At 45.7% G+C, this 109,262-nt stretch overlaps 3 protein-coding genes across 6 annotated transcripts in view; all 3 read right to left on the reverse strand.

Annotated features, from left to right (window-relative positions):
- Positions 1-2,940: 2,940 nt before the first annotated feature.
- Positions 2,941-59,028, reverse strand: RD3 (RD3 regulator of GUCY2D). Of its 4 annotated transcripts, XM_076334518.1 has the most exons (4): positions 58,946-59,028; positions 58,720-58,863; positions 14,615-14,924; positions 2,941-5,497 (listed from the first exon to the last, which is right to left on the reverse strand). In XM_076334518.1, the coding sequence occupies exons 3-4, from the start codon at positions 14,908-14,910 to the stop codon at positions 5,200-5,202; spliced, it is 594 nt and encodes a 197-aa protein (XP_076190633.1). In that variant the 5' UTR covers positions 14,911-14,924; positions 58,720-58,863; positions 58,946-59,028; the 3' UTR covers positions 2,941-5,199. The 4 variants fall into 4 exon arrangements, with proteins under 4 accessions (XP_076190633.1, XP_076190631.1, XP_076190632.1 ...); XM_076334516.1 differs by having other exon boundaries at positions 58,720-59,028; XM_076334517.1 differs by lacking the exons at positions 58,720-58,863; positions 58,946-59,028 and adding an exon at positions 24,591-24,719.
- Positions 59,029-75,277: 16,249 nt separating this feature from the next.
- On the reverse strand, positions 75,278-83,818 carry SLC30A1 (solute carrier family 30 member 1). Its single transcript, XM_076334512.1, has 2 exons — positions 83,183-83,818; positions 75,278-79,709 (listed from the first exon to the last, which is right to left on the reverse strand). The coding sequence occupies exons 1-2, from the start codon at positions 83,811-83,813 to the stop codon at positions 78,799-78,801; spliced, it is 1,542 nt and encodes a 513-aa protein (XP_076190627.1). The 5' UTR covers positions 83,814-83,818; the 3' UTR covers positions 75,278-78,798.
- A 23,777-nt stretch (positions 83,819-107,595) lies between these two features.
- Positions 107,596-109,262, reverse strand: part of NEK2 (NIMA related kinase 2) — an 8,116-nt gene continuing 6,449 nt past the window's right edge. Inside the window, exon 9 of the mRNA XM_076335564.1 lies at positions 107,596-107,872. Coding sequence (XP_076191679.1) covers positions 107,646-107,872 — 227 coding nt within the window. The 3' untranslated portion in view covers positions 107,596-107,645. The remainder of the gene's footprint in view (positions 107,873-109,262) is intronic.

The following is a 109,262-nucleotide window of genomic DNA, read 5'->3' on the forward strand; positions in this document are numbered from 1 at the left end:
TCCTCACCTTTGTCATGTTTATTAAGATCTCACCCTGCAAAGACTTTCCCTTCATTTGAGAATATCTTTGTGCAGCAACTGCACAGAAAATACATGGTAGTCATTGGGAGACCTGGGCCCAAGACCCAACTCTCAGGGCCAGCACAGTATCCTTCTGATGTCAGCCAGCTTGAAACATGGCTTGTCTGGTCATACAAAGGGAACAAGAGGTCCCTTGTGCCGACAGCCCACAGCATGGACGGCAGTACCAAGGAAAGGCAGGCGCTGAGATTATGATGTCTCTGCCTGGCACAGGTGGGTGGAACTGAGGGAGGCTTAATAGCCCTGCCTCTGTTGCAGGGCACAACCAAAAAGGCATTGACTTGTGTAGCCCAGTGCTCCTCAGAATGCTTTTGGGGCAAAACTGCAGTGCATTGTCCTTTATCAGGGAGGTGTAGTAGAAGACAGGAATATCAGAATGGCCATCCAGTCAAGGCCTAGCCATCCATAGTTTTCCTCCTGGGAGAGGCCTATTAGCAATGTTTTGAGGAAGTAGTGTAAGCAACAACACAGAGAGATTTGCTTGTCCACAGCTTCTGGCAAGGAGTGGCTTAAGCCCTGTGCTGTAGGCTGCATCCTGACCACTGTGGTTTACTAACCCTCTGAACTTGCGTAGTCCTCTTTTGGAACCACTCATCTCTCTGATCTCCAGAATATGCTAAGCAATGCAATCCATACTTCAGTAATACTTCATGTGGGGAAAAAAATCACTTCCTTTTGTTTAACACATGCATGCTTTGCATGTACAATGCTTAGCAGAGGAAGCGCTGGGCCATCTGCTAATATTAAGGTGTTCTAGTACCCAGGATCAGGTACAGAGTCAACAGGAGTGACTCAAAAGCATCTGGAGACAAAACATCCATTTTGTCACTTATATCTTCTCATTTCGTGGTAATACTAGTTAATGTGAGATGTGCTTGGAAGCATGTTGATGAAGACTTCAATTCAAGGTTGTATCTGTAAACTACTTGGCTTCAGAGAATTTCAGACCTTTGCAGTTGTTTAATCCTGGTTATTTATCACCTTAAATCTTGGGATATGTTTGTAGAGGTAGCAAGACAGAAGGTAGGTGGCTGCATTTGTAGCCTGTAGAGAGAGGATGGGGATTTTTTTGTTTAGATCAAGTGCCTTTACCATTCTTGCCTTCCCCCTCTGATACATACACAGTGCACAGTAGGGCAGTGGAACAGCTGTTGTGTTTGGCTAGATGCGGACAGATTATATTTCAGGAGATCTTTAATTAAAGACAACAAGTACAAAAAACTGTTTTCTATTTCACGGCTTTGCTTTAATTCTCTGAAGTTCCGTGATGAAATGTATAAACAGTGCAATCTCAGCAGACAGGTATTTCCTGCAAAGCTTACTCCCCATTCCCCACGGCATGATAGCTGTCTGAACTATATGCTGATATGGGTGAGGAACCTCACCTTCTGCACACCTTTGCCGGCTACCACAGCCTGTGGGCCAGGCTCGTCTGTTGAAGCCATAGAAGCAGGGCTGCATAGTCTCTCTCAGGTGAGTAGTGACTCTGAGGAGTGCTAGTCCCTTGAAGGTGAGCAGTGCAGCTGAGCAGCTATAGAGGTGTTGCCATTACCTGTTAGAATGTATAGTAAGTCTAGGACTGCTTTTTCTTGGGTGTAACAATGTCCTTTGGACAGCGTAACGCTATCAGCAATGGGGCAACAGTGATGCTCTGGGCTGATACCAAAATCCTTGCTCAGTTTCAAGAGAATGATTGAGCATTTAGAATTATTCTTGTTCAGTTCACTTGTTTGTTTGCTAATGATGTGCTGCTATTTCACTTTTTTTTTTCTTCCTAAAGAATTAAGACACTGGACTAGCTCTCAGGAGCAGCTAAGAACGGATCAGAGAGTCTCATCAGGGCTGTGTAGAAATGTTGGGGGTTTTTTTCTACGCTAGTAAATGGTGCAGCCCAGGAGGAGCAGAGCTGTAGAGTCAGTTGTCGGTGAGGACCTGATGTTCACGCTATACAAGTTTCATGAGGGTTTACTTCAGACCAGCATTAGTCCACCTTTATGGTCTGAGAGCCAGCTGCAACGGATCATTTGGGTTAGCTTCATCCAAAAGCAATCTAGTTTGCCCACTGTGCCTGCCCAGTGCTATGGACCATAGCACAGTAGATGGGGACAGTCAGGAGTTGCATGCTTCTGATTTGAACTAAAATGCTGATTTAGCCACACAAAATGTGGAATTAGGAAAAGGCAAACATGGGTGGGTAGTTGTTGCTGCATGCTGTGGCCAAAGGATCATTTATGGTTCAGTCTGCAGCATTCCTAACAAAAATGAGCACCACAAGCACAGTGCAGCAGTTGTGCATCCTAACCACCTCCCCAGCTCTGCTTCAGTACCTGCTGGTGCACACGCAATGCAGAAGGTCAGTCAGTCTCCAAGCAGCTGGCTATAGGCAAACATACTATTTCTATACCTTTAAGAGTATTAGATAGCAGAGTAAGAATAGAAACCTCATAGCTTGGTATCTGAATATTCCTTTATCATCAGATGCCATTGTGAGCCCAGTGTAACTTGCAGAAGAGGTACAGGGAAAATATACTGTTTAAAAGTTTGGATTACATTTTATTGTGGAAATAGAAATTATAGGTAAGTTGAGGCACAACAGCTGTTGCAGGCACTGCCACAGCCTGGCCTCCATAACATACATGGTTTTGACCAAAGGTCAGATTTGTCTCCCTTTCCTGGCTGTTAAATGAGAATGGTATCTGCTAGCTGGAGGTTGTTAATGAAGGACACAGTATGGTCATAGGCTGCTGTGATATTGTGAACACCCGTTGTTGGGTGATTTCCTTGGCTTTGTACATTGGTGTAGGGAAGTTAGTTACTCCTGATTCTCCTTAAGAAAGAGTGAGCACATTACAGACACTGTACTGTAACAAAGAGCTTTATGTCAGCGTGTCAGAATGTCCCATCACTCCCAGCAGTCCATCAAATATTGCATCAATACAGTCAATACTGAAGGTGTCAAAATAGAATGCAAGTGCAAATAAAATGACTACAGAACTGTAGCATGAAATTCATGAATTCATCTCAGCCATCAGTACCATACAGTGGCTTGCAAATATATAAAAAAAAGATTATTAACTTTTTTCCAAACAAGAATTTTTCTGCAAATCGTGGTGATCCCTCGCTAGAGATCCCACCTCTTCTAGACAGCTAAGGCCTTTGTTTTTACTTCATATACACAATCATGTTACTTCACAAGGACATACAGCTGAAAAACACGAAGCTGATTGTCAGAAGGCTTTAAACTCTCCCTCATTGACCTAGAGTTGAAATAGCCCATCCCAAACTGGATGCTGTAATTGGAAGCCCTGAGTTTTTGATTAAAAGTGAGCTTCTGCTTTCTGTCCCTAGGAGGGTTGCTGGCAGCAGAGTTTACCAAGAGACTAGAAACTACAGCCTGGTGCTAGTAAGAAAGCCTTGCATTCAATCTTAGATAGCCCACAGGGGAGGGAGGAAGAGCCAGAATCCCACAGTCTTAGAGAGCTCTTAAGGGTTTGATCTTGATCTTTGTTTTATGCTACCCTCCCCCATCTCTGGAAGAAACTGCACATTTCTACTCTAGGATAGATTTCACGCGCTGGAATTCTTCCCAGAGTTGGCACAGCTTCAAAGGGTTTTATCTTGGCTGTAGTACCCACATGCTGCTGCAAAGGTCCCCAGGGAAAAGAGTCGGAAACAGGCAAAAGAACAAAGCTACAGGGTCCTCCAGGAGGCTATACCCCACTGGGATGATTCCCCAAAAGCCAGTCATTCAGGGAAATCCCTCTCCTGTGGGGTCACCATCTCCTGTTGGTCACCACAAAGCATCCTAGCCCTTGGCTTCTCCACAGAACCCATGATTTTCACAGCATGCCATTCTCTTTCCTTTGCTTGTGAGAGCTCTCCCTGCAGATGCTGAGTTAAGGCCCTAGTAGCTTTTCCTCAGAAGCCTTTTCCTGCTTCTTCAAGGTCTCAGCAGAACCATGCTGGCCTACAAGCTACTCAGTCTGCATTAAAGATTCTTTTGTAATAGTATCAACTCGCTGGCCAGCAGCCTGGGATACTGGAAAGCTCTCTTGTGAGCACTCATGAGAGAAGACTGAGGGCACAAACTTTCATCTACCAGAGCCCTTCGTCACTCACAGCAGCAGCTTATTAAAATGATCTCAATTATTGCAGCTGTACAAAGAGCCCTGTAGATGAATGCTGATTCCATTCACCCTTCTCTGTACCTTCTCTGTACATTGATACTACAGTACTCTTTCAGGCTTAGCCATAAACATTCATTTCAGCCCACTGACATATTACTGGGATGTGGGGTGGAGCACTTACCTCAGCAACACAGAGCATTGAGGACCAAGAACAGCATTTGACACAGCACTGATGTATCCGCCTGTATAGCTACACAGCAGGTTGTTACATTTCTATCTACTCTGCAGGTGCAAGGTTCAGGGGGTTCTGCCTGCACAAAAGAGAAAATACCCAAGAAACCTGAGCATGCATAAACTAGTTGCTGTGGAATAATATTGGTCTTTCATCTCCAAAAGCTTGGGTCTGTTTCTACTCAGGTTGGATTGCTAATTGTCAGCAAAAAGCTGATCAAGAGCAGTGCTGAGGTTACCTGTGAAGTTTCTTGTAGCACTGAGGAAGGCTATTAGTTGGAAAAGGAAGGTCAGTTCCAAATCAGGTACTAGCTTTAACTCACAGGCCTGATCCTGCAAGCCTTACTCATGTAAGTGGCTGTCTTGCTTTCAGCAAGATCGGTCCAGCCAGCAGCTTTTGCTAGCTTGGGCCAAAAGCTTTTATAGATAACTACATCCAGGCTGCGGGGGGGAGAAGGGAGAAGACAGACATCACAAAACTAATTCATTTTCCACAAGAAAGCAGTAATAAAAATGAGACAGTAAGTGAGCCTTGCCCTTAAGGTTACTGAATAGCTACTAAATTAAAGGAAAGGCTAGCATGTTTGGTAATAAATTGTGTCACACACCACAGGCATCAGCAGCAGTTACTATGGACACAGCTTCCAAGAGAGAGACAGGCAGGAAGAGCGAGCTGGAACAAAGAAGAGACAGTAGAGCTAAAAAAGGGTTAAATGAGATTTTGAAAGATCACTGTCTAAAAACCTTGTTCAGTATAGAGTCAGTAATCCTTGGCATTCCGAAATTCTGGCATGCTCCAGACCCTCCTGGTGGGCTGGGTGCCCCGTTCCACATCCTCAGAGATGGTCTTGATGTCACTGATGAATGGGGAAATCCTGGACCGGGATTTAAATGTTGTTAAGGAGAGGCTGGTTTTGTTCTTTGTGTTCCACTGCCTGGCAAGCTTCTTGGCCTCTTCCTCCTCTTTGATCTTCTCGGCAGCTTCCTGCAGGACAGAGCGGAAAAGCCGGGATACTTCCTGCACTTCTGGTTCATATTCAGCAATGAGTTGCCGGAATCTGAAAGCACAGTCAAGGCACAGCTTTGATTAAAAACATCAAATTAGGGATTGCTGCCAAGTCACTGTGCTAGGCTTGAAACTTGCACTCTCCTGCAAAATGGGACTCCCTGGACTGAGGGGGCCAACAACAGGGAGGGGCCATGAAGATATGCTCAAGGTCTCTAAAATCACAAGCAAGCCAGAGAATGTAAGGAAGCAATGAATCACTGTTTCTCATAAGCACAAGAAACCATAAGGAGCACTAAACAAAGCTAGAAAGTGGCAAGTTTGAAACCGACGGAAGTGCTCTTTTCACATAACACCTATTAAATCAGAACTCGGTGCTATCAGTAGCTTAAGAAACAAAATGATTAGACAAGTTTGTGGAAAATGTGCCCATCACCGCTGATTAAATGTGATTGTCCAAATGCAAATCCTTTCTCAAGTAGTCCCTGAACTGCTGCTTACCAGAAGCTGAGGATAAAGCAGGGAAAGTTCCACTAGACTTCCCCTGTTTCCAGTTCTTGTCCCCCATAGCATTACCCAAAGGCCACTAGACAAACAAAAATCCTGTAAACATCTTGTTATATGTTTGATGGTCTCTCAATATTTAAATTTTAGTGAAGTGGTATTTCATCCTCCTATGGCTTTCTGTAAGATAACGGACTGGCTCAGCTGATTGATAACACCTTGATTGGCAGCATGATGCTGTATCCAATTAGGCAACTGTGAATTACTCCAGTGCCTTCTCAGCAAAGAGCTCATAATGTTTTTTTGACGTATATTAAGCTAGCTTAATACCAGGGAAGTGAAGAATTACCACTGTATATTTTGCAGGTGAGGAAGATGAGGTGCAGAGCAGGATAGTTTTCTTGAAGTCACTGAGTGGGTCACTGGCTGGGCCAAGAAGAGAACATACCATTCCCGACACCTTGTTGGGTGATTCGGTCCCCAGCCTGGAGAGTGTGGGATCCACTCCCAAGGCTCACCCACTGGTCACATAGAGATACTATTTGTTCCATAGTAGTATGCATTTGTGACAGATGGTAACTACAGGCCAGTCAGTCTCACCTCTGTGCCCGGCAAGATCATGGAGCAGATCCTCCTGGAAACTGTGCTAAGGCACATGGGAAATAAGGAGGTGATTGGTGACAGCCAACATGGTTTCACTAAGGGCAAATCGTGCCTGACAAATTTGGTGCCCTTCTACGATGGGGTTACAGTGTTGGTGGGTAAGGGAAGAGCAACAGACGACATCTACCTGGACTTGTGCAAAGCATTTGACACTGTCCCGTACGACATCCTTGTCTCTAAATTGGAGAGACATGGATTTGACAGACGGACCACTCAGTGGATAAGGAATTGGCTGGATGGTTGCACTCAAAGACTTGCGGTCAACAGCTCTATGTCCAAGTGGAGACCAGTGATGAGTGGCGTTCCTCAGGGGGTGCTACTGGGACTGGTGCTCTTTAACACCTTTGTCAGCGACATGGACAGTGGGATTGAGTGCACCCTCAACAAGTTTGCCAACAACACCAAACTGAGTGGTGCGGTCAATGCGCTGGAGGGAAGGAATGCCATCCAGAGGCACCTTGACAGGCTTGAGAGGTGGGCCCATGCGAACCTTATGAAGTTCAACAAGGCCAAGTGCAAGGTCCTGCACCGGGGTCGGGGCAATCCCAAATCCCAAATACTGGCTGGGCAGAGAAGGGATTAAGAGCAGCCCTGAGGAGAAGGACTTGGGGGTGTTGGTTCAAGAGAAGCTCAACATGACCCAGCAATGTACGCTTGCAGCCCAGAAAGCCAACTGTATCCTGGGCTGTATCAAAAGAAGCGTCGACGGTGGTGATTCTCCCCCTCTACTCCACTCTCGTGATATCCCACCTGGAATACTGCGTTCAGCTCTGGGTCCCCCAACATAAGAAGGACATGGACCTGTTGGAGCAAGTCCAGAGGAAGGCCATGAAGATGATCAGAGGGCTGGAGCGCCTCTCCTATGAAGACAGCGTGAGAGAGTTGGGGTTGTTCAGCCTGGAGAAGCAAAGGCTCTGGGGAGACCTTATAGCAGCTTTCCAGTACCTGAAGGGGGCCTACAAGCAAACTGAAGAGGGACTTTTTACAAGGGCATGTAGTGATAGGACAAGGGGTAATGGCTTTAAACTGAATAGAGGGTAGTATTAGGTTAGATACAAGGAAGAAATTCTTCACTATGAGGGTGGTGAGGCACTGGAACAGGTTGCCCAGAGAAGCTGTGGATGCCCCATCCCTGCAAGTGTTCAAGGCCAGGTTGGATGGGGCTTTGAGCAACCTGGTCTAGTGGAAGGTGTCCCTGCCTATGGCAGGGGTGTTGGAACTAGATGAGCTTTAAGGTCCCTTCCAACCCAAACCATTCTATGATTCTATGATAATATGGCTACTCTTCTAATAAATATTCAGTTCTTAACATAAAAATTGTATCTACAAGCAGACACGGAGCTAAACTAGTACTTCACTAAAATCCAGGTATTTATACTTAATGGAAGCTAAAGTGTGTAAGATCTGTAAGCATTTTGATATTTTTCTCCAACAGAACTGAATGAGGATGGAAGACAGTAGGATTGCATTTAAATAAGCCTAATACAGCAGAAGCTGATAGAATAAGATCCTGCCTCCTGTTTTTTTGATAAGCCCTAGGAATGCAACAAGGAGTTTAGTGCACTATGGAATTGCACTGCTTAATGGTGTACACCAAAGGGTACCCAAGATAATAAGGACAGAAAGAAAACCAGAGATAAAACAAAAAGACTGTACATTTATGCCTTTTGACTCTTACTGTGGAGGCCTGGTGTTGGACATACATCTTAACATCATGCTGTATCCCAGATATTTCAGTGTGCTTCTCTCACAGCAAGTATTGGCAGCTACATGTACAGCTGTGGAGACACCAGTACTGCATGCTGAGGGACCTCAGTTCAGCAGAAGCACCAGTCCCTTTCAGGGTCAAGCTAGAGGAGTTTGACACAAAACCTACCAAAGTCACCAAGATGTTCCTTAACCATTTCAGTTGCTTTGGATGAATTCCTACTGTCCTCCCCCCCCCAAAAAAAAAAACCTCTAACCTTTGAACATTTGGGTGCAAAAAGCCTCTGAGGCACCGCAGTTCACACTGGTACATAAGTACTTACACAATGATGCTAAACTGAATTGTGCAGAGCCTGTAAGAGCAAGAGACTAGGTCTTGCTGAGGTTTAGCATAACAGCAGTAACAGATTTGCTGTACATTGCAAACATCCTTTCTGCCTTGTGAGGAGGCACTTCAGTTGCATTATCAAAAAGCCAAAAATACAGTTTTCAGAATAAATACACTTTTCCCTTTATCCTAGTCAGAAGCATAGACAGATGAGTCCATCGAAACCCAAGTCTTTGCAACATTATTATTATTATACCAGGGAAAGCACCTTCAAAGGACTTTCATTGCAGAGGTGAACTGAATGAGTCATTCCATTATTCTATCTCCATGTGTATTTTAAAGAGAGATGCTGGCATATTAGATATATCTATCAGTACATCCTCTTTTGTATTGCCAGTTGTGCACCCAAAAGGCCTCATCACTGCTTCCAGTTTTAGAGGCTGTGTCTCATACTGCTGGATTGTGCCTCCAGAACACGTAGCAGCATATGTCCGGCTATTACTGGACCAGTGACTGGCTCTGGGAACAAGAGGGAAAATGGGTGATATGATGGTAAATTTACCCCCTGAGCCCAGAGCTGTAATGCTAATGCCCTGTGTTGCTAATAACACTCCCAACCAATCTAGCTGAAGTAGTTTTTTTAAATCAGTGTAACTTTCCACCTTCATAGCTATCTGCCTGTTTGCACTCCCCTTAGCTATGGCAGCAAGAATTGTTTTGTGAACTCTGCTTTTGCTGTTAAGATTTACCTCTGACTTTTCAGGACCAACACAAAAACTACTTCATATGGACTTGAGCAGGTCTAAGAAACAAAAGAGAAAGCAATCCAAAAGACTGTCTGCCAGTCACCCAAAGAAAAGCCACTCTTATTCAGATGGAGAAGGGAAACCGGGGCCTTTCCTCTCCCCTGATAGGATGAACTAACTTTGCCCCTTTATTAATGCCCACGTAACTTCAGCACCAGCACGTTTGTGTAAGGGACAGCCCACATACGAAGTCTGAAAGATGTGCATGCCACAAATACTTCTCAGCAGAAAGGATGGACAGGTTATCAGGGGCTGAGGTCTAGCTAAACCACTCTGTGTGTCAGAAAATAGATGATGTTTGCTGCAGCCACCTACGCATAATCGAAGCCATCTCCAGCTGATGTGCTGGATGAGCCATCAGTCTGCTCTCTGCACAAAACATGCAACATATAAAAACAGTAAAACCACTAGAATCAAGGAATATGGGCTTGTATCCTGGGAAACAAACTCCACACAAAGCTGCTCAGTGGAATTAAGCACACAAAATTGCACAAGGCTCACCTATCTTCTAGCACAGGTTAACGCCCTTACACTGTTGCATAGAATAGTTTCAAACTAGGCAACTACACAACCATATCTAGAAATCCCTCAACAGGGTTTCCTTACTCATCAGAAAAGTATACCTATCATCTACCTTATTTATGAAACGAGTTACGATACTACTGGTAGCTAACCTGTAATATATTATGCAAGTCACGCAGTCTTAGATGTGACTGTCAACAAAACACCTCAAGCCAGCACAGAAGCCTGGGGAGCATGTATATGCATACATAGGGACGAGCACATTCCCCAGTCCAGGCTGTGTTTTAATCACAGTTCAAACAAATTTGTTCTTTACATTGTGACCCTTCCGTTTCCTCATACGGCCATTAGATTTTAAGAATCTGGCTATGCTTGGCTCGTACTGGCACTGCTTTTTTTAAAGTGCTGTCACCTGCCTATGTTACTTCTGCAGGTCCCCAGTTCAGTAGGTTTCCTAAGTACAGCCTGAACTTTTAAGACCTGTTAAACCCAATGGAAGTCCATGGACTTAAACAATACGCTTATAGTTCAGTGTATTCCTGAGTGCCTGTCTAAACTGGGAGCTCTAAGTAGATTTAGTCATTCAAAGAAAACGTGAGGTGCTTAGTGCTAATAATTAGCTGCTGACTCCTGAATCTATATTTTGAGCAGGAATTCTGGTTATATTGTAAAGCTATGAACAGCTTTGCTAGAGAAGGCTACTTGACTCCCAAAGGACTATGGCACTCACACTAACTGCAACACTCATGTCACATCACCTCAAACTTAAGCTCATAATTGTAAATAAATCCATTTCTGATTTTAAGTCATTTGTCTTACATTCAAGCATACTAGGAAGTCCACTTCACCTATACACAATCCTTTGAAAACTACAGTCCTTAGCCTGTGGTATTAATAACATCTCAGATCACCAAAATGGAGGTTTACATTTCCATATTAGGGGGTTTTGTTTGTTTCTTTCTGGGCAGAGAAGGACAGAAACCCACTGTTTCACTTTTGGTGAAACTGAAAGAAATGAAACGGACCATAACTAGCTCTGATTAGAGCTAAAGCTCTAGTAAAGATGGCAAAAATTTAGCATTCTGTATTAGCAAGCTACTAGTCTACTTGTTCAGTTTAACCATGGCAGTTAGGTACAAAGGGCCTCACCAAAATCACTGTCACTTCCTTCAAATGGCTCCAGGATTTAATTTTAAATACAGTCAGAGATTTCCAACCCACTAACCTGAAGCTAAGTTACACCTGAATGCAATAGCTTTATTTGTATGAGGTCAATCAGAGTCTCCAGATACCTGATGGTATTTGCAGAGTACTTGAATCCTTCCAGAATTTCAAGAGACTCAAAGAAAAGTTTCTATTGACCCGAAATACAAAACAGTCAAACTGGATCTGAAAAAAACCCTCCCATTTAAGAAGTGCTCTTTTCCAGCCTCCTCCACATCTAAAGAAATAAATTTATAGAAACTCGGCCTCTCAGTAGATGTGACTGTAGCCACAGAAAAGGACAATTTGGATCATCATTTAGACCTTTGGAGAATAAAGTGACATCTCTGACAACTCATACAAAAATGTTTTGTTCTGGCTTTGACTTTGAGCTTAGAATCTCACAAAGAAGGAGACCTTGCATGACACAAACAAAAACTCTGTAGTCCTGCAGGATGCATGCTACTTGTGTTATTTAAATATTACATGCTTGTCGAGTACATCAAAAAGGACTTCAGTTCTTCAAATGTCTAAGATGGAAGGGGAAGGATCAAGCTTAATATTTCAGACAGAACCAAAGGCTTCAGTAAGGTACATGCTCTGCATTTGAATTTTCAAATGCAAGCTCAAAGATTTTGGTGGAAGTTTTTTCTAAAAGTTACTACATATTAGAAAGTCACAGGGTATTCAAGAGGCAACAACAGTGCAATGATCTTGTGATTAAAGTACTTCACTGGAAATGTGAAGATTTCAGTTGAATTCCTATTATACTCATCTTGTGCAATTTTGGTGAAGTTTTCATGTTATCTCACTTTCTGAGAGGAGAATTTATCCAATTTTGGCTGTCATTTAGTTAGATTGCATGCTCCTTATTTCTCCTGTACATTTTCAGCTCCTAGCATGGCAAGCCCCATTCTTTTTCATTGTTTCCACATCAGCAGTGAAGATTTCTGAACCACAGGGCTCTCGGTTAGAAGGTAGAAAAGAAGAGGGGTCAACTGTTCACATTTCCAACACAAGAAGAAGGGATTATCAAATAAAACTAGTACACGTTAGTTTCAGACAAGCAAAATACAGTTTTCTACAGCAGCGTTGTAGTTCAGATGTGGAACTCTGCCACGGGGTGCCACAAATGCTAGAAGTTTACAAGAGTTCAAAAAAGAAAAGCAAAACCCCACAACCTAAACAAACTACTGAAAGAAAAAGCCACTTAGGGCAATTATGGACAGAAGGACCACTTCTGGCTCCAAAGTCTCCAAGTTACAAGGCACAGTAAGTTGGAGGCTATATACAAGAATCTGTAATTATCCGTACTGTTGTATTTGCTTGCCTTGTTCTTTTCTCCTGTCCTTACACTGATGCTACGGGCCACTATCTCACATACAGACGGCACATAAGATCAAACAGACCTTTGACCCAATCCAATTCTGCCGTTTTTGTGGCTATGACATTCCCTTCTCAATCACAGAAGTGAAACAACAAAGGTTATGCAAGCCTCATTTTTTTAATGTGGCTCTGCTAACCACGCAAACTGCGTAGTATCGAACAAACAAAAACATGCCACTTCTTGAATCATACTGTAATACAATTTATGATAGCCTATAATAGCAATTTATAAGAGGATTTTTAAGAGGATGGTTTTATCCTTTTTCAGCTATGCCCACACAGAGCCCACCAGTGTTGCTGAGTATGTTTATCTACTGTCAACAATATGCTGAATCCTGAACAGTGAACAACCACTACAAGCCGCACTGAAATCACACATCTTGCATGATCTCAGTTTAAATTTAAAAAAAAAAGAAAAAAAAGCAGAGCAACAGCAAGTTACATATGGCTCAGCTTAATACTCTTTTCTGAAGGAGATGATGAACCTTGGGGCCTCCAAACTCCAGCAACTGAAGCCTGCTCTCATGGAAATAATCTGTGCCAGACAGGCCTGGCTCAGTGGCCCTGGGGATGGTGAAAATAACTCTGAACCCCAAGGGGTTTGTAGTGGCTTGTTTACAGCATAGCTCAGAGCTATACAAATACAAGGCAGGTGCTGTTCCCAGCAAACTTTCACTGGAGAGAACTCGGACACTGAATGATCCCAAATCTCTGATTCTGCCACCATGGCAACCTTTGCAAAAGCCAAAGCCCTGTGCCAGCTTGCTTCCAAGGTTCAGCCCCAGACAAGATGGGAGCTAAAGAGGTAGCTTTGGCATCCTTTCCTGGCTACCCCCACTGTAAGACAGAGGACCAGCTATTTCCAGCCCTCTAAAGGTTGTAGTTGAGGAGCTGTAGATTCATTTATTCAAGGGAAAACAGGTGCCAGCATATGCAGTGAGGGACTGCAGGGTGCTCAGCACCCCATTGTATATGGCCTGCCAGGACTGTCTTCTTTCCAATCCCAACTGAAGAACATGTTGGAACAGGGGAAGTGGATTATAAACGCCCATTTCACAACTTTGCTTTGGCTAAGGTGGACTTCAGAGTCACTACTCCTCACTTGCACTGTGCTAAGTGAGGGGGTTTAACTTAGAAGAGCCCCCCCCGAGGAAGAGTCGCCTCCCTCCCTTCCAGTTTGGATGCTACAGCAGACTTAGATCTATTTCTGAAGGCATTCTCACAGAAGGTTACTCAGCTGGCAAGCAGCAATCCTATGCCTAGCACTTGAAAGGCTCAACAGCAAGTCCAAGAGGCTGTGTCTACATCTACGCTGCAGAAGGCAGAAGCACCACCTAACCCCACCTGCATCCTACTCCACGTCAAGGGTGGAAGGAGGGCAGGGGAGGGAGAAGCATGCAATCCCTCCTTTCTCTGGGAATACCTGGCTCACAGGCTGAAAAACAGAATAGCACCTTTTGACTAGACTAGACACTGGGGACAAGTGCCTCAATAGACCTGCTGGACAGCTTAAATCAAAGAAGGAAGGCTCCGATGGGAGTGGATAAACACCAAAGCAGGTTGTTCAGAGGCTGTGCAATCTCCACCCTCGGAGATATTCAACAATGGACAGGACAAGGCCCCGAGCAACCTGATCTAACTTTGAAGTTGGCCCTACTCCGAGTAGGAGGTTGAAGCACATACCTCCAGAGATCCCTTTAAACCTCAATTATTCTAAGATTCTAAAGACTGAAGCAAAAGCCATCACAATACTGAAATGGTAACTGTTCATCAGGCAAGATAAAGCTTCTCTGGCTGCTCAGGAGCATAAAGTACTCAAGCCAGTCTCAGAGGCAAATGGCATTTAGTAACTTTTTGGAGGAAATGATACCATGTTAAACTGACTTAAAACATTAGGTTTCCCTTCTTCTACAAAGACACTGTCCCAACATGACTTATAATACAGGATGCCAAGTTTTTGTTCTGTTGGTCCTAACAACTCTCGTTCCTTCCTCATATATCATAGAGAGGGGGAAAGGAAAGGTCTGTACTATCAGATCTTTTACTGTACCTGAGTATGACAGGCCCACAGTAGGAAGGATGTATTTTGGTACACATATCCTCCAGCTGCAGCCGTTCTCCTGGGCTGATATCATAGCTCTGCTTTGGATAGCTGACCAGCCAGCCGTAGTCCACCCCAGTCTTGATCTTGCGATACTCATTCTCCCGCTCTCGCTGCTGCTTCTCTGCCTGCTTGGTCTGCCAGCTCAGCTCCATCATTAGCGTCTCAACCACCATTTCTGTGGGGTTCCTCTGGGAAATGCGGTTTGGGGGCTCATTCCACCTGAACCAGGATGCCAGTGACATAGTGCTCTGTGTGTCTTCATTGGGAGTGGGTTGAGGGTAGGGAGGGAGAGAAAAAGAACAGTGTCATCATCAGCACACCTCAGCTGAGAACATTCTCCCCTGCACACCCCTTGAGTCTGTTGTTCACCTAAAAGTGCTACTGGATTAGCCACTTAGAACTAGTTGGTGCTGAGCACCTTGAGAAATCTCACCCATAGCAGCCAACTTGTGCAGAGGGCGAGACAAAGTGTGAAGAGGCACCGTTTCCCTTGAACTTCCAGTCACCACGTAATTAAAATGACAGTCACAGTTCTTACATCTAAAGTCAAGTTATAAGGATACCTTGCTCCCTCCAGGTTAGGCTGGGGAAGCATTCTCCTGTCCACACGGAAGAGCTGGGGCTAGGGCTTGCCTCTCTGAACCCTCGTGGGAAGGCATGACCTTGCAGCACCCTACATACAAAAACTCAACACATGGAGTCAAACTATTCCTGGGAGCCACATTCTAGCAAGCAGGGAATCCTCAGAGAGGAGGGCAGGATAGGTGACCTAGGTACATTGGCCGCTGCTGTAACGTAAGTGGTAGAGCTTGTCTGTACTTAGCTAGTACTGGCAGGAGCAACAGTTGCATTAACTAGAAGGCCAGGCAGAGCTTTAACCATTATTTAGCAAAAGTGTTACTGCATGCAGGAGAGGCTACACCACCTTCTACAAGCTGAAGTCAAACTATCAGCTATGCTGGAAGAGCACACCTTAGTGCTACCACCAGCACCAAGGGAACTGAGGCTGGGCTGAGGAAGTGACAGCATACCAAGGTTTAAACTGTTATTACCTCTAAGTGAGAGGTTTCTGCTGCTGGGGAGTTACCCAGCACTTAGAAGGCAGAACAAACTGCACCAATCAGCTCAGCAAAAGATGGAATTACCTCCCCACCCAGCCAATCCCTTCATGTAGTCACTTCAAGAGGACAATGCATGGAACAAAGTTATTAGCTATTGTATTTGTATTTAAACACAATGGAGTCCAAAGCAGGCACTAGGGACCTGAACAGGAGCAAAACAGCATCTGTTTCTTCACACAGCAGTTACGTGCCTTGTTGTTCCCCTCCATTAGCCCCCAGGGAGAAGGGGTGGCACAAATAATGGTTGCAGCTGGGATTACCAAAAGGCTACTCCTGGCAGCAGCCCAGTCAGGACATGGCATCAAAAGTTAACATGAGGGAAATGGATTAAAGAGCTCGATTCTGCAGGGCCTGAGCAAATCCTCACTACTGAGACACAGACATGAAGACAGACGTAAAAGGGAGAAAAATACGCTTTTGATTTAAGCTGCCATATTGGAGCCTAGAGCCTTTAGTGACAGTGCAAATCACCAGAAGCTCATAACTACCCAGTACTCCCACTAGAGCTGAGAGCCACGAGCTCCCAGACTCCCTCGAAGAGCAATGGTCAACAAGATTCTGCCTTCAGTGCCTGGAAAACTGTCACTGTCTGCACCAGGTGAGCAGGGTGCTTCAGTTGCTTTCATGCCTTTATCACTTGCCATAATATAGCCTTGTTCTCTTTCAAAAATGTTCATATGTTCAATTATGTAAATATGTCACACCATTAAAGGAAAATGCTCCAAAAACCTGCATAGTCTGTAGAGTGTCCCAGGTTTGAAACAATTTCAGGGTCTAATGCTTAGGCTTTTCTAGAATCAGGAAGTTTGCCAAACTGCGTCAAAGGACTGGTTTCTCAAGTCCTGTATCCTACCTCTCCCAGCAAGCAATACCAGTTTCTTCAGAAGGAAGACAGAAAAGGGCTGAAAACTTCCACAAGACACAGATCTAGCTACCTAGGTGTGTAAGACCGCAGGTACTCTTCTGAGACTGTATAAACATTAACACCTTTGCTAGTTTACAGTGCTTATCTTATACATGAGGGATCGCTGTAGTGACCGTTTTCGCCCTGGAGTATCAGCTATGATTATCCTTATGACAGCAGCCATAGTCAGCAGCTTCTGGAAGTAATCCTGCTCCTATCTCATTTCTGCAGTCTGGAGGAGGAGGAGCAGCAGGTCCTTTCATTTGCTTTCATCGACAGGGTGACTCCAGCTAATAGCTCTCAAATCACCACACAGCGCTCTGGCTGCCTGCCACTGACTTACTTGCTCAAGACACTTGAATGAACTCAGGCTGGAATTGATGTGCTGACAGCTTCAATTCCGTAATCCCACCATCCTAACATGTACCTGGATCTTGCTACATGGTGGCCTCCACTCACCATTACACATTATTAAGGATGAAGATCCTTAAGACCCTTTCCTTGGTCTTATCATCCCTTACATATCACATAGGTGAGCCCTCTGCAAGCAGAAGTGAGTAGCAGAACAGACCACAGGCTGTTGTAAAAGATTTAAAAGTCTCCCATTTTATTTTCAGCTTATGTGACAATAGCAATTTTTCATAAGCTTTTACAGGTATCTGACCAATTAAGGTATCATTATTTCCATTTGCACCTTCATCTGATGAAGACGAGCATGCCCTTCTGTATTTTACCAGCAAAGGGTTAGCTTACTTTGCTTTTATTCTGGCTATGACCTGGTCTCTCTATGACGTTGGTTTAACTCTGCTGACTTCGGTGGCCTTAGGGGTAAATCAGTATAAAGCAGTATAACGGTAAAGTTGAGGAATGTCCTTCCAGCTCTTCCTAGCTCACCAGCTGTTTCATTAGAAGAGGAGCAAGAAGGGGAAAGACAGCAAGGAGACCTGGGCTCTCATTTGACCTGCCCTGGCTTTCATGGTGTTCTTACTGCTTTTATGTTTTTATCTCACAGGTCTCCCTCAAAGCAAGTAGTTCTGCATGAGGAGAACCATTTTACCTAGCACTAGTATTGCAGAGGACAATCAGTTAGAAGAATATTTTGGATACCTTGTCTGAGCAAAGCCTGCTGAACCTGAGCTTTGCCCTGTCCCCCGAGCTTTCATAAAAGCACTGGTAACAGGCAGATTTGCTTTTGATATGGGAACATGGATACCACTGATTCTGAATGGGACTTCCACTTGTCTCCCATACATTATTTGAAAAATCTGCTTCCACATGAGAAGAGTAAAGTAAGGAAAACATGTCATCTGCAGTTTAAACGGCCTGTTCTCAAATGAAGGAAAATCCTATCCAAGCATTTCATGCACACTGGCAGCTTGTGCTGGCTGTTCCTAAGGGAGTCTTGTTTGTATGAGATATTGTTTCCTGACCCATCCCTCATCCATCATCTCCTCCTTTTGAGAGCTGGAAACTGGCCATCTTTATTTAGCAGGCTTGACAAGCCACCACTCTTCCCACTACTGGTCTTTGCAGCCTGCAGAAGATACTGTGGGCTCCATTAATTGTAGCTGCTGTTTTTAATTTAAAGTTCACATGCAGGCTAATCATTAAATGACTCAAAATAGCTTTCCTATTAGGAAAGACTCAAAGGACTGTTGGCAGGATGTGGGCAAGTAAAGGAAGACAAAAGTTTCAGCCTTACCTTCTTGTTGGGGAAAAGGACAAATTTACACTTTGCAAGCATTCACATTAAAATTATTAAAACAAAGAGACACTGCCCCATCTGAATGGGGCAGTTATGTTGTACAATTAGTACATTTTCTGATTCCTTGTAAGAGGCTATCCTGGGAGCTGATGTAATCCAGTTGATGAACTACCCTGGTGTTATTCAAGCAAAATTTCAGAGTGGTTTATGTAAGTTCCACTCCAGAAACAGATCTGGGTTTCAAGGCTTTTGCCTCATTGACTCTAGACCTTTGTCTAAAAGACAAACCTTCCCCTCACACTGTTGACTGCAAGTCTGACCAACCGCCTCATGGAGTTTTAAGCATACATTTACCTTAGCTATGTTAAAGTCTGGAATACCTCGCTTTCTCTCTCTCACACAGCCTCTGAGGGGTTTCTTCAATTTTTAGTGATTGTTAGTAAGTCTCTGAGACTTTTTCATGTAAAAGTTTCCTGTTAGCTTTAGTTCTAAGGAAGCTTTTTGCCTCTCTCCAAATCTTATTTTTGTTCTCCACATTCTCAGCAATTCCTGCATTTTTCTCCTCACGTACTTTACAGCTTTCTCCATTCTCTTCTCATGGCATGTTCTGTACAATTTCACCTCATCTTCCACTTTTTTACCTTCTCCCATATTTCCCCATGTGATTTCCTCTTCTTGCTCCAGAGAATGCACCAAAGAATCGTCAGAAATATCACACAAGTCCACATGCCTTACTTGTTTTTTCACCTTCCTAAAACAGGATTTCAGCCTTTCCTAGCTCTTTTACTAACAAAGGCAATATGTTTCTGTAGCTTGCTCTCTGGCTGTTCTTTGGCCAACTGGAGGCTGTTCATGTAACCCAACAGACATCAATCTCCTTCAGGCTCTCGCAGGCTAGATCACCACTTGCTAAGACTTGTTACAGCAGGGCTGCTTTCTGGTTAAACCACGAGTCAATCAGCAGGACCTGTTTGCCTTGTAGAAGATGAACTTCTGAGAATAAAAATTTCCCTTTACATTGATCCTTTTCCTGATTCCCAGCTTCCAACACTCTCCAGGACAGGAAAGGAGTAGGCAGAGGGTGGGAAATGTGCATTTGGGGCGGGGGGGGGAAGATAATACAGCTGGACTCTCTATAAAGGTATGTCCTCAGTTTGGCAAGTCTCCTGTGGTTTGCCTTTGCCTTCACAGTCTGTCAGTCCAGGAGTACTACTGACAATCCTTAGTGACTCTCACTAGTCCTAGGGGTATGGTAGTTGTGTCAGAGCAGAAGGAGAAAAGTCTTAAGGGGCTGGATGAGTACGAGCCTAATCCAACGTCCAGTGACATCAATAGAAATGCTGTCACTCAGCTGGCTATAGACAGAGTCCCAGGAAATCCACTGTCATCCAGGCAAACCATACTGACAAACTGGGCTGAGGAGCTGGGAAATGCCTTCCCTCCCTTCTTGTGGGTGGTAGTTCCTCACTACTACAGTCAGACAGAATTTGTTCATGCAAGATACCCACTCAACCTTTTTCCACACATGCCAGATCAGAGGGTAGTAAACAAGGAAAATTATTTCTAAAAGAAATGGGACAAGCTCCATCCCCAAATTGTGCTCATAATTGTACTTTTAAAAAGACATGCAGTCATGGGGAAAACAGATGATGTGAAACTGCAGAGCATATTAACTTTTGTATTTATTTATTTGTTTCTTTAGTAAAGTTTGGATTACATTATCCAGAAAAGTCCAGTGTCCTTCAGATAGCAAAGCGCATCTAAGTATCTCCCTGGACTGCAACTCATAGGTAGATTAAAGCTGGTTTGGCTACATCCATCTCTGAAGTCTGTATGTGCTAACTGATGCAACATTTAACCAGCTTCTCAGGCAGAATTTGTGGTCATGGCTATGCTGTTAGCTGTACCTGCATGAAGTAGCATAAGTAGTGACAGCATCATAGATGAACCCCAAATTCTATTTCTCCTGTGATAAAGATATTTTAATTTTGTTCCAAACAAAGAATCTTAGCAAGTTCTAGTTAAGAAACTGCTGCCAACACCTTCTCAATTTTGTTTATATAGTCCACCATAGCTTTGTAAAAGAATCCCTGTTCTCTGTTCTCCAACGCTTTTCTGCGGAGTTACTTACCATTATCCTCTCCACACAGAGACTTTTACCCTACCAGGGCCCAAAAAACTCTACTTCCTATCTGTCTGGAATCTCCCTTCTTGTTTAGTGACATGGAAAGCTGTGGTGTTTACAGCTACTTGCCATGGAAATCATTATAACTTCAGACACTTGTCTCCCAAAGTTGCTACCAGGCAATTAATGCTGAAAAAGCAGTAGATAGAGCTTTTCAATCAAGAAACTTAAAAGCGATGCAAATATCATGATATTAATACAGCAGCATTCCTCATTCCGACCTGCAGAATAAAGAGAGAGAACTCTTGGGGACACTCAGGGGTCTGCTTGTAGACCAAGCAGAGAACCTGTGTTTCCCTTTATGAGCATACCGATTCTCTTGTGATGGACACAAGCTATTTCTGGACACAAGCTATTTCTGGACAAAAAACTTTCACAGTGGTTAAAATATATCCAGGGACATGACCCTGTTACAAGTAGCAAGGAGTTTTGAATAACAGAAGTATAGGGGATCAAGCCAACACTTTAAATGAAGCATTATTTATTGTCAAGTCTTCATGGCTGCAGGTGTTTAAGGACAGCAAAAAGAGCCTCACAGCAGTGTCTAAGAGTGAGCTAACAGTGACAAGGCACTGTGGCACCCAGCAGGCCCTTGCATGCCAGGTAATGCCTGTCTGCCCCTGGCAGGGCAGTGCTCATGGTCTGACCAGCCTGCTGCAGGCTGACAGCTCCTGCTGCTGCCAGAGACTGCTTCTGAATGACAAGCGCTCTCAAAAATGTGTGAGAACCATGCTGCCGTTCGGCATACAGTCTAATTTCTGCATTAGTTTTTCTCCAGCAGACTTTGCATTCTCAGCATTATAGACATAGGGTGGCTCTTTGTCTAGTGTAATTGCCACAGAGAGTTATAAGTCACTTAAGCCATTTGTGAATGTGCACGACTGTAAAAATCACTGCTAGGTAGCATAACAGAAGGACAGTCAGAGCATATCACAAGGTGCTGCAAGACAAAAGAGAAACAAAAGTGGTACCATTTCTACCAAAGGAAGCTTGAGTGGCCTTCTGAAAATACCACAATGGTTACGGTATACATGAGTACGTCATATTTTCTACAGCTAGTAGCCCTCAAAAGATTTTCTGTAATGAAACTCTTTAAAATTGAGAACACACAAAAAATACTGCTCTCATCTCCCCAGCATTTGTGTAGTTTGTAATACATTCTTAGAGATTTAATCTTCTAGAAAACAAGTCTATCTATCATCTGGTGCGTTTTATATCTGTACTTTGATTGCAAGAGGGGTAAAGAAACAAGAATTCAGCATGAACTGGGCTCCAAGCTCAGGCATGAATGAGAAAGGTATTTTTCAATCACTAGTCAAAACATGAGGAGAAAAGGTAGCTGATCTAACTGGTACAGCTTCATGATCTTCAATAGAGCTGCACTAATATAAAAGAGATTTGCCTCACTGAAATAAATAAAAGAGCTGTGTTGGTTAACTCCAGATGAAAATCCAGTCTACAGATCTTAAAGAAAAAGTGAAGGAAGGGCCCAACAGCCTAGAGCTCTACTAATGGCTGGGACTCTCTACAGAAGATAATCTTTGTGTTATCTGCAGAAGCGAAAGGGTGGGTGTTACTCAAATCTGCTTATGAAGCAGAGTAGCATTTTACAGTTTGTCTACTTATCAGAGCAATTGAGTTCCATCTGCTGAGAAACAGGACTATTTTCATGCCAAATTCCCCACTCATGCTTTAAACAATATTTTCTAATAGTAACCATAAAAACACTCTATCATGTACAACTTATACTGGACTGTTACCTAAACCTACTGAAGGCAGGAAGTTAAAACACACTGATTTGCTCTGTTTGCCTAACTTGTTATTAAAACTCCTATATTTTACTCAGATACGGCTATTTTGCTGTGGTAGGTCAAACACACCTTCAATTCTGTATCTTACTTTGATCTCTGCAGACTACGAAGTCAGGTTTCCAGTCAGGACAGAGGGACCTAAAGTATTCTTCACCATTCATTCATTCATGTAAATGAGAGTTCAGAAGGTAACACAGACACATAGCTTTCTTGTTACTAAAACTACTCAAACCACAAAAAAGTATTGCTGCAATAAAGCAGCAATAGCATCTGATGGAAGGCTCCGACACAAAAGGCTTTCAAAATTAAAACTTGGAGAGATCCCCAGCTCATCTTTCTCTATTCTGCTGTCATTGTAACTACACAATGTTATTAAAGGGGCAGTAATGTCACAAACTGGAGTTTCTAATACTGTCATTCACTGCAGATACTTATATCTATAGAATTATATAAAGTAAGAGTTTGAAACTCAGACCCAAAAGCATATTTCACCTGTTATAAGGTCCACTGAAGTTTGTTTTTTTTATTCATATATTGTGGTGTAGACCAGACTAAGTGCTGTGAAAATGGGTGGGTGAAGTGTGCATTCTCCATCCAGATTGAGGACTGATTCTGCTGTGAAAGCAGGAGTAACTCATTGCATCACAAGGTGAGAATGCATTTTAACAGACACCTGTACATTTCTATTCAGTACTGAACCTTGGTTACAGTATCTGTCAGAAAGAATATTTACTGGAGATCCCCAAAGTCTCTCTCTGTCTCAATTCACTGCAGAACTATTAACCTACGTGGGAGTTTTCCCTGTACTGGAGAATACTAAGACCGGTGTTAAAGTTCGGTCCTTGTGACAGGGATTACTTAAAAATACACATTGTTTTAAAATTAGCACCCAAAAGAAGAATGCTAAGTTTACAGTATGAAAACTTAAGCCTCTCTTTGTAGAGACCACATACAGCATAGGGAGCAACTGGCAGAGCTCTGGGAAAGCTCATGCTTCTCTTCTGCAATAGCTGTATGACCCACCAACAGCCCATCCACAGAGAGCAGCCATACAAGCAGTGAAAAGTGCTGTCTTGAGACAGATTTTAATTAACGTGTTAGCATTAAGACATGTACAGTGTAGTCTGTTCTCAGTTACACTGCTGTAACTCCAAAGCTATCTGACTGACCTTAATGGTACCACGCTGGGGTTACTACACATTGGACTTCCACACTGAAGACACTTAGTAGGGCAGGTGTCTAATCTGAGAGATCTTAAGCAAGAGTGGCACAAGCATAAACCATGCTTTCCTCCCCAACTGCCTGTTCTTTACATAACCAGTCACCCAGTGCTAATCCACGCAGGCAGCCCCGCGGTGCCGTGTCTGAGCCCAGCCTGGGAACGCTGTCGGAGCACCCCGGCCCCCTTCCCTGCCCACCCATTCCACCTCACCTTTGGCAGTAGCGCTCCTGCTGCTCGTGCAGACAGATGGACCCAGAGTGAGCGAAGAGGGTACCAGAGAGAGGACGTGGCTTGAGGTCAAGCCCTCTAAACTGGCATAGCAAACTTAAGCCCACGTTGGGGTACGGATTAGCCCTGCTGACGAGGGATAACAGCTGGGCTTACAGCAGTGCTTTTGAGCTATTAGGGCTTGGTCCAGTACCTCTACAAGATACAGCTACCCATCAAAAAGCTGACACCTCTCGACTTAGGCAGACTTCGGTACCTGTTTAAAAATCCCTCCAAAACCCGAGAACTTCGTGTGGTTTTCTAATCTGCAGCTGAGCTGATACTTTGAAGAAATGAACGTAATTCACAGAATTCGGACTTTCTAAAGTCATTAAAGCAGGGACGCTGTTTCACTGCCTTCGCCCCGCGCCTCCATCTCCCAGTCGTCGCCCACCCCAGCTCCGCGCCTCACGGCTCGGGGCCGCGGGCGGCCGTTGGCGCCGCGGGCAGCCGTTGGCTCTAACGGCGCTGCCCCGGCGGAGGGCGGGCAGCACGCGGCCGCCGCTCCCTCACAGGAGCCTCTCGGGCCGGGCAGCGATAACTACACCGGCGGCAAAGGCAGAAACTGGGAAACCCCAACCCCGGACTTTTCGCAGAAAGGGTCGGGAAACACAGCGGTCCCCTCCGCTTGGCACCACCCCCGTCCCGCCGAGCGCCCCACGGTCACAGCACCCCGCCCGCCGCCGGCAGTGTCCCCTCCTCCTTACCGTTGCCACCCGCTCCCGTCCCGCCGCCGACGCTGAGGCGAGCGGCCGGGGCAGCGCCGCCTTCAACACCGCCCCTTCGCCGAACTTGAGTGGAGCCGCCGCTGGCCGCCCGCTGCCGCCGGCTTCAGGCGGGCGGAGGCGCGCCCGCCGCTTCCCCGCCGGCAGCCGCTGTTGCCATAGCGACTACGCTAAACCGATTTGGCCCAGAGGCGGTGCGCTCCGCCGGGGCGGCCCCCCGGCCCCGGCCCCGGCCCCAGTCCCGGGCCCCGGGGCGGTGTCGACCCCCCGCAGGGACTTACCGCCATAGATTAAATTTGCACTGATAAATAACGGCACAGTAAATGGATCTATTTAATTTATTTATCGCCAGGGCCTTCAGTAATAGCTACAGCTGTCCAAGGGGCTTCAGTCACAGAAGTCACACAGGTTTCACTAGGTTTGGAGGGATGAAGAAGGACGAGGGGTCGGCATGGGAGCTGGAAGGGCATGGGGGAGGCGAGAGGACGGGGAGGAGGAGGAGGGAGAGCTGTGCTGTTGGGAAGGTGAAGGACAGGCTGTGTCAGAGGGTAGCGCTTCATCTGGGAAATAAGCACATTAGAAGAAGGGGTCCAGGCACTGGGAGCTGCGAGGGATGTGTGTGCATTTTGGAAATCCTGAGTGGTGATTGTATTTAGTAAGAGGTCAGCGAGGAGAGTTGTATTTAGTAAGGGGTCAGTGAGATAAAAAGGAATGAAAACTGGACTGGAGACTGCCTGAGAGACAGGTGATTACACACGGTCACGGGCAGTGAGGGAGCAGGCCCCCGCACCTCGTGTCAGGGGTGGGGGCTGCGCTTGTTGTTCCAGCCACGTGCGGCAGGAGTAACCTCTGCGAGCCCACGGCTCCTCACCCTGCCTCTTCCCGCAGTGCAAAAATGCACAGAAACATCCCCAGTGTCATTGGTCAAACCCCCACCAAATTCAAGGGGAGTCGAGCTGTGCCACAGGGTCACAGAGCTACAGCCTTGGTTGAGGAAAGCACACAGACTGGTGACACCACTCAAGGACATGTGAAACCTAAGCGTGTGTGTAAAGTCAATCAAGTCGCTGCTGAAAAGCTTTCATAAATTAGGGCCCAAATTCTGACAACTTGGTATTTATGCTGTACTTACACAGTCAGAGGACAGCGGCGTTTCAGACCATGTATGTCTGTACAGTATGTGCATAAATCAAAACAGACCAGCTAAAAAATTACAGGTTAAAAGATGCCCGGTGCCATCTAAATTAAAATGTATGAGGAGGGTTTTTTTAATGTCTAGTTTATTATTAGATCAAACAACACAACCAGACTAACAAAGAGATTAGAAGCATTTTCTGCTCTAATTATTTGTGGAGGATTATGTGTCTGTCCTGAGCTTCAACTCCAGCCCAGCATACTACCCAGTTTGCAGAGGTTTATAACATTCTGGATATGCTCTGCTCAACATGGGATTGTTGAGTTTTAATTAAAAGTTTACATGTAAAAGTTTACAATTACATGGCTAAAGACCTTTATATTTTCATCCACTAAAACTTACTTCAAAAGTCATCAACTCTGACTAATGCAGAACAAACCCCATCTTGAAAATACTTACCAATACAAAACCAGGTAAATGAGTTGTTATATTTTCAATGCAGTGAATTCCTGGGAAATTCCTGCCATGAATCAGACACACTGATGACCGTGGAATATCTTCAGGAGCATTTCTTTGCAGATATATAAGCCTTACAATGGAAAAATCATTCATCTCTCCTATACCTTATTTAGCAGTTGAAACCAAGGATTCTTATATTGTGGTACTGATATGACTTACCTGATCAGTCAGCACTCAAATAATGAGTTGCTTAGTAGCAGCACTCTGGTAACATAGATGGAGTAAAGCTTTATTCAGCAGTACATTTTCTAGGACACGCCATGACAATCAAGTTTCACCATATTGTAATTTGTAGTGCTGTCCATTTGGGATTGCTATTTTTCATGATTTATCAGATGCTGCCCTGACTCACCTAAGCACATTACTAACACCGCAGCTGCAGCCCCTGTGATGTGAGCTGCAGTGCCTTCATATTTCAGTCTCAAAGTCATAGACCTCTGACACTGGCACTGAAGATGGACTTCTTCAGTTGGTAGCAATCACGCTGCCACTATCTTCTGCATGGGTCCAACCACAAGCAAATAATCTCACTTAATCACTGACAAAAATCAAATATAATGTGGTGGGTTACATTGGGCCTGCTGTTTTTTGGCTAAGTTGGTGAAGTGTGTCAATGAGTATAATGGGGCTCACAGAGGGAACGTTGTCTTTTTCATAGGCTTAAAACCTTGCTTAGAAAAGCACCACTTTGAGAGCTATTTGTCATATTTTTGTAGTGCTTGTTTTCCCTCAGCAAAGCAGTTTTTCATTCACTGGGAAGATCATCTTCCTGCTGTTTACTTCAAATCCAGTCAGCCCACCCACGCAGAAGTGCACTATGAGCAAAAAAGAGAAAGTTCATTCAGTCTTTAGCAGCAGTCCCCAGCCTTTTCGTGCCTGAGGCTCACTTGAGAAAAACTGGCAATCTTACCATGTCTTTTCTAGCGAATCTCTCTTTCTCCCCCCTCACTGTGGGGCTGCCCCTTTCTCCCTCCACATGCTATTGCTGGGTCGTGGGCACGGGGCTGTGCCCAGCAAGGCTTAAATGCTTGGATTTGATACCTCAGCTGCTGTGAGGTGTGACCTCACCCAAGAGGTATGCCATCAGGGACAACGGATCCAGAAGGTTAAAAAAATCAACTCAGAACATAGTACCCTGGGTCAGTAAAAGGTAGACACTTGGATATTGTGTTCCAGGGCACAGCTGGATGAAGAGCACAGTATACAGGTCTTTCTCAGGAAAAGCTGTTAGATAGGACTATTGCAGAGAGGGATGTACTTCATCAAGGACTTTTGTCTTGGATAAACATACCACAATGTTATTGCAAGGATAGCTCTTGCTAAAGTGAACAGCCTTTCTCCTGTTACTTTACACAAGCTCCTGAGTGAGAGGCCTGTTACTGTATCTGAGTAGACTCACGTTAGTTTTTTGCTCTCCTTCCTTTTAGGAGAAGATGACAGTTGCTATGGTTTACTAAAACCTAGAGATCCTGAAGCCACAGAAAACAGAATCACGGGGTGCTACAATGCCAGGAGTGGAAAAAGATTGCTTAAAATTAGTATTAACTAGAGTAAAGGAGAAATTCAAGGAAAGACAATTAGGCAGAAGCGGTAACTTCAGATAAAAGATTTGTATCATGGCCAAGTATTTATTGTGGATGAGCCCCCAAGCTAAACATTTCAAAGGACTCTAGGAAAGCAATAGGAAATGTTTGCTTCACTGTAGGGAGGTGGAATGAGTTACCTACTAGGAGCACTATACCCCTAACCTCAATGGCACTAGGAAGTGAAAACCTACAAATGTTTCTTCTTTGCTGCATGCATTGCCCACTCAGTGCAGTCAGCTTTAGCTGCTTATTCCTTCTGATATACTGTAATCGGTGAAGAGAGGCTGGATGTACGCTGATCCTTGTGTACTTCAGAGCATCCTTAACCCTGATGCAGTGAGTGTAGTTAGCTATGGCCCTCCAAAACACTTATACTCATGGAGACTATCCAGGGCACAATAACCAAATAACCTTCCAGCCATGACATATCCCCTTCTCTCTGAAATATCCTGTAAGCTGGGGATTCAGAGCACGCACCATAGTAGCTGGCAGAACCACTGATGGTTTTACCTCTGCGCATCAGAGGTAAGCAGCACCAGAAAACCTGATACGCAGTTTTAAAAATGTTGTTGCTTCCTTCTTGCCTTGCTGTTCGCCATTATAAGGAGTCATTTAACGCAAGTGTAGTGGTCTGTTTAATTGCTGATTATCTTAACCAAGCAACTTAACTGAGCAAATGAGAGTTCCGTATTTTTAGCGCTATGAGTGAAAATGATGACATGTCATGAAATATTCAGCCAAAAAACAGATGTAGAAAGGCAAGCTGAGCAGCAAAAATTACAACACAGATGGTCATGATAAATTAATTGAAGACACTAGGCTGCGGGGGGCGAGATGCAAAAAAATGCCATGGAGCCTAAAAGTAGACAGATGTCAAAAATATCTGTGATTATGCACTTAATTGCACTCTCTATGATTGCTTGATTCCTAATGTACACTATTAACAAACAATAATCTCCAAAGGACATTATCAAGGTTGTTGGCTTTTATGACCACATCTCAAAACTTGACACAGTCCGTAATGTCACCTTTACAGGGGTAATAATTTTTTAAGCATTGATTTTCATTATGTGATGAAAAATCCTCTAGTACTAGAGACATAACTGCTTTCACACCATATTTGCAGGTTTTTTTTCCTCTGTGTTACCCAAATACAAGTTATTTTATCTTACACTGTTTGATGTGGATCTAACTGACAGTAATTGACAGAGTTTCATTAGTCCCAGTGGGCTTTGAATTGTTTGTTCTCTTTTGGATCCATTCGGTACAACAGGTATTTTGCCATTAAATTCAACAGGACTAAGACTTTGTCCGTACTCTGTTTGAGTTTGTTCCAGAGTCTACTTAAATCAATGGAGGGATTTGAGCTGACCTGGAAGGGAATTCAGGAAAAAAAAAAAGGGGGGGGGGGGGGGGGGAAGGATGATAATGCTGTGGTTTCTTTTAATACAAACACAGAGCATATAGGGAATCTAATTGTTGCTCCCTACAGCATATAACTTAATTATATCACTGAAACTTTATGGGATGTATTGTGCAAGAAATATTAACTTTATAAGATACATCCTCTCCAGGAGAGATCAGTAGGAAGAAAGAAGACAAGGATACTTATGAAACTGCTTTGGGGATTTGAGACTGGAGGACACAACAGTGAGAAGATCCTCTGGAGGGGAGAACTGAAAACTCAAAGAAGTCCTGGTGAGATCACACTGTTTGTGTAGTGCCTCCCAAGGAAAGTTGTGCCAACTCTCCCTTCTCCGAGGCAGACGGAGCTCTGGAGGATGCCTGTATCCTTGGTGGGTCTAACAGATGCTTCTTTTAAACACTTAAGAAAAGATGCAGGGTACAAAATCTCCCTGTCACTGCATCCTAAGACCTTAAAGCCTACATCCCACAGTTAGGGAAGTAGGATCACTCCTTTCCCATTGCCAACAACTGCTTAAGAATAAAGGTTTCTGAAATGGTGGTGTTTGAGAGGAGAGCACCCTGTGGGCATTTGAATTAAGCCCACATTCCCTGGGATATCATTTATATCCATGGATTCTTTCCCGGGTCACCCACACAGCATGTGGAAAGCACTGGTATCTAAGCAGGTTTCAACCCAGCATTTGAGGTGCCCCTTGCACTGCTCCACCAACCTGCCGAGCACTCAAACACTGGCCATAAGCAGCAAATGCCTTTTGGCACAGCTGGAAACAAAAGCTGGCATACTGCAACCTTCATACCGGCTCAGCCCTGGGGAGGTCTTTCCCTTCAGGGAGGCTGCTCCCTGCTTTCCCCATATTTTCTCCACTTGAGCCTGTAGACGGAGGGGTCTGCTGCTGCAGAAGCTGCAAGAGCCACTCCGGCTCAGCTGGGCTGGGAAAAGTGGGGGGCAGTCACAACAATTTACCCATTCCTGCACACCAGGTTTTGGACAGGCTGTGAGTGTGTTGCCTCTGCTGCCTCCTGACTGCGTATTTAAAGCCTGGAGAGCCCGAGTGTTGCAGGGGCGAGGGGAGATTTTAGTCGCTGCTTGCGGGTCATGAACAAGCCATTGAAGTAGGATCGCAAGAGGAGGGTGGGGAACTGGGGAACCCCAGCGTGAGTTTGGTTTTTCAGATCATATCAAACTTGTTCTCTTTAAAATGTGAATTCTTAAGGTAAATCTTAAGATAAATGTCTTGAACATAATTCCTTCAGTTAAACGCCCGTTTTCCGTAAGATATGTAGCATTACCCACCCACAGACCTGTATTTCTTTCAGCGTGGGAGGTCAACATTTGAAACTCTAATCCCACAAAATGCTGAGATTTATTCTAAATCTAGAGCCTGTGATTTTTTTTTTTTTTTTTAAATTTCATTTAAATTCAACCTAACAATTGCTCTTTCCTTACGGCCAGCCCCAGGCCACCCCGTTCATCCCTTACCCAGCATTACACTGAGACTATCAGCAACCGAAGACAGTACCTGCCGCAGGGGAGCTTCACTGGGGAAGGTGTTAAATGCAGTGATTTAGCAATAGCACATGTTTTCAGTCTCTTAAGCAGACGGTGATCTATGGAAGCAGATGCATCTAGTAAATTGTATTCACAACACGTATAGTCAGTTCAACCAGTCCTGAGCCTCTGTGCCCACAATTGAGTTGTAGTATCTCACTATGGCATGGTCCTGCACACCCCTGGAAGGTAAAACTCCATACCTGTCGCATGAGGCAGCAAATGCAAGAGAACATGCAAAGGCTGTTGGGCAGCAGCTATCAAGACATATTTGAAATAACTCAGGCTCAGCCTAGATGAGATCTTCTAATTTGATGCTTATCTGCCACCCCACCCTTCTGTATGACAGAAATCCTTTTGAGCCTACCAGTAAAATGTTCTACATCATAACTCAAAATATTAATTATTTGACAAGCTAGTGCTCATTTTCTTATCATTGCATCCATCGGTTTTCTGTTGTGATTCTAAATGGTTAAGCAAGCTGTATACTAGGAGGAGTAATCTGCTGTAATACGCTGTGGTCTGGTGCATGCACCTAGATTGGAGTGTTACTTAAGCTTTAATCCCCGAGAAATCAGTGATTACCCATGGGAGACAAATGGAGGGCTGTTTATACTATAGTTGCTAGACAGCAACGCACCATTTAAAGTCTATTTGTCCGAAGACTAACTGCATTTCAGAGGCTAACAACTTTTCCCACAACCTGTTTATGAAAAACAGTTTAAAACATCTAGATTTTCAAAAGAGAAGAGAGTATCCCAATTATTACTTGGCATTTGCAGTGACACAGGGAAACAGTGAGTGTGGTGCAGAATGTAGACGAAGGGGCTCCTAAGGCTTAGTCTGCAGAGAACAAATGAAGGAGCAGCACAGTGGGGACTATGCATAGGTCCCTGCACATATAAGGTATGCATTTCCCCAGCATTTATATAGTAGCGCCAGGCAGCTGCTTTAAAGCCTTTTGTTCACCGGCTCCCTCAGAGAGTAGAACCAAAAATAGTAAAATATGACAAAAAGTGTACCATTAAATCCATCTCTTTTTCCCCATTTCCTCTCCTGCGAGCATTACAGCAACTACCTTTGCTCCTTTTGGCAAAGGGGATATGTAAATGGTGCAGAGCTGGGCTGTGTTTATCAAGATCTATTTGGAAATGCTCAAATACAAACTGCATTGCTGATGTCTAACTTAACTGGTGTTTCCTTATTTACTGCAATGCTGTCACACTTAGTTTTGCCTCTTCTTATAGTTTTTTGTTGTCTCTTTGACCACGTTGTTTTTTCCTTCTTCCCAATACAGAAAATGAAGCAAGGAAGGAATATGGGGGGCAGGGGAGGGGGTCCTGTGTGTGGAAGGAGCAGAGGAACAAGAAACCCAACAGAAGCTCAGAAAAGCAAGGTTTTCCTGATCTGTCCTTCAGATCCTGTTTTCGTTTTTTAAGAAGCGTCTGCATTATATAGTCTTTACAATATATGGCCTCTGTGTTGCTTGGCAACTTTCTGAAATAATCTTGGGTTTTAGCAGAGAGGGAGCTGTTCAAAGTGTACATGAGTGCTTCAAAATCCAATCCTCTTAAATTATTTTCTCAAAGCCTGGTCAGTGCTCTTTTGCCTCTTCTTAACATATGGCAACAAGACTGTCACTTTCCCTTTTCTTTTTGTAAAGTCCACGTAGGACCTTACAGGCACATGGTGGCTGAAATGCCCTCTTATGACCTCTTCTTCCACATGGAGAAATTCAGCAAGTTTGCGCAATTGTCCCAGAATTTGTGCAGAATAAAAATCCTACCCCTCCAGGCCTTATTCTTGCTGCCCACTGACATTCAGGGACTATTTGTGTGGTGAAAGTGTATCCCCTCAAATAAGGATTTAAGGATAAGGTTCGGTTTGCTGCCAAATGAAGGCAGAACCAGCCCCAAACCTAGCAGTGAAACAGCAAGGAGGGACCAGCAAAATGGTGCTGACTCACCCATCCCTGTGCTGTGGAAGCCCGAGTGTTGAAGGTGGCCACCGCTGGTGGCGAAGCCTCCTCCCAGTAGCGGTGGCAGGTGTCAGTGGCCTTCCCGGGCCCCACAGCAGCAGCGTGAGCAGTGTCACCTCCCCAGCGTGCCCCCTTTCACAGCTCCAGATCATCGGCTGGCCTGAGTGGGAAAGGGGAAAGCCTTAAACCCACGATGGCAGGGATCCTGTGGCCTCTCCTGGCTACTAGCTGTGCTTCACAAGTTTCACAGTAACATTTTTCTTTATATCTAGCATAAGTGCTCCTTCACACAAATTAACCTGATTTGTCCTCATCTTATACCAAGTAGATGGGGAGAACAACTGCTATAGTAGAATACCTGTGACTTGTATTTATCTCGTGACCTGCTGTGACCTCTGGGTCTTATTTTTGCAGTACTTTTGCCACTTGTATAGGTCTATAGTACATTCCTAAATATATCATTTCACCTTTGTCATTACTGAATTTCATTCTGGGCCATTTCCCCTGTTAGTCCAGATCATTTTTAACTCAGGCCCTCACTCCAGGTGCTTTCAGTCCTTTCTGGTAAGAAGGTCATTGCAAAATGATATAAATATACTCTCCAGTCAGTCCCACTGGACACTAATAAAAATATCCAGTAGAGCCAGACTCAGAGCAAATCCCTGTGAGACCTTATTTGAAATTACCTCCTACACTGAGATAAAGGAACCAGAGAAAGCTCCGAGAGTGTTTTTTCAACCAGCATTTCTTTGTTATGGTACTTCGTCTACACCATAGTGTCCCTAGTGCATCATTAACTTTCAAATTGTTGCACAGAAGTCTGTGCAGCCAAGAGCAGGATTTGGCCTGCATATTACTAAGATTTGCTGGTTTGGTCCATGCTGTTTCAACAGCCATCAAGATGAAGACTATTCTTAGCTTGAGGAAAGGCATTAATGCACAGCGTTGCAAGAAAAGCAGAGAAATATGTCTCCCAAAGCATTGCCTTTTTGTGAGACAAAGGCAGTCAGGGCCAGACGTAACTCCCAGGCCACCCATTTAGACATATATATACAAAGCCTCTGAAGTACATGGCACATGTCCTCCTAAGCTGAAGCTATAACTTGTTTGCAAATTCAGAGGAAGATTTGATCCTGGATTATCTGCATGAACTTGAAGGGACAAATGGGAACCAATGCGGACTTTATTGAAGATTTCCTCCCCATAGATGAGCCAGGCAAATCACAGCCACTGTACCAGAGAATTCTGTTTCTTTTCTATGATTAGTGTCTTAGAAAGAAAATTCAGAATATGCAGGCTCTGATTTTGTGAGGTACTGAGCTCCCTGTGTCCCTTACCTACCAGGAAATCCCTGAATGTGAGGCATCTCAGTACCTTAGGCCCAATGTGGAAAATACCAGTTTAGTAGGTGGGATCATTTGTTGAAATAAAGGGACTGGACCTGCTGAAAAGCTGAGGACTGGGTGATCAGGCAGCTCTGTGAGCAAGAGCAGAGGCAGTCTGGAGAGAAAAAGTAGAAGCAAGAAGTTCTTTTCATATGCAAAAGCTGTCCACCCCCTTATATCAAGGAAAGACAAGCCATTCCCTCATGGAAGTTAGCAAAAAAATACTGATCATCTCTGTTCAACATTGCCTTCAATTAATTCTCTGTAACAAAGACAATCTCTGTCCCACCGTACTCGTTTGGCCTCTCTGCGGACTTACAGAGGAAAAAGAGGTTTGAAGTGTAGCAGTGGGTACTGTTCCCGGTCCAGTCTCTGAGAGGGTCGCTCTCTGCACCCTCCATTTCCAGTGCTTGTGGTCTGGAGAGAAAGGCCACCTGTGGAGCTGGGCACGGAGACTGAGCCGTGCTCCCGCACTGGGGCCCGGCACCTCGGAGGGGGTGGAGGTCCTTCGTGGCAGTGGGCACATGAACCTGCACAGCTTCTCCCATGGCTCTGCCTGTTTGGAGGTGGATGCCACAGCTCTGTTTACCAAGGGCTGACGGTCTGCAAGTGGTGCCAGCACTAAATTCACACCAGTTAGTTACTTTCTCAACTCATGGCTGACCAGGAAAGGAATGGTTTAAAAATGAAAGCCCCCCTTTCTTGAGTACTGATATTACTGTGAAATGGTAGCCTGCTCAGAGCTGGCCTACCAGGAGGAAGAGACTGTCTCATTTGAGAGCAGCTACTGCAAGGACACTCGTATTCTGCTGTAAGACTGCTTTTCCCCAATTCTCCCAAACAATATATTCCACAATATTCAATGCTGTCTTATTTTTTTCATGCAGACAAGCTTCAAATGCCAGCAAAAGATGAAACAGAAACCTGAATGACCAGGCTACTCTCTTGAAGAGGGAAGGCTAGGCGCTGCTGTCTCTGAGGACCCATTTTACCAGCAGGTAGCATAACTAGAGAGATCCCCCTGGAAAATTACTGACAAAAAGTAAAATGCAAAACAAGTAACCCATTCCACTTTCAGCTGCTCATTGCTAAAGTGAAATCGTCTGTCAGCAAGGAGGACATAAATGCACAGTATGTTGTCCATGCCTGACAGCTCGTATCGTCTTCATTCATCGTGAGCAGAGTCCAGCACAGCTTCCTGCAGGCAGTGACTGGCTTTCTTTGACAGTCTGAGTGCTTTTAATAGGGAAATGCACACACAGATGTAATGCTGAGGAGAAATGTAACTTCTAGAGTGAGATTTTAGTGGCAAACAAGCTACAACATTCAAAGCAGAGGGTCCAACTGCCATCTTAGCTTTCCCTCCAGTCACTGTTAGTTCATACCAGAAAGCAGACCGTCCTGGTGGTGGTGGTCTCTGAAGGAGCCACATGAACATGGGGGATGCTGGCTCTGAGGAGTGGGCTGTGTTTCAGCAGTGGCAGATTGTCTCCTTGGGTTATGGTGCCCAGCAGCTGGCAGCCTGCCTCCTTGCAAAGTGGTATGTCTTCCTCACTGCCCCGAATGTGCACACCATACAGCTTGTGGCACTGGCCTCCCTCCACTGACCGGGGCTGTGAGCACGTCTCCCTGCCCAGGCTCCCAGCTGGTCCCTGCATCTATCAGGATGGCTCAGCCAGAGAAATGAGCCGTGGCACTGCCTACCTTGCCTTGGTTTTCTGATGTGCTTGTGAATATATTGCCGTCAAAGTAACAGTCTTGATGTATAGAAACACTGGCTCCAACCTCTTCAACACCTATATGGGGGACACTGCTCCTCAGTTCCTTTGTCTTGGTCTTTCATAACCTAAGACTCACTAAAGGCCTCCCAGTAACGTGGAGACAGACGACAGTGACCTTGGGATCTGCACTGAGTTAAGGTACGGATGGCTCTGGCTCCTCCTCAGAACTCAGCCCTACATCCTCATACGAAATGTGTGTGGAGATGCTCTGGGGCTGGACCCTGGTGCCCATGCTGACCATCCGCCTCACAGGAATGATGGGTTCTGCACAGCTGTGAAGCCGCTCCATTTCACGAAGGGCTAGGGCAGGTGGAGAAATGGTCTTTTTAACATCTTGTTGCTGATCTAGTGATTGTGGAGGAGCAGGTAGGCTAAAGTAAACAGTGCAGTAGCAGTTAGTACTCTATCATGAAAAAGAGTGTTTGTGCATGAGAGAGAGACTGAGTCCCACTCTAGAAGATCAAACAGCAGACCTGGTGAGTTGATGTCTCAGGGTTTTTTCCATTCAATGAGGTACATTTCTGATGGCTGTAGTTCAGTAACTTTTACCCTGAAGGACTTGATATTCAGCTTAAGGTATACCACCACAGTTGTGTTGACTTCACTCTGTTCACGCCAGCATGGGATCTAACCTACGTGTACATCAGAGCAGTATCTGGCTTGGGATGCCTTCACCCTCTCTTTACTCCCATTTCAGCCCTGCTCAGGTCAAAGTCATCTGTGCCTGTCATACACTCAAGCTTCAGAATGGAGATGAGCTCAAAGCAGAAGGTCAGATTTTAACCCAACTCAGTCACAGGGAGCTGAGGTCTCTTTTTGCTGCAAATATTTATCCAGCACATTCCTGATGCTTTGGGAGATAATGATAGAAGATTAGAATGGTTATCATCTCTGCGAGAAGTGGCTTGCCATGATTTGTGAAACACAGCTCAGCCAGAATGAACCCGGTCCTGTACGAGTAGCTGAAATGCAAGGAAGCTGAAGGGGAGAAACGCTGATGTGTTTTTAGTGACGGGTCTACAGGAGGATTAGTTCTGTGATGTCTGAGTCCAGTGTTCCAGAAACTGCCTGGCCTCTGCAGAATAATTCATTAACTCTACTGAAAGGCTTTGCTATGGATTGAAAAGGGCCATAGAGTGGCCAAAAAATCACACTGACTCATGGGGCCTGATCCTTGGCGTTGAACTGATGTTCATTGTACGCTAGCAAGAGAAAGCTGGAAGGTGGAGGTGGGCACCCATGGGCACTATGGCACTTTATAAAGTAGCAGGGCCAGCGCTCAAAAATGGCTGAGGCAGTAGCACAAGGGAAAGAAGAAAGAAAGATTGAGTTGTGGTAAGCTGAAGTGTTCACTGAGCTTATACAACAGCATTTCTTTTTTTTTTTCCTGTCATGCCATACTGGTGCTTGACAAAGACAGATAAATGCATTTTTGAGTTATGATACCAACTGTAATGAAATCATAACACCAGTAAGGAATGCTGTTTTCATCAGAAACACATCGGTCAACTCTCACAGGGGTTTCAGCATCCCGATCCAGATGGCTCTGTGACAGAATTTACCTGCACATTTATTCTTTAAGGTGTTTCCTGGCTATTGGAGCTATTATTTAGCTCAGTGAGTGGTTTATTTATTCTTTATGGAAGCTGTAACTGTCCTGAGAACCGGTCTTTTCAGTGACCGAACAGGTACCATACGGAGAGCTTCTCGCCTGCCATCTGCTCCAACCTGGCTGGGAGGGACCAGCTGCAGAGGCAGCAATCATTCAATTTCCACTGACACTTAGTCCTTGAGGTCTCTGCTGAATCCTCATAACAGTCCAATAAGTCTGACTTGTGATATGCACAATTATCCAATAAGAAGAGGATTAAGACCATCTGTCTCATTATCTGGCCCAGATTCCTAAATGGTGATTATGCGCTGCAAATTCAGGTAGCTCCTCTGAGGTTAGCACAACTCTAACAATTTATGGCAGCCAAGGATCTGGCCACTTCTCTGAGCCTGCGCTTAACAGATGCAATGCTATGGTCTTCGGCTCGGCTGAGGGCACTGGCACTCCTTACACAGCCAAATGTGGCATGACTGCTGGGATAACGTTTTAGCAGAGGTCAACCAGTGCATAGCAAGTGATGTGCGATGTGAGGGATGACAGTCCGTGCGCAGCTGGCACCCAGCATGTTGCTTACCTTGTGCCTGAGAAATGTGGATTCCTGGAATCTGTAACGAGTGATTCTTCTGTAATAGGATGAACATGTATGCGTGCACTCTTAGCATGTTTCGGGGTGATTTAATGATGGACATGTCTAGGAAAGGGAGAAGATGCATAAACATTCCATGCACAACAATTTTGGGAGCTGATTACGTACATTAAGCTGCCCTCTTGGTTAGGCTTTGGGCTGAGGAATAAGACCTCATGTCACTAGTAAACTGTATTTTGGGTACTACAGGAGTCAGGAGTTGTGCTGCAGGAACTGAATGACAGCAAGGCACAGAGGCAGGGATTAGTCTTTCAGGTCAGCAGAAAAAGAAAGAAATCGAAATGACAAAGATAGAGTGCAGTCTCATCGCTGCAGATTGCACTGTGTGGCTGTGGAGCACCTTGTTTTAGAGGTATCTGAAAGCAATAGAAAGAGCAGGAAATCAAGAGCTCCTGTTGTCCTCTATTACTAGCTGTCACTCCCACTTGCCCTGCCACGCACAAATCTGCAGACACACACCTGGGGTTTTTAAATACGTATTTAGCAGTCATCTTGAAGGGGAAAAAATGTAAGGGTCACAGAAGTCTGGTTTTAATAAGCGTGCAATGAGGAAATTTAAAAAGAGGAAGCTACTGACTCTGAAGTAAAAGATGCTCAACTATAAGATGGTCCAATATCTTTAAAGTTAAAAAACCAGTGCTCTTGTTTTACTAGCAGGTTTCAGATTAGGCATCTACTCAGGCATTGCCCCGAGTGTGTGGGTCACTTCAGAAAAATAGTTGTGGAAACCCAAGCCCTCCTTTCACTCTGCACACTGGCTGCAAGGAAGTTACACCAGGCACTGGGCCTGAAAGGAGACCTCATCTCTGCTACAGATAGCTGAAACTCCACTGGAGCCAGCGCCGCTGCCCTGCTTCATATTAAAAGCTCGGCTTGGTCTAATGAACCTGTCTGTGTGGAAAGCAGCTCCTGTGCACAGCTGCATCTGCTGCCTGGAGGACAGGACAGCCCAGCAGCAACTCACCAGCATCTGTGAGGAGACCACTGACACGCTGGGAGTTACCTGCATCCCTCCTGCAAGGATCCCCGTCGGACCAAGCTGGCAGGTGAGCCCTAGTCTCTCCGGCACATGAGTTAATGCAAAGCTGTCTGGTATCTCCCTGGCCTTTGGGAGTGAGCCGTCATGTGGAAGTCACGATCACGGTCCCAGGGAAATGCAAAGGAAATGTCCTTTTCCTCTGGCACCTCAGTCTTTCTGGGTTCTGCGAACACAAAGCCTCACCTCCCAAATGTTTTTCTGGGGAAGGTGGTCACATACTACCCCAGGTCCTGCTGCTGCAGAGTAACAGGATGGAGTACAAGCTGGTCAAAGAGGGCCTCAGCAACCTGCAAGTCACAGGAGTGAAAATTCCAGCTCCTCCTGTGTCAAACCACAATTACTGAAAAAACCCCTCCATTTATTTCTTTATAATATTTCTGACAGCATATCAAAACAGTTTCACATAACTTAGGAAAATGCCGATGCCATTCACCAATAGCAGGACCATCCAGAGCTTTTTGAGGCAATGTTGCCTTCACTGAGTAAACAAACTGTTATTCTCACTGGAGTGCAACTCTAAAAACACAGGCAGATGTGTGGAGGTGTAAAAAGCAGAATGAGGGGGATGAGTCACTGCTCACCCAAAAGGCTTGCGATGGGCTGGCCAGGGAGTCCCAGGCGTGGCAGCTCTGAGCACAGATGAACTTCAGTGGTGGATGAGGCATGTTTCATTCATTCATTCCTAACATCACTGCTTTTGCTTCCTGTGCTTCTAGCAGAAGTTTCAAGGCTCTCTGAGAAAGTTAAAAACTATATTTTCAAGGAGGGGGATTATTTTAGAAACCGATGCCTTTCAACTGCAGTCACCACCACCTTTGAAAGGAAAATAGGTATCAAACCAAAGACGAGCTGAGCTCCCTGCACTCCAAGGGAGTTTGGGATCAAGCATGGGCTGATCTCTGCAAGCAGAGGTGAGCTGCCAGGAGTGCCGACATCTCTTCCTAGGTAGGAACTAGGCAGGCCCAGGAGTGAGCAGCCTTTCCTGATGTAACTCAGGTTAGAGGTGACAATAAGCAAACCAGTCCCAAATCCTGATGATCTGCCTATCAGTAGCATATGTCCTCCACGTTGCTTAACCTGATTGACAGTTTCTGCTGAAAAAAAAAGCCCACCAAATATTACAGGTCAAAAGTGAGCTACTGTGTAGAGCTGGAGGAATAATTTGGCCCTGGCCAGCACTCCCTCTCAGCAGCACCACAGGCACACAACAGCTTTTAAATGAACAGGAATAGAGAGCGCATTGCTAGAAGCGGGGCAGTTTTACTGCAAGCTCACGCACCCCCTGCATCATGGACAGGCTATTAGCTGTTTTAAAATTTCTGCTGCTCATTCTGAATGTGGCAGGTGTAAGCACCAAGACGTCCCTTCCTCCCACAGCCTCCTTCCCCCACCGGTAAAAACCCTGGTTCACAGTTACCTTTGAGCCTGTAACCAGCTATTTAACCTGAACTGCTAGAAACAACTTAGCTCAGATTTCATCGCCAGGCACCACCTGTGACTGAACATGTCTGTACCAGGTTACTAATGTCATGTCCTCAAGCACTGCTCTGGAAGGAGTTGATAGGATGGCAAATGCTGATTGGCTTTGCCTTAGGGCTGTCCTTAGGGACGGTCACCACTATTAATACTGGATGATGCCTGCTTCGACCTGGCATGAAAACTTTCACACAAGGACTGCTTGGAGACTGCACCATGGCTAAAACTGGTTTCAACTGACACACATTTTTTGGCCCTAGTGATGTGATGTATAGACATTTCAACCTGGGGAGGAAAAGCAAGGCCAAGCTAGGTCTAGAAACTACTGGTGAAATCCTAAAATTAGCATTAAGCAGAGGGACTGTCTGAAAAATCAGAGTGGCGGCCTGTGGATGGAAGAAATAAAACTGAGAGACTGAGAATTTGCATCAGGCGAAGTGCTTCAGCTGGCTTTGGGCAGGGCTTGTGCATCCGCTGTGCACTAGCGAATGGAGTCCTCCAGCTAAAACTAGAAACAAATTCACTTCTAGACTCTCCTCAGGCTTTTAAAGATTCTCCGTTTGATCCTGATGGCTCAAAGATAAAACTGAGAAGCTCAGGACAAGCAAACCACCAAAGGAACAGAATCTCAGAGGGAGTTTGGCCAGTTTGCCTGGCCAATCGATCAAAGACAATCACTATTCAAACAGATGGGGGCAGTGTGGGCCTCTTCATGATCCAGTAGAGAAAAAATTTCCTCCAGCACCAAAATAGCCAAACCAAATGAGAATTTGTATCACTACCCGAATAGCACTGTCTCCCATCCATTAGAAAAGTCACACTTGTAACCTATGATGTGCTGCAAAAACTGACAGGACTCTCTGCCTGCGACAGAAATCCCAGCACTGTGTCTCCAGAGGGACCCTCGCTGACATTAGTGGGATGGTGCTGCCATAGAGCTGACCTGCACCTCTCACTTTCGCCAGAGTAAGATGGTTCCTTACGGCATGTGCCGAGACCATCGACCCACCTGTCTTTCTCATTCTGGCTCTCTTGTGCAGATGCTTGGGCTCTCGCCAGGGCTGGTCTTTGTGCCATCTGAGCCAAGTCCAGCTTCATCCCAGCACCGGAGACTTGCCATGAAGGAGAGGAGATTGCCCTTGCTCACATCTGGACTCCTCCCCTGGCTTGCTCCTGAGGATCACATCAGGTTCCCACTGGCCTCAAAAAGCTCCCAGAATAACCCTCCTAGCTGCCCCTTTTCCCAACACCAGCACGCAGCAGTGCAGCCACACAGCCACCTCAGCTCTCTGCACGATGCGGGGGGCTGTGCTGGGGCAGGCTGCCAGCCCCATTTGTCCATGCCAGTCATGGAGTAACCGTGAGCCTCCCTGGCACAGCAGGGAAGGGCTGGACATCCCATGGAGCATGGTTCGGGCATGCAGGCAGGAAAGTGGGCCTGTGCTCCTGGCTGGATTTACTACAAGATGGTCTTTGCAGGGAGGAGAAGCAAAATTTCCCCTCTGAGCGAGCAGTGAGCAGGACAGCCCTGGCCAGGCAGGGCATGCTTGAAGGAGGCGAGGGCTGGACCAATTTGGGGTCGATCGCTGCTGATGCTGAAATTCCACGCATCTGCCACAAGGTACTTTAATGGAAATTAAAAGCTTTGCAGAAGGACAGCTTGCATCTCAAGTGAGCGACAGAAAAATGACAGGCTAATTTTATGTTTCATTTTTAGCAGCATTATTCTGAAGTGTAGGATAATGGTTAACTGATTTAACCGGGTTCTTACTTCAGGTAAGAAAGGCAGAACAAAGAGAACTACTATTTTTTTCTTTCTTTGTGGAATTTGTCATTATAATCAAGCAGCAACATTCATTTCTTTAGCTAGATTTCCATATATAAACTTTTAATTGTCAATGAATGTGATTATAAGAATAGCTTTGCTTAAAAACAATACATAGCACAATAAGTGTGCATTTAGTTAGTTTGTGTAGTAACAAATAATTTTACTTTTAAACTCCATGCAATTTCAGTCACTCTCAGACTGGCTGAACACACTGGCGTGGAGTCCTTTAGGATGCCCAAAAATGTACAGAAACCAAGCCAAGGAGAGAGCAGCTCTCCCAGCCAGACGGCCCCAAGGACAGCGCCCAGGGATGGATTCCCAAATCAGGCAGGCTGCCCTAGGGAGGAGGCGTGGACGGCATTCATCAGCCAGGACAAGTGCAAGAAGGTGGATTCTTTCCAGATCCCAAGCCCATCCTCTCCACAGAGGGTAGCTGAGCAACTACATCTCAACCTCAGTGGGCTCCAGCTTGAGGGACAGAGGTGCGCTCGCACTTTCTTTGGAATCTCACCCAGAAGGCTCAGGTGCCAGCATCAGTCACCAGCGGTAAATGAACTTGTGATTAAATGCACAAACAAAACTGCTAGTAGGGGTCGTGCCCACATTAGGCTGAGGGAAGGGTGTAAGGTTAGGTTAATAACCAGCTGAGTATCTCTTGCACTGTGATTTACACTGGGAACAGGAATCTCCCAGGTGAACCAGGGATCCTTTGTCCTTAGCCCAAATTATAGCAAAGATGTAGTGCTTGGCAGATACCGGCAGGATGAAAATCCCCTCTTTCCTCTCCAACTGCCTCTTGGCAGGGGTAGGGTGGAGGTGGATGCAGAAGGCAAGCCTCCACAGTTCTTTTAGCACCTCCTTTTCTGGGAAAGCCCGAGAGCTCACGTGGTTCAAAGGTATTCCTCTCCCGTTATCCCTTCATTAGATCCCATCAGGGTCTCTCAGCAGAAATACATGCACTCATGACACAGGCTTGACTACTGTAATTCCTCTTTGCAGGGCTTGCAGCTTAGCTCCCACGGCACTTGCTGCTTTGGCAGAAGGGACCAGCATATCGCATCCATCTTGGAGTACCCTCCACCCTGCACCCCAGCTGCGTGCCCAGCAGTGCTCCTCTGACTTGTAGCTGGCACTGGTGGCTTTCCAGGCCTTCAGCCGACACTCACTCAGTGCTCACAGCTGCCAGTTTCCCACCAGGGGGTCTCAGATCAGCAGAACAGACTGTGCTGCCCTGAACCCCGGTAGAAGCTGTCCACCTGCCTTTCTCCAGTCACCTAAGATACACTGACAGCTTTCCTAATAACATTTTAAAACTCTGAAAATCAATAATGTTTATGTGGTTCACCAGTTCTGCTTTCTTTTCCTCTCTTCCATGGGTCTGGTCTCCCTCCTTACATAGAATGGCGTTTTTAGGATGTTGTTCAATAACACCTATTCTTTTACAGTGGCAAGATCCTTGTTAGTGAGCCAGCGAGTAATGATTATTATCCTGCCTACTGAAGGGCTGTATGTTTGCCTTTTCCTTCCTGATCACCTAGCCCTGTGTGCTAATCCAAACCAGACCTTTATTAGCAACATGGGCAAACCGGTGTTGTGTAGGCTAAGCTGCTCAGGAACACCATCTGCTAAATTACATGAGGTGGGGGGGTCAGACTCTGACCTCAGCTGTGACAGGTATAAGCCCTCTACACTCAAATTCCCTCAGAGTTCAGGAGAAACCAGAGTCTGACACACATCTCTGAAGGTGAGGTGTATGGCACAGTCAGGAGACAGGTGCTTTAGGGTGCCGTGTCCCCTGGCCAGCCCTCTCTAGCTGCTGTCTTTCCTTTATCCATCTTTTCTGTTTAGTCTGAGACACATCCTTGGTGGCAAAGACTCTGTTGTGCACCATTTCTGCTCCACAACAGCGCCGTCATTTCTAAGTGCCACTGGAGCATAAGCAGTAATAGCACACAGGTGGGGGAGAAGAAACCACCAGGGTGCATTTACTGCTCAAACAACCTCCAAGCAGCTCCTTCCCTCTCTTCCCCTGAGTTTTGCCTATAAAGTTTTCCCTCTTGTCTGCAGGGCACCTTCTGCTGTTGCTGTGAGGTCCATACATCCCCCTGCTCCTTAGCTGCTACAGCACCTCGGTAGCTCTGGGGTTTGGTACAGCCTTACAAGGCAGAAATCCACACAGGCAGAGAGAAAAAGTGGTCTTACAACAGTGACCAATTTTTAAGCTATTTTTTTTTAAAAAGCTGAGCCTGCATTTGATCTCCAGAGGCAGGTCTTTTTGGGTAAAGGGCACTGCCAGGGAACACACCTTTACCGAGCTCTCTTACAGCAACAGACTAAAAACCATCTCCCATCACTGCTCTGCCGCGCAGAGCATGGGGAATAGGAAGCAAACCCAGCATTCCTTGATCCTCTGATCTCCTGTAATCCGCCCTGCTAGCCTCCTGCAGCAATTTTCTCTGCAGCCCACCACGCAGAGCGTGCCCTCATTGCCCTGGGCCTGCTTAACCCAGCTCTACCTTAATTTGCACTAGCAGCAGCATTACATAAATTACTTACTCCCTAATGATGCCTCTCTTAAGTAAGCAAATGGGATGACATCACCCACCAGCAAAATACCAGCTGCTCGGGGAGGAGGGGGAGGGAAGGGGTGAGCTCGTTTCTGTGTGGGTGTGCACACAGAGACCATTTGAGCTGCGACTGTATGGCAAAGCCCAATCCTTCCAGGAATGGAGACAGGATCAGGGATAATTCAGGCTGGAAGGGACCTCAGGAGGTCTCAGCCCAACCTCCTGCTCACAGCAGGGTCAGCGATGAGGCCAGACCAGGTTGCTCAGGGCTTTATACAGCTAAATCTTGAAAACTTCCGAGGATGCAGACTGCACAGCTTCTCTGGGCAACCTGCTCCAGGGTTCAACTGCCCTCACAGGGAAAAAAATGTTTCCTTGTATCCAGTCTGACTTTTTTTTCAACTTAGGGCAACTTTGCCAATTATAAAGCTGGTTTAAAATATCCCCATACACAAAAATATCATGTAGATGCATTCAAATCAATCCACATCTCTGCCCACATCTTTGTTCATAGCAGCCCAAGCCTTCTCCAGCCTTTAATAAGCTTGTTATACAACATTTATTGTACACAGCATCATTTAATTTATCTCTGGGAGTGCAGGAATTTGTTCATCTCTTAAATACCTCAAGTAAGCACGACCATATGCATTAACACAGCTAAAATGACTGCATAGCTTATGTTTTGTCTGGATGCTGTGTTACTCCTTTCATGCCACAGCAACCTACCGTTCATGAATTGCTCACTGCCTTCCTCCAGGCAGGAGGAGCCCTGCCAGGTGCTTGTCTCCAGAAAGTTTCTTCCTGCCCAGGTCAGCCTTCCTCTTGGGGTCAGACAGTCCCGTGCTCAGGGCAGTGCTGCTCAGGCCCAAGCTGGCTGATGACAGAGACATCACCCTCACCAGAGGCCACATGAAGTCTCCTGAGTGCTGGAGGTCTGGCACTAGCCTCAAGCATCCATAAGCTGTGCCCTGGAAGGCAGATCCTCAACCCCCTCAAAGTCACTGCTGCTCCACAGGACTTTACCCACCAGCACCTAATTCTGCACCTCCCAAAAGGCCAGTAAGTGGGATCTGGTGTGAGCTGCTGCAACGGTCACGAAAGGAAATTGTATCCACCTGCCACATTCAGAATCATCTAGCAAACCGACAGCTGGTGAAGAGGAGGGAGTGAAGAAAGACACCAGCAACCACCGAAACAAGTGGTGCTTTGTTAATACCCACCGGTGGGAAGGGACCTTTGCGTGAGATGGTTTGGTGGCATAATGCACAACCGGGATAGTGCCAGCTTGCATCTCTGGGCCCAGATGTCTCTAAAACTAATTCAGATGAGAGGGGTCCTGCAAGTCTCAGCAGACATCGTTTACTCGATAGTTTTAGGCAGAGGCCAGTTCTGCATTAGACATGTGGCAGAAGCAAATACTTCCACCTGCACTGAGACAGTTATTTCCAACTCCAAAATCCAGGAGTGAATCAAAATCCACTCATTCCCCACCCCTGCACATAAAACGCGCTTTCAAAATTGCCAGCTTTAACATAAAATCGAATGCAGGATATTTTAATTTCTCTTCTGATTTTCAGCCTCTTGGGTGTGCTCCAGTTATGTTGTGAAGCTTCTTTCTAGGAAGATGAGTGCTAGAATTGATTTTTATTTTTTTTTTAACCCAAAAGGAAGGCTGTCACAAAATTCTGTAATTCTGTGGTGGCACTTGGGGAGAACAACAAACTATGAGACCTTGCAGAGAAGCGATGAGTGCAGCCCGTACTGCTGCAGCTCATATCACTCGCACTGAGACATACCTATATCTGGGGTGGGAGCCCTTTAAAATGAGGAACACCCCTAAAAGGCAAAAGACCAGTGAATGGAGTAAACCCCTAGGAAGCTTAGGGAAGGAAGGAGGTTTGCTGCTCATGTGTTTTGCTCCCTGCCTTGCCCAGGGGACTGTTGGCCACACCAGCACCCAAAGCAAACACAAAGTTGCAGGTTGATTACCTGCCGGCCCCCCAAAAACGGTGATCTACTGCTTGCAAAGTGATTTGAATGCATATGCCAAAATACTTGTGCACAGAAATACAAACAATACAGGGGTGCTGGAGATTAAGTATGCCCAGGAAATACTGGGCTTTTCCTTCCAAACCTACCCTAGTGAGTGAGTTGTATCGGAGGGCAGGAGCCTGCTGAGACACTGTTGTTCAGTGTTTGCCTCGCTGTATGAAATTCTTGCCTGTCACCTCGTATTAGATCTGGTAACTTGTTCAAACTGGAGGAGAAAACAGATTTCTGCAGGAAATTTCAGGCATCATAAAGAAACATATGAAATTTCAGGCTTTTTAATTATCAAAGCAAATTCTGAAGCCAGAGGAAGCAGAGAAAGCTATTAAAATGTGCTCAAAGGAGAATGAAGTTAAGATTGCTTGAAAATGTAGCATGGTTAAATGCTGCCCTTTGTGCATCGTGAGAGCAAGGTTACTGGCTCAGATATGTCTGCTTGTTAGGAGGAAGGACTCATCTGCAGCAACCCTGCTGAACAGGCTTCTGGCAGGAAGGGGAAAGTTGGCTCTCCTTGGTGAACGGGTTAATACCACGCTCACGGAGATTGCCGGGGAACTGAGGGACCTCCCTTCTCCCTGTGGCTATTCCCAAACAGAGCTCGCCAAATCTGCAGCCTGCAGAAGACTGTTTTTGAAAGTAAAACACAGGGCAAAGTGTGTCCAGCCTGGGGGCTGCAGAATTCAGTCTCCCCCTGCCCAAAGAAGAGGATCCAACATATGCCAAGATAGCACTAACTGCCCTGGACTCCTTTCTGGTAGTGTAAAAGCCCCATTTGTAACCAGAAAGTTGTGATTTTTTTGTTTTAATTTTTTTTTACCGTATCTGGTGTGAATAATTACCAGCAGGCAACCCGAGGAATGCCAGATGTGTCTTCACCAAGAGAAACGTGAGGCCTGAGCCTTCCAGCGCCTCCTGCATTGGAAAGGTGCAGCAGGCAGGTGAGGCGGCAGCAGCTGTAGGTGCCTTTGTAGCAGCTGGAGGCCGGCCAGCTGGAAGCTGCTCTGAAGCCCGCGCTGAGACAGAAGTGAAAATCAATAATACTACTAATAAATCAAAGAGCAATCATTTGCACTCAGCCCAGCTTTGCCCCAAGCTCGGATTAGTCACTTCTGGCTGCTCTCCTCGGGCTGCGCAGCGAGCCTGGGCCCCACACCGAGCAGTATCGATGCGGGCTTCTCCCGCCTGCCAGCCCCCGGCGTGGACAGGGGTTTGTTCCCGGCTTCGCCCATCACTTCTGCTCGCTCCAGCCCGGCGGGGCGGCACGGGAAGGGTGCGGGGCGCCTGCCGTGCTCCCTGGTGTTCAACGCCTCGGGGTGCCCCTTCCCGGGAGCTGTGCCGGAGCATCCCCCCGCCCGCGGGATTTGCAGGGGGGACGAGGCGGAGGAGAGAAGAGGTTCTGCCGGCTACCCCCCCGCCCGGGGCTGCAAGCCCGCACCCCTCCCCGCACCTCCGCCCCGCTGCGGCGGCCGCCTGGCCGGCAGTGACACCGCGCGGCGGGCACCGGCACCGGCCCCGCGGCACCCGGCGGTCGCCTCCCGCCCCCGGGGCGCCGGCAGGGGCTGTGCTGCGGGCCCCGGTGAGCGCCGGGGGCACACGCCGAGCGGGAGCGCCTGCTCTGCCGGGGACGGTGGTCTCGGCTATTTGCGGAGTAGTCGGTGTGCCCTCATCCTCCACCAGCCTTGAGAAAAGGAGCCTTCTCCTTACTCCCCTTCTGAATATATAGATGCGCGCACACACATATAGCTGCAGCCCACCTCCCTCCTCCTTGAGTCAAAGCCTCTAACGCCACCGTGTCTTGCCTCCACATCCCGCGTGCCCGTTTCCACGAGCAGGCCTACATGGCACGGCAAAGGTGCCAGCAAACCCTCCCGGCTCAGCTGGAGCCTCCAGGAAGCAGCCTTATCTGTAGTCAAACTCACCCCGCTTTTTCCCAACCTCAATCCCTTACACCATCCCCATTTGGCTCGCCCTCCTGGGATGTTTTAAATGAGATTCTAATTTCTTCAGGCCAGGGATGATCTTTTATCATGTCTCGTACAACCCTTACCACACTGGGGCCCAGGCAGCATGGGACCTGCAGGCATAATTACAGTCCCGATGATAAATACCAGTCATACTGTTTGTCTCCCCGTTCAGGCTGCCACGCTGCACTGTAATCAAACTTGCTGATTGTTTTCAAAAGGCAGGTGTGTATTTCGGGCCTGACGCGAGGCTGGCCTACATTCTGCTCTGGGTCACGTCGGGCTCTTTGGATTCAATACTGAAGAGCAATGGTACTCCTCCAGCCTCATGTGCTGCAGGACTCCGGCTCCTCGCCTTCCCCAAAAGACCTGAGACCCCTGCGCAGCACGGCACGTCAACACGGCGTGTGGATATGATGCTCACCCAGAGGACGCACCCATTTGTTTGTCTGCTGTGAAAGAGGGGTGAACTGAAGCAGTCTTCTCACTTAACTTTGCAAACCGCAGCATTTCCTGAAGGCTGTGAGCCTGGCGGTGCCTGGGACAGCTGACATGCTGGGTACCTTCCTCCTAATTTTACCATTAATAAGCATGTGGTAAGTGCTGGTGCCAGACGGCACTGTACTGCCAGTGCCACAGACTCCCATGAGGAGACATGGGAGGACAAGGAGACTCCTCTCTGCCTCTCAGATTAGCATATGTCAAGTTGCTCCAGCTGTGCAGATCAGTATCGAATAGATACATCAGCACATCCCGAATTGCCGATTTGCAGCCATGGCTCCCTCCGTATGGCCAGCCTGCCCCACAGGGGCAACGCACCAGGACTGCCAGTGTCTCCAACAAGCACACCAGTGCTTGCAGATGCTGCCAGCACATGATGCTGCTGTGGAGCTGCACTGCAGACACAAACTTCTGCAGGGATCGGATCCCAGGATTCCCCCAAAGTGACCTGGTTAGAGGGCAAGTCTTTAGCTGTGGAGAGAGGACCAGAAGTGTCACTGCCTGCTCATGTGCTGTTGGCAGATCACTCGGGGAAGGCCTGGGGATGCACTGAGACCCTGGAGGACAGTCCTCCCTCCAGATGCTACTGCAACCGTACCAGCAATCCCTGTCGGAGTGCTGAGGCTGGCAGGGCTGCATATCCTTGCACCCAAGACCCCTTGGTATGCACCACCCCAACCCTGGAGGTGAGTCACCGTCACACGTCCAGAATGAAAACTCAGAATATGTCCCTTCCTTCTGCTCGCTCTGTCCTTTAAATACTAATCGTTTCTTCTTCTTAAGTCTCTACGGGATCCTCAGATGCTCATTTTCAAGCCCCTTCTAAAACATGGCTTGGAAAAACGCAAAACACATCCACACCTGGCATTGGGCAGATGCCCATCTGAATGCTGGAGAGAGCTACAGAAAAGTCTGTTCTCTGAACATCACTGAGATCAGAGAGAGCTGGGCCTCTCATCTGCTGAGCAAACAGCAGTTGCATAAATTGAAACTGCCTCGGGCTCGCTGGAGTAAACTCACACGCCCAGTGTGTCCTGGAGTTCAGGCGTTTTAGAGAAGAAACGTGCGGAAATCTCCTTGTCTGCTAGGGCCAGTTCACTGCTCCACCTTTTTCATCTCTTCTCTGGCAGGTTGTCATCACTCCTTGCCTCTCGCACCGTCCTCCCCTGCCATGCACTCTGGGCAGGTTTCCAGGCTCCAGCTGGAGAATACCAACTTGATTAGATTTGATTCACAAAGGCATTTCACAACACTTGTTCACCTAAACAAAATAAAAGTCCTGGATCTAAGGATCATAATTAAGGGCAGGACAGATCCTTTCGAAGCAAACCACTGGTAAGTCACCAAATTTTAAATAATACGGTTTCCTGCCAAAATCCCCTGCTGAGGAAAAAGTTTGTATAAGTTAACTGCTCAACCCATGACTTCCTGAAATAACAGGTGACATGTTTTTGGCTTTTGAGTCCCTTAAACATACAGGTTCCTGTTCCAATTTTGTCAAATTAAGCACTCGTCAGGTATGCAGGAGGCTTTATCCATCTCTTCAGGCCTTAGACAAACAGGATGCCACCAAGGATGAGGAGTAGTTGTATCTCCTACTCCTTCACTTCTGGTTCCTTTTACTTGAACTCCCAACTGACGTGTCCAACATGGACACTAGGAACAAGAGTGAAAAGCCCTCACACATGCAGCAGTATTTGGTTCCCAATAACCTCTGCTCAGGCTGACCTGGGAGGGAAGACCTCCTGGCCCAGTTCCATGCCGTGGTGTCTGTCATACTGAAAATTCACTTTTTCTCCCCTAGCTGTTTTCTCAGCAGCTACAGATAGGTGGGAACGAGCTGGCTCCTTTCTGCAAGCTAGCAGTGTTTGATGCTTACAGCTGCATTAATAGCGTGATTTGCCACCCTAGCCTCTCTGTCTAAAATCATGTTCAGTTCCACATCTCACAGCACGCCGCTCACCTTACCTGCCCACAAGGCCATAGACAGAACTGCTTAAAAAACCAAAAAACAAAGCACGCTGCACGAGGAGAAAACCAATGGTGACACACTGACATCCTTCCTGGGTGCTCAAGGAGGACTGCAGGGGTGGCTGCGCTGGAATGAGGACCGAGGAGCACCATTTGCAAGCCGCCATCCCTCCTAGTGGAGAGGTCAGCCTCTTTGACTGGCTCAGCCATGAGCCCCTCCTGAAACACTCACAGATGCTAGGGCCAGGCTGGCCTTGGCTCCAGCCCTTCTGGCAGCTTCATACTGAAAGGAAACCACTGTGGGGACACATTCAGTTTCCTCTCCATGTGCCTACTTAAACCATTCCAGAAAAATAATCTCTACCAAATGTACTTTCTTCAGAAACAGCACAAAGTCTGCTCCGTGGATCCCAACAACAATGTGCTCATTAAAAACTTCCTGTTACACTGCAATGAAAGTGCTCTTGAGGAATGGGTCTAAAACGGGGGTACAGTCAAGAGCACAAAAATAAATTGGTGGAGAAAGGAATCCACAGTCAGACACACTACTCCTTCACTGGAATGAAGGTTCTTTGGTCTTGCTGGCAAATGCTCAAAGGCAAAGCAAGAGCTGCATCCAAGCAGAGGAAAACATGCAGGCAAGCATTTCACCAGCCTGTGGACACTCTTCATATGATGGAAAGGGTGCCTGAGGGCCACATGACGGGTATCCTGGAGAAGGCCATGGTTGAGATGGACCTCTGAGAAGTGGGGGAGACTGGCCTGAAGCTCAGCACTGTTCCCATCAGCTCCCAGCCTTGCTGAAGGTAGAGGGGTTTCACGCAGCGTCACATGCAACATGGGGCTGTGCTGCCACAGTGGCCGCAGTGCCCGTGCCCACGCTTGGGCACAGCCCCCGACTTGCCAGGTAGGTCTGGTGCACCACACTGCAACATGAAACGAGGAAATGTTTTTGGCCATATCAAAATGAGGCACTTTGATCATTCTTTTAACTGGAAATTTAAGCAAAGTCAAGACCACTGTGCAAAATGTTTCCGCGTTGATGAGTCAGCTTCTTCCAAAGGGAAAAGCTGTGCCATTTGAAAAACGTTAGCCCATTATACATAACGAGCCCTCCCCCAGAGACCTCGCAATTAAGGCCTGAGACAAGCTGAAGCAGGCAGGCAAAATAAACCCCAGGTTCGGAGGTACCAATTAAGCAAGCAGAGCAGAAATCTGAGTTTACCACTGGCCTGACCGATGCCAGAGGGGAAGAGTTTGTTGGCAAATTTCAAAATTAGACTTAAAAGAAGTAGAGCTGGTTAATATGAACCAAGCAGCCTCGCTGGGCTGAAAAATGATGAAATAGCCCTTTGCATGTTCCTGCCTTCCCCTGTTATGCATATGTCATAAATAATTAACTGGCTCTTTGTCTTGCCCTTGATGAATTCTGGGGTGTAATAACAGGAGTAGCCGATGGTATCTTGACTGTTCTCTCTTCAGACAATACCGGGCTCTCGCATGTAATCCCATGGTGGCACGGAGCAGGTTCTCCTTATCCTCCCAATCGCGTGTCTATCCTGTCCTCCTCCTGTGCACGTAATTATCCTCTGGAGCCACGTTCATGGAAGCAATAGGCACATACGCCACTCAGCAGCGCCGTACAGGCTGGCAGACCTGCTAAGGCTGGGCTGTAATTATACAGTAGGCGGCCTTCAGCAGCAGTCACCAGTCCTGGACAATAAAAGCAAGCAAGCAACACCCTGTAGGCCAGCTTCCCCATTAGCTTTTTTTATTATTTTTGTGGTCATGAGTCATATGGGAGTATCTAGCAGGTAACATGTCACATACAAGTGTTGGGCCTGGAGACTAATGGAGCAGACAAAAACATCTTTTCTTTGGCTGTAATCCAAGCCACCCTCGAGAGACAAGGCGGGTTATCACCCCCGTGGCAGTCATCCTGGCGGGCAGGCAGGCTGGGAGCTGGGCAGCACACCTACCAGCATCACATCTCCCTGGGCTCACGAGGCCATACTTGGTAGAGAAAAGTGATTTCCTGTGATTTTGTTGAAGAAAGCTGCAGCTCAGGACATTGTGGCAGGTCAGTGCCTCCTGCCTGGTAAGCGGGTGTCTCAGCTGTCTGTTGGCACCCATCTCCGTACGGGGCTGGGTGCCCACGGGGCTGCAGGAGACCATCAGCTGGTCACCCGCTGAAGTCTTGCCCGCAAGTGATGCTCCGTGATGTGAAAAGGCAAGGCCTTGGCCGGCTGGTGGCCAGGAACCCCAGCCTGTCATCCCCAACGTGGCTCCCGGGGGTTGGACAGAGCCAGAAGCCTTCCTGGCTCACACAAGGGACTTCACCATCTTCCCTCTGACTGCCTTTTCCCAGTGCCCAGAAATCCCCATCCTCTGTCCCGAGAGACATTATGCCTGCGAAATTCCTTGGGATGTTCTCTGCATGTCCCATCCACAGTGGTGGTCCCACCATGACCAGGAGTTAGAGAGCTGCCAAAGCAACTGAAACATAAGACAGGAGGTATGTGAATAAATCTGATCTACCACCACTGTGGGCAAGCACAGTCCCTGCTGAGAACAAGCAACAGAGAACGGGACACCAAAATAACACAAATCACATACTTCCCCCATAAACTAGTACTGTTTCAAAAGAGATTGTCTGGGCCTCCATCAAATGCCAGCTCCCTTCTGGAAGACAAGGGCGTCTAGTCCTTCTTTCTGATATCCCAATTTGCTTTGGATAAATATACTACAAACAGGCATGTAATTTTGCGCCTTTCGCACCTTTCTCTGCCCCTGAGGATGCATAAGCCTTTTTGCCTCGCACGCTTTCCTTTCCCCTGCCGCCATTTTGTGCTTCCCTGCCGAGGCGTTTCCCTTTTGCCCCCCAGGTGAGGGGAGAGGCGAAGGCCTCTGGCTCCCCACCAGCTCTGCTGCCTGTTGCCTCCACAGATGGGTAGCCCCAGGCCACCAATCCACCCATGGGTGCTCTCCACCTACACGCTCCCATGGGCCTCAGGAGGCCCATGGACAGTCCCCAGCTGGCACCGCAAAGGGGCAAGGGGCACCCGTGCACCTCATGGCCCCTTCCTGGCTTCTGAAAGGGCTCCTGCAAGGAAAGAGCTGTGAAACTCCAGTGGTTAATTTTTTTCCCCTCCTTCCATCGCGTATTACAGCCTTTTGTGAAAACAAAGCATTAAACAACAAATTAATAAAATAAAATGAACAGAGACATGACCTCAGCCTGGCCGCTCGGAGCAAGAGGCAGTGTCTAGACCTGACCGACTGTTGCTACACCTACGCCACAGACCGACAGGCGGCATTTTACAGGGTAGTCAGAGAAAAGACAGAGTCCATGCTGCGTGTTATTAATGTTTTTTGGTGAAAGAGCAACACTATATTCCCTATTTTCCAGTTTTCTTTTGCAAGACTGAAGGGTTTGACTGGGAGGTGTTTACTTAGCCACTGAGAATGGCTGAGAGTGAAATGTCCGTGTTGCACCCAATAAACTACTCATTTTTTTCCTTCAGAACAAATAAAAACACAGTGGAATCAAAACCTGCTCTTTCCTTTGGTAGAGACAATGCCTGACTTGTCTCAGCTAAACTAAGCACATCTCCCCCCAGCTTTGTCCTTCACTTTTTATTCACTGCACCCAGCAAGCCTGGGACTCCCACAGCGACATGGAGACAACGCGAGGACCTGTACAAAGCAATTTCTGCGAACAGCAAGAACTTCCTGCAGATACCAGGCAGACAAATGAAGGGTGATCTCAGCTTTGGGAGTGCTCAGCAACAGAGACTGGTGCTCACCATAAGCACCCAAGCTTTGCCCTGAGCAGGAACCTGAAGGACCGATAGTTGGGACAAACACCTCCCGCGCAGGGTGACAACAAGCACAGGGCAGGCAATTACTGTGGGCTAGGGAGTGTATCCACCTTAAAACTGCTGTTGACTGCAGATGTATGATGAAACATGTCACCATTGTAGACAGACGTGTACATAGCAATGTCTGATTCAGATCACTACTAATTACTCTGGCAGAGTATTTGAGGTGCCTTAGAAAGCCAACACCCGTTGAAGAGGCATGATGCTTCCTGGAGTGATGTTCTGCTACTGATTGCAGCTTGGGTGTTTCAGCCTGTGCTTGTCTTTTCTCCTGAGAAGGGGTTTACAACTTCTTCCAACCCCAAGCACTCACAAGTAGTGTATCCCTTGCTCTATCATCAACTTTTTTGAGGAAAACCCTGAAAGCGAGTAAATTTATGAGAGTCCAATACTGAGCTATACATAACTGCTCATGGAGTGTGGGTTTTCACCCAGTTGTGCTATCGTCTGACAGTAAATTCATTCAGGAACTGAAGGAAATGTATGATGTGAGCCGTGCCCTAGGCAAGGAAGAGGGAAGATGCTAGCTCTGCCCCTCTGTCCATGCAGAGAGGCTCCAAACAAGACAAAGCAAAAAAGAATAAGACAAGAAGCAACAATGGACATGAAAGGCAAGAGGGAAATATAGATAAATATTGGGGGGGGGGAAGCTTCTGAAAGACAAGTACAGTTATGGGAAAGGAGGGGCTGCTGAGGGAGGTGGTGAGAGAAAGAGCAGCAGCCATGCACCCTCTACTCTCAGTGCAGAAGCTCTACCAGTGACAGGAATGAAAGGATTAAGACAGCGAGGGGCCAGTGCCAAAAACCTCCAGGAAGAGATGTGCACCTGCAGCACCCCTTCTCTGTGGCCAGGGCATCCTTTCCCAACAGGAAGAAGCCTAGGCAAAGAGCTTGGGAAAGTGGTGTGAAATGACCTCACTGGTTTTCTAATTGGCATCTTCTTAACATCGCAGCGTTGTTTCTCAGCACATGTATTAGCAATAGCAAAAGGTCCAAGTCAAGACATTCACAAAAATGAAGTCACTAGAATAAAATACTTATTATCACCAAAACCACCTTGCCTCACTGCATAACTGTGCTGCAAAAGACACTGACTCAAACCTGATAAGGGATGAAATGTCAGAGGTCGCAGAACACATTTCTCAAGAGCTCCCCCATCGATCCCACTGCCCTGTTGAACATCAGCCTCTTTGACAATTTCCAGTTTCGCCAGGGAGTCCTTTTATTTCACCTCTTGTGCTGGTGTGAGGCTCCCACATTACCAGTCTCGTGCAATCAGGCATTTGCAGCAGTGCCAGTTGCTCTTGCTTCTTCTGCACAGTATTTCTCAAACACCTGTGACACTGTTACCGTCACATTCATGCCTTTTCCCCAAACCTGCCTCCTCCTGGGCTCCTACTGCTGTTAGTCCCCTGCCAGTAGCAGAAGAGGGGTGTAAAAAAACTGGAGTCAGCTGTGGAAATAACCAAATATTTTTGGTTAACAGATGATTGGCAGTAGTTCAGACTGATATGGAATTTGGCATTTCAGCTGCAGAAGCCTGTCCCACACAAAGGCTGTGTTTTTCCATCATATTGCTCATGTATTTGTTTTCATACTTTTTTTTTTAAAAGGAAAATGGAAATTATTTTTTTCTTCAGGTTTTCTTTCTGGTTGATTTTTTGTTTGTTTGTTCATTTTTAAAAAAAAGCATCTTAGTATTACTCATGAAAAAAGGGCTTGCATGTTGGACCTTGAAAAGTGGACCAGTGCAAGTGGCCATGGGTGAAAGGATACCTTCATTCAAATAAAGGTCACGCCACACAGGGAAGACAATTAGAATATTTTTATCACCGTTATGGTAAAGACTTTGGAAAAAACCCCAACATTTTGCAACCTTACATTTCCTGCCATGTGAGGATAAATCTAAGTCTCAGCACTGGGAGCAAAGACTTTTGTTTCTTTGCTCATATGGAAAAAGAAAGTGGGAAAGCACATGGAAAGGGCACTGCTAAGGGAGGGCCAGATCCAGCTGCCTGTCTAGATGCCCTCTGGAAAAACGGCAGGACCACGCTCCAACAGAAACAGTCGAACAGATGCCTGCAGGTGGACTTCAGAGCTATGACAAAGTTAGGAAACCCACCAGTCGGACTCAGAAAGAAAGGAAAAGCCTTTGGCTGCAGCTGAAAAAGTACTTCTTGACCTCTAACAAAATTGTCCCTCAAAGCTCCTCAAAAAATCTGACCTGGACTCTGGCTGTTTTTCTAGAGCAAGTGATGCCACAGGTGTACTGAAAACTGGAAAATGAAGGTTAGGAACAGGATGGTTTGTTAATGATAAATCATGATGACACTCTTTGCACAGAAACAAGGAAGTTTCTCTTCTCAAGTGTACCAAGGTCCTAAGGAGGAAATGATTGCATGCACAGTTACTGAGTCTATTACAGATAATTATATCTTTCCACTGAGGTAATCTCCCTCACTCTTTTGCAGTTCAACTTGGGTGATAGCTTTCAACATCCCTGTCATCATCATAAAGAGGAGTGTCCAAAGTCCTGTGGGGACTGGGAGAGGCGAGTGTGGGGCATCGGCTCTGCCTCCTGCCCAGGAGCATCGACGACACCTGGCAGGTGACATGCAGCATCCAGCCTGGGCAGGGGCAATATTCAGGCAGGGAAAACCAACAGGTTTCCTACTCCTGAAGCAAAATAAATCTGCTGAGTTTTGAAATAGATTTCTATTTGAGATAGAAAAGCTAGCATGGAGGAGGAGCTGGGAGGATCAGCGAGGCTGCCAATGCAGGCTGCTCTTGCAGGATGAAGAGGGAAACACCATCCTGTCCCGTCCCATCCCATCCCATCCCATCCCATCCCATCCCATCCCATCCCATCCCATCCCACCCCAGCATCGCTGCCAATTGGGGGAACCCTGGAGCACTTGTCCCTGGAGCGGGTCCAAAGACAGGGGAGCGACTGGCCCAGGCACCATGAAGAGCAAGGGATCCCCCAGCAAGGGAGTGAGGGAGCTCACCCTGTGCTGCTGCTCGTGCCCCCTGCGGCCGTGCACGCAGCCCTCTGGGTCAGATCGGTACAAGTATTTAGATGCCTACAAATGCAAATCAGGTGCAACATGATGTTTCTCAAAACATTTGCATCTCAGACGCCCACATATTCTTAAAACTCTACCCTTCTGCCTATGCATGCATTAGTTTCTTCATTTCTAAAATGGATACAGTAATTACCTGCCTTTCTGGCAGCAGGAGGAGAAGAGGAGATACCTGGTGTGCTGCCGTTAGCTCAACAGCAGCGCTGGGTCCCCATCTTGTTCCAGCTCTGCGCCATGTGCCAGGCGATGCCAGCTAGCCCATCAGCACCTGCAATTGCATCTGGTGATTTTGGGAGAGGAGAGATATGCCAACTCTGAGTCTAGCTCTGTTTAAGATGGTTTTCTGGATGACGCTTCCTGACCGTTTCCTCAATATCCGCGGGCTTGTGCCTTAGGAAAACTTCAGGCTCCCCAGGCTGGCGGCACATCTGACCGCCATGTTTTGCACAGGCAGCTGCTGGCAGGCACGTGACAGGGACTTTCCAGAAATACTGTAGGGACATGCGCGCGCGTTGCAGGGAAACGAAATCTGTGTGGGTGCCTTTTAAGGAAACCACGAGCCTGCCTTTAAGCACCCCAGCGGTCACACAGCTTGGGCGAATCAGCCCAAAAAGCAGCTCTGCATTTGCAGTGTATTTATTTGTCCTGGATTGTCAGCCTTTTGTACTTCCTCTTGGTAGCTAAGCCATGTCTTCATCTTTTCTTGGCAGTGCTCATTTCTCACAGTAAGAGAATATCACAAAAACCTAAGAAAAACAAATAGAAGTGTATTCTTGCCCATCAACAGAAAGCAGCCCCTCATTAAACTGACCTGCTGGATAGTGCTTTACATTCTACTTACTCAAACATAAAATCCTATTTTCCTTTATATAGGAAAGCAGAAAATGTACGGACAAAGGGGTTTTCACTTCAGGAACAGGGAATACCAAAGAGAGTTCCCCAAAACAGTTTGCAGGCTGAACTCAGCAATTAAAATATTAGGACACAAGTAGGAATCGATACGCCCAAATAAACACTTCAGCTGATCATCCAGGTACTTCAGGCAGGCAATCCATCAAGTTTGGCCACTATGACACTTTTGAAAACTTGTGCAAATGAAAGCAGTAGGCAGCGCAGTGAGTTAGACCTTGAGGTAGGTGCACAGGCTGTGGGCAGAGCTACATACCTGACCTAAAAGCACCCAGGCCAAACAGGGAGCTGTGAAGACTGGGGTCACGGTGTAACACGTATGGTGGGTCACGGTGTAAAATCCTCAGTGCTCAGGTGCTTCTCTGCATCTTGGACCCGACATAAAAGGTACCACGAAAACAGCAAGCTTAGCAAGCAAAAGGATGCAGCTCGCCTTGGCTGCAGTAGATGCAGCTCATTCCTTACAGCCTCTCAGGGATGTGCTGAGCGTTATTACGCTAAATTAGCAGGAATGTTGCAGGTTGCTTATTAATACATCCCACGGGCCACCGGGCTCACAGAAACTCTGCAGGGCGCAGTGGAAACAGACTCTGCTCAGCTGCGGATCTGCTTGCTCATCCACATCAGGCTCATTTCACAATACGGCACAGCATATGGCGACGGTGCAGTGGTCCTGGGTTTTTCCCTTTGCAACAAGTATAATATAGAATGGCCCTGCAGTTTTTACTCAGCCCATGGTACTGCCTCCTAGGAGTCTGTTACCAGTGTTTTTTCTCAGCAGAGCACTCAAAAAATTGTTTGGTTATCTAAACATGCCAAGATACACAAAACTCTGGGAAGATACTAACAGTGGAGAGCTGGGTTTGCAGTGATTAATAAAAAGACACCAGATCCTTCAGCCTTTAATTAGGCAATATGGCAGAGACCTGAGTCATCAGCTGCTCACAGGGTTTTCTGCAGCAGCAGCGCTCAGTAGCACCTTGCGACAACTCCGCTGGCTCAGCCACCTCCCCTGCCTGGAAGTTTCACTGCAGCCTGTCAGAGTTATGCTCCAAACTGTGCTGGAGGATTGAAAAATTGCCCATACTACCATTTCTTAAACAGCACACTGGCTTGTGGAGTATGTGTTTCAAATCTCGCAGCATGTGGATGAATATCAGGGCACGCAGATACAGGAGCTGCAAGAAAAAAGCCACAAGTGCCCTGGTCATTGGAAGATCTCAGGGCTTAGCCCCTAAGCAGAGTGTTTCTTCTGTTTGCCCAGGGTCAGAAGTATCCCACGTTCATCAGTTCATAAATCCCTGTATTTTTGTCACCCAGGGACTGTCACACTGGGTCTGACAGGTCTTTCATTCTGTAGCCTGCCTCCAAAAGGACTCAGCAGTGGGTGCTGATGCAAAGAGGGTGAGAAACAAGGCATGTGCTGCCCAGCCTCCCTCTCGGCATGTCCTCCTTTTCAGAAATTCTCCTGTTTCCTACAAGGTGTGCAAGGCTAGAGGCACGTTTATGCTCACAGATAACTTATCTCCCTGGTTCATCCTCAGCGCTGGGGCCCCAAACTGCACGTACTGCATGCTGGCCAGCAGCAAACCCGCAGGCTCCCCTGGGCAAAACCCAAGGGGAAGAAAAATGAATATCAGGCCTCAGGGCTACAGGGGGACTCAGGCCAAAGGACCTCCCAGCAGGCAGCCTGCCCTCTCCCCAGCACCCCCCACTTCAAATACCCTCTGCAGCAAACCCCGCTTTCCTTTAGCATGGGTTGCCAGCCAGGGGAGCAGAGTTGGGCCAGAGAAGCATGCGACAAAATTCCTGCTGATTTCTATGAGAAGCAACAGGCCAAGCCCTGATGCTCCAAATAGTCCCGCCAGATGCCAATGCAGATTTTTTCGGAGCTGTTTCCTGTTGCAGGAGACGACCCGAAGCATTTCTCTGGCCTCCTCTGGCATCCAGGGGCTTCTCCCTGGAGAGAAAGGATGAGTAAAGACTTTGGTAATTATTTGTGGAGCCTGGTCTTACACTGCTCCCTCCTCTCCCAAGTGATAACTCAACCGCGAGCATGGTGGAGGCGGGCTAGGACAGGTCCGAAGCCCTGCAATGGGCCTGGCTCAGCAAACGCTGCTTAAGACTTACCATGGGCAAGGGCTCAGACGTCCTCGGCACTCGCCCCTCTGCAACGTTAGCTCCTGTTTTGCTGACAGTTGCAGCTGTGGAGAGTCTTTTGCTGATACACAGGCTTTGCAGAGGTTATTATTAGCTTATTGAAATGAAATGGTTGTTGATATGAAAAGCTTTGGTACAAAACCAGGACACGGTGACCTGAAACTGGGAGGACTTCATTTTCTTGATGGCAAATGTCAAGGCCTATCATGCATTGCCCGTATGCACATACAAGCTAATGAGGATTAATGCACAGGTAATGCACTATTGCCACTATTAAAATGGCAGCATCCTCCCCCCGAGGAAGAAGGAGGAGAGAGAGAAGACCCTCCACAGGGATCCCCATCCCCCCACCCAGGAGGCCAGGACCCTGTGGCGACGGCTGTGGGGGGATGAGCGAGCAGGGCTGCTGGTCACCGACGTGAGGCGTCCGCCTGCTCTGGGCTGGCTGTGTTTTACTGTGCAATATCTGCTCCTGGCAAAGATGCCTAGTGTCTTTGCCTTCCATCTTCCGCAGTCGTCTTAATCCTGCAAAGCAACAGCTTGCGTTGTAGCAGCAGTTCGGGAACAGAGTCAAATATTTCCTGAACTGTCCCGTAAAGTTTCTTTGCTGCAGGGTTCAAGCAGCAGTGATGCAGCGAGAGAAACACAGCGCAGTCGCTACACAATCCCTCTACCACCTCAGCAAAACACCATAGGAAACCAAAGAGAACAATATATCCTATAACAATTTATTTGCACCAAATCATCCAACTCCACTTAAGAATCAAATCAGATTGCTTCCCCAGTGCTTAATTAAGCCGACCTGCTCTCCCTCTGACACATGGGGACGGGATCGGTTGCTGTCACAGCCACGGCAGACTTTTCAGGGCTCCAGACAGGTTCCCACCTGGCTCCCTGGGATGGATATCAAAGGGAAGGATTGCTTTTAGCAGCAGGTCCTCAGGCGATGCTCCCTGACCAGCCACTCCACCAGTAGGTCAAAGCTGAAGTCCCTGCCGGTGTGGCATGCCGGGGTTGGGTGTTTGGGCCGGTGCTGCTCAGCCCAGGCTATGCTTCGGACGCGAGGCGGTTGAACCCATACCCAGCTCCGCAGATTGCCACCGAGAGAAACAAGGGCGCTGTGGTGCTCCGGGCAGGCCGATGCTCAGCCATGTGCATTTCCCCGATGGATTCAGCCTGCGAAGCTGCTCACACACCACCCCCCAGTCTCTGCTTTGGCTCAGTGAAAGAAGAGGGATCAGCAACAAGCTGAAGCCAGACCTGATGGTTTGCCCTCTGTTCAAATCTGCCGCTACTGGAGAGCCTGGCTGAGGAATCTCTCTCCAAGTTTCCATTTAGACCCACAGAATTAGTTTGAGTACAAGAGGGCAGCAATCGTGCACTTAATTTGTTTCACCCTGGAATACATCATCATTTAAAAACCCGGAATATTTATTGGTGGCAAGGAGATATTGATCGCCTAGCCACAGGCAGAGTAAAAATCATTGAGGGGAAAAAAAAAAAAAACAAGCAACAAAACAAACCAGAAAAATTGCTCCAGTGCCTTCTGCCACGCTGCCATGCGATGCGCCGTTTCGGTCTTCTCTGCCTTCCAGCATCTCTCAGCTCTCCTTCCAAGGCACGAGAAATGGCCTTTCCCTTTGAATTTATTGGGGAATGGTTTTCAGCAGCTCCCAGGCACTTTATCACCTTCCTGCAGAGGAACATAAAACACAGCCCTTGTCTCAGCCTGTGTGGTAGGAACAAATAAATAAGGGCAGCTCCCTGCAGCTCCGCTACCGGCTCCTCCACGCACAGGAGTCGGCTGCATTGTACCGAGGAGCTCAAGCTGCGGAGTTCAGAGCTAACTCTGCTCTGAACTGCCTGCCGCCCCTGGATGTTTGGAGCCAGTTATTTCCTTGTTAAGGTTTGCCCAACAGGAAAGCTGTTTCCCACCCCTAAAACCTGGTTAAAAGCTAATGGCCTTTTGTGGCTCTTGTAAAAGATTAATTTCCCTGCTAATGGTGGCCGCCTGTTTTCTTGCGTTGGTGGCAATTCCAGCGCTGCTCGGATGCTGCGGTCAGGTGCATGTGGCTGGAGCGGTTTCATTTTGGCATATGCATTTTATAGTGCGAGGGCAACTGTTCACCTCATTGGGGTTGCGCAGCAGCCCTGCGGCAAGCCTTGCTGTCGCTCCATTTGCCACAACCCCCCGTGTGCAGGTTTCCGCTGCGGGCTGCGCTCAGGAGGAGTGGCACTGGGGGGGCTGGCATCTTCTGGGACAGTTGTGGGGCAGCTCCAGACAGGGACCCACCAGCAGGAGAAAGTGGGACTGATCCTGCGGGCAATCCCCTAGTCGGTCACTGGCACGGGGCAGGGGGCTGGGCTAAAACTTCCTGGGTGAGTGAGCAATGGTGGAGGGCTCGGTAAATTGCCACTGTACATGGAGGCCGGCAAGGTGTCGCACCGCTGCTGGCCAGAGCCTGCTCAAGCCCAAGCGCAGCAGTCTCTGGGTTGTCCCGCTGCCCAGGGGAGAGGCAGGGTGGCGCTGGGCTGCTTTGTGAGATAAGTGTGGGGCTGCCCCCCTGCACCAGTGGCCAAGCCCCTGTAATCAATCCCCTTGCACCTGCCAAGGGCCACCCCAGCACAGCCGTGCACGAGGATTGCAGCTGTGCATGAGTATTGCAGCCATGCATGGTGATTGCAGCCATCCACAAGGATTGCAGTCATGCACGAGGCCTGCAGCCATGCACAAGGATTGCAGCCATGCACAAGGATTGTAGCCATGCATGGTGATTGCAGCCGTGCACGGTGATTGCAGCTATGCGAGAGGATTGCAGCCATGCAAGAGGATTGCAGCCATGCATGATGACTGCAGAGGTGCACGAGGATTGCAGCTGTGCATAGGTATTGCAGCTGTGCAAGGTGATTGCAGCCATGCATGAGGATTGCAGTGGTGCAGCCCTTCTGGAGGCAGCTGGCTCCTGCAAGCCCAGGCACAGCAGCAAGGCTGCGCCCACCCATGCTGGCATCAAACGGAGAGCAACATCCCCACACAGCTGCGCTCCCCGCCATGCAGCTGGCCTCTGATCTTCCCAGCACCCTCTTTGCTGGAGCAAGAAGGACGTAAATTAGCACCTCCGTAGGTTTTTGCAGCCAGTCACTGGAAATCTGGTAGGCGTTCCTCAACGTTTTGATTATTCAATTTTTTGCCTGGTTTTAAAGGGAAAAAAAAGGCATAAGGTGCCACCCGTATTTCAAAAAGAAGAAATGTGGCTTAACCTGGCGGTTCAGTTGCAGGGAACAATTTGTTGTGTTTTCAGCAAGCTGTACTTCTATTTGTATTTTGCAGAAGAAAAGCATTGTATTTTGCCAGCCTAACCTTACTGATTATCCCTTCCCAGAAGCTTTAGATAATTATTTGGTTCAACATTTATCATTTAAAGAGTAATTCATTTGCTAATATGCATAATCCAACAGCACAGTTTAATTGCAAGATCTTAGCGCTACCGTTGAACTGCATTGTTGGGATTCATTTCTCTCATTCTTTGACGGGTTCTAATTAGCCCTGTGCAAATAACTGATTTTCTAGATGTTAGCAGCTCTGAAAGTCTTTAGCAGAAGCTACTGGGGTCCAAATGTTTTGTTCTACTCAAACCATTGTGAGAATTTGAACTTGTAATTTCATTTACAAAAGGGAAAAGTATTTCAAATTGAAAAGTGGTTTGGAGTCAGGTGGGTTTTTTAACTATTTCAGGAAGTTAAAGCATTTAAAAAAAAAAAAAGTCATCCCCCCCCCCCCCTGTCTGTCACTGCAATGAAACCACCACCAGCTACTGAAATGTTTGTATTGGTATTTTCAAAATTTGGGGGGAGGATGTAGATTCCTGCTCTTGCTTTAACGTCAATAAAAGGAATAGAAGTTGAAAGCACACAAAGTAGACCAGCTGCTTATTGATGACCTGAGCAAGGGCTTTGTGTGCCCCAGTGCCCCAGATCACATCTGTGCTTTCCAGTCATGCCACACGAGATGGCATCTCTTCTGCACTTACTTGTTCGTAAGATTTTTTTTCCCCAAACAGAATAGCAGCATTTCCAAGACAATCTCAATCCTGTTTAAAGCAAACAAACATGCTTTAAGGAGCCTTAACATGCCAAACATATGTTAAGGAGCCTAAATTCTATGAAAAATCACTTGGGATGTAGGGTCCTAAAGTACACAGGGGCTTGGAAGCACTTGGGAGTGCAAACTGATGCCGCTGGGCTTTTCAGAAGCATCTAAGCAGCATGTGAACACGGTGGTTTGTCCTTACATCCTATGAGATATGTGGTCCACCGATACTTCCATAGACTGACACCGGTCCCGCAGGCAGCTGTGAGCTGGACATGGTGCTTCCTCACCCTGAGGGAGGACAATGAGGGAGGACAACGGAGCGCTCTGCGACAAGATGGCTATAGGTCTCTTCTAAAACCACAGCTCTTGCTTGCACCCGTCGTGCTACGGACTTCTCCTGAGCACCAGGACAACCTCTTTCTTTCAGCCAGCCCCTGCTCCTCCCTGCGTAAGGAGCTGTGTAGCGGGGGAGCGATGTTTGTTGTATCTTTGCAGCACTGGCTGCACACTGTTCGTGGAGGGCTCTCATTTCACCACCTGACACATAAAAGCAAAAAATAAAGAAGTCAGAAACATTATCACCATGGAGCTGTTTTGGATTAACTTCGTCTGAGATTAAAACCAAACCAGGAGCATTTTCAGCATGGCAGGCATTTTCCTTAGCTTCCAGAAAAGAAAAATATGAGTCAACAGCCTAAAGAAATCACAGAAACAGGTGGTTAGAGACACTGTATGGAGTTCAGTATTTGTACAGTTGTTCTGGTCCTTACATAGGCCTGTTTTAAATGAACCAGAATACCACTCTCTGTTTGCGGTTGGTATACATTTACTGCCTTAAAAGCAATGGACATCTACCGTAGCTTTGCTCCAGTGATGTTTATTCATTTAATAAGACAGTCTCTTAAATCTCCTCTCTACAGCCTTTAAGAGAACCAAAGTGTAGCCAAATAATAAATAAATAAATAAATAAAACCACATCATTTTGGGTTTGTTTTTTTTTTTTCTGGCTCTTCTGGACATCAAAGAGAACAAAATGAGGAAAACCCTTGAGTCTAACTGCTGCTGTATACCTCCTAATTGACCCGCACAGGAGTCTGTCTCGGTATCACTTTCAGGCTGCTTTAGCTAAATAGCTTCAGGATACAAGAGGTTAAAGCATCCTGCCGTGCAGAAAGCTTTTACTTGAAAGGTCTAACAGCCTTTCCCTTAATCTGCAGAGTGGAGCTGTGATCATACAACAGCTAAAGTCATGAGCTTGTTAATGCTAAAATGACAGATGTTATAACAACAGGATATTTATTAAGTTCCCCATTGCCCTGCTGTGTTCTCAGACCCCAATTTCTTTCCAAGACTGCTCTTTGTTTTTTTAATAACCAAAAGTTAACAGAAGTCTGTTTCCAGCCTTCTAACAAGAAGTCACGCAAAGTGCGAAAGGAAAAAAACTAAACAGAAAACATTTATAAACTCTCCTTCTCCGTCTCAGCTTGACTCCTATTAAAGAAGGAAGCAGTACTAATTCTGTCTGTCTTTCTGCCTCCACGTTATGGTATAGGTTTATTTTAGAGTAAGTATAGTTTTAACCTTTTACCTAAACACTCTATAGCATTGCACGAAAAGTCAGAGTCCATGTGATTCCAAAGTCCTGGAGACTTTAGCATCTATTACTTATTTAGTGAAGCACTGCAAACTCTCACGTGGTGGTGGTGGGCTCTTTTTCCCCATTACCAGATTAGGAAGCATCCAGCAGCCCTGCCTGGAGGATACCTACCTCCGTGCTCAGTGCTATGCTGGGAGGAGACAACCCCTGCCCAAGCAGTGTGTAGAAGTCATCGTGGAAAAAGCAGACAACCTAGAAAAGCCACCTGCACAAGGAAAGAAGAAGTAACCAGGTTTAAGCGGTCATTTCTGCATAAATTGTGTTTCGAGACTCATTCGTCAGATCTAAACTCAGCAGCGGCGTTAATCCCAGGAGCAATTGGACTGGTAGCCCAGTATCAGAGTTGCTACATCACTGGTGGTGCCATTTCCTCCAGCCCACCGCTTCTCTTTGCACCTACGCCTTGATTTGGAGGCCTTTCCTATACAGAGAGTGAGAGTTTTAAACGTTGAGGGACAGCACTGTATGTGCATTTGTCGTTAGATGGGGTTTGCGACAGGAGTTGCTCAGAGCACAGGTTAGCCGGCCCACACATGTCCCAGCTGAGGGCAGCGATGCCCTCGCTTCTCCTGTGTGCTACGGCCTCAAAACTGGTGCAGTACAGCAGGGATTAACCAGCAGTAATCTGGGCTTCCCCCAGGACTGCTGGTTTTCCATCCCTCAGGTTGGGTCTGCTTGGGGTGCAGTCGAAGGGAGGATGGCTTCTTTCCCTAGCACGGCTGTAGTCCTGCTGGATGCCCATGAGATTTCTACAAACTGCCTCCCATCCCTATTTCCAAGGTCATCCTCAAACTGAAATTTTAGCTTTTTGGGGAAACTGAAGTCCGTATGGAGTCAAATGAGACCACTCAGAGAACCGCAGTTACTACAAAGTAAGCAGTTATATTTTCTAGTCTCAGAGAGTACTTCATATTTCTTTAAACACTATCTAGCGAAGTTTGATGGATGAAAAGCATGACAGCGGTCAGAGCCCCATGTGTGCTATGAACAGAGAGCGCTTTTCACCTCTGTCAGAGTTCCCAACACTGTACCAGGGCAGGCTCTTATATTCATAATCTACTTATCACAGATGCTAGGAGATGGAAAACATGCTCTAAGGGCTTCTGTAACAACCATTAGCATCCTACCCAATTTACTTAGTAAACAGCTTAGACCTACCAAAAAGCACCTCAGTGAAATTTCAGTGAATCTTAAGCTTTTCTTCCTCTAAATATGAGCAGCTCTGTTTGGGATTAATCACATTTACAGAAAAAAAACCCCTTTCTTAACAAAGGCTAAAGGTGTTCAGAATTAATCTAGCCTCATCTTCAGCACATTCTTCCACATTTCCAGGTCTTTAATACTCTCCATCCAGTACATGACTTGGTTCGGAGTCTTTCATTCTTACGGAGCACAGGAAAATACAGTGTCACTGGCTCAGCCAGCCAGCACGTGGCACCTGAAGGCATTGTCGTGGCAAGGTGCTCTGAAGCCAATTTAGTTAAGACATTCCCCTTCAAAAAGAACCTGTCAGAACAAAGTTGTTTGAAAACCAGGATGATCAGATTTGGGTAAAACCCTGAACACACTTTCACATTATTTAAAAGAAGGAATGCATGTACTCCAAGGAGTAGCTGAGTGATGTACAGTCCAGAAATCTATCATGCTCTCCACTCTTCCCTACCATACTTTCACCACCTGGATAAACTGTTGCATAGGACAGGACCTAATCTGGTATTTCTGGAATAAAGTCATCATCATATAACCAGTATCTTGAAGGATTAGTTTTGCAGGATGCTATGTATAATACAAGCAAAAATGCAACTTAGGAACAGATAACTTTTCTTACGTATCACTGGAGTAGTTTCTTCTTTGTGAAGCTCAAGCAGAGATTTTTCCACCCTATTTTATTGCTGTGGTCCCTGTTCTCATGTGTTCTACAGCCACTCAGAGCTCTGCACAGTGCTAGAGTACTTGTTAGTGGTGAGTGACCTGCTACCAAGATTGTGCAGTTAGCTCAAATTTTATGACTGAAACCTCGTTTCTTTCTAGCTGATACTTAAAAAATACCATGCCCTCAAAAATTGGACAGGTTTTTGAAAATGAAGTTTATTTCTATGTTCTGTGAACTACTTGGATTAGAAACAAGGATACAGAATTAGTAAATCATTTTCTTGTTGATTATGAAATGCTTTATTGGGAGAACTAATTACTTAATTTGAAAACATCCTTAGTAATATTAAGAAATACTTGCATTTGAACTTTAAAAGCGTAGAAATATTTTTGTTACCTAGAGGAACTTTCAAACCTTCATCGTCATCGAAATAAAGAAGATCTATTAAAATGTAGCTGGTTTCAGTAGTTGCAGATGCACTGCATTGCATTAACCTCAGATTTGTAATTTAAGGTTAAGGTTTAGAGATAAAGGGGAAGGGAAAGATGGCAGCAGTCCACCCTTGTTTATCTTGTTTAAGCAATTTTTGTCCTAGCCCAGACCAATGACTTTTTCTCTCCAAACCGCTGTTTCGAAAGGGGAACTCCATATTGCATAAGGATTCTCTACATTTGACTTTACCTTAAGTCATTTGGAGAAATACTGCTCTATCAGGATTTTGACCACGGCCAGCAACAAAGCCTCCATGCAAAGGCATTACCTTTGCCAAGCTGCAGTCTCTTAATATAGGCTACTTCTCATATGCTCAGGTGTGAAACAAAACTACTGTTACCTGATTTTCTACACCATTTTTATAGCAGTGTGCTAAGCTTGGTACTTTGCACTATCCTTTCCTGACGTAACAGCTGAGGTTGTGCTGGCTGCCTCCTCAGCCTCAGAAAGATTAAGGTCTCAGTTTCAGCTGTGATCTGTTTAAGCGTTTTTTTCCATGTCTTCCACTAACTTTGATTTCCACAGACATCACGTGTAGGTCTCACAGTAATAAGCTGTCAAGCACTGCAGAGCTATAGAGGAAGACCAAAGAACATCATTACCCTCACTAAAACAGCTGCAGCGGGGGGAAAAATTAGTCCAAAAGCAAAACCCATACACACTCCATTGCTCATCTTTCTCCATTGATGCTATAATTTCATTTGCTCTCTGCTAACCAGAGCAACCACCATGGGAGAAGCGATCTGCCTTCCTGACACTACCAGAGCTGAAAGAAGTTTTGGCAAAAGTCTCGCAGATCAAATTTTCCATTCTTAAAAAAATCCAAAGACCTCCAGTGCCTGTCCCCTTCTTTTTCCATGTCACATTAATTGTTGCAGAATTCCCAAACACGCAGTAATAGCTAAGACAACTGTCCGGGCAGAGGCCAGCAATTAAGAGCACCATAGATGCTGGTCTTGCGATGCATCTGTGATCAGGAGCGCTGCAAGCGAGACAGCCGGCCTCTTGTTGACAGAAGGCTACTGCAGAAGCTGCAGACTTTAGTACCCAAACAGCTTTCAGTAGAGAAACGTTATTTTGACATTACCTTGTTTTTGCAGATACTTTTAGAGAGGGCACACAAGGGCAATGGCATTCCAACTCTGGGTTCAATGGCACATTTTTTTCCAGGGCAGCACACACTGTTGCAACGCAGGTGAATTACACACCCCGGTCTAAAGCCTTCCAGCTCATTTTCTAAATTGGTAGCGAGATGTTTAAGCTGCGTGGCTAAACTTCTCTGGATATGTTAGGGAAAAAAACCTCATGCAAGTTTTCAGCAAATGTTACTGAGGTTTTGAATAACATATACGGCTTGGGTGATGCTCTGAGCTTTTCACATACGGCTAGTGATGTCATGCTGCGATCGTGACGTCAGCGCGGTCCTGACATGGGAGCTCTGCCCACACAGCTTGTCTCAATATTTAGTTCTGTCGCTTTCCTACTCCTTCAAAAAAAGATAACTGGGACATTGTGGTGCCAAGTGTCATTCCACTTCCAAGCAGAAGCATATGTACCAAACACCTCCTTTTTAGCGATGGCTTGCTGACTAACTCATCAGTGTCTCTACTGTGCATCTACTATATGCAGGGAGATTTTCAGGCAAACTGGAAACACAGCTACCAAGGCTGGCTAATAATTCTTGTGATAATTAAACACAATTCTTCCCTTCTTTTTTTTGAAGAGCAATGTGAGGAGAGCAAATCCCTTCAAAACAGCATGACATGAAAGTCTAAGACCTCTGCACTACAGATATTTAGAAGATGAACTGCTTGAGCCTAGATTTTACCTGGTATTTTAACCCAGCCCCTCCTTACGCTCAGCTGGAAGCACACAGAATGGACCCCATGCATTTGGGTCAGAACCTTCCCATGTGGCCACAAAAATACAAGTGAAAATTATCACCCAAATTTTGTTAAGCCACATAATCCCTTTCTCAAGGGAAAATGAGCTTGTCTTCAATTGACTGGGGGAGAGTCCTAGAGCACCCCAGGACAAGAATGATGGGCTGCGTCTCCAGCCAACACTGCGTAATGCAAAAATCTCAAGGGAATAGCAATATGGCAGCATTTATCTGTGGGAGTGTTGTTCACTCCTAAACTAGGGTATAAGCATCAAGATCAGGTAAGTGCCAATGACCTAGTTACCTGCTGAGGCTCACCACGCCGTACTCGCTGCACACGCCTGCTGAGCGGCACCCTCAGCTAGAAGGGTGGCACGGTAACATCAAACCAACCAGCAAAGCTGAATCCAGGTCTGCCAGTGTCTGCAGCAGGCCAGCAGCAACCGCTTACACTCAGCAGCCATACTCTGAAGCAAGAAAGACTGGCAGCAAGTAAATATCTCACTCAGCTGAGGTTTTGCCTATACTGCAGAATGCAATTGCCTACACTACAGAAGGCAACTGAAACAAGTGTAGGCCAACCCACAGCAAACCTAATCTAACAAATTAAATCTAACAAATTCACCTAGCGAGTCCAGCAGCGCTAGCAGGGAAGGTGGAGGAGGACAGGCTTCAGCCCAGGCCAGCAACACAAGCACAAACGCAGGAAACCCAGCAGGTTGCACATCCTGTTCCACACACGGCATTGCCATGGCTATTCTTAGCTGCACTAGCCGGTGTGAGGGAAACACTGGGATGCCTACCAACGCTGCGACTAGAAATGGAGCTTCGGTGACAGGAGGGGGGATTACAATTTGGCCTGAGCACTACTTTAGTTTGTGTTGATTGTCACAAAAAAAAAGAAAAGATAACACAAAATACGTATATATAAATGCTAACCAAAGTTTCAGTGGCAAGGGTTTCATGCCAGGTTTGGGATGCTAGCACGGATCAGACTGAGGAGAAGGTTCCTGCTGAAAGTGCTCGTCCGCCTGGAGTCAGACACAGCTTCGCTCCCATTCTGCCCTTCCCCTGTGGCATCAGCTCCTCCGATGCAAAAGCAGCATGAAGGAGTTGTTCTGGGAGCTGGATCTGGTCCTTGAGGTGGTCAGGCAACCATCTGGGGTAGGAGGTCTAGGAATGGCACGGGTAAAGGTATGTGTAAAAGCAAAAGTAAGCTATACACCTGAAGCTTCCCTTCCCATCCTATTAATTAAAAATTCCCACACTAGCATGTCTCTCACAGGATGTTCCTATTAAGTTTAAATCACGTCTTTTCATGATGAGGTAGAAGTAGCTTTGGAAAATGGCAAAACCCAAGCTCATGTGCAATGCTTATAGTACAACCAAACATACCCTCCTGTGTATATAACTAATAATATGGAATCACTTTTCCCTCTTGAAGCAGAAGAAAGCAGCTGCTGAAGCCGCACCAGTGAAGGGCTCCAAAATGAACGCATCATTGCAAGCTCATGAACAGCTCAAGGCAGGTATTAATAACGATCCTGCCCTCCTCAGTATTATTGCTGGCAGCTCTATCTTTTTCTGCAGTCAGTACTTTTTCCCAACAGACTTTACAAACTGCAGTGTTTCTGAATTGAAACAAGTGAAGCTGAAAAACACCAAAGCATCTTCTGCTCTAAAGTAGCTATCTTCCAAAGACATTAAATAAAACAGTTCTATTAGACAGTATCAGACTTCTTATTGACCCGTATGTTAGATATTTAACCATGGCCAATTAACAGGACAGGAAGATTTTTTTATTCTTTTCAAAGGCTGTTTTTCTTAGGCAAAAAAATGCGGGGGAAAAAAAGCATTTCGCATAATTAACTCTTCACATGATACTAGAACTGAGCAACTATTCTTTTAATTGCACCTGGAATCCAGACAGTTGGAGGCCATCACTTTACAACCCATGTATTAACCTCCTCTTCTACTTGTGCTCTTTGTACTTGTTTCTGAGGTTCTGGGAGATGGTGAAAGTGCATTTCTACTAGACAAATTTCTTCCTAGGAGCTGACCTGAGAAAGAAATCCCAACTAAAAGTATTTGACATTCAAGAGCTCCATTTATTTTCTTAGGACTTTAATACTTAATTAAAAAAAAATAAATTTATTTTAAAAGAAGGCAAAAAGAAATATCATTAATGAACACTAGCTATGCCAATTATATTTTAACATTGCTCAGAAACAGGATCCAGGACACGAAAGAAAAAGAAGCCAAATTAATCCCATGTGCTTTTTGGAGACATATCGGTGAAAGATATTTTTCAGTATTGTGGTTTTGCTCTTCAACTACTTAGATAACACAGTGAATGCAAAAAATACAAATGTGAGCCTGCTAAAACATGGTACTGTAGCTCACAGGCAGCTAACCACACAAAGCAAAGGTCATAAGGAACAATCAGACCTCCAGTTACCAGCAAAGCTACGTTTGATTTGGAAAATTGTCAAAATTAGCTTTAGCTCAGGCAAATGGAGCATCCACCTTGTTCTGTCCAGCAGAGAAAGAAAAAAACAAAGTTACTACAGAGCTGAACAATTTAAACGCATACCTAAAAAGGGCGTAACTGATGCTATGCTATGAAACTAAAATAGTCAGACCATATTCATACGTTTTTAAATATAGTTAGCAGTATTTCCCATTCCCTCCACGTGGAACTCAGAACATCTAGCTACAAAATTCACCCCCTCCATCTCCCCCCCAGTCTCTCCATAGCTGAAGAGATTAGAAAGTGCAGTCAAAGCAGGGGGCAGGGGAAGGAGAATGGCAAGAATCTTTATCCCTCCTCCCCAAACTCCACTAGGCAGTGTTTAATAAATTCGGATGGCCCAATTTCAGAAGCAAACAGCAATGTCAGTTTAGCTAAACTTGTTAACAAGTCTTAGGACACTCAGCGGGCTGCTTTTCTCTCTTTTTGGAGAATGAGGAAAAGGAATAAATCCTGAATTGTAACAAACTGGTAGTATTTCTGCAGCAAATTTAGAAACGCCACAGTACTCCTGATTTTAATACATCCATAAAATCTAGGTACTTTCAGTCCTTCTTCAAAAGCCAGGCTGTACTGGCAGAAGCTTTGGACTCACTCCCGCAAGTAATTTCTTTCATGCAAGTAACTACTCGTCAGCCCGATGAAACTATGCATGAATACAGAAATTTACAGAACTAAGCCCTTGCCATGACTTTTGGGGAGTCACAAGTTGGGGCTAGTTTTGTCTTTTACATAACTATGCGTATGTCCATACCGAATACCGTGATGCAGCAATAACAGATATTACCAAAAGCCTAGAGTGGATGTTGAAAGTAATTGAGCTAAAATTATAAGGGGTCCCACAGAAGCAATTTACCCTGCTAAAAAGTAAAGCTTCACGGTACTGTGGCTAGCCCACTGAGTGTCTGAATTAGTTCTGCATTGCACCCTTAGGTGCAGAGATAGTCTAAGAAATGATTCTAAAATAGCATGTTTCCGGATGAGACATGTACTAAGTGTAAAATATTTCACCCAATGATGTTTCGTACATCTCTGACACATTTAATCAGAAGCATAAACAATCTAGACACTGAAATACAAACTTATTTTTCCTTAAAATCAGTGTTCCATATTTTTTTATTTTAAAAATTCAGGAATGTGATACACAATACAATTAGCTCCCCATCACTGCAGTGTTCACTTACATGAGATTCACTAGTTTCATGCTTTGTGGAAAAAAAAAAAGAGACTGCGCAGTGTTTTTGAATGCTCCCAGTATGGAACTGTGATCTTCAGAACAAATCAAGTCTGTGTAACCACAGACAGATCAGGTTAAAAAAAACAAAATCAAGCTATATCGCAAGCTAGCAGGCTACAGTCGGGTCTCATACAGCCAGAAACAAACACAAAAATTGTGTTCCTGCTGCTGTACAGCCACCACCTTCACCTGCCTATATGCTTTCAGGGAATTTACCATCGAGGGCTAAAGAGGCTAAAGGGCCCCGTTAACACCAGCTGGTGCTGCACACGCAACACAGCGCATGACAGAGAGGCCACACAACTCCCCCTTCTGCCCCCATCATCATCATCGTCGTCGTCATCGTCACATCTGCATCCTGTCCTGATAATAAAAATAACGTGGGGGAGAGCTTTTTGTCTTTTAAGCTAGCCATTGCCTGCAATGGACACAGAAATAGAAAAATATGACTTCTGGCACAAAAAAAAGATTAAATAGTTACAATGGAATTAGTTACTACAACTCCATCTATTCAGATGCATTTACTGAGACTGTTAAGCCATGGTGGCCACTGTCAGGACTTAATAGTTGCTCTCTTTTTACAAGAGCAACAGGAGAGAAGTAAGTCAGGCTTCTCAGTGCTACTATGGTTTGTCTTGGGTTTTGTTTTGGTTTTTTTTAAATAAACTAAAGAGCAGTAGTTCTATGGCGCGTTAGTGATATACAGCAGGACCTCAATAATTCATACTAATGACAGAGACCAATTTTAAACTAGCGAGCAAAATAATTAGTGAAAGTTTACCATAAAAAGCAAGGATACACATTTCCAAGAAAAACAGTACTTTGTTCATTTCAAAATTTACTTGGTTAATACTTTGTAGTATACTAGCAGTGGTAGCATATTTCGCAAATGTAGTCTCATACAAGATCTCATTTAACAGTCAACTCTAGATCATATACAGGTAACAGAAGAAAGAGTTAAGATAATTCAGACAAAACAAAACCATATATAAATACTATATTAACATATTTAAGTTAGTTTACGAGACTATACAACAAGCATAAACACAGAAAAAGGTGAGCGATGCCGATGGCTGTGAAGTACCAACATCCCCAAGCGAGCGCAAAGCTGAACTGACCCATCCACACACCGCAGCTTCCTGTGGATGCATCTGAGCAGCCAAGAGGCAAAATGACTGCACGGTGCTGCGCTGCACCCAAGCTAACAAACCCTGTGAGAGCAGGCTCGTGCGAAACCGGACCGAGCTCCTTTACTTTTCCAATGCTTTGGCACAGAGCATTTGGCCAACGCACTGGCATACGATACAGAGCTAGTCTGGCCCTGTAGACTGCACAGTTAATATACAACACTGGTAATCCACCCATGGATAATCGAGAGTTGACTGCAATGCTCTGCTGAGAAGTTGGGTAAGACCACTGACGCGACCTGGGCCAATCCAGGCCCGACGAGCAGCAGACTATTTTGAACTACTTAGGAGCAATTATCATACGAGACACATATTAGAAATGCAAACTAGCGAGGTGTTCTGTATCCGGAGGCAAAGCTACATTCCCTTCACTAACAAAACATTCTTTTTTAAAAAAAAAATCTACATTTAAATACTGTTAAAAACCTGAAAACCACAGCATCAAAGAATTTTGTAAGGCCAAAACTATCCTCAGTTCCCTCTGTTGTGCCTACGTATTGCAATACATTTGTAGATGGAGTAAATACCACGTAATTTAATATCTTATACTCCTTCCAGTGCCCTCCAGTAACAGATCTCAGAGCTCTTCACACAAGAGTTAAGCCTCACAACACCCCTGTGAGGTAGGTTTTATCCCCATTTTAAGACAGGGAAACTGAGGCAGAGTGTTTATCATGTCCAGAGTCATAGAGCAAACAATGGAAGATCTGAGTTGTTTTCCAGTTTTGAGCATAGGAGCAGTCAATTAAATCACAAGACATTACTTCCCATACATAACTTGAGGGTGGATCGAAAGGGTCGGGGGTTTAGATTAGATTTCTTGTATGTTTTATCTTCAACTCTCATCTAGTCTCTGCCAAATTCACAGAGTCCATAGACGAGTTTCTCCTTTGTTAAGGTGTAAGTTGGCAGCATACTGTAACAGCTTCTTTAGAGCCAGTTGACAATTAACTGAGTTAACATTTTAAACCATAGATTCGGATACTTAATAAGTGAAATTATGTGATACATAAACATCTCAAAGTGTGAAATACAGTGAATGAAATCCTACTCCCCGCCCCGCTTCCTCAAAAGTCAGCGGAAGGCTCCTGAGGACACCGCGGGGACCAGGATTGCAGTTACTGCAAGTGCTTACAGACACACTCAACTACAAGAAAAATGCACCACTGAATTACTTGTTACGGAGGCTATTGTCTATGCTTAAAAGCATGAATTATACTGTCCGTGCCTGGCAGACTTTCCCCGACAGAGCACTTACTGACATAACTAATGCTTTTATCTTAGTAAACTGAGAATCAGTTAAAAATGAAGCTCCAGCTCTTCATTCATAGCACTGTGAGTCAGGGATTCGTTACCCTTCGAAGACTTTTATGACCAGACAACTTGGAAATAAGGACAAACACCAGAAAATCCATAAAATATGAAAGTACGTGTTACTTTATCGGTCAGTCTCACGTCTTGATCACAGAGCAGTATACAGTAGCTTGGACTTCCATTCTGATAGAAAAAAAAGCCTTTCACATCTGATATTTTCACAAGCAGTTGATTTTAATTACCTCGCTACCTTACCAGAAAAAGTGGGGACAGTTTCTAACAATCACATGATGTTCTCTTTAAAATATGCTATACGATAAGTTCATTAGAAAAGCCTTCACATTTATTATTATATAGGTTTAAGAAAAATATGTGAAACTGCGAAGTGGTTTCCAGTTTTAAGTAGCTATATCTTTAAAAACGTTCTATGAACTTTGGTTTCCTTAGGGCTTCTAAATAAACAATATATTAAAATATCTACAAATCAAATATTAAAGGAAAGAGTAGGTCCAAGAAATCTGTAACACAAATTGAGTTCCTACATGCTTATCCCTCAAATACCTTTTCACTGGAAAAAAAAAATTTAATTTGAAGCACAGCAAAAAGTGTCTCCGCTGAAATGTTGAAACTGGTTTTCTGAAGTTGTTACAGCATTGGTGCACTTTCTGTCTGTCTCAGTACAAAGTCAACACAAACACATTGTATCATGACAGTGACATTATGTTCTTTAAAACAAGCATTCTAGATTTAGCAATATGACAAGAACAAGGACTTCAGCAATTACACTACTTGGCAAAATTGCATCTCAAACGTCTGTCTCTTCCTCTTGCAATATAGCTGTTGTCAAAGTCACCAACACTCAGGTAGCACCATTGGGGGAGTTACAAAGATGATTCAAACTGCTCGTTTTGATCGGTGTTTGCCTCTAGCTTAACTGAAGGGATGCTCTCCGACTTAGTCCTCCTAGTTTTCGGAAATTCAATGACAACTTCTGAACAAGAAATACTAAGTGACGAAGATTTTTCTGTCTTCTTTGCAATACTATCTTCTCCTGTTCCGCAACACTGCTTCAAAGCACACTGAGTCCTGCAAGGAAACTCACATTTCCCTCTCCCCGATTCAGACCCAACGCTGGCAAACTCAGGCTGAATGGTAGTTGCATGAATCCCTTCGTCATGAAAGATCTCTTTGATGCGCTTTGCCACCATCATGTATGTGGAAGGGTCAGGACACTTTATGTGAGCAGTGCCAATGATCCTACTGCCTGCTAGCTGCCAAATGTGTAATTCATGGACTGCTTCAACTCCTTCAAGGGTACGTAATTTTGAGTTCAAGGAATGAACATCTATTTGTTTGGGAACAGTCTGTAGAAGTATAAGGGCTGACTCCCTAAGTAACGGGTAAGTTGTGTAAAGGAGTATACAAACCATTATCAAACAAAGGACGGGATCTAAATATAGCAACCAGCATGGACCAGCCACCGTAATGCTCTCTTGCTCAGACTTGTTTGCTCTGCCAAGTGTTTGGGATAAAGTAGCGTTTTCCATGCAATGATTATTGACACATGGATTAAAGCAGGGCCCATCTTTGGGGCATGGATTCCACAACCCATAAAAGAGCAAGGCATTCACTACCACAATTACTGAACCTAAGGCATCTCCAAAAACATGCAGAAAAACTCCGCGCATGTTAAGCTGCGCACTAGAGTCTTCTTCAACCTCCTCTACATCCAGAGGATAATGACCAGCGTTCCCATTCACTTGTAGGTCAGTCATGTCGTCTTTCATATCACCTGACAAGAAAACAGTAAAATGATTAGGCATATGCTATAATTCTACACATTACTATAACTCCATATAAAATAATAACCAACATTGAGTACAAAACTGAAAAGCCAGCAACTCTACCCATAACGCTCAGCAACATTTTCTCTGGCTGAGAAATATTCAGTTGTCCCAATAAGTCATCTAAATAGTCTAGAAGGCAATTGTTTCTACATGGAGCTTAAAGATGTAGAGTGGCAAAGTATGAAGATGACCGCATTTTAATTTATTCTACTGAAAAACTGTTTTCACGACTTCCAGCTGTTTAACCATTTGACTACTCACTGTTCATTTCTTAAACAAAATGTGGAATTACAGACCATATATAAAAAAGCTGATTAAGTAGCTAAGTAACTGACATTTGTTCCCTCTTTTGAAAAGCCAGAAGGCTAATCACATTGCTAAAAATCTCTCTTAAACCATAGGACTGCACTGCTATTTTATATTAAAATTTATGAGGCCAGAAGCTCAAAAGCTGTATGGATACTGCTTTATAGTAACAACTTCTCAGGTTTAGTAGTTCATCTCCAAAAGACTTCTGCATTCAAGGAAAAGGAAGTTTTTCTGAGATGGCGCATGGAGCCAGCAGAACTGTGAGATACAATGAGCTGAGCTTTTAGGTCTAAAACGCAGAATTTATCAGCAGTATTGACTACAGGACAGTTTAAGTTATCACTGAAGCTCTCAGAGGCTATGAACTAGTGTTATTTATATTTCAGAGTACATAAAAACCATATTTTTAGTACTTTTTATTTAAGTGACATACAGCTGTTGATGCCCAAAGCCGTATGTCATGGACCGTTCAATGCAGAAATGGCACTCCTTTGTCAAAACTGTCTGCGATATTACCACGCCATCACACCTAACTAGCTATATAGGAATAAATGCACACATCATTACAAAGAAGAATGTTTTTTGAAAGAAAAACATCTTCCAATGTTCAAAATTTTAAGTATTTTACATGATTAACCTCCTACTTTTCTTCAAAAGTTCTTCTTTGGACAGAAAACTTCCAGTGTTAAAGAAATGTAATGGCCACTGGCCCGACAAACTGAAACAAGGAGCTCTTACAGCTTCCGTGGTTATTCAGTTCAGAGCTTGTAAACATTAACATGTTAGTATGACCTGCAGCTTCTGCCACTCTGCTCTCATGACTGCAATTCTGTAATCATAAAGTGTCTACAAGTTCTTTCCTCTCTGAAGACGGGGTGGGCTCCTACGATGGCAGCTGAGTGGGTCAGTTCCAAGCCCCAGGCTCATAATCTCATGCATCACACTTCTGTCCTAAAGCTCCAGCTACATTTTCCACACAACTTCTAGGAGTTGTGGAATATGGGACCTGTAACTTCCCAGAGGAATCAATAAATTAGAGGAAAATATCTCAGGTTACAGAGTTCAGACCTCAGGGTCCACGATACCAGCAAGGAAAGAGGAACTTTTCTGACACTCCGCGGCGTACCAAGTACTCGGAGAAAAGAAGATTTGGAAAGTCAGTAGACCTGTCTATAAGGGTGGGTAACAGAAAACAGGGTTCCAGAAAGCTCTTGAGATTTTTTAATGGCAAAAGGTTAAAACGTGTCCATTTGAAATGTGCTCATTTAAATCTAACTATAAATTGATTACTTCACGTGAAGTGTATGCTCACGGATACCTGTGCAGGACTAGCCCCTAAGGCTATCGCTAGCTTTCCACTTCCACCTTAGGAAATCAGGGTCTACCCCTCTTTGTAATTTCCAGTGAAGGCATAACACCACTCTCAGTCATTTCCCTAGTCTTCACCTACACATCTTACAGCTTCTCACAAGTCTCCGAGCACCTTTACCTGTAATATTTCCATGGGTAAACTATGAATAACTCCATCCATTACATAATCATGACAGGGCATAGAAGGAAATACAAACTTATTTCAAAGTTTCACTGTGACCAAAATTACGCCCTGTTACCACCTAAATACCCACAACAAATTATTTGTTATTGCCAAAGGACATCCCTGAGAAATTCCAGACAAGTTAGCTCAAAACAGTATAGGTTTTAATCCATGCTATAAGTTAATCTTTTAGTCTAGAACTAGTCCAAAACTTGGCTAAAAGCCCAACTTTTCACCATGTTTCACCATGCAAGAACAGTTCACAAGCCAAGATATCTATCAGATCAACGGTTAAGCGAATTTTACATTGTTTGAAACTAATTATTAGGATACCTTTGTTGGAACTAAACAAACATTAAGAGCTTATTATGTGGTCAAGAAAATGGTGTACTATATTCAGAGGAACTTTCCTACCCTCTTGCAAAACGTGTCTTTTCAAAACCAACATGGAGTCAAAACAGGAGGGAGGGAGGGAGGCCCAAGATTCCCAAATGTGTATTGGAACCTCTGACCACAGAAAAACCGCAACTGTAGCAAAGTTCACTCTGTCTCCATTAAAGCTCAATTTAAGCTACAACAGTGGTCTCCTGATATCACCCTGAAAATAAAGGAGAGACATGGGTTCTGAAGAATGAAACCCCCTTCCTCCTGGTAACAGGGATACCATATGATTAAAGCAGAGAAACAGCAATTACGCACCTTTCACTCTGCTAGCACGCAGTACTTGGCTTCAACCAAGTCTTCAAAATAAACTATCCAGGCTTCTGGATCCATTAAAAAAATAACCCAAGAAATTCCCTCCCACAAAATAGACACTCTGATCACAATTGGGAAGGGAAGATTTTAAATTTATCTCTATGTGCAAGTGAGTGGGAAGGCGCATGCTTTAGAAAGCTAAAGAAAACTAATTCAAAGAAACCACGCATGTACTCTGACACCAGCGAGCTCCACATTCAGTGCCTACTGCATGACTTCCACAGTTCTGATTGGTAATTTCCAAGACTTCTTCCTATTAATATGGATGTCGCGAAGAAGTACCACATTATTGCAATGGAATATACTTCAGTATGTTACGTTCAGATTGAGATTAGCTTCTCAAGTAGCTAATAACTGACCCAACGGAAAGATCCGGCTGTCAGGACCAAGGTGTTGAGCTGCGCTCTATTGGATGTGCAGCCAGTTCAGAAGACATTAGGGCAACGTCTTGTGACAGCTTGTGTTGCTAGGCAAAAAACACTTGTCGTGCCTTCTCTACCAGCACCAACTTTTTCCGAGGCAAACTGCTCTACCCTAAGACTCTTTCACACTCTGACCTGTCTGCAAGACAAACACACAACTTAGGGCACTCCTTTTAGCACCTGAAGGAAAAGTGTGAGGTAGAGGTGCAACGGCCATGTGCCCGAGGGCACCGCTAAGAAAGTTTCTTGCCTCTTCCCCAGGAGGAAGGACGGGTGGTCCCCACGAAGCTTGTGCCAGGTGGGACCAGGATGCCCACCACCCTCCTCGGGGAAGGGACCTCTCCTGCTTTCCTGACACCTCTATGCTGGGATGGGACAGAGGCGTCGCAGGACTTACCCAGCTTCTCCTGGCTGACTCCGTTGGAGCTGCTGCAGTTCTCCACCAAGGTGCTGGTCTCCTCCCGGTGCAGTGCAGCCTCCCCATCCCCGGGTGGCTGCTCGGGCTTGGGGCCGCTGCGGGGGTGCTGCCTGCCGCTGTGCGAGTGCCCGTGGCCGTGGGAATGGCCGTGGCCCCCGACACCATGGTGGTTGAAGAGGCAGAGCCCCAGCAGGTTGATGATGAGTCCCGCCACCCCCACGCTGATGACCACCAGCGGCTGCTGGATCTCGTGGGGCTCCGTGAAGCGCTCGATGGCCTCGAGCAGGATGGTGAAGCAGAGGGCGGTGAGGAAGACGGCATTGACGAGGGCACCCATCACCTCGGCCCGCACCCACCCGAAGGTGTTCTTCTTGGTGGCGCGGGTGCGCTGGGCGAAGCGCACGGCCACCAGCGCCACGACCAGGGCCATGACATCGGAGAGCATGTGGAAGGAGTCGGAGAGCATGGCCAGGGACGACGTGACCCGGCTCACCACCACCTCCACCACGAAGAAGAGGAAGGTGAGCGCCAGCATGCACAGCAGCCGCGCCCGCCGGTTCTGCCACCACCGCGGCCCGCCCGGCCCCTTCGCCGCCATCCCCCCGCACATCGTGCCGGGGCAACGGCCGCCGGCCCGGCCCAGTCCGGCGCGGCGGAGGCGCGAGGAGAGCGGCCGGCAGTCGGCGCGGCGAGCGGCCCGCGGGCGCGGCGGAGCCCCGAGGGCGAGCGCGGCCCCTTCCCCGCCGCCGGCGGCCCGGCCACCGCCGCTCCCTCCGCAGGCGCTGGGCGAGCAAACTTTGCACCCGAGCCCCCTCACTCTTTCCACACGGAACCCGAGCCGGCACGGCCACGCCCCCCCGCCGGCGCCCCATTGGCCGCCGCCCCCCCGCCCGGCGGTGCCCACCCGTCCCCGCCCCCCGCCTCGCTCGCCATTGGCCCGCGCGCCCTCGCGACGGGCGGCCCCGCCCCCTAGTACCGCCCATTGGCCGCGGCCGCCCCGCCCCGCCGGGCCGTGCCGGAGGAGGGGGGCGGGGCCGCGCGTGACGTTTCGGGAGCGGCGGCTTCGATTGGCTGAGCCGGTCGGCTTCCCCCGCCTCCCCCGCCCACCGTCCCGCAAGTCCCTCCCCGCGGCGAGCGGGACTCGTGCAAAAGGTGCGCTTCACACGGCCCCGGCCCGGCGCGCGTCCGGGGGCGGGGCTCCCCCTGCGGGCCGGGGCGGGCGGGAGAAGGGCCCGCTCCGCGGTGGGGGGTCGCGCGGGGTTGAAGGGAGGGGGCTTTGTGACGTCACGCGTTCGGGCGGTGGGCCTTTGTGACGTCACGCGGGGGCCTCGAGGGCCGGCACCGGCCGCCTCCTGAGGGGGCCGGGGCGGGAGCCGCGAGGGCCCGGCCAGCCGCCCCCTCCGGCCGGCGCGGCAGGAGGTGAGCCCCGGGAGCTGGCCGACGCCGGCGAACTCGCCGCGGGGGTCTGCGCCGCCGGCAGCCGCGGGGCCCGGGCTGGGTGTGGGTGCGGGGGGGGGAAGGCGAAGGCCGGCGCCGGCACCGCGACACCCGGGTGTCGGGGAGGTGCCCCAGGAGGGCCCGCGGCGGGGGCCCGGCCGCCGGCCCCTCGTCCCCGGGCAGCCTTCCCCAGGCCCAGGCCGTCCGCCCCTGCCGCCTCTGTCCGTGCCGAAGCCCTGGCTTTTGCTGGAGGGTGTCCGGTGCCCGCTGGGTGACCAGCGCGAGCGGGAGCCGCGCCTGCCTTGCAGCTCCTGAGGCACCAGCAACGGCCTGGCCCAGCCGCGGCCCCTCCGCTCCTGCCGGCTTCGAGAGGAGGAAGGAGCCCGCGACCAGCCCGCAAACCGCGCGAACTCCCTGGCTGTCAAAGCGATGGGCCCGTTTTCCAGCTACCGCACACGCCGCAGTACATCCCAGCGGCTATTTCTTAACGCCTCTCTAACTCCTAGTTTTGTTTGTCTGAGGTTTGGCCTCTCTGCAGTGGGATTTCTATTTCATTTTTCTCCGGTTCGTGCCACTGAGGGCAGTAGGATGAGTGATGAGGCAATAACAACTGATGAGCAGTTAAAAAATTTGGAGAGAAGAAGAAAGTCATTTTGCTTGAGGAAGTTTTGAAAAGCGGTAATATAACAAAAATACATAAATGCTAAAAATTCAGTCCCTAGATACCAGTAGTTAGGAAAGGGAAAGCAAATATTTTGAGACATCCAGAAAAATCACAAAAATGTAATCACAAAAAAACCAAATCACAAGAATTTGTTTTGACCTCTTTCTTTGCCTGCTGTGTTCCAGGGAGTCAACAAACATGGCAGCAAGAGAGAGGGTGTCCAAGAATATTCCATGAGCGGAAAATGGAGAGAGAGGAAACCAATAGCCAGAGCTATTTGTAGCGATAGAGGTGTAGCTGCATGTATGAACATATAGAGGCAGTAAGAAAGCTGGTGCCCTGAAAAGGAAGATATAGCAAGAATGCAAAAGCTTGTTGCTATACTTGGAGATTCCAGGGGAATCGTGATTCAGGGTTCTTGACAGCTGGAGTTGGACAGCTAGTCTCATTTCGTTAGTAAAATGGCAGAAGGTGGTCACGCTTCCACAGGAAAAGAGTTATCAACAAGCATAACTGGGACCAGTAGTTCAGGACAGGCTTCCCCTAAGCTCAGCAGAGTCCCAGCAAGTCCACATCTGTCAACGACGTTGCTCTAATCTGTGCATGCCATCCCCTCTTCTTCACTTAACGCTGTAGTGTTACGCTCTTTACATTACAGACATGGCTTGGGCACCACAGGCACTGCTCTACTGACCTGTGACCCTGAACCCTGTTTTCTGTGAGATTGTTCGTACGTCAAAATCTAGGTCTGCTACGTTTTTAGTTTAGCGGTAGGAACCCATGTGGAATGCTTTAATGACCATCGTAAAGAATACTGTAAGAGAGTCGGTAATTGGATTGCTATAATATTCTCCTCATCTACTTGGCTTCCCATATGCCATAATATCATTTAATAAGATGTTGTAAATAGTCCGGAAGCTGACCAGCAATTATACTGAAATGGGAACGTGCCCATGTCCACTCCTCCTCCTCACCCCCACACAAGGCCATTAGTTAATAAGGAAGAACTACCCAAATTTAGGATATATGGGTCAAAGAGACTGGTACAGCTCAAACCTTTTTTAATTCCTGCAGGTGGGGCGGGTTATCATTTTACAGGGATTGCTGTTAATCCAATTGAATTTAGCTAGGAAGGAAGGGAGGACAAGGAGTTTAATGTCTCTCATTGGCTGGACTTCAGGAATTACTGAAACTGAGTGTTGGTTGCCCTTGTGATGTCGTTACAGTTTTCTTGATTAAAAGTACTCAGGAGGGGAATAAACAGGATATCAACATCAGTACCACCCTTGTGAATCAAACTTAATCGGCACTGAACATAAACTGTGTCAAGAGCTTTGACTGACTTACAGGAGGGGAGTTACGGCTTTTTTGGCTTCTTTCTTCGTATGTAAACAATGTCTAGATCAATTTGTCATCCTTTTAACATTTCTTCACCACGAGACCTCCTAATCTGCTCAAGGATACCATACAACTGGTCAATTTGCTGCTGTCTTCCCCTTACAGGATGGCATGCTCTTGATCCTGCCCTCGTCCAGGGATAGCTTTTCTTCCTACTATACCAGGCTGAATACTGAATTCCTCTTGGGGCTAAAAGCCACAAGACATGGACCATATACCTCAGGAGAGTGGGAGGGCATGGTTTCTTCCCAGGCGGGAGGTAATAATGGTTCCTCAGGCCTTCTACTGCTCCCCGATGAATAGGGCTGGGCGTATAGTTTTGTCCTACGGGACCCAGCGGCCACCATTGTCTTCACTGGCTTCAAATACAGGGACTTTGATGAATAATCCCCTGCGGCAGCCCAGTCCCACTGCCAGACATGTCAGGCACAGACCAGCAGCTGGACCACACAAGAGTTCACATCGCTACCTCTTCCCCAGACTCTTTCTCATAAACCAGTGTGCCCTACACTGCTGTTCCCAGGCTTTTCTATTGTATTACCATACATCAGCGTCCAAGAGGAACAGGGATAGTTCCTAAATTTAGGGCTGTCCATCTGGCAACATTATAAATTTTAAGATTAATGGGAAGGGGACTGATAAACGTACCTAATGAAGCCATAAATTATGTATTACAGGAGAACATTTTGTTCCTGCTTATGCTTTTGAGGGGAATGCTATGTCTTCAAAGTAGAGAGGACTCCAGGGTTTTTGTTGGTTTGGTTTTTTTTTTAGGCTTCCAGGCATTGTTCGTGACTCACCCAATTCTTTCTCGGCTCAGCTTCCGGTCCGCACATGTGGAAGGACCTGTCTCCAAATCTGTTTACTTACCGTAAATGCTCTGTGTTCTGAGGGGAGAAGTAACTCTGGATCTCCAGTATGCAGCTTCACACCACCCCAGAACTGGGTGACAAGATAGGGAAAGGCTAAACAGAAGGCTGCTGCTTGTCGCCTGTTCTGCGGTAAAATGTTTTGCACCGAGTGCTGCTGAGCTCTCCTAAGTCAGCTGAGCACTGTGGGAAGAATAGGACTTTGGTTGGGAGATCCACTATTACTCAGCATGTTTGCTGAGTAAATAAAGTCACTGCTTTTTCCTTTGAATCTTTGCGCCAGTTTGCAAGTGGCGAGAGCTCAGCCACGGAGGGCTCCTCATTGCTCTGTGCCTTTCCACTTGGAAAAGGTGAAACCCTGTCTATAAACCGCCAATGCAGTCCCATATTACAGAGCACACTGCCTCCTTTTAACACCTAACTTGTTCCCTTTCTGTGCAGTCATCAGACCTGTCTGCTTTTAATAAAGGCTTGTGGGACTCTGGCAAACATGACTCCATCTGTCTGTTCCACTTCAAGGCTGTCAGTGTTCATTTTGGGCTGTGTTTCTTGCAGGCGGTGTCTCTCTCTCTCTGTTAGCTGTCCTTACAAGGTTTCTTCAAATAGATCCAGTCAGCAACACCAAAGCGCACGGAAGCATTCACTGTCCAGTTACCTACATAAACAAGTTTGTTCCTTGTAATGAAAAACAATGCAAATGAAAAACGAGTATTACTGTTCACATAGCTCTGCATCAAATTCACTGTTATATCCTGATTCAGGAAAGCAGCTTTATCAAGGAAAGGACTTAAACATGTGTTTGCAGTTAATTAAAAGGCCTTTGAACAGAGGCGAGTTAAGCATGTGCTGACATGCTTTTGCTTGTAACCTGTGAAGAAAGACTATAGCTGTAATTGGCATTAAGATAGGAAACGTCTTGCTCTATAAAGAGATTTCTTCTTCTACCTGGTTACTGTGTCTGTGAAATCTGGGCTCTTTGGAAGTCAGTGGCAGAACCCCGACAAGTTGAGGGGGTCAGTACATCATCCGCTATACTTCTGAACCTGGCAAAGCAGATTAAAAAAACCTACTTCTTTCCCTTCCAAAATCTTTTCTCCCTAATAAAGAAACAACTGTTTTAAAAGTATGCCTTTCTTATGTCCAGTTTTGATCTTTCCTATCTTGGTTAGTTATTTTGCTTTTTTACTATCAAGCCATTCGTTTGATCCAGTGGCATTTGGCAGCCTGCAACTGCTTCATAACTTCTGGCACAATTAACTGCACAGCCAATCTATAACTTTTTAATGAACATGCAATTTTTTTTGGTGGACTTAAGAGCATTTCCTGGCTGCTTTGGTTACCACTTTGTCTGCTTATGGTACAACTAGTATTTTCTTAAAATTCACAAGTAGGCAGGCAAAACAGTTATTCTAATCAGCTGTGAAGTTAATACTAATAAGGTATTAGTTAGAGCTAATACCTTATTCAGCCAATGCTCAAGTGGATCCTACTAGAAAAATCACTGCTATATTAATCATTAAAGGAAAAAAGTCAGAAAAAAATGTGGTGTTATTCACATTTGCACACAGTGCAGCTCTCTGCTGGAAAGATAGTAACAATGATTCAACAGGGATGGGAAAATTCTGTAAATACGGAATTCACAGAATGAAAAAATGTCTTTGCAGCTGATTGGTTGGTAGCATTTTTAATTATTACTGAAATAAATTATCCTTCATACAGCATTTTTACTAAATCATATTGTTAAGCTCTGCCTTTTATTATCTTTAGAAAGAACACGAGATTGCTAACCCTAATCTAAGCCAGTCCTCTTGGACCTGTGGCAATGAGTATCAATGAATCAATGGGTATTTGCCGAGGACAGACACTGAGAGAGAGAAATGCTAATCGCTGTGGTGCCTGCTCCACCTACCTACAGTATCGGGCCCTGTCAGAGAACATGCAATATTTTCTGGCGTCAAAGTTGGTTATTTGGGGGCAGGGATTTCCACTGTCCCTATAGGATGCTGGATTTCATTGGTGTAAGATTTCTAAAGGTCTCTTGCTGGAAGGTCACTCAGGTCCTTCGAGGTAGGTCCCTAGCAGTCCCTACAAGAACAGCTAATACTGTAGGGAAATCATAAACGTGCCCGTTCTGGCATTTGAAAAGTCAGTTCAAAACTAGTTCAACAAGTGCAGCTTTGAATCATGTGAGGCTGCAAAACACCTCTGTGTAAGGCTGCCAAAGAAGAAATACCCTTTGGTGGCACATTTTGCCCCGATAAATGGGGCCCCGCTGGTACACCTCCGTATCTCCTGGGAGATCAGTGACATCAAGGGCACACTGTGCAAAGATCTGACTTCAGTCCCGGGGACTGAACTGGGCAATGTGAGAACTCAGCACAAGAACAGTATTGGCTCAGAAGAGGAAGATCCCTGGGCAAACTGGAGTGAAAGCCGTCACGCTGGCTGTGTATATACAGAACTTACAGGGTGGTTGCTGGAACAGCCATGAGCACAGGATGTGGCACATCCTATCATTTCTGCCCTGCAGGACAGGCCTGCCAGCAGCATGGCAAGCAGCCTGGTGGCACAGGACTAGTAGGGCGTGCGTGGGCACGGGGGCCCCTCTGCAACACACGTTCACAGGCTCCTGCTCTGACCCGGCACCAACAGGTCTGATCTGGAGGGCAGCCTCAGGCTCATCCTCAGCAGACAACCCTGGTGTTTCCAGCCAGCTCGTCTACCCACACATCTCTGCTGCTCTTGCTGCCACAACACACATCAGGCAAGAACTGCATCCGTCTGTCTTGATGACACAAAGTCTTTTTCATGTAAAGTCCTTCAAGTGCCCGAGCTCTAGCATGCCCTTAATTTTACCATTTAATATATTAGATATTAATTGTATCAGCTTGAGATGGATGAATTTCCCTTTATTACACAAATGGATATATCTGTAAAAATGGTGTAAAAACGCCATTTATTTTGCTGCTTGAAGTGTTTTTGTTAGATCCCGTTTAGGTCTGTAGGTGGTATTAATAGCTGTTCATCAGCCATTAGCCAAGCTCATGACAACGACTGCCCTTTCTAAGCTGCAGATATTTAGAAAGAAGCCATTCTAGCAAATGATGTCATATAATCAATGCCATCTACTGAAATCAAGTTTGCACCCACTATAAACATTTTCTGCAGATAACCATTTTGAGACCTGTTTGAAAAACATCTTGGCCCAGAGCAGAAGTAACATTTTTTCAGTCCTGATCATTTAACATCACCTCTCCCCAGGGCTGATGCTGTGATTTGGAACGTGCTACAGTCCCGACTCTGGGACTTGCTGGATACTGCTCCTTTCCCCTGGCACCGAACGTGGCCTTCACATAAGGATGGAGACATGAAGGTCTGTGCTATGTCTCGTCACCGCTTTTCTTTCCAAGGATCAATTGTATTTGATGTTTGTCAGATCATATCCCAAGACAGTAAGCATAAACATGTTAACTTTATGTTCTGTAACTAAATCTATTCATTTTCAGAACTGCCTTCTACAGAGGCCATTTTGTGGTCAGCTTAAGCCAGTCCAACTAAAAGCTGGTGCCAAAAAGGGCAATCACTTTTCCCCTTCAGAAATTACATTCCTGCCCCCAACCAGGCCTCAGATCTAGCAATTAGGGCATGTGATGCCATGAGGGGCATCAGCTCTGCCTGCCAGTGCAACCAAAACCAAATTCTTTTTCTTCAGCATTAGTTTTCAGCCAGTTCAGCTAGTTAATCCTATTTACCTAGGGCTGCAGGATTGCTAGAGCTGACACAGAGGACCATGTGATTAGGGCAGGGAAAAATGTGTGACCGTATACTGGCAACAGCCCATAGTTGCTGATGCTGACCGTGAAACCACAGCCACAACTGGACAATAAGGGAGGAATTCATGCCTGGGAATTGGTAGCTGACACACAAACATCTTCAGATCACGAGTCTCCCTTTAGAGTCAGCGGAGATCTAATCAGCTTTGTCAGTGGAGCCTGCAATGTGGTTTATCTCCTCCTACAGTAGTATGTACTTGATTAGATGAATCCCATCCTTAGAATGCCCATTTCTGTCGTTGACTATAAAGAAAGCCTGGTATGAATAGCTCAGAGATTAGGTCAATGAGGCGACTCCTGCCCCCAAGTGTTAGTTCTGCCCATTATAAGACAAGGTTTTTCTTATTCGTACATTAAGCATAAGTTAAGTGAGTTCTTTAATGCCACAAACTGAATCATGTCAGAAGGAAGAGCAGAATCCAGTGGCCCGTCCTGCTAATACTAATGCTTATACCAATATACTAGAAATGTGATGTTCAAAGCTGTGTCTCCAAGCTAAAATTCACAGGCATAGAGGAGGTGTTTTGATTTAATCAGTCCTGGGCAGCCAACAGTTCCCTCAGAAGCAAACAGGAGTGGTGGCTGCTTTTGGAAAGCAGGTCATTTATGTAGGTGATTAAGCATGGAGGAGCCTGACTTCAGGCATGAGTTTTCAAAAAACTTTCATCTAAATCTTACAAGCTCATTCTATACGGTTCATTATGAATGGCTATTCGCATAGCAAAATAGCGACTGTGAACATTGCTTCTTGAAAGCTTTATTTGTGTTGACCTGCTTTATATCTAGCCAGACGTTTCTGTCTTAATGTTTGGGAAAACAAAGGTTCACATCAGCATGGGTGGATTAAATGATGTGCCACAGTAGCTGCAGATCCAATGGGGGGAACCCATTTCTACCACTGCTAAGATGACAAAGCGAATATTAAATACAGCAGTTACCGTGGCTGTCCCAAGAAGGACTCGTCCATCAAGTTTGCAAGTAATCTGTTTGTGAAATACATGCTCCATCTCCCTTATTGACTAACAATGTATATTATCTGGTTAGTTAACAGTGGGGATAAAGGTCTTTTTCCTGCCGTATGTCAAGCTCGTGCAAAAAGCTGCGGTTAAACTGTATAACCTTAGGATCGTGAACAGTGCCAACTAAAGTTCTAGGAATATGCTTATTCAGTTTTTTATTAGCCACATATAATAGACATACTTTGTGCCTTTGCTAATTAGATAAACCAGAGCCTATCTGTGTCTTGGAAATTTCCCTATAGGAACATATTCTCCTTCTAAAAAAGGGAATATGTAAATAAGCAAAATATGTGCTTATTTGATGAGCAGCATCACCGCACACCAGTGTTGTTAATGCACTGGTACGTGCATTTTATATCACTGTAGTGATATAAAATCACTATAAGCACTATCAAAATACATATATATAGACACTAACTGTTAAAAATCAGTGAATTAGTAGATCTTTTTCAAGCTGGTCTTCAGAGCTTCTACGCTTGTTAATTATGATAGCCAACACCTTTATGTCTAATCCGAAGTGGGACAAATGTTTCCCGCATGATATTTTGGATTCATGGAGACTTGATTGCAGCCTATAAGCGCACAGAAAGGCAGCCGATGATAGTGTTTGTGTGTTCACGTTTCCCCGAGGAGTCGTAACAGGCTGGGCTCACATAGTCTGCCATGGGAGGCAACCATACCAGTGGATTGCCCTCCAGGACACTCTGTGTGGGTGAACAAGGAATCAGGTGTCCACGTGTGTGGCTCCTCCTGAAATGTTCGGTATGGCGGCATGCAGGCAGCGCGTAGGCTGGGAAGTGTTGCGAGAGGGAGAGGAGGAGCTGCTTGATCTCTGTCATTATAATTCATCACGGTCATATGCAATGCTTTCCTGGCATTGACTTTGGCCTGATCTAGCAGTCGGGGCAGCTGGGGCAGTCTGGCGGTGCTACATGGCCCAGCGCTTTCCACCAGGGCATGTAGCAGGACCGAGTCTTCTCTTTATTGAGGTGATTCATCCTAGCCCCACATACCATAGTGTCCTCCTGACCTCCTTAGTCTCTCTCTCACCCCCTGTAACTGTCACACAGCCTGTTTGTGCTGGTCGGGATGATAACGCAGGTCCCTGCACATGGACATCCCGCTCTGGCAGCCAAAACCCAACAGTTTGCACGCCACCTGATCCAGCCACAGGTAAAAAAGTGAACGTTGATCCCATACCACGTTCAGCCCATGAAAAGCCTCCTTGGGGTTGCCCAAAAGGCAGGGCCATGGGCAGCGAAGGGGGCTGCAAGCAGTGCTGGATCCTGGGCCCCAGCCAGGCGCTTCAATGCTCCCTGCCCTGGGCAGAGCGCAGCCGGTTACAGAGCTTGGAGCTCAGTGCCGTATCCTCTGGTGACATGCTCCAGTGTAACCCCAAACTTGGAGGCAGCTCAGTTTCATGTTTCTATCTATCTGCTCCACCCAGCAAGGGAACCTGCAGGGATCCGTCCCTCTGGGCCGCTGGGATAGCACGCGTGCTTGGGGACACTCCTGCCCTCAGCAAGCTGACAGGAGCAGCAGCGCTGTGACCAGCTCCTCATACTCACTCCTGTACAGCTGTTTATCTGGGAGAAATGGAGCCTTTAGAGGGGAATGGTTGCCTCCAGCTTTTCCTTTCAAGACTGCCTGCGCAGCCCTTGGGTGTGCCTGAGTGCCATGATCTGCAAAGTCTGCACGCAGCCTGCTGAAGCCACCTAGGTGGCAAAGCAGCTAATAATTAAACCTGCTTTTTCGGTTTTACTGCTGGAGAAATGCTTCTGTAGCAAAGCACTAAGGAGAATACAATGCTCCTTTACATCAAAAGACTATCCAAATACCCAAGGTAAATACTGGCCTGCATTTAGCATGCTAATTTCTGTGCTGCTATCTACTTCCCCTGACAGTTTCAGTGAGATCATCGAGTTCTTCAGCCCTCTTAAAAATTCTCAGGGCTGTTGCTTTTAAAGTGAAAAGGGGAACTAGTTGCATTTCCAAGATGGTCTCAGCTTGAGAAATTTCAAATGACCACAACTAGCATAAAATGTGCACAGGCATCTATTTGCACACAATCTTGGCAATTACAAATGTGGTCACCTTCCCTCTGACTGAGCGACTGTCAGAGGTATCAGTTTAGTGCACACGTGTGTGCACACACAGAATAGATGCAGTTCAGGAGGAAGGTTAAGAGCAAGGATCCCTGCTTTCCTAAGTCCTGGGAAGACAGTGTTGGCTGCCTGGTGCTGGAGACTAGAACAGTAGTCAAACAAACAGTTTAATATCCTGGGCTTTATTTGTTCTAGTAAAAAAAACCAGTGTGACTGAAAAATACAAAGGAAATGCAGCAGACAGACAAGATGAAGCAAAGATAGCAAGAGGGGAAAAAAAATCAAAAGCAAGTAATAGGCAGAGTCAGTTATTTTTACTAATTCCAAAGTTCTTGCTTCCTTTGGCCAGCCTCACTTGATTGTTGGACAGTGGGGGCAGTTTCTACAGGTTTCTCTTTAGCTAAAATGACTTATTAATAAGACGTATTATTTGTAATAGACATAAGGGTATCACTTTATAAAAACATTCTTCTTCAGGAAGTAATAAAACACTTGCTCAGTTTAAAGTCTGTCCTCAAGTGGCTTTGCTGGATGTGTGTTATACTCATGTGGCTTTATTCCACTGAATCATCCCCAGGGAGAGCAGAAATGAGGGATGGTGGGGAAAGAGGTTTGGAAACAAATAAACACTCTAAATCAGAAAGGCAGGACTTTGTATGCAACCCAGGCCACAACAGCATCAATGGCTCCCACAGGGCCAGGATTCCTACTGCATTTACAATCGAAGGACAAAGCCTAGTAATCTTGCCCTAGCTTTGCATACTTCAGCAACTTTCCTCAGTTGTTTGCAAACCTCTCAATTCATCAGTGTCTGACGTATGGCAGATGGCTCCCAGAGTTGCTGAGGACCCACACTGTCATCCTTCTGATGTTACCCAGGCCTGAAACATAAAAGACTTGTCAGCAGGGGGAAATTCTCAGCATTTACCTGGAGCTTTTAGTAAGACAGTTCTTGTTGGGATATATTTTGCCAAAAAGGACAGGTTTCTCTGGGAATCCCCTGTCCTTCACAGATGCTCTAAGGGAGATGGAAGAAAAATTTACTGATACTCTCAAGGACAAGTTCTCAAGTTATTGCTCAAAGGTTGATCATTAGGAGCTGTAGCATTGATATGACTTTAAACCCCGACTCAGAGATTCTCGCATCAAAGACTCCTGCCTAAACTGTGTAGTGTCTTCTTGAAATCTAGTCAGCAGTCATGGAAAGGTTTCGGGTCATGGGGAAGCCATCTCATTCCCCAGTATCTTAGCTCTGCAGTCTGGCTATCCCCTTGCTGCCAGCATCCTCTGGCAAGAGCAGCCACAGTCACCCAGGTCCAGGTATTGGGAATGTTTCAGAAGTAGATAAATAAAACATTACTGAGGATCAATATGAAAGAAAATCCGAAAGTAGTATGCTGCAAAGAGATGACCCTAAAACAACAGCTGAAGGGGTCAATGGACTTTCCATTGTGATATTTGGCCCAAATTTTGCAAAAAAGTTTCCCCACAACTCACAGAGGAAGAATTGATTGTGAAATGGGTCCTAAATGAGAATTCTCATTTATAACACACACCTTGCAAAAGCTATTACATGGAAATCCTTTGCTTCCACAATGTTGAATTAGGGTTAATGTTTCTACCATCCCAGACAAATGACAATGAAACCCCAAGTAGCTGTAAATAAACTACTGTTGTTTAAACAGCCACTCTCACTCCCGTGCCAAAGGGGGATTAGCTCAGACAAAATAAAAAAAGGGGAAAAGATATCAAATATTATCATTTGACACCTCCTCAGTAATCTATATAACATTACCTACAATTATTCTTCCCCTTTTTTGAAGAAGTAACCACTTCCTAAAACAAATAAGCAAGAGTGACACTAATCTGAGCAACCTCGGTGAGAAAGCAGAGCACAAGTGCATGTAGAGACAACCTCACCCTGTTAATTCAGGGAGAACTTCCTCTCCTGTGAAGGGAGGAAGTCAGGCTACTGGGCTGTCAATCAGAAGGCTGATATTAAATTAATTAATAAGATTAGAAGGGTAGATGTTGCCACGGAGGGATCTGCAGTTCACCTAGTGGTATGCATTGGAGTGTTGTGAAGGACCCAGTAGTTGTGCAAGGACAATATATCAGCGTGGGTTTGTTTCTACTAGCTACGTGCTTAAAACAAACCAAAAACCTCACTGCCAGGTAATGCAAGTCCTGAGTTTCCTTAGAATAACTCCCAGGTTGAGAAATGTCTAGTATTCTTTTCATGCATTTATTCTTATTTATTATTTACCGAGGGCAGGAAGGGACCTCACCGGTAATCAGGGGTCTTAAATGTGTTGCATGCGGTTAGGGACATGCGGTGCTGAGACTGGGTACGCGGCCTGTTTCTCAGCACTGCTGAGGCTGAAACAGGGCAGAATGATTTACAGCATGGCAAGTAGCTCCCCTGGCATTAAAAAAGTGAGCAGCTACCATTCTTCCAGGCCGAGTCACCAGGGAGAATGAGCCTGTAAATGGGGGAAGAGGCTAATTGTTTTGTGTTTAGTTACTAAAAAGAAGAGTAGAAGACAGTTCTGTGTTTGCATATGCTGAAAGCTGTCCTTACCATTGCAAAGATTTGATTTTATTCAGTGTTTTTCTTGTTGATGCTTCTGATTTTCTGTAAGAGAACAATTGGTGATTTTACTGTAGGATCACTAAAAAATACTTGTTCACAGCCTGGTACTGTGGGATACCAGATTAGGACTAAAGCTGACAGCGTCTTTGGTAGTACATGTTTGTATGATACTAACAATAATAAATCTATGCAAAACATACACAGTTTTTCTCCAACTTTGTACCAATGCCATTTGGTTACATACAGTATATTTTTACATGTCCAATAATAAGTGCAAAGCTATGAAGAGTTAAATAGCATTATTCAGCATGTACAGATCTCAAAGAGCTTCACCACAACATAGTAATTTCTTCAATCCCATTTTATAAAGGTGATTTTTTTTTTTTTTTTTTTTTTTTTTTTTTTTTTTTTTTTTTTGAGAAAGTTGGCTATTTGTCCAAGCTGAAGTTGTGGAGAAATAGCTTGGTAAGGGGTGCAGGGGCAGGACCTGGAGCAAGCCTTTAGAAATAACTCCCGTATCTGACAGGAAGTTTTGCATGCAACTGAGGCAATGCAGTTATGGCAAGCCACTAGCAAACACTGCAAATCATTGCAATAATGCTGAGCTTAGCATCGACCTCTGTAGCAAGTGCTATTTCACTTCCAGAAAGTGGCTTTGAAGATGGAATCTAAACTGTAAAAAAATAGGATTAAAAAAGCAAGTGACCATTAGAACATCTGGCCAATTTGAGCTAGGCTCTAGGATTTTATGTAAGAAGTTACTGCAGAGCCAGATTTGAAAACAAAACTCATGGTTACCGCCTGGCACAAACCCAAGGCTGAGTTCCCTGGCTGGACTTTGCCATTCAGTTGAGCTCAGTCCCTGGAGCACAAGCAGAGGACCACGCTTCCAAGGCCGTGATTAACTCACCACTTCTTGCCAACACTTAATTGTCTGGTTTGCACCCACAGCCATGCCAGCAGCAAGTGCAAATTAGCAGCAGTTAAAAGATGAGTCTGCCATGGATTCTTTTAGCCAGAACATGAGACAGCAAAATGAAACAGGGAAAGAGGTTAAAAACATGCACAAGTGAAGACTGTGGTTGTTCATACACAAATTCCATTCCAAGCCTCCGAAACAAGGTTTCCAGGACTCTGCCCAGAGAAATTCCCTGAACTTAGGCAATGCAGGGTCTAGTTTTCAGCCCTTTACTTAATACCAGTAACTAGAAAATACAGTTTCATGCCCTTTCCCCTTTTGATAACACACGGAGCTCTACTGACCGTGGCTTTGCACAGAGGTGAGGTCCCCCTGTAGCCTCCAGTTTCATCTTGAGACGTCAAGCACTGAGACAGGAATTTGGCTTTGAAGAAGAGTGGGAAATTTAGAGCAGGGAATTTTACTCATTGCATCTTACACAGGGATTTAGTGACACGTTCTTGTTTGCTCACCTGTATTCATCACACTGCTGATCTGTGCCCATCGCATTGCTGAAGTTGACTGAATTAACATTGATGAAAAATGACCTTACACTTGATGAGAGTGAGGCCCCAGCCTGCCTTACAGGCAGACGGATCCCTTTGCATCACACAGCAGCAGTTCTCTGGTCACACTTGTCTCTCGAGAAACTGGCACAATGGTGAGAAGATTTTCCTAGCTTTCAGTTCGCCTGGGGAGAAATATTTAAAATGTGCCCTAAAGGTAAGTCTGTAATAATTCTCATAAAAGTATGTTATTTTTCCAATCAACTGAATACTTCCTTGATGATATCATTTTCTTTAATGTTAATGCTTCCTCCTGCTTTTAGTTGCAACCACAAAGTACTTATAATCCAGTACAAGCTAATTACGTGGATCATTGCCATAGGAGGTATTTGCTTCACCTCCCAGGAAATCATTGTCTGTCATGATCTGCCATTTGCCCTGATGGCTTTGTTTATGTTATCATCCAGGTCTCAGAAAGTCCATATTATCTTTCCCTAGTGGCATCTAAAGATTGATTAGTAGTAGTCAGAAAAGACTTTACATGGCAATTAGCACTGAAGTTGGTCAGTGACTTTAACACTTGTATTTGTCAGGAAGGATTTTCTAAACTTCCTGGATGACCTAAACAGCCATCTAGCTCTGGGGTCACTGGAATATTCCCTGATGGTCTAGGAAGAGCTGAGAGGTCACGTAGATAATATTGCTTCTATTTGCAATTGGATGATAAAATGCATTATGAGCAGAAAAAAAATGCATTCACTGTTCCCTAATACTACATACAACTCCAGAGAGGTCTGTGCGATACCGAGCTTGCCAGAGGGCTATTGATGGGAATTCTTGTCAAGGAAACTCCGATTTGGTAGAAGCCAAGATCGAGAGCTCTACCTAAAGTGGCTTGTCTTCGCTTCTGTTGAGGAAGGTGGATCGTTTGTTCCTGCTGTGCCTTTGGCAATGCTTTTCCTCCCCAAATAGCAAACAAGTGTAAGTATTTACAAATGTCTAGTATGTCTAATGCTAATGGAGTTGAAGTCCGGCCAAGGGTTCACTGAATCTGAAGGAAAGCTTGTCATTGGCTTTACTGGGCTTCTGTTGTGTCCTTGGGACTTTGACTAACACAAACATGTGCAAAAATTTGTATTATGCATAAGCTTGCTTCTGCTGACCTTACAAGAGCAGGACCTGCTAAAAGAGCTGATTAAACAGTAAAAAAGTATTTAGCAACTATCTCTGCAAATAAAAAAGTTTTTCAGATTAGTTTGAATGATGGGAAAAAAATTACTAGCTTTAGCCAAGTATTCAAGCACCTGCTGAGTAACTGCCATATTCCTCATAAATCTCATGTTGCATTAATTTTACCACAAAAAACTACATATGAAAGTTGATAGTGGAAGCTGCATTATTGGTTATTACTCGCTGCATGTCCTGTCCAAGTCAGAGTTTCAGTTGCCAAGGAAGTAGACATAATGCATTGAGACCAATAATATATTCATAGTAGAGGACAATGCAGTAATAGCTGGGCCCATAAATTACCTCTGCTCAAACCAGGTAGTCCAGCAACAGGCATCATCCATCAGTCAAAAATTAAACTAGTCAAAAATGAAAGTTAATTAGCCAAACGTTTTCATAAATATGTGATGTTTTCTTACCCAGAAAGAGCCTACATTGAAAAATAAGACTATCTGGGGCTAGCTAATTCTAGGTATCTCTGTAGCCTTTCTTTTCCCTTTATATCATAAAACTCTGGCATGAGTCCATTTTGTAGAATACAAAGGATTTTTTTTCCATCAAAGCTTCATCCTTTCATGGCAGCTGAGCCTCAGAAGTGCACTTTGCCTTCAAAATAGTATGTCAGATAAAGGCGCTGTTGTCTCTGGTATAGTAACTTCTCAGCATTGCTGATCTGGCTGAAAGCAAGATTAAATGGAAAAGCAGTATAACAATATGTGGCATTACGCTATCAGTCTGTGGAGCTTTTTAAAGCTGTAAAGATTAATATTTAACTTTCAGCTAACTTTTAAGGTAAAGATATAAATAAAACTCACTTCTAATACCTGATGTGGATTATACTGTATGTAGCCTTAATTAGGCCAAAGTCTTCCACGGTGCTGAAACGCCTATTAAGCAGGCTCCCAGGGCAGGCTTCAGCTTCTACGCCCGATACACCAACTTTATAGATACTAGGATTCCTCTGGCTTCACACAAGTTACACAAGGGAAGAATAAGACAAAGACAGGGCCCAAAGGCTGTCACTGTAGCATTACTGGGTCCAACTGTATTTTGGACTATGAATGCTAGAAGCATTGCTTACCGGGAAATGGACCTCATCTTTATCAGCACAGCAAGAGGTACACACAGGGGCTAGGATGATGAGCAGCATAAGTGAGGAGCAATCTCTCTTTTTTGGATGAAGACAAGAGTAATAGCAGGGCGCTTCTGTTCTGCACTGTTTCTTGTACCTGCGGGAAACTGCAGATTTATTCTTGCAGCAAGCGCCTGTGAACCATCTTGTGCCACTGTTATAGAATCATAGAATAGTTTGGGTTGGAAGGGACCTCTAAAGGTCGTCTAGTCCAACCCCCCTGCCGTGGGCAGGGACATCTTCAACTAGATCAGGTTGCTCAGAGCCCCGTCCAACCTGACCTTGAATGTTTCCAGGGATGGAGCATCCACCACCTCTCTGGGCAACCTGTTCCAGTGCTTCACCACCCTCAGCGTACAAAATTTCTTCCTTATATCTAGCCTGAATCTACCCTCTTTTAGTTTAAAACCATTACCCCTTGTCCTGTCGCAACAGGCCCTGCTAAAAAGTCTGTCCCCGTCTTCCTTATAAGTCCCCTTTAAGTGTTGAAAGGCTGCGATAAGGTCTCCCCGAAGCTTTCTCCTCTCCAGGCTGAATAACCCCAACTCTCTCAGCCTGTCTTCATAGGAGAGGTGTTCCATCCCCCTGATCATTTTTGTGGCCCTCTTCTGGACCCGCTCCAACAGGTCCGTGTCTGTCTTGTGCTGAGGGCTCCAGAGCTGGACGCAGTGCTCCAGGTGGGGTCTCACCAGAGCAGAGCAGAGGGGCAGAATCACCTCCCTCGACCTGCCGGCCACGCTTCTTTTGATGCAGCCCAGGATACAATTGGCTTTCTGGGCTGTGAGCACACATTGCTGGCTCATGTGCAGCTTTTCATCCCCCAGTCCCCCCAAGTCCTTCTCGGCAGGGCTGCTCTCAATCCCTTCATCCCCCAGCCTGTATTGATACCAGAGGTTGCCCTGACCCAGGTGCAGGGTCTTGCACTTGGCCTTATTAAACCTCATGAGGTTCACACAGGCCCACTTCTCGAGCTTGTCCAGGTCCCTCTGGATGGCATCCCGTCCCTCAGGTGTGTCAGCCGCACCACACAGCTTGGTGTTGTCTGCAAACTTGCTGAGGGTGCACTCGATCCCACTGTCTGTGTCATTGATGAAGATATTAAACAGTACTGGTCCCAATACGGACCCCTGCGGGACACCACTCATCACCAATCTCCATCTGGACATTGAGCCGTTGACCACCACCCTCTGGATGCGACCATCCAACCAATTTCTCATCCACTGAACAGTCCACCCATCAAATCCATACCTCTCCAGTTTAGAGAGAAGGATGTTGTGGGGGACCGTGTCAAAGGCCTTACAGAGGTCCAGATAGATGACATCTGTAGCCCTTCCCGTGTCCACTGATGTAGTCACTCCATCATAGAAGGCCACTAGGTTGGTCAGGCAGGACTTGCCCTTGGTGAAGCCATGCTGGCTGTCTTGAATCACCTCCCTGTCCTCCATGTGCCTTAGCATAGCTTCCAGGAGGATCTGTTCCATGATCTTCCCAGGCACAGAGGTGAGACTGACTGGCCTGTAGATCCCCGGGTCTTCCTTTTTTCCCTTTTTAAAAATGGGGGTTATGTTTCCCCTTTTCCAGTCAGTGGGAACTTCACTGGACTGCCACGACTTCTCAGATATGATGGATAGTGGCTTAGCAACTTGATCTGCCAGTTCCCTCAGGACCCGCGGATGGATCTCATCAGGTCCCATGAACCTGTGCACCTTCAGGTTCCTTAGATGGTCTTGAACCTGATCTTCTCCTACAGTGGGTGGCACTTCATTCTCCCAGTCCCTGCCTTTGCCTTGTGTGGCTTGGGCGGTGAGGCTCAAGCACTTGCTGGTGAAGACCGAGGCAAAAAAGTTGTTGAGTATCTCAGACTTCTCCATATCCCAGGTAACCAGGTCTCCCGTTTCGTTCCGGAGAGGTCCCACATTTTCCTTCGTCTTCCTTTTATCCCCGACGTACCTACAGAATCTTTTCTTGTTGCCCTTGACGTCCCTGGCCAGATTTAATTCTATCAGGGCTTTAGCTTTCCTAACCTGATCCCTGGCTGCTCGGACCATTTCTCTGTATTCCTCCCAGGTTACCTGTCCTGGCTTCCACCCTCTGTAGGCTTCCTTTTTGTGTTTGAGTTTGTCTAGGAGCTCCTTGTTCATCCATGCAGGCCTCCTGGCGTTTTTGCCTGACTTCCTCTTTGTTGGGATGCATCGCTCCTGAGCTTGGAGGAGGTGATCCTTGAATATTACCCAACTTTCTTAGGCCTCTCTTCCCTTGAGGGCTTTATCCCATGGCAGTCTGCCAAGCAGATCCCTGGAGAGGCCAAAGTCCGCTCTTCTGAAGTCCAGGGTAGTGAGCTTGCTGCACGCCCTCCTCGGTGCCCTAAGGGTCTTGAACTCCACCATTTTGTGGTCACTGCAGCCCAGGCTGCCCTTGAGCTTCACATTCCCCACCATCCCCTCCTTGTTGGTGAGAACAAGGTCCAGCATAGCACTGTCCTGGTTTCGGCAGGGATAGAGTTAATTTCCTTCCTAGTAGCTGGTACAGTGCTGTGTTTTGGATTTAGGGTGAGAACAATGTTGGTAACACACCGATGTTTTAGTTGTTGCTAAGTAGTGTTTACACTAGTCAAGGACTTTTCAGCTCTACCGACTGAGAAGGCTGGAGATGCACAAGAAGCTGGGAGGGGGCACAGCCAGGACAGCTGACCCTGACTGACCAAAGGGATATTCCATACCATGTGACGTCATGCTCAGTATATAAAGCTGGGGGAAGAAGAAGGAAGGGGGGGACGTTTGGAGTGATGGCGTTTGTCTTCCCGAGTAACCGTTACGCGTGATGGAGCCCTGCTTTCCTGGAGATGGCTGAACACCTGCCTGCCGAGGGGAAGTAGTGAATGAATTCCTTGTTTTGCTTTGCTTGCGTGCGCGGCTTTCGCTTTACCTATTAAACTGTCTTTACCTCAACCCACGAGTTTTCTCACTTTTACCCTTCCAATTCTCTCCCCCATCCCACTGCGGGGGGAGTGAGCGAGCGGCTGCGTGGTGCTCAGTTGCCAACTGAGGTTAAACCATGACAGCACCTCTCCTTGTTGGCTCCTCTACCACTTGGAGAAGGAAGTTATCATCGATGCATTCCAGGAACCTCCTGGATTGCTTATGCCCTGCCGTGTTGTCCCTCCAACAGATGTTGGGGTGGTTGAAGTCCCCCATGAGGACCAGGGCTTGTGAGTGTGAGGCTGCTCCTATCTGTCTATAGAGGGCCTCATCTGGTCGCTCTTCCAGGTGGGGTGGCCTGTAGCAGACCCCCACCGTAATGTCACCTGTCCCTGCCCTCCCTTTAATCCTGACCCACAAACTCTTGGTCGGCTCCTCATCCATCCCCAGGCAGAGCTCCATGCACTCCAGCTGGTCATTGACATAGAGGGCAACACCTCCTCCTCGTCTCCCCTGCCTGTCCTTCCTAAAGAGCCTGTATCCTTCCATTCCAATTAGGACCAGATCACTTCCTCCTGGTTTACTGACTGACAGTAAAGGCAAAAATGTGAAATTCCCTATGATAAAGTATTTTATAATTATTCCGGAGGGATTTATCTCTCCACCTGTTCAATGATATAGTAGAGATTAAATGACCTATTGATGTTTATGTTTAGGAAGAAGCTTGATGGTCTTCTATATTTAAGCCCAATTTCCTTTAAGCATTTTGTCTGCCCAGCTAGCCAGCACTTTCACACCGTTTAAGCACTGTAGTCACATGGAATGGCCTGGTCAAATGGCTGCAGAAGGGACAGTTGACCAGGCTAAATTAAATAAATTACTTTGGTAACTCGCCACTATTTTCCCAGTAAATTCCATTCCCTAGTACAGGCACAGCCGCACAAAGTTGGAGACCAAAGTGGTTGTGGCACTGCCACCAAAAATCTGCCCAAAGCGCAGAAGACCTGTACAGGATCCCAGTGCTGTCTCTGAGCACCCCCCTGTGACGAGCCTGTGACAGATGGGAACCTAAGGCCCGGGACAGGGTCTTGGTCAAGGTCACACACAAAGGCTGAAACTCGGGGATCTGGTCCACATTTTTCAAAGATGATGCAACTTCCCCTCCAATCTATCCTTGAGCTAAATTATCTTCTATGCATATAAAACTTCTGTAACTTCAGAGGTAACTTCTGTATGTCGGTTGTGTGCCCACAACGATATATATTATTAAAATTCCTGATACTGATATTAAACATTAATTAATTTCTCTCACAACATTCAACAGTGTACACCATTATTACCATCCAGTAAGGCTTAAGCTGTACTATATACATATGTACAATTTACCTTCGCTTTTAAGAGGTAAGTATACCCATCCGCATGATGGCAATGCTTTGGAAGCATTCTATAAGCAGTCACTATTCCCATAAATGTTCTGTTTATTTTCCTGAATATGTTTGAAAATTACATCCCGAATGCAATTCCAATGCTACACACGTGCTCTGGGAAAAACAATTATGCCTTTGTAGGAAAGCGTGAATTTCAGGATTGCAAAGCAAAAATCCTGAGAGCGAATGAAGACCATCTCCAGGATGCCTTTCCCTATGTTTGACACATACTGGTAGGAAGTTCTTACTTCAAAAACCTCAAGAGACACTGCATTTATCATATTAGAGTGATAATACTTCAAGAAGACATTGTGAGTAAAGCAGCTTAAACAGCTCAATGCTACAGCTGTAACTTAAGCTGTTCTCATTTATTACTGCCATTGTGATTGATAGAGTTTGCACTCTCCGTAGCACTTCTTATTCGTAATAGTGTAATTGTTAACTAAGACTTTTATTCAACTATTTTTATAAAACATGCATAAAAGATGCAAAATGGCAAATTGGAGATAATTGCAATTAATTGCACCAGCAAGTACTAAAGCATCTGTAGCTTAAGAAAATCGGCATCTTGCAGCAACACACTTATGATTTTCTGAAACAAAACAGGTAAAAATGTATTTAAATCAGATCTTAAATTTTGTATGAATGTATCAACAGACTAAAGGAAATTCCCCAAAATTACAGGGCAACAGTGCCATCTTGAGGTCAGTAGAGAATTAAAGGAAGAGGACAGCTGCAGGTATTGCTCTGAAGGTATTTTACTTTAAAATGCAGAAAGTATTTGTTCCATCTATATGTTCCAAGAAAAAAAAGAAAAAAAAATACTCTCAAGCCATTTTTTTAGTTTGGTCTTGTTAAAAACAAAGCCTTTGCAAACACCAGCCATTTCACAATACAGTCTTTCCTGAATCATTAACGACTATTTTATTTTCTTGGTTGCTCGGTTTCCTCCTTTCACTAATTGGTACCTGCATTTTGCGGATGACAAAGCATACAACAAAATTCTTGCATCCTACATATTTTTTCAGATTAGACTAACACTACTGCATATCCTACCCTTTGCTCGTTTATGGGCTGCGTAATAAAGATCCACATGAAGGCCAGTAGAACTGCATTGCAGACCTTCTGGTTGAGGCACAGAACAGAAAAAACTGGATATACAAAGATGGTGAGAAAGCAGGGATTCACCCTCCAAATATGTGTGAGAATCTTAAACAGCATGAAAGAATGCAGCAGGAAAGCCGCGCTGATCCACATGGCACAGCTACTGTGGCTGTGCATACCTGCCAGACAATTCCGACCACACCTAGCGCTGGGTAATGACCACCAGAACAGTGGTAGTTTTAGACTAGCAAACCAAACGGTCATATTCCAATTCTTTTAAGCAAAGGCTGTGGTGAAAACAGTAACCATTATGCAAGCAAATATGATAAGCTCTGCTGGGTGGTTAAGAATCTGCTAGAGCAGAACTATTGCTTGGTGACACAAGTACTTGTCTATCGGCAAATATGCCAAATTAAATTGATGTTTCAAATAAGATTCTCTTTTTTTTTGAGTAAAAACTATCTAGAATACCTCTTTAGATAACATTCATGGCCCAATAAGGAAACAAATGTATAACTCGGTTTCAAGGCAAACCAAAGCAGGTGTTATTCCAAATGCTGTGCCCTGAAGCAGGCCTTTCAGGAGCTGATGGACAAGCCGTTCAGCTGCCTGGGCAGAAAGGACTATATACTCATCAATTACGCTAAGTTGACCCATCCCACTCATTAGTCAAAGACATTAAACTAAAAGTAGCCTGCTTTGATAGGGCACCCAGTTAGTAGGAAGAGATAGCATAAAAATCTCTTCTTGCTCTTTTGATAGTTAAAAAATATTTACAAGCGCAGAAAAAAAGCCACTGTTTTCCCACATATACAGAATATCAACAATTCTTTTATCGAGTACTGTACATTACATACAGCATCATTTTAACCTATAGATTGTGAATCTCTGTACGCTTTTAATCTGAAAAGTTTTTCACACCAGATTTTAAAAAAAAAAATCTGTTTTACAATATTCATTCTTTATATTTTCAGAAGAGTAATGTAGAGTAAACAGAAGGAGGACCAAAATATTTTTTTCTTGAATAGTACAATTCATTCAGCTTGTTTGATTTGGTATTGAAACTACCTGTTTTCATAATATAATCTCTTATACCCTTATCATGAACTACCTATCATAGACTAAGAGTTTGTATAACAACTGTTAAAAATATTTTTTCAGTAGTTCCAGCTTAAAAGCGGGAGGCACAAATATCTTCCTATACATTTAATCAACTCTAAAAAGTTAAATACTGTACATCTATGTTACAGTTTCAGCGCATGCCCAAGATTTGCCTGCTCTTTAGTTGATAGTTTTTTTCCAGTTCAGACAGTGCTTGAGCCCGTAGATTTGCAGCATATAGACGTTTTTTGAGATCAAAGCATTTCCCTTTGGAAAGAGGATAGTTTTCCAAATTAATAGGAGGCACAGCATTCTCTTCACTTCCATCAAAGTGTACTTTCTTCTTGGTTGTAGAAAAGAGGAGCGGGAGTGTGTTATCTTAAGAAATCAAAAAATAAGTACTGAATTAGCACATCTTTCAGCATTTATTGCTTAGCTTATGTCTTTTAACCCTGCTAACTACCTATGGCTTTAAGTAATCTAATTAAATGCATTTCAGTTCATAGCAACAACTCTCTTCCATTTTTGGAGGAAAAATTGAAAACAGGGCTTTTAAATAATTGTGGTAAAAGGATATATGCTATTGTAGTTTCTAGGGTGTATGTCCCAACACCTAAGGAAATATTAGTTGACATAAGGAGAAAAGACATAGAGTTTCATCTGAAGGACAGGACAGTAACATAATCCAGTTCCAAAGGGAAATGGAGAATTAGGCTCTCAGCTACCGAAAACCCTTGTCTTTCCTTCACAGCAGGGGCAGACCCAACCTCTCCAGTGGTCTGTTCTACATTACCCACATTGTTCCAACTCTATCCTTGTATTAAGTCAATGGGGTACAGACTAGGCTCTGATCTGATGAATGAGTTTAGGTGCATTAACAATTAGCAAGTTACTTTCATTGCAGTATCCAGGACAGGAATTTTCATAGTATGGCTATGCTTTAGCTGCATAGAACTGCCACACTCAAAAGGCAGTTAGTTTGTTTTGTTTTTAATGACTTAGGGTACAAAAACTACCATCAAAAGATATTAAAAGAGCTAACTTGTCTCTCATAAGAGCCAACTTCACAAGACTCAACTCAGGAAAAAAAAATTAGACCTTATCAAAGGTCTAACTATCCTAATCGTAACTGCTGAAGCCTTCATTTTCAATTCATTAGGCTACAGCAAGGATACAATAAGCACAGAAAAGTGAGAAGGACAAAACTGAAGGGGCTAGTGAATGTTGCAGCATTTTGTAGTTTCATATCAGTAAGCTATATCTGTTTTAACATCAAATCCTTCCCTAAGGATCAGAAAATCCCTGCAAAAAATAGGGTAACGTCTAGGACACTGTCCTAGAAACCAGGATTTTTGGTATTCTGTTTTACTGTGAAATGAACCACACAACTGACTTTGAGGAGAAATTAGGGATCTAAGATGTGTGAGATGCAATCCAGTTGTGAAAAAGAGAGTCATATTAGAGTAACTGAAGATTAACAGAAGCAATCTTGATAACGTATTGGAGAAACACTTAGTCCATTCATATCAGTACAGGGAGAATTTTAGAAACAGTATTACAAGAGTACCGTGGAATGAATTTGAAGAGTAGCAAACATTATGACAAATGTTTAATCAAGTGATCTACAGATATTGCAAGATTTGGTCGCTCTTGTAATAACTATATTCACTTCTCTGCATTGTCTGTCTTGAGGTATTAACTACTCAAAATGGGTTTGCCCATCTTCAAAAATTAATACCCCTGTTAAGATCAAAATATCACATAAAGG

Source organism: Aptenodytes patagonicus, chromosome 3, assembly GCF_965638725.1.
Source record: "Aptenodytes patagonicus chromosome 3, bAptPat1.pri.cur, whole genome shotgun sequence".
Classification (NCBI taxonomy): domain Eukaryota; kingdom Metazoa; phylum Chordata; class Aves; order Sphenisciformes; family Spheniscidae; genus Aptenodytes; species Aptenodytes patagonicus.

Excerpts from the sequence above, each read along its gene's own strand:
- RD3 (XM_076334518.1), bottom strand. The coding sequence starts at position 14,910 with ATGTCACTGGCATCCTGGTTCAGGTGGAATGAGCCCCCAAACCGCATT. Across the intron at positions 5,498-14,614 it reads TGTGGGCCTGTCATACTCAG|ATTCCGGCAACTCATTGCTG; the intron begins GTACAGTAAAAG and ends CTGTGCTTTCAG.
- SLC30A1 (XM_076334512.1), bottom strand. The coding sequence starts at position 83,813 with ATGTGCGGGGGGATGGCGGCGAAGGGGCCGGGCGGGCCGCGGTGGTGG. Across the intron at positions 79,710-83,182 it reads AGTCAGCCAGGAGAAGCTGG|GTGATATGAAAGACGACATG; the intron begins GTAAGTCCTGCG and ends TTTTCTTGTCAG.